Source organism: Trachypithecus francoisi, unplaced genomic scaffold (assembly GCF_009764315.1).
Source record: "Trachypithecus francoisi isolate TF-2019V2 unplaced genomic scaffold, Tfra_2.0 Lachesis_group5, whole genome shotgun sequence".
Lineage (NCBI taxonomy): Eukaryota > Metazoa > Chordata > Mammalia > Primates > Cercopithecidae > Trachypithecus > Trachypithecus francoisi.
The window spans coordinates 105854117-105998295 of record NW_022681470.1 but is presented as its reverse complement, the minus strand read 5'-3'; the positions used below and the strand labels follow the sequence as shown (position 1 = coordinate 105998295).

The window sequence follows — 144179 nt, the reverse complement described above, 5'->3', positions numbered from 1 at the left end:
ACCTCTGAAGTGAAATGAAGATATAAGAATTAAATAAATAGGGCTGTTTTAAAGAGTAAATGTGCTCAGTAATTGGGGTTCTGTAAATGTTAGCTTCGTTCTGAAATATATAGAGCAGGATGTCAACTTATGGAAAGAATGTAAATATTTTTTGGTTATAAATACCAATGAATTTTTCTTATAATGCCAATGGATCTGTGCATACTATATGGATTATATTTCAGCTTTTTGCCTTATCCTAAAGCTAATAGCAAACAGGGTAATGATGTATATGGGCAATTTACAAAAGAAGAAACAAGAATATCTGGTAACATAGCAAGAATTTTTTAACATCTTCTTCGTCATCAAACACAATATAAACAATCAGATACCATTTCGTTTCTCACACTGGCAAAGATGAAGAAGAACGAAAATGCCCACTAGCTGGTGGTAACGAGGGAAGGGGAAGAGTACACTCTTGACATTGGATAGTTGGAGTTCAAATTGGTACAGATGCTTTGGAGGGCAATTTGAAAGTAGGCCCCCTTTCTAAAAACAAAATAAGACTTTAAAAATGTTTACCCTGCATTTAAAGCTAAAAGTATGCCTGACTCTATGATTTAGTTATGCTTCTTCTAGTTTATATTTTTTGAAGTATAAAAATGTCTTCCAAAAGACATATATAAGAATATACATAACAACTTTATTCAGAATAGCCTAAATGTCTATCAGAAAAAAAAAATCCATAAATTGTAGTATTTTTTTAAAAGGATACTATGCAGCAATAAAAAGATGAATTGCTGCTATACTCTACAGCATGGATGAATCTCGCAGACATTATGTTGAGTGAAGGAAGCCACAAACCAAAGAATACACACCCTACGATTCCATTTATATGAAGTTCAAGAACAGGGGATAGCTACTGACTGGGAAGAGGCATGAAGAGCATTCTGGACCACTGCAAATGGTTAATCCATTGATCTGGGTGGTGGTTATAACCATTGTCTATACACATGTAGAATTCAACTCGCAGTACACTTAAGATTTATTCACTTTGTTGTATATACGCTATATCTCAATTTAGAAGTTTTGAGAAAACATACACTTTGACTTAGCCAGTATGTTTTCATTCTAAAGAAAAAAGTCAGAGTAGCACAAAAAAAGGTTTATATGCAAGAATGATCACCATAGCATTATTTATAGTAGAAAATATCTGGAAATAAAATCCAATAATAAAGAAGTAGTCAAATAAAATTATGATACATCAGATAGTAGAATGCTGTAATCATTAAATCAGACAAAATAGAAGAGTCAAAACTATGGAAAGTTTTTCATAATATAATGTTCCAAAAAATATGTTAACCAAACAGTATTTAAGATTTAATACTATATTTGCTTAAAATATACATGCCTGTCTTCCTGTCTCTCTCTCTCTCTCTATATATATATGTATATGTATATTACATAATCCACATGCTTATCACATGTATCTCTGACTAATGGGATTGTAGATAATTTTCCCTTTCTTTCTCTTGTTTTACGCAGTTTTCTATTTTGGACATGTCCTATTTTGTAATCTGCAAAAATCTGAAATAAAATGTAAAAGGGAAAAATGCTAGGTGTGGTAGTGCACGCCTATAGTCCCAGCTACTAGGGAGGCTGAGGCAGGAGGATCACTTAAGCCCAGGAGTTTGAGACCAGCCTGACTGACATAGCAAGACCCCATCTCAAAAAATAAAAAATGAAAATAAATAAATAAAAAGGAGGAGAAGGCCAGGCACAGTGGCTCACACCTGTAATCTCAGCACTTTGGGAGGCCAAGGTGGGTGGATCACCTGAGGTTGGGAGCTGGAGACCAGCCTGGGCAACATAGTGAAACCCTGTCTCTACCAAAAATACAAAAATTAGCCAGATGTGGTGATGCACACCTGTAATCTCAGCTACTCCAGACGCTAAAGCAGGAGAATCGCCTGAACCCAGGAGGCGAAGGTTCAGGAGAATCGCCTGAAGCCCAGGAGGCAGTGAGCTGAATTTGCACCACTGCACTCCATCCTGGGTGACAGTGGGAGGGGATTGAAAAAGAAAGCACAAGCGTGAGCAAGTCAACTCTCTATATAAGTAAGCTGTTCCGTACATTTACATATTGCATTCTAGGTATGCCCTTGATGAAGGTAGTTAACCTCTCTAAGCCTCAGGTCCTCTCTGTAAAATGGGAATCATTATTGCACCTATCTTATGGTATTGCTATCTGGATTAAATTAAATATTCTGTATGTAGTGCTTAGCAGTGTCTGACATATCATAAACACTTCATAAATATTAGCCATTACATTACTCTGGGACACTGGCTAAAACTCCTAGGTTACCAGAATTGACTTAACTGCTCTTGTCTTCTTTTCACCTTAGGTATCTACTGACCTGGTTATCGCTTCTTCCTTTAAGGAATATTAGAACACTGCTGGGGATGGGCTGACAAACATACCAGTATTGACGCATCCAGTCCCCTGAAAGGTCTCATATGATTAGGGACATTGATTCTGAGAACCAGGTCTCAGAATTCTCTTGGATGCATCAAAGTCCAACTGATTCTGACAGCCAACTTTGTGTGTATCCCTCAGAGAAGCCTTGGGGCCCAGGTTCCATACCACTCTGTATAAAGTGGAAAGTTAGGAGATAGCTGATTCGCTTTCTCCATAGAATTATCTTCCTCACAGAATTATCAACTCACTATGGGGGTCTATCGCACAGTGGGTTTTAGTTTCTTTTTTTCCATTACTTTCCTTGTTTTCTATTTTCATTCTTTTCTAAAATTTTCATTTCCAGAGATGCTTCTGGGCTCTCTTCTCCCTGCGCCAACCCACCCCCACCTCCTCCTCCTTTCTCCCTCCTTCCTTCCCTTTCTCGCTCTTCCTCTTCGTCTCTCTTGAGACAGGTCTAGTGGCCTGGTTGCCATCTGCTGCCTTTTTTTTTATGAGGTTGAGATCAGATGGCATCTAATCGATCGTCATGGTCTCCATGGTTACCAGGGTGACAGAGTACTTGGGAGAGACACATTCTCGAGCCTGGGGCTGTCAGACCATTCCTGAGAGGGGAAAGGAAACAAAACCTCTTCCATCATATTTACACCTTTACATCTTTCTCAAATGCAGCAAAACACAGACCCTGTTTATGTTTTACATAGTGACCTAGTGGCTTGAGGCCAGGGAATGCAGAGTGGCTTTTTTCTATTTAAAAAAATGCAAAATGCACAAGGACAGAAGTAAAGGGTTTTTGTTTTTTTGTTTTTTTAGCCTCAGAACCATCCCTTCCCCTCCTTGCTCCATACAGATCATCCATTTTATCACTTTTTTTCTTTCCCCTTTAAATGTTTGGGAATTAATTCAGTAATTCTACTGAGCTGTTATTCTTCCAATAAATCACAGTAGTTTTAAAACTGACAATTGACAGCTATTTGCTTTAGGGAAAGAAACAACCCTCATAAAATTACCAACACTTTAACTTTTGATTAGAATCAGTGTTAATGTTAATGTTAGTAGTTCTTTGGCCAAGCATTATTTGTAATATAGGAAGCCATTTTTCCCACAAAGAGCAGCTTCATATGATAAAATATAAACAAAATGACCCTTATTGTTAATGCAAAAAGTGTTCAGGCATGACTGTGGTCTGTAATGCTTTAATGCCTAGGGGCTGGCCAATCTGGCAGAAATACATCCAGGCCTTATTCTAATAGAATATGATGGCGTTGACAGCCCAGATCTGGTTGAAAGAGACATGAGAAAGATCTTGGTAATAAGGATATATAGCTAATGGGAAAAGGGCTAGATTTCTGGAGTATCTCAGAAACAAGAAAATAACCAATTATCATACCATTATATCATTTTAAAACTGCATAAAGAATACCACCCTTTGCTTATTAAAACACCTTTAACATTAGGCACAGATGACTTGGGCTATAAGCTGCTTTACTTCCTTTTCTGGAAATATGGTATGCTTCTTAACACTTATTAGAAATTCTCCTCTTTTTTTGTCTTTGTCAGAGAAAACTAAACTTAAAATTATAGCACAGGTACAAGGCCTATCTATAGGTGATTTTTTTTTTTTTTTTCATTTAAAGAAAAAATGTAATGCCAAACCATGAGCAGTGCTTGCTTCCTTCCTTCCTTCTTTTGTCTCTGACTTCCCTTCGGACCTCCTGCATCTTCTTCTGTACAGTTTCTAGTAAGATTCAGATATATTCATTTGCAGTACCTTTGGCTGTTAAGCAAATAGCACGCTGATATTTGAAATAGAAATGATCCCATCAATTGGAGGAGAGACTTTAATATAAAGGGAAAATAATGTATCAAGAACAAAAACCTTCTTATTCATTTTGCACCTTTGCATCTTAGCTAATGCCTGCCTCTCCTTCCCTCTCTGCAGTTCCTCCTATTCTCTCCCTCTTTCCTGGTGAGTTCAATCATTGAATGGCCAGGGGAACTGCTTTTATTTAAGCCTCACCTCCCCAGAAAAGCTTTCCCCAGATTCCCCATCACAGACTTCTGAACTCCTAGTGTTCTTTTGGTCTGTGCCTCTCATTCAGGACTTAGCTGTGCTGCCTTTCACCCCGGCTTATGTATTTGTCATGTTTATCTCTTACCTCTTATTTACATTGTAAGCTCCAGAAGGGAGACACCATTTCCTCTGCTTCTGGGCTTCTCCCTTACTTTGTACCTAGTTAGATGTTTGATAAAGATAACAGCAGCCTGTTGTGCCTACAGGGCCAGCGATAGCTGTTTTTTCTTTGAAGACCAGGAACTAAATTTGATTCTTAGCATTTCTTCAACTGCAGGGATTTTACTTTGTGTCAGCCAAGAGGCTTTCCTTACCTCCTTGTCTTCAATACTCTTGTGCATAAGCTTGCTTCTCAGAGAAGGTGGGTTCTACCTTGGAAGGAAATGAGTCGTTTCCTCCCATCAGGACAACTGCCACAGCATGGTGTCAACTCACTCTTGCCTTTCGTAAATTGAGTTTGTCAGTGCTCAGCGACACAGCTGAGTGAAATGTTGTGTGATGCGGGCTGTCTCCTGGGAGAGAGAAACTGGCATAAACCACATCCTAATGGGATCCAGAAACAAAGAAGCGTGAATGAAGTGTTAATTGCATTCATAAAGACATTAACAAAGGAATTAAAATGGCAGAAGCTTCCGTCCCCCACTCAAGATTCACAGAAAAATATGTTATCCAAAGAATGTTCCAACAATAATCATGAAAGTTTATTGCTTGCCCATTGGGGAAATAACTCTTGATACATATGAACTTTTCAAAGAACATTTTGTGTCCATTATTTTGAGTATATTAACTAACAGACAGTTTAATCCACCCTACCTCCAGTTCTTTGCTTGCTTTTGTATGATTTAAGTTTCCAAAAAATCCAGAGGCATTTTCAATGCTGCTTCATTAACCATAAGGATGTCTGTTAACAGTTTGAACCTAATCAATCCTACAGTTCTTATTAGAGCAAAATGCTCATTATCTGGGAGATTTTTTGCTTTTTGAAATAAAATTATAAGATTGGGGGTTTATTTTACAGTCCCTCTTGAATATTCCTGAGATGATCTGCAATGTGGGCAACCCGGGGCTCCCTCCCCAGCCCTGTGGCAGGGCCCCCAGCTGCTGACAGCAGGGCTAAGCTGGCAAAAGGTCAGGAGGCTGCCTTTCACTGAAGATGGATCACACAGATGAATATTGCGCCTGCTTAATGAAGTCAAGGCCATGGATTTGGGGCCTTTTATGGTTTTTCTTGTTTCACTCAATTTCACCTTCACAGACCACGCCACTAATCCCAGCCAATCATTTTGTAGATATGTGCAACTGGTGACTAAGGGACTAGATGAAAGTAAATGAATCTAAAAAACAGTGACCAGAAATCAGAAATATCTGTGCGTATAATGTGCGTATAACAAACTCAGAATTAAAAAAAAAAAAAAAAAAAGCGTGCAGAGTGTCTCATGTGATCCCTGCAGAAACTGTGAGATACATGGAGCTGACATTCCTACCCTCATCCTGCAGATAAGAAAGCTAAAACTAAGACATTAAGTAAAGTCTCAGGATTAAAATTCAGATTTTTTTTTTTATCATCTGACTGCTCTTTCTACTGTAGTCATCTAACCCTCCCAGGATCTCATTTAATTCTCACAAGAATCCTATGAAGTAAGACAGGCTGTATAAACAAGTGGGTCGATTTTTCCAGAGTCTTTTTTTTTTTTTTTTGAGATGGAGTCTCACTCTGTTGCCTAGGCTGGAGTGCAGTGGCGCAATCTCGGCTCACTGCAACCTCTGCCTCCCAGGTTCAAGCGATTCTCCTGCCTCAGCCTTCTGAGTAGCTGGGACTACAAGCGCACACCACTATGCCCAGCTAATTTTTGTATTTTTAGTAGAGACAGAGTTTCACCATGTTGGCCAGGATAGTCTTGGTCTCTTGACCTTGTGATCCGCCCCCTTTGGCCTCCCAAAGTGCTAGGATTACAGGTGTGAGCCACCATGCCTGGCCTCCAGGAGCCATATTAATGCAACTAGAGGAGCAGGTGCTCTCAAGCCCCTCCTTAGAATTCGGCTGAACCCCCTGGTTATCTAAAACGGTGTATTTTTCAGTCTTGTCTAAATCAATCATATTCATGGATGTGGCATCAACTCAATGGTGCATGTTTAAAAGTGATGAAATTCTAGTCAGTTGTATGTATCTGGGCTCATCAACACAGACTGGTGAGTGGAAGGGGGCTCAGAAGTGCACATTCAGCATCTTAGGAAAGCTCCTGCATAGTTATTAGAATCAGACCAATTGAGTCTCTGGTTGCTTCTAATTCTGGTGCAAACATTGGGAACATTTCCTCCCAGAAATGAGCTATACATAAAATTCAGGGTATATGCTGTTTTGTATTAGTTATGCTTAGTCTCATACACATTACCATACTCTCAAGAGGTGATTATTTCTTATTAGAACACATCATTTATAGTACTTGATTTCAGAATTTTCAAATAATAGCAAATTTAGCCCCAGTGTAGCCATGCCACCAAGTTGTTCAGAAGTCTCATTCAAACAGCGTTTTGAATTATCTACAGAATTTATTAATATTATTTGCATTTATTTTACTTATGTTTTTATAATTTTGTGTCCTAATTAGAAGGTCCTATTATGTGTTCCTAAGATAGAAGACTAATTAATCTTACCTATCTATGGCCAGGTGTGGGATGCAAGATGTATAATAAATGGAAAAAAAATCAAAGTGAGCAGTTGGCCAGTTATATATTCAATCTAGACAACTGAAGTTGAAGCCTTACTTTTTCATCAATAGCAGAAGGGTTGAAATTTCATTCATTATATTTATGTCAAAATTAAGAGAATTAATTCATGTGCCTAAGTCAGAACTGTGTCATTATCATAGGATGGTTATTTTCCATTTCCATTTATAAAATCAAAATGGATGAGGTTATTTTCTAGGACTGCACTGTCCATTATGGTAAGCTACTAGACATATGCGGCTATTTAAATTAAAATCATGTAATCAAATTAAATAAAATTAAAAATCCAGTTCCATATTTTAAATCCTCAATAGCCATGTGGTTAGTGGCTATTGTATTGGACCATGGAGATTTATAGAATATTTTTGTCACTGTAGAATGTTCTGTTGAACAGTGCTGTTCTAGAGCAAACAATTGGAATTCACACATACCACAGAAATACATTCTACATCCAATCATATAGTTGTTTGTAAAACACCATATACAAGTTAGTGACAGTGACTTGAAGCACCATCCTGCTGGGGCTTGGGCATCAAGGAAGGACGGTCTGCAGACTTCTCTCTGAGTGTGGACTGGTCCTGTATGTCATGGGAGAGGATGATGAGACAAATCTCTGGAGAAAGGGCAGGTGCAGATGAGCCATTTCCATTTTCCACTCCTGCAGCTCCTACAACCTCGAGTCCAGACCTGCCGCCAAGACGTGCTTGTACAGAAGCCCAAACCAAAGCACATTTTGGATTAATTCTCTGGCCGTAATTTCTTTGCAAAATCTATCTTGTGCCTTTGATTAAGGACTTTCTTTCATTTTTGCCATGAATTTTAATGAATCTGAACTTAACAGTATTTTCCACCAACCAGAACATTTAGCACAGGTATTGACCAAAAGAAATAAGGCTACAGACAAGCAAGAATCATAACAAAACTGAAAAATATAGTCCAGAGCTTCCCGCTGAACACTTCAAGTGAATGTCATTGGCTCATTCTCATTGACAATCAGCAAGTAAACATCCACAGACTAAAGTAAGGTCTCTTCCTACTCTGGGAAAGGTGGGACCGTTCTTCGGTATTTGTCATATTAGCCACTTTAAACTTGTAAAAACTGAAAAGTAATAAATCACCAATCATCTTCTGTTCTCCGATGTACTAGGACTCTGCTATATTGAGGCAGAATGTTTTCACAAGATTGCTCAAAGTCATTTGCAGCAAGCACATGAGATATACAACTCTCATTGCTTTTACCACATAATTCTTCAAAGCGGCCTTATTGGGCACGTTTTATTTTCTTGGTAGACTGTAAACCCCTTGAAACTTCTAATTATACATATTTGCATCCCAAAGTATCTTATACAGCAGGAGGTGCTCCGTACCTTGGTTCAACCTTATCAATATTCATTGAACAAATGAATGAATGAATGCATAAAGGAGATCCCTGGTAACAAATTTGTCTAGCCTAATTATGGTAAGTTTTGGCTGATAGGTATAGAAGAGTGGGGGGTGGGGGGAGAGGTGCAAAATTTGAGAAGAAACATAGATTGTGAGCTCATTGAAAAGGTATCATTTCAAAGTTTCCTTTGAATCTCCATAGGGATATGATGAAAGAGAAAATTTTTTTTTTTTTTTTTTTTTTTTTTTTTTTTTTTGAGGCAGAGTCTCGCTCTGTCGCCCGGACTGGAGTGCAGTGGCCGGATCTCAGCTCACTGCAAGCTCCGCCTGCCGGGTTTACGCCATTCTCCTGCCTCAGCCTCCCGGGTAGCTGGGACTACAGGCGCCCGCCACCTCACCCGGCTAGTTTTTGTATTTTTTTTAGTAGAGACGGGGTTTCACCGTGTTAGCCAGGATGGTCTCGATCTCCTGACCTCGTGATCCGCCCGTCTCGGCCTCCCAAAGAAAGAGAAAATATTTTTAAGGGCAACTGTGAATTTCAATTACTGGAGCAAAGGATCAGAGAAGAGTTGCATCCAATCTATTGTCTTTCAAAAGAATTTCTTTGCTGACATTCTGCCTGGAAGTAGGAAACATAAAAATATTGTATTAATTTGTAGTGTATAATTTTGTATTAATAGCCAAGTGTGAAAATAGGATGAAAATAGGATAAACATAATTGAACTGAAGCCCATATACTTTTTCACAAACTTGAATGAAAATGAATCCCAAAATGAAAGTGACCACTTTGTAATCCATCCTCATACTCAGATCACCCCGATAAGTCAGCATTCAACCCAATCTTCAATATTTCCAAGTAAAGAGAACCACAGGGGTATGTTAAAGGCCGTAAAAGGGAGTTTAAGCAAATATTTCTAACCTCTTTTGTGTTTTAACAATGCCAGTCACCAACTTAAGCAAGTTTTTTGATGCAACTTTCTAGGTCATGTATCTTTAAATCACCATGGCTCATATTTGTCTCTGTTCCAACTGTTTTCTGGTGTCTCTCTTGCTGAAATGGTTTCAATTAGAGCCTGGAAAGGGTTGATACAGAACTCTTGCACAGTGCTTGCCAACATGGGAATTGGTTTAAACACTGCTGTTTTTCATCCAGAAAAAAATTCTCCCTTCCCGCCCTTGAGTTAGAAGAGATTATTCTCAGACAGGCGTTTAGCTGATTTTTAATGTCAAAGAAACTTAATTTGCAAACTCGTTAGAAACTCTTTAGTAAAAGCCGCCTAGTAAAACAGATGATTAATATTGGTAAGCTCCTCATTTGCATATTAATTAGTCTCCATACTCAACTAATTAAAACTGCACTGCCTATTTGTGGACTTTCTTCTAGACTGCAGCCTTGTTTCTGTGAATAAGCCTGTATTTTAACTAAAATAAGGGTTAGTGATTATGACTGTACTTTTCTTAACATACCGATTTTTCCATCTGTGACACTTAGGACTCCTCAAGGTCCTAGAACCATCTTGAAACTACCTTTGCACAAATTATAACAGTGAGAAAACTGTGACATAGGAAAATTATGACAGCAAAAGAAATCTGTCTCAACCTACTCCATCTTGTTTTTAACATCCATGCTGTCCTTGTTCATTCCAGGGCATAGGCCAGGCTAACCATAAAAGGAATTTCGTTTATAGTTTAACTTTGAAACAAAGATGGTAATAGTCCCTTCCCAAAACAAACCCTCTTTTTTCCTGGGAACCAGACCACCTTTGTAAAACTAACAAATTAGCCACAAGATTAGAAATTATGGCTCAGGAGTCATGCAGCCAGAGGCCACAAGATTCTAAACTTCCTGATATGCTTTGTATCTCTGTTTCCACCCAAATCTCCTGTCAAATTGTAATCCCCAGTGTTGGAGGTGAAGCTTGGTGGAAGGTGATTGGATCATGGGGGTGGATTTCTCATGAATGATTTAGCACGATCTCCCTTGGTGCTGTTCTTATGACGGTGAGTCTCGTGAGATGTGGTTGTTTAAAAGTGTGTGTTACCTCCCCCTACTCATACCCCCATTCTCTTGCTCCTGCTTCTGCCATATTAGATGCCTGGTCCCCTTTTGCCCTTCAGCCATGATTGTGAGCTTTCTGAGGCCTCCCCAAAAGCAGAAACCATAATGCTTCCTGTACAGCCTGCAGAACCATGAGCCAATTAAATCTCTTTTCTTTATAAATTACCCAGTCTCAGGTATTTCTTTAAAGCAATGCAAGAACAGACTAACATACTCCACAACTGCTCCAACAAATAACATCACTATTGTAAAACCTAAGACTGGTGTTTGAGATATTTTTCAGACCCTGCATTTTGATGAACAAACTGGCACCACCCAGACTGGTAAACTGGCCCAACTAGTTCTGCCATCCCACCCATAAACTGAAGACAGCAAGAAGAACCTGCTTCGATGCCTCTATGAAGAATCTGCTTCAGCCCCCACCCAACCAAAGCATTCGTCTGCTCCCTAGCCCCCCGCCCACCACATTACCCTTAAAAAACCCTAGTCTTCAAATTTTTTGGGAGACCGATTTAAGTAACAAAACTCTGGTTTTCTGTTTAGCCAGCTTTGCATTTATTAAGCTATTTCTCTATTGTAATAATGCTGTCTTAGTAAATTGGCTCTCTCTGTGCAACAGGCAGGAACAACTGTGAGGGCAGTTACAATCGCTAAGCAGCCATTTTATTGGGCCAAATCACTTTTGTCCCAGTATAGCCATATGTTGCTTAATGACGTGAATACGTTTTGTGAAATGCATCATTAGGTGACTTTGTCATTGTGTGACATCATACAGTGTGCTTATACAAACCTAGATGGCACAGCCTACTATACACCTAGGCTATACAGTTTAGCTCATTCCTCCTGGGTTACAAACCTGTACAGTATGTTACAGCACTGACTACTGCAGGCGATTGTAACACAATGGTAAGTATTTGTGTATCTAAAAGTATCTAAATATAGAAAAAGTGCAGTAAAAATACAGCATTATAATCTTATGGGACCACCATGAGCGCTGTGGTCTGTTGGTGACTGAAACCATATTGTGCAGCACATGACCGTATTTGTGAGCTTCTTCAGGTTTTGATGGGAAGAAAACAGTTGGATGACACAGTGACTGGCAATAATTAAAGTGAAAAGGTACCAAATTGTATCTTAATATTTGATGTTTTTAAGTCTTGTTCTAGGCCGGGTGCAGTGGTTCACACCTGTAATCCCAGCACTTTTGGAGGCCGAGGTGGGCGGATTACCTGAGGTCGGGAGCTTGAGACCAGCTTGACCAACATGGAGAAACCCCGTCTCTACTAATAATAAAAAAATTAGCCAGGTATGGTGGCGCATGCCTGTAATCCCAGCTACTCGGGAGGCTGAGGCATGAGAATCGCTTGAACCCAGGAGGCGGAGGTTGCGGTGAGCCAAGATCACGCCATTGCACTCCAGCCTGGGCAACAAGAGCGAAACTCCATCTCAAAAAAAAAAAAAAAAAAAAATAAATAAATAAATAAATAAATAAATAAGGTAAATCTTGCTATGTAAATGAATATACCTTTCTAGTATAATTTTTTATATTTAAACTTAGCTACTTTAACATTATTTAATCATTATTTTACTATTTAAGTTTTAGTAAAGAATTATTGGGTGGGAAAGCAGGCTAATTTATTGTTAAAAATTATGCTTGCAGAAAACCTAGTGGTTTGGATCACAAGACCCTAGCTTTTATTGATGAGAATGAATTTCCACTATAGACAAAACAAAACCAACTAAATAAACAAAAATAAAAATACCTATGAAAGGCCAGGCACGGTGGTTCACGCCTGTAATCCCAGTCCTTTGGGAGGCCGAGGCAGGCAGATCACGAGGTCAGGAGTTCGAGACCAGCCTGGCCAACATGACAAAATCCCATCTCTACTAAAAATACAAAAATTAGCCGGGCATGGTGGCGGGCATCTGTAGTCCCAGCTACTTGGGAGGCTGAGGCAGGAGAATCGCTTGAACCTGGGAGGCGAAGGTTGCAGTGAGCCAAGATCCCACCACTGCACTCTAGCCCGGGTGACAGAGCGAGACTCTGTCTCAAAAAAACAAAACAAAACAAAACAAAACACCAGCTATGGAAAGAAACAACCTTTATGTACAGAGTTGTCAAATGAGATTCAGGAGCAATTATATCAGTCCAATAATTGAGTGACATTGACCAAATTGCTGAATTTCTCTTTCCTGTGTTACAACAGAAAATAAATATGCACAGAATATCGACATCAGGCATTTTCCTGTGACACCGTCTCCCCAAATTGAGTAAGGTGTCACTGTTAGATTCTTCCATAGCCCCCGTGTTTACTCTTCTCATAGCCTGTACCTCATGGTACTATAGTCATATCTTTATTTGTTCCTACTCTTTATTGGATGCTTCTTCCCAGCACAGTCTCTGTCTTGTCTATCATTATATCTCCCAGTGCTTAGCATTATCACAGGCATTATATATCCCAGTGCCTGTGATATTTAAATAATTGCCAAATAAATAAATGAATAAACAAATATATTAGTACATGGATAAAAAATAAATAAGGCATGCGTTTTAATTATTTATGATTGTATGACAAAAAGCTCCAAAACTTAGAGACTAATAACAATAATTTACTATTTCTCATGATTCTGTGAGTTGCCTGGAAAGCTCTTCTCCTGTTTCACCTGAGCTCACTTATGGTACTGTATTCAGTTGGGGGATTTCCCAGGGGTTGAGCTCAGTTGAGACAGCTGAGGATCTGGACCTTTCTCTCCATATGTCCTTCATCTTCAGGTTGGCTCCTTGGACTTCTTAACGTGGTGAGAGCAATGTGCCAATGTGCAGACACTGAACTTACATCATGTTTGCTGACGTCCCTTAGGCCAAAGCAAATCATTCAGCCAAGCCTAGAATAAATGTGGGAAGAAATTACACATGGGCATGAATACTGTATTTGGGAGACCCTGAGTGTAATAATGAACCACAAATGTCTCTACCTTAAGAGATTTCTTAATTCAGGGGTGTTCAGTCGTTTGGCTTCCTTGGGCCACATTAGCATTGTCTTGGGTCACACATAAAATACACTAATACAATAGCTGATGAGCTTTAAAAAAATCACAAAAAAGGCCGGGCGCTGTGGCTCATGCCTGTAATCCCAGCTCTTTGAGAGATGGAGGTGGGCAGATCACGAGGTCAAGAGATTGAGACCATCCTGGCCAACATGGCGGAAACCCACCTCAACTAAACATAAAAAATTAGCTGGACGTGGTGGCGCGCCTGTAGTCCTAGCTACTCAGGAGGCTGAGGCCGGAGAATCACTTGAACCCGGGAGGCAGAGGTTGTAGTGAGCCGAGATTGCACCACTGCACTCCAGCCTGGGTGATAGAGTGAGACTCCGTCTTTTTTTTTTTTTTTTTTTTTTGAGACGGAGTCTCGCTCTGTGGCCCAGGCTGGAGTGCAGTGGCCGGATCTCAGCTCACTGCAACCTCCGCCTCCCGGGTTCACGCCATTCTCCTGCCTCAGCCTCCTGAGTAGCTGGGACTACAGGCGCCCACCACCTCGCCCGGCTAGTTTTTTGTATTTTTTAGTAGAGACGGGGTTTCACCATGTTAGCCAGGATGGTCTGGATCTCCTGACCTCGTGATCCGCCCGCCTCGGCCTCCCAAAGTGCTGGGATTACAGGCTTGAGCCACCGCGCCCGGCCGTGAGACTCCGTCTTAAAAAAAAAAAAAAAAAAAAAAAAAAAAAAATCACAAAAAAACCTCATAATGTTTGAAGAAAGTTTACTGATTTGTGTTGGGCCACATTCAAAGCCATCCTAGGCCACATGTGGCTCACAGACTGCGGGCTGGATAAGCTTGTCCTAATCAAAGCAGATGAGTAAGTATACAGCTAACGTTCTGTAATAAATGTTATGCCAGAGATAACAACAAACTGCTTAGGATATAGGTATAGACAGCATTAGAGCCAGGAGGTCTTATTTTGAACCTCTCTCCTTTTATTAATTGCTGTGTGACCTTAGCTAAGTTACTTAATCTGTCAAAATAGTGGCTTTATAATTCTAAAAATAGGTATAAGGCCTACTTGGTATTTGTCACAACTTCCTTCCAATATGACATACTGTTCTACAGAGGCTTGAAAAGCTAAAACCTGTATTAATCAGACTCCTTTGCAGCTAAAGCTCTTGACGTGACTTAGATCAAGCAATTAAATATGTACTATGAGAACTGACTTTGAAACTGAATCAAATGGGAAAATATGAAGCGGCTTGAAGGGCAGTGAAGGGCATCAACTTTTGCTGGAAGGATCTAGCAGCTGTAGCATAACTCAGAGGCCAACAGTGCTGGTGATGGAGTCATGTTCCAGTTACATGGCGTTTGACATCACAATCTATGAATCTGCAGTAGGCATGGCACCTTCTGGACGCCTAGTGTTCCACCTGTAGTAGAGAGAGCAGTCCCCTGGGCAGGCTAATTCTTTTTTTTTTTTTTTTTTTTTTTTTGAGATGGAGTTTTGCTCTTGTGGCCCAGGCTGGAGTGCAATGGCACCATCTCGGTTCACCACAGCCTCCGCCTCCCAGGTTCAAGTGATTCTTCTGCCTCAGCCTCCCGAGTAGCTGGGATTACAGGTGCCTGACACCACGCACAGCTAATTTTGTATTTTTAGTAGAGACTGGGTTTTGCCATGTCGGTCAGGCTGGTCTCAAACCTCAGGTGATCCGCCTGCCTCCGCCTACCAAAGTGCTGGGATTACAGGCGTGAGCCACCACGCCTGGTCCCTGGGCAGGCTAGTTCTATGGTAGTGAACTGGGAGCCATTCCTGGAGGTCTTGTCTAAAGCTGCTTCATTTAGACCTTTCAGCGCTTTTGTAGGCATCAAATTCCTTTTCTGCTTAAGGTGCCGAGAGTAGTTTCTGCTTTCTGGACTCAGCCCTTATGGACAGGTTGCTTTCCAATATTGTTGTGAAGTTTACTAGAGACACTTTATGTAAAATTGATTCATGCTTGGGAAGTGCTTATTTAGCAAATACTAATGTTCCTTCTCTTATAATCTTTATATACAAAATAACAGATGAAACCTCCAGATGTTTTTAAAGATTCTGACATTCTCTTAGTGTTTAGTTGGCATGCAAACACAATCTTTAAACAAAAACTTCCAGTCACACTAATATACAAACATGGAAATAGATTCAGAGATGCAAAATACATCCTATTCTTAATCACCTTTTAACAAAGACTATGATCATGTTTTAAGATTAAGTGCCTGATCTTAACCTTGGGCAAAGCATTTTACTGCCTCAATTTCTTCATTAAGGGCCTCAGTGTCCTCATTTATCAAGTAAAGGAGTTGGATTTACATAATTTCTAAGACTTCTTCCTTCCTTCCCTGCTTCAAAACTGTGTGTTCTTTAAAGCACTAAGCAATTACCTCCCACTGCTGGCCTACATATATGCAGTCAAAGTTTATCACTGGTTTCTAGGCTTTGCTAGAGGTCTGAAATTGCATAAAAAGAGTTGACCCAGTGTCTTTATGAACTTGTTAGTTCTCAAGTAAGCTAGGATAACCACTCCCTCTCATAAATCATGTTTTAGCTCTTTTATCGATAATAATATATTTTCCTGACCAAACGAATATGGATCCAACACTCCTAAACATAATTCCTCTCCCCCTTCTAACACTTAAGCAAGCACTGTCATCATTATCACTGATAACCTTTAGTACACAATTGCTATCTGCTGAGCCCTTATATTTTCTTGTTTGCATGACTTATTGCCAATTTAACTTCCACAACACCCCGTACACTTTTTTGATATGATGAGACTAAGGCTGAAAGCAGTAAAGCAAGTTATCCAAGGTCACAGAATTACCAAGTGGCAGAGTTAGATCTTGACTAGGTTTATTTGAACTGAAAGTTTCTTAACAACTACGTTAGATGACTTCTTAATAACAATACTAAGTAGTAGTAGTATTGAAAATAGTATTATTTTAGCTAACCTTTATTGAGTGCTTACTATATGCCAAGTACTCTGCTGACTTATTCATATCTGAATTCTTGTAATCTATAGCTTAAACCCTATTATAACCTCCATTTTATAAATGAAAAAAATTGAAGCTTGTTAATTTTAAGTGTGTCTTTTTTTTTTTTCTTTTTTTTTGAGACAGGGTCTCACCCTGTTATCCAGGCTGGAGTACAGTGGCAGGGTCCCGGCTCACTGCAATCTCTGTCCTCTGCCTCCCAGACTCAAGCATCCTCCCACCTCGGCCTCCCAACTAGCTAGGACTACAGGGGTGCACCACCATGCCTGGCTAATTTTTGTATATTTTTTGGTATAAGCAAGGTTTCAACATGTTGTCCAGGCTTCAAACTAACAGGCTCAAGTCATACACCCACCTCAGTCTCCCAAAGTGCTGGGATTACAGGCATGAACCACTGAGCCTGGCCTAAGTGTGTCTTGACCAAAATTATTCAGCTCCACTAGTGGAGCTGGACTGTGAACCTCAGCAGTATGTAAACTACAGTGTGTTCACCTGCCATGCCTTGTTGCCTCCTGTCTCCTTATAGTGATGATATTGAAGGAAAAATCTTGACTCTGCTTTAATTTATGGACAAAGTAATTTGTTTGCATATTTAAAAGCTGTATAAGTAACAAAGTACTTATGGCACTCCCCCACAATTGATTCTGCCCATGAGTGTGCCACCACACCACGCCTGAGAACCACTCACACAGAGACTAATGAGTACACATAGAGGGAAAGAATGTGTAGGTAAGAAAAGCCATGCTATGAAGCCGGTTGCAGTGGCTCACGCCTGTAATCCCACCACTTTGGAAGGCTGAGGTGGGCGGATCACTTGAGGCCAGGAGTTTGAGACCAGGCTGGCCAACATGGTAAAACCCCTTCTCTACTAAAAATAAAACCAGATGTGGTGGTGTGCCCCTATAGTCCCAGCTATTCTGAATTCTGAAGGTCGAGGTATAAGAATCACTTGAGCCCAGGAGATGGAGGTTGTAGTGAGCCAACCTGTGTAGATTGTGCCACTGCACTCCAGCCTGGGTGACAGAGTGGAACTGTCTCAAAAAGAAAAAGAAAAAAAGAAAATCTTTGGTATGAACACACACTCCCCTTCTTCTTTCTTCTTTTTTTTTTTTGTGTGTGTGTGAAGACCATAACAACCTTTTTAATTAATCAATTTGTTTATTTTTAAGCTACTTCTGAATAACATAACAACCTTTATTATTTTCCTGCTAGAGCTACAGAATTTCTGATCCTATTTCTATTAGGGTGGCAGTGATTATGGGAAACCACTTTATATATCCCTTTTAAACATAACTTACTATCTTTTTTTTTTTTTTTTTTTTTGCGATGGAGTCTTGCTCTGTGGCCCAGGCTGGCGTGCAGTGGCACAATTTCGGCTCACTGCAACCTTCGCCTCCCGGGTTCAAGCAAATCTCTGCCTCAGCCTCCCAAGTAGCTGGGATTACAGGCGTCTGCCAGTAGGCCCGGCTAATTTTTGTATTTTTAGTAGAGATGGGGTTTCACCATTTTGGCCAGGCTGGTCCTGAACTCCTGACCTCGTGATCCACCCGCCTCAGCCTCCCAAAATACTGGGATTACAGGCCTGAGCTACCGCATCTGGCCCTTAAACATAACTTTCCATGTTGTATAGACGTTAGTTTATAATTTATGGGTTTTTTTGGAAAAAAATAGCCTTTTAAAAATCTGAATCAGTCTTATAAATGAACTAGATGCCTATTAGATTTAATAAGAAAAAAAGTATAAATCTAAGCAATTAATTATTAAGCACCTAACAGCCAAATACAGCACCTGTGGGCAGAGAGGCCCTCTCCTTTGAGGAGGTGAAAACTAATTGCAGTAGCAGACATGCTGAGAAGTCACACTGGGAGGCATGGAGTGCACATAGCAGTTGTCATTTTCCATTTGCTGAGCCACATTAAAAGGAAAGGTAGAGATCTAAGGAAAAGGTATTTAAAACACCTTGGGAAATTTATTTAATAACCAAGCATGATAAAAAGATGGGTGATAATGAAAGCCAGGGCCGGGCGCGGTGGCTCAAGCCTGTAATCCCAGCACTTTGGGAGGCCGAGACGGGCGGATCACGAGGTCAGGAGATCGAGACCATCCTGGCTAACACGGTGAAACCCCGTCTCTACTAAAAATACAAAAAAACTAGCGGGCGAGGTGGCGGGCGCCTGTAGTCCCAGCTACTCGGGAGGCTGAGGCAGGAGAATGGCGTAAACCCGGGAGGCGGAGCTTGCAGTGAGCTGAGATCTGGCCACTGCACTCCAGTCCGGGCGACAGAGCGAGACTCTGCCTCAAAAAAAAAAAAAAAAAAAAAAAAAATGATAATGAAAGCCAGTAAGAAAAGTGGTAAGGGGATATTTAATCTGGGTTTCAGGAACTCTGAGCCTTGAGGCTTTTAATCTCTGAAAGGTCACAGGTGTAGCACACAGTAGGTGCTCAAACATCATTAAAATAACCAGCTAATGGATGAATGGATGGATGGCTTTTTCCCCTAAGTTTAAGAAAAGAGGAAGTTTGATATTTGTAAATATTATTGAAGATAGTACCTATCATAGACTAAATGTTTATGTTACCCCCAAACTCAGATGTTGAATCCCTAGCCCTCAGTGTGATGGTCTTTGAAGATGGGGCCTGTGGAAGATATTTAGGATTAGATGAGGTTATCAGGGTGGGGCCCTGCTCCGATGGAAGTAGGGCCATTATAAGAAGAGACACAAGAGAGTTTGTTCTGTCTCTTATTCTATGCATACAAACTGAGGAAGAGCCATGTGAGGACACAGCAAGTCAGATGGAGAGCCCATGCCAGGAACTGAATAGGCTAGCGCCTTGATCTTGTACTTCCCAGTCTCCAGAACTGTTAGAAATTAATTTCTCAGCCTGGCCAACATGGCGAAACCCCATCTCCACTAAAAGTACAAAAATTAGCCGGGCACAGTGGTGGGTGCCTATAATCCCAGCTACTCAGGAGGCTGAGGCAGGAGAATTGCTTGAACCTGGGAGGCGGAGATTGCAGTGAGCCGAGATAGCACCACTGCACTCCAGCCTGGGCAGCAAGAGTAAGACTCTGTCTCAAAAAAAAAAAAAAAATTAATTTCTGTTGTTTAAACCACTCAGTCTGTGGTATTTTGTTATGGCAGCCCACACAGGCTAAGATTATACCTATACCTAAGTCTTCACATATCTTTAAAGCTCGTGCTACTTGGGTACACGTATAGTTATAGAATAGTACATAAATTATACATTGTAAATATACACACATATAAATATTGGTCATTTTAATTTCTAAAAAATAGTTACTTTTGAATGTAAAATAACTTACCAATTGAATGAAAATTGTACTATTTCCTATGACTTAGAGGACTACATCCAAGAAGCAGTTGGAATTCAAATCATGGGGCCATACCTAGGGCCCCTCAGTTAATGTGGTGCTATAATATCCAACCTGTAAGCAGCATATCAAGGGAGGAATCCAGGTCTCTTGAGTATAGGCGAGGCACAAACCCATACTTCATAGTGCACTTTCATTTGTCTCTCTCTTTATTTTTTCCTTGGGACACATAATGATAGAAAACTAATCAGAGGCTAGTGGCCATGACCTGGGGTGTGCTAGATGCAATATCGGGGAGCCGTAAGGGCTTTCAGTGGAGATTCAAAGTCCTTGGGGACTGTTTCTGGGGACAGGGCCTTGCTGGCAACTTCAGAGCTGGATTTCTCTCTCATAGTAAATACAAATCAACCCTAAGCATCGGATAGACAGAGTGCTAATTAAGTCCCTAGTTATGAGAGCTCTTGCTTTATGCGTGAGAACAGGAGCAGTTCCTTCCTTGGGTTTACATAGCCAAGAGCTGATAGCTTTTTAAAAATTTGTCATAAAGGTGAATATCTCCCTGAGAGCATGGTATGATAAGAGTACCAAAATCATAGAGACAAGGTTAGAGCCCATCTCTGTTTCTTATTAACTATGATCCTTAAAATGTTGTTATAGTTTACTGAGACTTTTTGCTTCTCTGCAAAATGGGGCTAATAATGGAGCTAATAATTTCTGCTCTACCTGCCTCAGCAGGTTAATCTCAGAAACAAGTGAGGAACATTTGGGCATAAGAAAACCTTTTAGGAATATAATTATAATTCTTTACACGAGCAGTTGGCAAACTCTGGCCCACAGGTCAAATTTGTCTCACTGCATGTTTTTGTATGGTCTACAAGCTAAGAATAGTTTTCACATTTTTAAATGGTTGAGAAGAAGGATATATTATGATGTGAAAATTATACAAAATTCAAATTTCAGTGTCCAAATGAATGAGTATAAATGTTCACTTGTTTACATATTATCTATAGCTTATCTTATATCTTAACACTACCATGTTAAAGTTGAGTATGGCCCATAAAATATTTTCAGTCTGGCCTTTTACAGAAAATATTTGTCAAGCCCTGCTTTACATAAGTGTGTAAATCAAGGTTTTTCAGAGAAATAGAACCAGCAGGAGATATACATTAGGCTGTTCTTGCATTACTATAAAAAATACGTGAGGCTGGGCAATTTATAAAGAAAAGAGGTTTAATTGGGTCACAGTTCTGCAGGTTTTACAGGAAGCATGGTGCTGATGTCTGCTCAGCTTCTCATGAAGCCTGAGGGAGCTTTCAATCATGGAAGAAGGCGAAGGGGGAACAGGCACACCGCATGGCAAAGGCAGGAGCAAGTGAGAGGGTGTGAGGAGGTGCCACACACTTTTAAATGACCAGGTCTTGTGAGAACTTGCTATCTCGAAGGCAGCACCAAACCATGAGGGATCCATCCCCATGACCTAAACACCTCCCACCAGGCCCCACCTCCAGCACTGGGGAATCACAATTCAACATGAGATTTGAGTGAGACGAATACCCAAACTATATCAAGGTATATCTCTATATATTCCCAGTATAAGATACACACACACACACACACACACACACACACACGAGGAGAGAGAGAGATTATGGGAATCTGTTCATGCTATTATGGAGGCCAAGAAGTCCCATGATCTACCATTTCTAGGATGGTGGTATAATTTAGTCCAGGACTGAAGGCCCAAGAACCAAGAGCGCAGATGTCCAAGGGCTGAAGATAGATGTACCAATTCAGAAAGAGAGATAATCAATCCTTCCTTCACCTTTTTGTGCTATTTGGGCCCTCAGTGAATTGGGTGATGCCTACTCATATTGGTGAGGACAGATCTTCTTTACTCAGTCATCTGAGTAAATGTTTCTGTCTCCCAAGGCTAGTTCAATAGGTTCATGAATAACCATCACGGGCCCCAGTGATAGAGCAAGTATATTCATAGGCTTACCATCATGGACTTTGCTTCTGTCCTTGGGGAAGAGGTGCTATTGTCACTGGCTATCGGCACTTCTGAGCGACCAACTTGTTCTCAGTGTCAACTAATCCTGGGGTTTGAATATGTAACCATATTCCCTAGGCACCCAGCCAGTCCTCAGTAACACTGGACTCCTACTGCAAGTGGGAAGGCAGCAGTCCATTCTCTCTAGAACAAATCTATGTCCTGGGCTCAGAGTTGCCGTCCCTGTTCACCATGCTTCATGATTCTGCCCTCATGATCTGTAGAAGCAACGGATGCCGAGGACACCAACAGGCGTCCCACCAGCCTGGTTCTGGCCAAAGAGCTGACTGCTCTCTGAAAGAAGTAAGGCAATAAATGGAATTTACAGGACTTGTTCCTCATCATTCGAAGCTGCTGGCCTTACAGAACAGTAATGACAATTCACATTTACACGCTGGGCACTCCTCTAAGAACTTCCCATGTGACAACTTATTTAACCTGGATCCCTGTTCCTTAAACCCACTACACTTTTTGAAACTCTCTTTCTCATCAACCTTTAAAAAGGAAACTTGTGAACTAATTTGTGTTTCATCTGTTTAGTTTTCCTTCATTCTTCCTCCTGTGACCTAACTAATCCAACAACTAGAACCAAGAGAAAAGTGAAATAGAAAGCAAGCCTGGATAATCCACAAACATAAAAACCAGACATTGAAGGGTAAAACTTGATTATTTTGTGCTAAACCCGAGGTTTTGATAACCCCTCTGCTCCCCTCTGTGGATAAAGGCAGAATTGAGAGGATTTTTCATTCTATAAAATCCAAAAGCAGAAGCAAAATGAAATTCTTTTCTATGACTTTTTTTCATGACTATGAAATGAAAACATCAGTGTACTTCCTGATAAAAAATGTGGTTTTTTTTTTTCCTGATTCAACAGCCTCCCCCTCTTAAGTCTAAGGTGTTCTAAACACACACCTGGATCTCACCTCTAAAATGGCAGGCAGATGGTTTGAGAGGGAAAAGCCAGAGGGGGCAGTCGTTTTTGCATAGGTTAGCTAAAAGACCAACACCCCTCCTCCACATGAATCTACTTCACACCAAAGTAAAGAAAGGGAGGGCCTCTCTCCCTTTGTGACCCAATGATAATAATCCCCTATAGCAGCTGAAGAGTTGATGGAGGCTCTGAGAGTAGTTTCATCTCAGGCTGTTTGGCTTTCAAAGCTCCGTCCACCAACCTGCAGAGAAGGGTCTCCTGGATTCCTCTGTTTTTGTCTCCTATTTGCTATTTTCCCTTGCTCAGCATTGCACAGAATATAGGTTAGTAATGAAGAAACTGTGGTGCAAAGCTTACGCCTCTGGACTCTAGAGACAAACCTCTAGGGTTCAAACCTTGCCTGCGCCACTTACAAATAGATTGATCTCTCTGAGCTTCAGTTTCCTCATCTGTAAAAATGCGGATATTATTACTTTCTACCTCTAGGACTAAGCGGGGTACTATTTGTAAGAGGTCTAGGATAATATCTAGTACATAGTGCACCATAGTAAGTGCTTGCAAAATCAACAAACCTGCTCCAAGGAAAGGAGAATCCTCTACAAAAGAAGACCCAGGCTGGTGGAAATAGAGCTTTCTTTGAAAAGAAATGAATTGTGCTTCTTGCTATAGTGATTTGTTTTCTTTGCAGTAAATTTCCATTTCATAATTAATCTCTCTACGCCACTGAATATTCTAAAGCAAGAGGGTATTTCAAACAATAGGTAATGTGGTTTTGGAAAAAAGAAAAATTAAAACCAGGGCCGGGCGCGGTGGCTCAAGCCTGTAATCCCAGCACTTTGGGAGGCCGAGACGGGCGGATCACGAGGTCAGGAGATCGAGACCATCCTGGCTAGCACGGTGAAACCCCGCCTCTACTAAAAAAAAAATACAAAAAATTAGCCGGGCGAGATGGCGGGCGCCTGTAGTCCCAGCTACTCGGGAGGCTGAGGCAGGAGAATGGCGTAAACCCGGGAGGCGGAGCTTGCAGTGAGCTGAGATCCGGCCACTGCACTCCAGCCTGGGCGACAGAGCGAGACTCCGTCTCAAAAAAAAAAAAAAAAAAAAAATTAAAACCAGAAATGTACTGTTTAAATATAGTTTAATTAACTGGCAATTTTGGGCATGGAAATCAGCAAAAATAAAAGAGAATGAAAGAGTTCAAGGTAGTTGTGCCAAAAGACCTGGGCTGAATTCCAGCTCTGCAGCCTTTTAACTATTTTACCTCTGGCAAGGCCCTTACTGCCCACCCTGAGCTTCAGTATCTGCAAAACGGGGACACTTGTACCTATCCAAGGAGGTCCTGAGGATGAAGTAAGATAACCTGGTACAGTAGGGGCTACAGGCTATGCATTCAATGACTCAACAAGTGTTAGAATTTACATTTGAAAACAGTTCCACCAAGCTCCTACACAGAGTCCTTCAGAGTTTGGCTGAGGACCCAACAACCTCTTTAGGCACACTTCTACCAAGCTGGGTCATCTGGTTTCCCACAACTGGCTGAGATGATGGGCAGTTCAAGAACACTTTAAGGAAAAACACACCGACTAGCAAGTGATAAAGGGGACAGGACTAAAAGAGACAATAATTACATAAAGAAAGAGAAGGTAGAACATTTTGTAAAAATAAGACAAAACAAATCCAAAGTTTAATAGTTTGGGGTCTTTCAATGTAGACCATGCTCTCCTCTGAAGGACTACTACATCACAGCCCAGTGCAATGATTGGCATTCACATGATCCCAAGCCTCTTGGGCACTAAGATATCATTCAGACTCAAGTCTGAGGTAGGGTGGAATGTGCTTGCACCTCAGGAGAAAGGGACTTGGAGGAAAGCACCAGACTATCTCAGGTTATTTGGAAATGAACTTCAAGAAGACTAGCAGCGAAAGAGAGGCTGCTTGAGGTCCCAGCTTCTTACAAGATCTTCAGAGATTTGAAGGGCCTGGAAGGATACAGTTGTACTGACTATACAGAGGAAGAAACATTTGCAACCCAGCTGAGGTGTGCTCCTAGCTACTGGAGGACAAGTTGAAACTGTTTCCCTTTGAAGAAGAAAAGAAGGTAAGTAATAGAAAGGGCTAGGTAGAAACATTTTTATTAACAATGTTTAGATTTTATTTGTTGAACAGATGCACTGTGGTGCACTGAAGGTACTAAACTCAGCTCAACTCCTGAACAGATCAGACCACCTTCTTGCAGGGACATGCAGTACAGAAGGTAGGCAGCCCCTCAGCATGGGGGATTCAGAGCTTGGCTGTGGAAGCCAGGTGCCTGGGTTCAAACTCAACTCTGACTCTTACTGTTTGCATGACCCCCAGCTTAATCTAACTTAATCTCTTCTATGTAAAAGAAACACCTTACAGCATTGTTGTGAGGATAATTGTGTTAATACACATGAGCCACTTAGAAGACTGCCTGGCACACTGCAGTATTTCCACCAGTGTTAGCTATTGTCAAATACATTCCTCACATCTGTTTTATCTTCTTGCGCTTCTAGGATTAGACGATTGGGTTGCCTCAAGTCCACTCACTACAATGCTGTGATGAATACTTTCATGCATTCATTTAACATGCATTTTATACAGGCTGTGTGCAGTAGCTCACACCTGTAATCTCAGCACTTTGGGAGGCTGAGGAGGGTGGATTACTTGAGTTTGAGACCAGCCTGGCCAACATGGTGAAACCCTGTCTCTACTAAAAAGACAAAAATTAGCTGGGCATGGTGGTGGGTGTCTGTAATCCCAGCTACTTGGGAGGCTGAGGCAAGAGAATTGCTTGAACCTGGGAGGCAGAGGTTGCAGTGAGCTGAGATGGCACCATTGCACTCCAGCCTGAGCAACAGAGTGAGACTCTGTATCAAAAAAAAAATAATAAATAAATAAATAAGGACATTTTATTCAGTGCTTAATATTTGCTGGACAATGTTTCTTTCAGTCCTGTGCAAAAGAGTTTACCCAAGGCTTATGCCCAGGAATGGGTTGTTTACTCACCATAGACTGGCTACCTGCTCACAAATTTACACGTGTGCTAGCAGCTCTTGTTTCCCCAAATGTTTATCAACACTCAGTGTTATTAGACTTTAAAATTTTTGCCAATCTAGGCTGGGCATGGTAGCTCATGCCTATAACCCTAGCACTTTGGGAGGCTGAGGAAGACTTGATTTTAGGAGTTTGAGACCAGCCTAGCCAACATGGAGAAACACCATCTCTACTAAAAATATAAAAATTAGCTGGGCATGGTGGTGCACACATATAATTACGGCTACTCAGGAGGCTGAGGCACAAGAATCGCTTGAGCCTGGGAGGTGGAGATTGCAGGGAGCCAAGATTGCATCACTGTACTCCAGCCTCGGTGACAGACCAAGACTCTGTCTCAAAAAAAAAAAAAAAAAATTGGGAATCTGATTGGTGAAAAGTGGTATCTCAATTCTCAAGTCTGTTGAAAGATTGAGCATGTCTTCATATCATTAGTTATTCCAATATCCTCATCTAAGAAGTGCCAATATGTCTATTTTATTGCTTATATGTTATTTTTCTATGGAATTTCCTGACTTCTTGTTGTTTTTTATTTAAAGTTGTTTTGTATATATCTTAGATATATAGCACTTGTTAGTGTTAGATATTAGGATATTGGGAATATCTTCTCCCAATTTACCACCTTTTTACTTTAATTAATTTATTTATTTTCTGTTTGTGACTTTGGAGATGCCACAAGAGGCTTTTTGTTTTGTTTTGCTTTTTGGTAGACATAGAGTCTTGCCATATTGCCCAGGCTCATCTCAAACACCTGACCTCAAGCAGGCCTCCCATCTTGGCCTCCCAAAGCACTGAGATTACAGGCATGAGACACCATGTCCAGCCCACTTTATCACTTTTTATTACCAACGTTTAGATTTTTCTTATTTAACAGAAATCCTGTGATGCACTGAAGGTACCAAACTCAGTTAAACACCTGACCAGATTGATTTGAATCTCCTTATTGATAAAAAGAAGCATACCTATTTTTGGACATAAATGTTATTTATCTCAGTCTCCACTGTTCTTCTACATACAATGTCTAGCATTCTTTCAAAAATTATAAGACAGAAAAATCAAGGGGAAGACATAAAACAATCAAAGATCTGATTCAGATATGACTCAGATGTTTAAACTATCAGGCAGGAACTTTAAATAACTATGAGTAGCATGCTAAAAGTTCTGCTTGGCTGAAGAGCAAGAAGTGTTGAGAGATTTCAGCAGAGAGATGGAAACCATAATTAAGAGTCAAAAATTGGCCAGGCACAGTGGCTCATGCCTGTAATCCCAGCACTGATGTGGGTGGATCACCTGAGGTCAGGAGTTCAAGACCAGCCTGGCCAACATGGTGAAACCCCATCTCTACTAAAAATACAAAAAATTAGCCAGGTGTGGTGGCACATGCCTGTAATCCCAGCTACTCAGGAGGCTGAGGCAGGAGAGTCGAATGAACCTGGGAGGTAGAGGTTGTAGTGAGCTGAGATCACATTGTTGCACTCCAGCCTGGGCAATAAGAGTGAGGCTTCATCTCAAATAAATAAATAAAGTTACACACTCTATTTTCATTCTTCTGGTTATTTTCCTAAATCCTTAAGACCTTTGCTTATGTTTGTTTTTTTCTGTCTTGATTTTTGTTGTTGTTGTCCATTTGCTTTGATAGTTTGGGCAATTCATCACTCTTTTTCCCTTTTTGGCATCTCCAGGGCTGAGATTGAGGGTAAGAAATAAAGTTTACCACCTCATCAGATATAGGAAAACTTGCCTCCCATGTCTCAACTGTAATCTTCAGGTAGGGAATGCTTCGAAGAAAGCAGTCTTCAGTGAAAATCTTAGGAAAATACCACAAGGCTTAATTAAATGGAGCATCTACATGGTTTTTTAGTAAAAGGATTATTTGGGTTTTTGTTCAAGTAGAATACTTCATTCTCTGGTAGTGCTACAAAGTGAAATATTGCCTAAATTTATAATATTATCAGGGCTGGGCGTGGTGGCTCACACCTGTAATCCCAGCACTTTGAGAGGCTGAGGCAGGTGGATCACAAGGTCAGGAGACCAAGACCATCCTGGCTAACACAGTGAGACCCCATCTCTTCTAAAAACACAAAAAATTAGCCAGGCGTGGTGGTGGGCACCTGTGGTCCCAGCTACTTGGGAGGCTGAGGCAGGAGAATGGTGTGAAGCTGGGAGGTGGAGCTTGGCTTGCAGTGAGCCGAGATCACAACACTGCACTCCAGCCTGGACAGCAGAGCAAGACTCTGTCTCAAAAAAAAAAAAAAAAAAAAATATATATATACACACACACACACACACACACACACACACATATATATAAAATCAGGCAGCAGATTAGGAAAAAAAAAACAAGAAAAGTTTATCTCCTAATGATTGCTATTTGTCCAATAATTAGACATATTTTTTCTTAGTAGTATCAAAGTCACATATTATTTATTATGTCAACAGCCACATATCCTAAAATATCCAGGTTCAGATCAGATATTTTTATATTTACTGAACTTTGGTTCTACTGCAATTTTTATACAACACATATATCCCTTTGCTCATTCATTCATGGTTTTGATATCCTAGATTAGTTATCTTTATATTCTAGCTGTAACATAGGAATTAAAGAAGAGTTGCAAAAAGTAGCTGGGAACAGTGGCTCATACTTGTAATCCCAGCACTTTGGGAGGCTGAGGCAGGAGGATTGCTTAAGCCAGGAGTTGGAGACCAGTCTGGGCAACATAGGGATACCTCGTCTCTATAAAAAATTTAAAAATTAGCTGGGGATGGTGGCAAGTGCCAGTATTTCCAGCTTCTAGGGAGGCTGAGGCAGGAGGATTGCTTGAGCCCAGGAGTTGAGGCTGCAATGAACCATGATGGAGCCACTGCACTGTATTCTGGGTGACAGAGTGAGACCTTGTCTCAAATAAAAAAAAGTGGCAAAAAGGAAAGTGAGGATTTTGCACATTAGCCCATGGGTTTTTTAAGGACTTTTACAAATACTTGAGACCTGAAAAAAAAAAGTCTCTAAAACAACAAAGCAAATTAGGTATTTGATATGCTGTAGGGTAGGATAGTGGGGCTCCAAAGAAAATGTGCTTAGAACCTATGCAAGTCTCCTGGGGAAATGATCTCCTATCTACTTTGTGCTTAGTCTACAGCTTGAGCTAATTGGGAGTATTGGCTGATACAGCACAATGCAGAATGGCAGAGAATTAGAATGCTTAATGCTGAAAGCTATAGTGGAGACTCTCTATCCACATTTTCAAACTGTGCCTCAGATGCAAAAGGAAGACAGAGGCAGTAGATTGCTGGTCCCATCCTTATAACTTCCTGTCATTACTGGTATCAGAGAAGCTCTACTTGGATCTATTTGAAGTACTGGGATTCTCTGTAGTTTTGTTTGAAAAACGAGTTCACAGCTTAATGTTAGAAAACCACTGACCTATTCTAACTTCATCATTTTAGTAAAGAGTGCTCTGAGGTTCAAATAATTTAAATAAAAAAATTACCCAAGGTCTCCCAACTAGCTAGTAAAGCCAGATTTCCAGAATCCCATCCCAGTTCAAGAGTATTTCTTCATGCAGAGACTGAGCTGTCCCGATCTCATGTTGACAGGTGTTGCTGCTATCTTGGGAGGCATTTGGGTTTTGCTAGAGCAGTTGAAGTACAGTTTCATCACCTGTTCCCATGTGCTGTTTTTCGGGCCAAGGCCACATTCTGGAACTTTGAGGATATCTTTTTGAAGGGCTCAGAGGGCATCTGTGACATTAACTAGGGGAATAAAAATCATTTTATCTCATTTTTAGTACATGGGTTACCCTCCAACTTCCACCCCTTAACAGAAAGGGGTGTTCTCTTCTCTTAAAGGGTGGAACTTCCTGTTTCAACTTCCTGTTTCCCAATGAGGAAAATAAAAACAGCTAAAAAGAAACCTAATAAGCAAAAAATACAACAAAACCAGAAAGTATATAAAGGAGTAAAAGAGTTTATTTATGATGGCAGAAGAATAACTAATGATCAAATATAATTTTATTAATCGACCATAAAGGCTGTAACTGTACTGTCTGATATGATAGCCACTACCCACTTGAGGCTGCTGCACACATGAAAGATGGCTGGTCCAAATCAATATGTCATAGAAGCATAAAACACACACCAGAATTATGACTTAATATGAAAAAATAAAATAATATAAACTCTCTCAATAATTATTCTTTTTTGTTTGTTTGAGATGGAATCTTGCTTTTGTTGCCCAGGCTTGAGTACAATGGCACCATCTCAGCTCTCTGCAACCTCTGCCTCCTGGGTTCAAGCGATTCTTCTGCCTCAGTCTCCTGAGTAGCTGTGATTACAGGAACCTGCCACCACGCCTGGCTAATTTTGTGTATTTTTAGTAGAGATGGAGTTTCACCATGTTGGCTAGGCTGGTCTTGAACTCCTGACCTCAGGTGATCCACCCACCTCAGCCTCCCAAATTGCTGGGATTATAGGTGTGAGCCACTGTGCCCACCCTCAATAATTATTCATTTTATTGATTCATGTTGAAATGACAGTATTTTGAACATACAGAATTAAACAAGCCATATTACTAAAATTAATTTCACTTGCTTTTTTGCTTTTACTAGAAAAATTTCAATTACATGCTTAAATATAATGCTCACATTATATTTCTGTTGGACAGCACTGGTCTGAGAGTAACTAATATATGTCCATAACAACTGAGCTGAGAAGGCCGGGGCTTATTACAGAAATAGCTTCCTACCTGCCTGGCCACAGACTAAGGTCTCCTTCAAAGAGCAGCTCCAGGCTCTGCACTCAAGCTTTCAATGAAGGCCAGACACTTATGTACCTTCAGGGAGTGGTCATTACAGTTATTTCCTTAAGCGTAACTTGACTTTTACCTGGGGTTATGCAGTTTGGCTGGTTTTCAGGGTTATTAAATAACAGCTTAATGAGCAAACACCATTCAAATTGATTTTCAAGTTCCAGTTCTGTGGAGTGGAAGTAGAAAAACACAACACTCCCTGCAGTGAATTTCTACTGCCTCTAGACAAACAGAACTAGATCTTATAAGACCCAAAACAAATTAAAGGGTGTTGCTCAGAACTTTGCCAAATAGAAATCTCTAGAAGTTTTATTTTCTGACATCTCTAAAACAGATTTTTAATCAGGTAAAGACTTAATTTATGTTTAGTTTCACTGGAGACCCCTTTCGAAAGAGATGCTGATATGGTTTGTTCTGTGTCCCCACCCAAATCTCATGTCGAATTGTGATCTCTACATGTTGAAGGTAGGGCATGGGAGGTGACTGGATCATGGGGGTGGTTTTTAACATTTCAGTACCATCCCCCTAGTGCTGTCTCATGGCAGAATTCTCATGAGATCTGGTGGCATTTAACAGTGTGTGGCCCCTCCCCATTTGCTCCAAATGTGCCTCATTCCCCTCTGCCTTCCTGATTGTTTGTTTCCTGAGGCCTCCCAGTTATATTTCCTGTTAAGCCTGCGGAACTGTGAGTCAATTAAACCTGTTTTCTTTATAAATTACCCAGTCTCAGGTATTTCTTTACAGGTGCCTGAGAGGAAACAAGGTTGAAGTTGGCTTACAATATACTTTCTCTCCCTTCTAAAAATCAAGTTTTGGATCTAGGAGAAATATGAGGCATTATACTGACAGTTGAAGTTTGATTAGCAGTGAAAATTGCTAGAGCTCTGAAGGCAAAACTAAATAAATAAATAAAGAAGTTATTAGAATTCTAAAAAACAAACAAAGCCAATACCCCAAACAAACAAACACATGTTGGTTTGAGGAGGCAGTGAGATAGAAATTCACATCTGAAATAGACCTGCAGTAGGCTCAGTAATGGGCCTCGAAGCTATTCATGTCTTAATCCCTGGAACCTGTGAGTACACAGCCACAAAAGGGGCCTTGCAGATGTGTTAAATTAAGGATCCTGATAGCAGGAGATGAGCATGGCTTATTCAGGTGGGCCCTAAATGTAATTGTGTAATCAAAAGGAAGCAGAAAGAGATTTGACCACACAAGTGGAGAAAGCGCACACAGAGAAGGTAATGGGACCGCAGAAGCAGAGTGGAGCAAAGTAACATAAGCCAAGAAATGCTGGCAGCCCCAGAAGCTGAAAGAGGCAGGGAAGAATTCTCCCCTGGAGCTTCCAGGAGGAACCATTCCTGCAGACTCCTTGATTTTTGCCCTGTAAGACTCATTTCGAACTCCTGACTTCTAGAACTGTAAGAAGAGTAAACGTCTGTTGTTTTTAGCCACAACATTTGTGGCGACTTGTTACATATAGCAGCAATAGGAAATGAATACAGGAGCCCAATGACTTACTTGGCAAAATTAATCTACAGGCTGAATATTTTTTTCCTTCACGTTAATTTGTATACGCTTAAAGCATAGAAAAAAGAAATTTCTAAGACAAAGTTCTTGGGAGAACACATCAGAGTAAATGTTCCAGTCTGCATTTGCTCCCTTACTTTTACTTATTTTTTATCCCATTCTCTAGACTTCCCATTCCTTTCTTTTCTCTTTCCTTCCCTTTCCCTCCACCTTCAGCTAAGTAATCTTTAAGATGCAACTTTAGATTTACTTTTATGTCTGGCTTGCCAAACCTCCATAATGTTAACAAAAACATTCCGGTTTCCCTTTAAGATACATATGGCGTGACAGTCAATAAATTTATCAGCTCTGCTTTATTGTAAATATTCATTTATTCAATAAATAGGATTTACCAACTATGTCCTAGGCCCTGTGCTAGATTCTTGGCAAACAACAGTGAACAAAGTAGATGTTGTCCCTGCCTTTATTTACAAATTAGTAAAGGAGATAGACTAAATTAAGTAAATAAATAAATGCATGAAATTACCAACTGTGGTTAAATGCTCTGACAGGCACAAAGAGAGTGCAACAACAGGGAATAACAGAGCTGGCCTCTCTTGGGCGGTGGCATTTGTGTTGTCAAGATGCTCTCCTTGTAAAGAGCAAGATTGGGGTGGAGAGAGCATCCCACATGGAGGTACCAGAGACCGGTAGGGAAAGAACTTACCAGTCAAGGAATTGAAACAAATCCCATCTGGGCAGAGCACAGGAGAGGGGAGGAGCTGTGGGACAAGATGAAGTGAGAGAGGCAGGCAGGGGACAGATGACACAGGGATTTAAAGGACATCTCTGTTCCCTTCTCTCTTAGTGAACAGACTGAAATGTCAGGAACTAGGAAGCCTCTAGCAAGAAATATGCTAATAATTGAATCTTTGCCGGTAGAGATGCACTCCTTAAAGTTTGCAAAGTTTACCTGGATATCCTCTACCCTTTAAGAAGTACTCTAAACCACTATCAATTAACACTTTGGTGAGAATTAGTTTTCTGGACTCCTTTTATTTATTCAACATTTATTGCATGCCCTCTTTGTGCCAGACAACCGTTTGGGGTGCTGTATGTCTTCTGGGTGTTGAGGATTGGCACGCCCCATCTCTCCTCTCATGGAGCCCAGGTATGGTAAAGTGCTATGAGGTAAAATGACAGCCAATAAAAGTGTGCCACAGGTTCTGGCCTGACCTGAGCAAAGGAAGAAGGCTTCAAGGCAGAAGTAGCACTTAAGCAGGGAAGTGAATGATGCCAGGCTGGTTAACAGGTTGGTGTGGGTATAGAGGGAGAAGGAAGAGGGGTATTCCAGGAAGAAAGGGTCCTATAGGTTCGGCATACTAGAGAAGCTTCAAGAAGTCCAATGCACTACCCCTGCAGTGGGGAGAGTGAAGGAGAGAATGGAGGAAAGGGAACCTGAGGGGTAACTGCAGTGGAGTGCAGGGTTTTGGAGGTGCTGGTAAATGCATTTGGACTCTAGGAATGGCGAAAGTGTTAACAGGTTATAAGCAGATGAGTGATAGGATCAAGTCTGCATTTAAAAAAAAAAAAAAAAAAACACAGGCTGGGCGCAGTGGCTCACACCTGTAATCCCAGCACTTTGGGAGGGCGAGGTGGGTGGATCATGCAGTCAGGTGATCAAGACCATCCTGGCTAACACGGTGAAACGCGATCCCTACTAAAAATACAAAAAATTAGCCAGACGCGGTGGCACGTGCCTGTAGTCCCAGCAACTTGGGAGGCTGAAACAGGAGAATTGCTTGAACCTGGGAGGTGGAGGTTATAGTGAGCTGAGACCACGCCACTGCACTCCAGACTGGGTGACAGAGTGAGTCTCCGTCTCAAAAAAAAACATCATTACATATTGGTGTGGAGAAGGGGACTGGAGGTAAAGAATGAACTCGAGAGAACATTCAGGAGATGATTACTGACATCTAGGCAAGAGACGATGGTGGCTTAGAAGAGAATGATGGCAGTGGAGATTCCTAATTGCAGAACCTACTTGATCTTTGCATCTATGCTTATTCACAATTCAGGTTAAATATAAAGTATTTAGCAATGGTATTTGGTATTATTCACATATTGGGTATGATTTTTGTTCCTTTTCAAGAAGCAGAATTTTATTTTTTATATAAGTGAAGCTAATTTCAACTTCAAGCCCCCATTCTTCTGGAAGCTGAACATTTGCTTTTAGTCAATTTGAGGTCTCTCCATTCCTTCCTCAGTATTACAGCTTAATTAGAAGAGGGAGGTCTGTCTGGATCTTGTACAAGGTGGGTGTGGGTGGATACTCTGGTCTCCTTGCTCATGCATCTACTCTGGAATCCACTGACACACCCTTGGTCCCATGGAGCCTATGGTTTACTCAGACTTCTGCTGTACTCCTTTTGTCCCATCTTGATACTTTCTCAGGTCCACGGATCCCTACATGTCTCAACTATTCTCTAAATGCTTAGAAAATGTCCTACTTCTTCTAAAACAATCTGGCTGTGGGTAACATCTGAGGCTGTCTCAGCCCTGCTACATCAACATGCCAAGTATACCTCTTCTTCTCTAGAACCCGGCTGGTGATCAGGACCAATAGTTTCTTACTGGATCTTGGGAACAGATTCAAGAGATATTTAGAAGGAAAAAAAGGATTATCTTTGATGATTCATATATATCAGAGGTGAAGTTTCAGGAATGAGTCCCCCCCGCCTTTTTTTTGTATGGGGAACAGGATGCTATCTTTTAATAAAACAGAAACCTTGGAAGAGGAGCAGATGTAGTGCATGGGCTGGAGTCATGAGGTCACTTCTGAACACAATATGTGTGAGATATCCAAAAAGAGAGACTGAGGAAGTAGTTGGCATTGAGGGCAGGGATCTGAAGCTTGGACGAGAGGTCTGGGGTTGAGAATACATAGGTTTTTTGTTTGTTTGTTTGTTTGTTTGTTTTTAGTGTAAAATAGGGGGTAATGGAAGCCATGGGACAGACATCATGGGATTCCCTGGAGAAAGAGAATATAGAACAAAATGAGAAAAGGGATTGAGGAAATATCTCTGAGTAATATTTAAGGATTGGCTAGGAGATGGAAAACCTGCAAAATAATCATGGAGGTAAGAGGAAAACAAGGAGAATGTCACGAAACAAAAGCTACAGAAGTGAGTGCTTCCAGAACGTAGGAGTGGTTAACAATGTTAAATGCCACCGCCAAGAAGTCAAGTAAGATGAAAACTGAAAAGTATCCTTTGGATTTAGAAGTTACTGGTTATCTCAGAAAAAGCAGTTCCAAGGTATGAAAGAGGCAAAAGCCAAATTGAAGAGTCTACTTTGAACATGTGGGGCATTCACAGAAACTTCAGAAATCATGCCTTTCTAGGAGAAGTAAACTGGCCCTGTAGTAAAGGTTACTCTAAATTCACTCCAACAAAGCTTAAGAACAAGTTTCAAAAGACTCAAGCTAATGCACAAGTAAATTAGTTGCCTGCTAGAAAAAAGTCTACCACCCCTTAAGACAACAAATTCCAATGCTCAATAAAAAAATTTCAGTATCCAATAAGAAACTTACAGTATCCATTAAGAAATTACTATATATGAGAAGAAGTAGGAAATTGAGACCTATAACCAGGAGAGAAATTAGTCAATAGAAACAAACCCAGAAATGAAGAGATGATAGAACAGCAGCAGATGAGGGGACAAGGACTTAAAGTTAGTTATTGTAAATATGTTCATGTATTTAAAGGAAAATGAATATAATGAGCAGTGGAAGCTATTAAAAAAATACTACAAGCAATCATATCAAAGTTCTTTTGTCATAAGACTCCCCCCCAACCAATGCTATAACCAGCCCTCTAGCCTCTTTTCTGTAAAGTATTTTGTTTCATGTAACTTTGTATTTTGGTTCTCTGTATGCAAGTATTTTAAAATTTTCTTGGGGAACATATCATATATATTCCTAACGAAAGAATATATATTCTCTTGAAAGGTGCCAGAGAAGTAAGGAGGTGGGTATGATTGTGATTGAACTCCAGATGCCCCTCTGCCCTAAACAGCCACTGTTTGTAGGAAGTTTGAGACTTCCTGGTCTCCCACAGAGCAGCTGGCTGGGGCTCAAGGGTTACACCTTGGTGTTTCAGGTCCATCTGTCTGATTGGCCCATCTGACCCTGAGGTGTAACAATCCTGAGCCTCACTGAAGCAGGTTGTCATAACTCCTTTTTTCCTCTTTTAAACCCTTCCTTGGGAGCTTTAAGGGTACCTTTTAAGGTACCCTTAAAATTAAAAGAGCAATATTAATGAAAAGGAAAACATTAAACTTCAAGAACTCATATGAAATATTTATGAAAATCTTTATCACAGATAAGTTGGGCTTAAGTCAAATCAAACAATTTAGGATTAAAGGAGAAGGGCTGAGTCTTCTCTCCTTGCTGTGTATCCACATCAAGGAGGTATAAGTTTTTCCTAAAGATATTCATCCCATTAACATTGATCTCAAAGATGAATTTGCAAATTTGAAATCTCTCATATTGTCAGCTTTTCTAAATATGTTAATATGGTGGAGAACTCATGAGGCTTACATTACTTTAGTCCATGGATCACTTTATAAACACTACTAAGCTTAAACTTTAAAACTGTAAATTATTGGACACATTTTTACTTAGAATTGTTAACTGGAAATTCATTTATTTCTGCCCTGTTCCATGCCAGTAAGGGAATTAGAGATCATGTTTTTAGCTACTCCCTGGATGAAGGAAAATAGAAACGTGGGTCTCAGTTGAGTGCACTAAGCTGTCATGCTCATATTTGGTGCCAGCTGGTCACCTGTTGGCAGTGCCAGTAGAGAGCCCTGGGACTAAATTCATCCTGACTTCTACATCCAACATCAATAGACCATCTCTGTCAGAACGTCTATTCCCCGTGCAAACCACTTCATTAAATAGAAAACCTCTCTTTTTAAGTGATGTCTAGTTATCAGCTTGCATTTTAATATCTAACAAATTAAAAACTACATTAACTTTGAGGCAATATTTTTCCATTCTATGCTGTTTTAAGAGACACCCATCTTCTTGCAACAGAGCACAATTTTGTCTCACAAACACAAAAGGGCAGTGACAAAAATAAGAATACAAAAATGAAACAAGTCACTTCAAATATCTTTATTAGTTATTACTTCTATTAGTGCATTTTATGTCATAGATATTTTGTTCCTAAAATCTCATCTTCTTTATTTTTCCTTCACCTACCTTAGTTCTTATTTTATCCTCAATGGGCATGTCTCCACCATGGAAGGAAGATGAAGAAATAGAAAATTGGTCACCAGGACACTGTATAAAGCAAATGACACATCATTAGAAACACAGTCATTTAACAGATCAGGCTGAGAATATATCATTAACAACCCAGACAGAAGATCATCATCTTCCATCATCATTTGAAATTAAAAAGTACCTCCAAAGGAATTGTTTACTGCTTCGCCTGCAAAAAGTGCTACAAACAGTAAACCAAAGAGACAAAACAGCCTTTAGTGGATTGTTAGAGCACTTAAGGAGGTGTAAATTGTAATTAGCCATATGCTAGACTTTCACAGTCCAATAAGAAATATGCCTGATGGTACAGCATCTCCCTGGCCCAGTTTTTCAGGTCAAAAGCAGAATGGCTGTTGAGTAAAGAATAAGCCACAAAGGAGAGCTACAAAACTATTCCATTCTCTGGCTTCCAACACAACAGGTCAGAACTCTTTCTGCACATGTTTGTGATGGCAGTCATGTTGCTGAGTTGCTCTGGACGCCCACCCAGAGTTTCTGCGTTGGAAGATGGGAGGGAAGGCCTTATTCAGCTCAAGTGGCAACCCTAAAATCATTGTGGGTCACAGGATACATTAACCCTGTTTACAAAGGAATCAGAGTGCAAATGTGTTATAAAGGTAATGCTATTCTATGTTAATATTGGCAAAGTGGTTCAGAGCTGGGGACGTATATATCTGAGAGCAGTCTCAGGTACTGGCAGAACAAAACACAAACTTTTGAGAACTTGGTTTCATGCACTTCTCTGTTGACTGTGTGACTTTCAGTATGTCTCTTAACCATCTTTAGCATATTTTTTAACTTCCCATAGCCTTAATTTATCATTTTTATCATATAGGGGTTGGACTTGGTGATTTTTTTAAAAAGCGGCATTCAAAATATGTTTGTGTATGAGTGCACATTTTCCTGTACCCTCATATTTCTGAGAAATCTCATAACTTTCATTGGCTTTGCAAAAGGTTCAGGGACTAAGAAAAGGTGAAGGAATAATCTTGGCTCTGGCAGATTAACTGTAGGAGTAGAAAATGAAACAGAATATTCAAAGTCTTGTGCTGGAACAAATAACTTTCAGGATTGGATTTGCATTGTTTGGCTGAGAATAAGATGCTTCTTATGCAAATGAAGACTGATAAAGGATGAGTTTATATTGTTTAAAATGCAATATGATCTTTTGGCTCAAAGAGCTGTATGCCAGTAAATTAGGGATTAATTTGGTTCTGAAAATCATGCAAATTCTCTTTGTGAATTTGTGCATTAATGTAACTTTCTACTAAGTGATTTTCACCAGAGGGAGGTAAGATTTGGCTACATTCTTAAGGCAAATAAACACAGGGACAAAAGCCATGAGAATGAAGAAGACTTAATGGATATCATCCTTATACAAATCTATTTGGTTCACATTACTATGGGTTTTTTTGGTTTATTATTTTATTATTATTTTTGAGACAGAGTCTTGCTTTGTGACTCAGGCTGGAGTGCAGTGGTGTGGTCAGGGCTCACTGCAATGTTGACCTCCCTGGCTCAAGAGATCCTCCCACCTCAGCTTTCCAAGTAGCTGGGATTACAGGTGCATGCCACCATGCCTGGCTAATTTTTAAAAATATTTTGTACAGATGAGGTCTCATTATGTTGCCCAGGCTAGTCTTGAACGCCTGGACTCAAATGATCCTTCCACCTCGGCCTCCCAAAGTGTTGAGATTACAGGCGTGAGTCATAAGGCCTGGACATCACATTGCTTATGTTTTTATTTCATGATCAGATAATAGAGCAAGTGTGCAATTTCCACAATCTACAACTTAATTCTCTTTCTCCTTGCCATCACCCCACCCATCCCACCTGGAACTGCTGCCAAGAAGGAAAAGTCTTCACTGGAATGCAAGCTCCACAAGCAAGAATTTTTGTCAGGTTTAACATTGTATTATCTCTAGAACAGTGCTCAGTACAGAGTAGGTCCTCAGCAACCATGTGCTGAATGCATTCTAAGACTGATGATTTTCAGAATGGTTTAGGATTTGTGACCTCTCCTTTCTGAGCCTGAGTAGATTAAGTGTATCAAACTTGATTCTCTGTAATCTACTTAGGTTTCCTATTTTCTAAAAGCAATGGAGAGGGAGACATCATTATGGCAGACAGGAGACAGAACTAGACGATTCAGATGGACAGAGCAGCGTGCGGAGGCTTGCATTGTGAATTTCAGCTCCAAACTGACTGCAAGAACAAGCCAGCAATCCCGAAAGGACCCACAGACCCTCTGAAGGAAGCTGACTGCTCCTGCGGGACCCAGGAGATACCCCAAATACTCAGCCACAGCAAGATCCCCACAAGAAGAGTCTGAACTCAGACAGGCCTAGCCCTGACCCCACCTGATGGTCCTTCCCTACCCACCCTGGTAGCTGAAGACAAAGGTCATACAATCTTGGGAGTTCTAGGGTCCCACCCACCATCGATTCCTTTCCATACTACCATAGCTGATGCTCTCTGGAAAGCACCACCTCCTGACAGGAGGCCAACCAGCACAAAAATAGAGCATTAAACCATCAAAGCTAAGAACCCTCACGGAGTTCATTGCACCCCCACTGAAACAGGCTCTGGTATCCACGGCTAGGAGACCCAGAGACAGTTTACATCACTGGACTCTGTGCAGACAACCCCCAGTACCAGCCCAGAGCCAGGTCTCCCTGGGTGGCTAGACACAGAAGAGAGACAACTATCACTGCAGTTTGGCTCACAGGAAGTTACATCCATAGGAAAAGGGGGAGAGTACTACATCAAGGGAACACATCCTGGGACAAAAGAATCTGAACAACAGCCTTCAGCCCTAGACCTTCCCTCTGACAGAGCCTACCCAAACGAGAAGGAACCAGAAAACCAACTCTGGTTACAAGGTTCTTTAACACCCCCCAGAAATCACACTAGTTCACCAGCAATGAATCCAAACCAAGAAGAAATCCTTGATTTACCTGAAAAAGAATTCAAGAGGTTAGTTATTAAGCTAATTAGGAAGGCAACAGGGAAAGACAAAGCCCAATGCAAGGAAATCCAAAAAATGATACAAGAATTGAAGGGAAAAATATTCAAGGAAAATAGCTTAAAGAAAAAACAATAAAAAATTCAGGAAACATTTGAGACACTTATAGAAATGCAAAATGCTCTGGAAAGTCTCAGCAACAGAATTGAACAAGTAGAAGAAGGAAATTCAGAGCTCGAAGACAAGGTCTTCGAATTAACCCAATGCAACAAAGACTAAAAAGAATAAGAAAATATGAACAAAGCCTCCAAGAAGTCTGGGATTATGTTAAGTAACCAAACCTAAGAATAATTGGTGTTCTGAGGAAGAAGAGAATTCTAGAAGCTTGGAAAACATTTTGGGGGAATAATCGAGGAAAACTTCCCCTACCTTGCCAGAGACCTAGACAACCAAACACAAGAAGCACAAAGAACACCAGGGAAATTCGTCAGAAAAAGCTCATTGCCTAGGCACATTGTCATCAGGTTATCTAAAGTTAAGACGAAGAAAATAATCTTAAGAGCGGTGAGAGAAGCACCAGGTAACTTATAAAGGAAAATCTATCAGATTAACAGCAGATTTCTCAGCAGAAACCCTATAAGCTAGAAGGGATTGGGGCCCTATCTTCAGCCTCTTCAAACAAAACAATTATCAGCCAAGAATTTTGTATTCAGTGAAACTAAGCATCGTATATGAAGGAAAGATATGGTCTTTTTCAGACAAACAATTGGTGAGAGAATTTGATACTACCAAGCCACCACTACAAGAACTGCTAAAAGAAGCTCAAAATCTTTAAACAAATCCTGGAAACACATCAAAACAGAAACTCTTTAAAGCATAAATCACATAGGACCTATAAAACAAAAAAAAAAAACAAGTTAAAAGGCAAAAACATAAAACAAAAATCCAAGGTACACAGGCAAAAAATAGCACAATGAATGCAATAGTAACTCACATCTCAATACTAACATTGAATGTGAACGGCCTAAATGCTCCACGTAAAAGATACAGAACCTTAGAATGGATAAGAACTCACCAGCCAACTACCTGCTGCCTTCAGGAGACTAAACTGACACATAAGGACTCATATTAACTTAAAGAGCAGGGGGAAAGGCATTTCATGCAAATAGACACCAAATGCGAGTGGGGTAGCTATTCTTATATCTAACAAAACAAACTTTAAAGCAACAGCAGTTAAAGAGACAAAGAGGGACATTATATAACAGTAAAAGGCCTTGTCCAAGAGGAAAATATCACAATCCTAATTATATATGTGTCTAACACTGGAGCTACCCAATTTATAAAACAATTACTAATAGACTTAAGAAATGAGATAGACAGCAACACAATAATAGTGTGGGACTTCAGTACTCCACTGACAGCACTTGACAGGTCATCAAGAAAGACAATCAACAAAGAAACAATGGATTTAAATGATACCTTGGAACAAATGGACTTAATAGATATATACAGAACATACGTCCAACAACCACAGAATACACATTCTATTCAACAACTCATGGAACTTTCTCCATGATAGACCATACGATAGGCCATAAGAGTCTCAAAACATTTAAGAAAATTGATATTATATCAAGCACTCTCTCAGACCACAGTGGAATAAAAAGGGAAAAGGGAAATCAACTCCAAAAGGAACCTTCAAAACCATGCAAATACATAGAAATTAAACAACCTGCTTCTGAATGAGCATTGGGTCAAAAACAAAATCAACATGGAAATTAAAAAATTCTTCAAACTGAATGACAGTAATGACACAACCTATCAAAACCTCTGGGATACAGCAAAGGCGGTGCTAAGAGGAAAGTTCATAATACCAAATGCCTATATCAAAAAGACTGAAAGAGCACTAACTGACATTCTAAGCTCACACCTCATGGAACTAAAGAAACAAGAACAAACCAAACCCAAACCCAGCAGCAGAAAAAAACAAAAAAAACAAAAAAAACAAACCATGATCAGACCAGAACTAAATGAAACTGAAACACACACACAAAAATACAAAAGGTCAATGAAACAAAAAGCTGGTTCTTTGAGGAGATAAATAAAATTGATAGACCGTTAGCAAGATTAGCCAAGAAAAGAAGAAAATCCAAATAACCTCATTAAGAAATGATACAGAAGATATTATAACGGACACCATTGAAATACAAAAGATCATTCAAGGATACTATGAACACTTTCACACATATAAACTACAAAACCTAGAAGAGATGGATAAATTCCTGGAAAAATATAACCCTCCTAACTTAAATCAGGAAAAATTAGATACTCTGAACAGACCAATAACAAGCAGTGAGATTGATATGGTAATTAAAAAATTACTGTTTGTGACCAGCCTGACCAACATGGTGAAACCTCATCTCTACTAAAAATGCAAATTCAGCTGGGTGTGGTGGTGTATGCCTGTAATCCCAGCTACTTGGGACGCTGAGGCAGGAGAATCGCTTGAACCTGGGAGATGGAGGTTGCAGTGAGCTGAGTTCGCACCATTGCATGCCAGCCTGGGCAACAAGAGCGAAATTGTCTCAAAAAAAAAAAAAAAAAAGTTACCAACAAAAAGTGTCTGGGACCACATGGATTCACAGCAGAATTCTAGCAGATACTCAAGGAAGAATCAGTACCAGTCCTTTTGACACTATTCCACAAGACAGAGAAAGAACAAACCCTCCCTAATTCATTCTATGAAGCCTGCATTACCCTAATACCAAAACCAGAAAGGACAAAACCAAAAAAGAAAACTACAGACCAATATCCTCGATGAATATAGATGCTAAAATCCCTAACAAAATATCCATCCTGGCTAACACAGTGAAACCCCGTCTCTACTAAAAATACAAAAAATTAGCTGGGCGTGGTGGCTGGCGCCTGTAGTCCCAGCTGCTCTGGAGCCTGAGCCTGGGGAATGGCATGAACCCAGGAGGCGGAGCTTGCAATGAGGTGAGAGGATGCCACTGGCCTGGGGCGACAGAGCGAGACTCCAAAAAAAAAATACTAGCTAACCAAATCCAACAACATATCACAAAGATAATCCCCCACAATCAAGTGGGTCTCATACCAGGGATGTGGCAATGGTTTAACATATGCAAGTCAATAAACGTGATACACAACATAAACAGAATTAAAAACAAAAATCACACTATCATCTCAATAGATGCAGAAAAAGCATTTAACAAAATCCAGCATCCCTTTATGATTAAAGCTCTCGGCAAAATTGGCATATGAGGGACATAATCTCAATGTAATAAAAGCCATCTACAACAAACCCACAGCCAACATAATACCGAATGGGGAAAAGTTGAAAGCATTCCCTCTGAGAACCGGAACAAGGTAAGAATGCCCACTTTCACCACTCCTCTTCAACATAGTACTGGAAGTCCTAGCCAGAGCAGTCAGACAAGAGAAGGAAATAAAGGACATCCAAATCAGTAAAGAGGAAGTCAAACTGTTAGTGTTTGTTGACCATGTGATCATTTACCTCGAAAACCCTAAAGACTCCTCCAGAAAGCTCCTAGAAATGATAAAAGAATTCAGCAAAGTTTCTGGATACAAGATTAATGTACACAAATCAGTAGCTTTTCTATACAACAACAGCGACCAAGCAGAGAATCAAATCAAGAACTCAGCCCCTTTTCCAATAGCTGCCAAAATAATAAAATATTTAGGAATATACCTAACGAAGGAGTCAAAAAATCTCTACAAGGAAAACTACAAAACACTGCTGAAAGACATCATAGACGATACAACAAATGGAAACACATCCCATGCTCATGGATAAGTAGAATCAATATGGTGAAAATGACTACATTGCCAAAAGCAATCTACAAATTCAGTGCAATCCCCATCAAAATACCACCATCATTCTTCACAAAATTAGAAAAAACAATTCTAAAATTCATATGGAACCAAAAAAGGGCCTGCATACCCAAAGCAAGTCTAAGCAAAAAGAATAAATCTGGAGGCATCACACCACCTAATTACAAACTATACTATAGGGCCCTAGTCAACAAGACAGCATGGTACTGGTATAAAAATAGGTACATAGACCAATGGAACAGAATAGAGAACCCAGAAATAAATCCAAATACTTACAGCAAACTGGTCTCCAAGAAAGCAAACAAAAACATAAAGTGGGGAAAGGACACCCTTTTCAACAAATGGTGCTGGGATAACTGGCTAGCCACATGTATGGGAATGAAACTGGATCCTCATCTCTCACCTTATACAAAAATCACCTCAAGATGGATTAAGGACTTAAATCTAATACCTGAAACTATAAAAATTCTAGAAGGCAATACCGGAAAAACCCTTCTAGACAGTAGCTTAGGCAAGGATTTCATGACCAAGAATCCAAAAGAAAATGCAATAAAAACAAAGATAAATAGTTGAGACTTAATTAAACTAAGGAGCTTTTGCACAGCAAAAGGAACAGTAAGCAGAGTAAACAGACAATCCACGGAGTGGGAGACAATCTTCACAATCTGTACATCTGACAAAGGACTAATATCCAGAATCTACAATGAACTCAAACGAATCAGTAGGAAAAAGCAAACAATCCCATCAAAAAGTGGGCTAAGGACATGAATAGACAATTCTCAAAAGAAGATATACAAATAGCCAACAAACATGAAAAAATGCTCCCCAGCACTTTGGGAGGCTGAGGCAGGTGGATCATGAGGTCAGGAGATCAAGACTATCCTGGTTAACATGGTGAAACCCTATCTCTACTAAAAACACAAAAAAATTAGCTGGGTGTGTTGGCGGGCATCTGTAGTCCCAGCTACTAGGGAGGCTGAAGCAGGAGAATGGGGTGAACCCGGGAGGCAGAGCTTGCAGTGAGCTGAGATCACACCACCGCACTCCAGCCTTGGCAACAGAGCAACAGAGGAAGACTCCGTCTCAAAAAAAAAAAGAAAAGAAAAAAAGAAAAAAAAAATGCTCAGCATCACTAATGATCAGTGAAATCCAAATCAAGACCACAATGTGATACCACCTTACTCCTGCAAGAATGGCCATAGTCAAAAAATCAAAAAACAGTAGACATTGGCGTGGGTGCAGCGATCAGGGAACACTTCTACATTGCTGGTGGGGATGTAAACTAGTACATCCCCACCTACATATGGAAAACAGTGTGCAGACTCCTTAAAGAACTAAAAGTAGAACTACCATTTGATCCAGCAATACCACTACTGGGTATCTACTCAGTGGAAAAGGAGTCATTACATGAAAAAGATATTTGCACCCTCAGGTTTATAGCAGCACAATTGCAAAATCATGGAACCAACGCAAATGCCCATCAATCAATGAGTGAATAAAGAAACTGTGGTGTATATATCTATGATGTAATACTACTGAGCCATAAAAAGAAATGAATTAACTGCATTTGCAGCAACCTGGATGAGATTGGAGACCATTATTCTAAGTGAAGTAACTCAGGAATGGAAAACCAAACATCGTATGTTCTCACTGATAGGTGGGAGCTAAGCTATGAGGACGCAAAGGCATAAAAATGATACAATGGACTTTGGGGACTTGGGGTAAAAGAGTGGGAGGGGGTCGAGGTATAGAAGACTACAAATGGAGTGCAATGTGTACTGCTTGGGTGATGGGTGCACCAAAATCTCACAAATTACGACTAAAGAACTTACGTAACCAAATATCACCTGTACCCCAATAACTTATGGAAAAAAAAACAGAAATAAAAATAAATAAAAATGGAAAAAAATAAAAGCAATGCAAATTGCTGGTTTTAACTTAAAAAGCCCAGTTGGCTTTGAGATATTTGATATAGGTCATTGTCATCCTTGTGCAATACTCAACCAATAGAAGTGGTTCTGGAAGTTCCAATAAGCATCTATATTTTAATCCTGGGAAACTGTGAGGCATTTGTGCCTGCATAGGCCAAGTTTTTCATCCATTCTACTGAATCACTCTATTTATTGACTCCATGAATATAGCAAATTCATCATGTCACTCAGAATTCCCTAGTTATATAACTCTCCCGTGTAAGAAATAGCATCGGTAACAGCAACAAAAACAGTAACAACACTGACATTTTCATTACATATGGGCACTCAGAAATGAATCTCCTGAAGTAAATGAATGCAGTATTATCTAAGCTTAGTGCCTCTTGGAAAATATGTAAAATTGGACTCTCAGCAAGCAGTATCTAAATTCAAATATAATTAATGGTTAATTTTCCTTATATTTCATATCTCTCTACCTTAACCTCCTGAATTTTATACCTAACTCTATTTATACTCTTTTGTTTTATTGCTAAGGTTTGAGACATGGAAATGGCCAATTTCTCCATATTAAATGTAGATCTATTTTAGTATGTTTTTCACCCACTTAACAATCTTTTTGAATGACCATCGTTGGTTTGGAAGACCAGATGACGTTCACCTCACTGCTAATTCCATTTTCGTTTCGCTTCTCTTCCCTTTGTCTTTTGCTCCTTCTTCCCAGGCATCTACCCACAAAATCTCCTGACTCCCTAGTGATTTGTTTCTTCTCATCATATTTGCTATGTTTATATCAACTTAATGTTAACAGAGGTATATGTACTTTAGCTATCTTTATTAAGGTATGGTGCTGTGACATTCTAACTCTAAAGTGTTATCTCAGCATGAATGAAGGCTTATGAAGAGGGAGAAATGTTCTTCAGGTTTTTTTTAAAAAAAGGCAATGCATTTAGGCTGGGATAGAACACTGATTTCCAAGGATTTCTAACAATATGGGACATCCAGAAAGTCTATTATCTTACACACGAAATTTCAGTAGCCATCTGGGACACCAAATTACCAATGAAACAACAGACATGACACAGTAGTAAGGTGCACAGGTTTTGTAATTAAAAAAAAAGAACATGATCATGATTGATTATATTTGCTCCCAAGATTTATGTAACTGATCAAATTAAGTTAATCTTTTTTTCACTCATGGATCAAACAGTATCTTTGATAGATGCTATATTGCAAACATTATTTTAATTTATTATTATTTAAAAAACCCCAGATGTTAATTATTCTTCAGTGATAAAAAAAAAAAAGATACAGATACCATAAAGTTATGGAAGAAAAAGATTTTTTAAAAAAATGAGAAAAAATGGTTAGCTGGAGAAAATATGCTCTCAAAAATGGAACTCTTTGCTAAGAGGCACAGATGCAATACCTTGAACCTCAGGAGAGCTTTAATTAGTCCAGCTCTTCCTTGAGCGCATGCTCAGAAGCTTTGGTGCTGTCTGTAAATTAGGGCAAGGAAATCCAGCAGGGGCTTGGGTGGGTTAAGGGGGAAGGGCAGAATCTTAAAGGGGCAATGACCATTTAAAGGAGCAATGCCTGTCAGTCCCACCGTTCTTACTGTAGGCTCCTCAACCTGTCACCACAAACTAATCCACCTTCTGTGTTCCCTGTCTCAGTTAATAGCACCTACACTCCCCAAGTATGGCTACAATGACTAAACATGGGAGTGGTTCATGATTTCTCCCTTTTTTTGCACCTGCAAAATGTCAATTTTGCTGATTTTTACCTTAAATTTGGCTTCACTTTTCCATTCCTGTTATCATTGTTCTGTTTTAAGCCCTCATTGGGTCCTATTTGGACCATTACAATAATGTCTTAAGTGGTGTTATATGCATTTTCCACTGCTGCCAAATCATGTTTTAAAACTCACATCACTCCAACTTAAAACACTTCAGTGGTTCCCATCACCTGTAGGAAAAATTTCCAGCCCCTTCCTGGTCTCTGTCAATTCATCAGACGTCATTTCAGACACTCCCCAGATTGCACTTTCTGTTCTCACAATAATCAATTACTTCTGGCATGTAGATCCCAATACAAGGTAAATAAACACTGAATATATAGAAGAGTTTTTGACGCACTTAAAATATATACTTTTAGGGAGTAAGAAGAACTAATCTAACATCTAATTAACACTTAATTATTAATTGTATGTCATAAAAAATATTAATTTATATATATTTTTCACTCAAACACATCATGGTGTCAAAAAAAAATCCTCAAAAGTTAAAAACATGACTCTCTTACCAGTATAGAATGAATCTATGTCAAAGCTTTTATTCCATTCAATAATTGATGAGGGAACCAGCAGGATAAGCTGGTTCTAAGAGCATTTGAAGAAATTATTATTCACACACAAAAAAGAATGCTAGAGTAGGATTGCTAGATTAGATACAAAACCTGTTAATGTCCTACAGGGTAATGAAATCATAGATTATCCTTCTTACTGAACATAATCACTTACATCTCTACCACATACTTAAAAAATCTATAAGTTGACAACTCACCGCACAGTGCCTGAGCTCTTATTAATATAGTAAATAGTAAAGTCAAATGCAGGAACCTTCTCCTATAGAATTAAATAATCCTGGGGGCCGACTGGTTAAACAATGCTCCATTACTACATTAAAAAACACACCCACGGCTGGGCGCAGTGGCTCATGTCTGTAATCCCAGCACTTTGGGAGGCCGAGGCAGGTAGATCACCTGAGGTCAGGAGTTCGAGACCAGCCTGGTCAACATGGTCTCTACTAAAAATAAAAAATTAGCCAGGCATGGTGGTGGGTGCCTGTAATCCCAGCTACTTGGGAGGCTGAGGCATGAGAATCGCTTGAACCTGGGAGGCGGAGGTTGCAGTGAGCTGAGATCACACCACTGCACTCCAGCCTGGGTGACAGAGTGAGGCTCCATCTCAAGAAAACAAACAAACAAACAAACAAAAAACCCACACCCACCTCTTCTTGCTTTCTTATTATTTCCAAGTTTAGGATCATTTTTCTTAACAATGAAAGTAAAACTTCACATGAATCTTCTATGTCAGTGTTTTCGGCTTCATGATCGTCTCTTCTTGGGTCAACTAAGAAAGTTTTCCAGAACACAACATCTTTAGGTCCTTCTAAGTTTTCTCAGATACAGTAGTACCCTTGGAATCTTGTGTAGGTTTTGATCCAGTTTGAAAAGGAGAGAGATATATTAGATAATTACAAACACTGGAAAAGTGCATAATTCTGTGGATGTTAAAAATGTAGGAATAACTATCAAAATAATAATAATCTGTAGCTCTTCAAAAGAGCAAAAGAGAGAGAGGCGGTATAAAAATAGCTTTAACAATCTAACAGATGGCCAGAAAGGAAAAAGAAGATGATAAACAGAAAACAAAATAAGTTGGTAGAAATAATTTCTGATATAACACTCCCAATAAATATAAATGGATTTAACTCATCTAATAAAAGACAGAGATGGCCGGGTGCAGTGGCTCATGCTTGTAATCCCAGTGCTTTGGGAGGCCAAGGCAGATGGATCAAGAGGTCAGGAGATCAAGACCATCCTGGCCAACATGGTGAAACCCCGTCTTTATTAAAAATATAAAAATTAGCCGAGCGTGGTGGCATGTGCCTGTAATCCCAGCTACTCAGGAGGCTGAGGCAGGAGAATCGCTTGAACCAGGGAGTCGGAGGTTGCAGTAAGCCGAGATCGTGTCACTGCACTTCAGCCTGGTGACAGAGTGAGACTCTGTCTCAAAACAATAAATAAATAAAAAGTAAAAGTAAAAATAAAAATAAAATAAAAGACAGACACTATCAAATTGGATGGAAAAAAGAAATCCTCCTTTCATAAAAATGCTGCTATGGTCTGAATGTTAGTGTCTGTCTTAGTCTGTTTGTGCTACTCTGACCGAGTATCACTGACTTGGTAGTTTATAAAGAAAATAAATTTATTTATCACAGTTCTAGAGGCTGGGAAGCCTAAGACTAAGGTGCTAGCAGGTTTTTTGTCTGATGGGGGCTGCACTGTCCAAAGAGGAGGAATATTATATCCTCACATGGCAGAAGATGGAAGGGCAAACAGGACAAATTCCCTTGTCATGCCATTTTATACAGGCACCTAATCCCATTTATGAGGGCAGAACCCTCATGAGTAATTTACTTCCCAAAGGCCACACTTCCCAATACTGTTGCATTGGAAACATCTGAATTCTGGAGGGGAACATATTCAAACCATAGCATTCTGCCCCTGCCCCCTCACCCAAATGTATGTCACATAAAAATATTTCATGTCAATAGCCCCGAAAATCTGAACTCATTCCAGCACCAACTTTATAAAGTATAAAGTTAAGAGATATGGGAACCAATGCATGGTTCATCCTGAGACAAATTCCTCCCCAGCTGTAAACCTGTGAAATCAAACAAGTTATGTGCTTCCAAAACACAATAGTGTACAGGCATAGGATAGACACTGCTATTCCAAAAGGGAGAAATAGGAAAGAAGAAAGGGGTAACAGTTCCTAAGTGAGTCTAAAACCCAACAGGACAACCCTGCCTGGTTGCTTTGCTAGGAGCAGTTCCCACTTCAATTCTCACTGGCGAGGGTCACTACACACCTCCCAATACTCTTGCATTGAGAGCATCTGAATTTTGGCGGGGAAACATTCAAATGACAGCAGTGTCCCCCTAAATTACTGTTGGAACCTAATACCAAATGTGATAGTATTAAGATGTAGGGCCCTTGAGAAGTGATGAAATCATGAGGGCTCCATCCTCATGAATGGGATTAGTGCCCTCATAAAAGACTCCGGAGAGCTCTCTTGTCCTCCTGCTGTAAGGATGCGACAAGAAGGTGACATCTTTGAAGCAGAGAGCAGTCCTTCATTAGATACCAACTCTACTGGTACCTTGATTTTTAGACTGCCCAGCCTCCAGAAATGTGAGCAATAAATTTCTATTGTTTATGAATTACCCAATCTAAGGTATTTCGTTATAGGAGCCAAAATAGGCTAAGACACATGCCTTAAGCAGAGAGAAACTTAAAGGATGAACGTAAAAAGATGATATAAGAATAAAAAGATTACAAGGAAAATACAAACAACAGAAAAAGTGATGCAACAATATTGACATGAGACAAAATAAAAAAGGCCAAAAGCACTAAAAAGAGCTATTTCATCATGATAAAAAAAAGATTCAATTAGTACCTTTATGAGCACACAGAGAACTTGATACACTCAAAAATGATATTAATTTTGGAAAATTTTGATATATTTATTAAAAACTGATATATTCAGCAGAGAAAAATTAAGTAATAATATAACTACTTAAATAAAATTAGATCAACAAGTTTGATTAATAGAGAACCTTGCACACAACAAGTGGAGAATATATGTTATTTTCAATACGTGTGGAACATTTAAAAAAAAAAAAAAAGGCCAGGGCTGGGCATGGTGACTTACACCTGTAATCCCAGCACCCTGAGAGGCTGAGGCGGGTGGATCACTTGAGGTCAGGAGTTTGAGATCAACTTGGGCAATATGGCAAAAACCCATCCCTACAAAAAGTAAAAATTAGCCTTGGTAGTGTGTGCCTATAGTTCTATCTACCTGGGAGGCTGAGGTGGAAGGATCACCTGAGCAGGGGAGGTTAAGGCTGCAGTGAGATGTGATCAAGTCACTGCACTCCAGCCTGGGCGACAGAGAAAGACACTGTCAAAAAAAAAAAAAAAAAAAAAAAAAAAAAGAAAGAAAGAAAGAAAGAAAAAAGAAAAATCACATACTAGGTCACACGAAAATTACAACAATTTCCAAGATTTAATATAATCTCTGTCTACAAAGCATATAAATTACAAACAACACTAAAAAGATGGTAAAAAAAATAGCAACCTTTAATTGGAAACAAAAAATGCACTAAAAATAACTCATTGGTTAAAGAGGAAATTACAATGTCATGAAATATTTAAAAGTAAAGACAATAAAAGTACCACATGACAAAACTTGTCGGATGGAGCAAAATCCTATAGAAAGGTAAGTACAGCCTTAAATGTAATTACTTTATTTATTTATTTATTTTTGAGATAGAGTCTTGCTCTGTTGCCCAGGCTGGAGTGCAATGGCACAATCTCGGCTCACTGCAACCTCTGCCTCCCAGGTTCAAGCGATTCTCCTGCCTCAGTCTCCTGAGTAGCTGGGACTATAGGCCTGTGCCACCATGTCCCGCTAATTTTTGTATTTTTAATAGAGACGGAGTTTCACCATGTTTGCCAGGCTGGACCTGAACTCCTAACCTCAGGTGATCCGCCTGCCTTGCCCTCTCAAAGTGGTAGGATTATAGGCGTGAGCCACTGCGCCCAGCCCCATATAATTATTCTTAAAAAAAGAAACATTAGAAGCAAAGAAGCTAAACTTTCAAGTCATGTGGCTAGTGAAAGAATTACAGAGTAACAAAAGTAAAAAAAAAGGAAAGAATTCATATAATCTATGAAACAAAAAAATAAAAAAATTCACAAAATGAATTCTTTAAAAAAATAATAAAGTAGATAAACCTCTGGCAAGACTGTTAAGATTGGAACAATAAAGATGAACACTATTCAGAATGAAAAATGGGACCTAAATACAGTTAGACCCTTATTTTTAAAAACCCCAAGAGAACAATGTGAACAAGTTTATTCCAAAAACAATTTCTCAACTAGATAAAAAAGAATAATTTCTAGAAAAAAAAAGCGGTTCAAGAAGCAATGCAAAGCCATACAAATATATCTAGTTATACACATCTATCTTGACCCGTATCTATACATCTGTAATAAACAGGCTCCCCCTGCAAAACAAGCTAAGTGTAGATGGTTGCCAGAGAGTTTTACCAAACACTCACACTCATGTTATGAAAGCGCTATAAAATCTTACTGCCAAATCCAGACATGAGCATCAGGAAGAAAAGAAAATTATAGGCCTAGTTCGCTAGTCACAGATGTAAAGTCCCTAGACAAAACACTAGCAAATTAAATTTGGCAATAAATAGCAATATCATGAGCAAGTATTAACAGGATTTGTTCCAGTAAAGTTCAATATTAAAAAAACGATTACCATAATGTACCCGATTATCAGATTCAAGAAGAAAAACAATAGGATCATGTCAATAAATGCAAAAAGCACTTGTCAAACTTCAGCATTTATTAACAATGAGGATTCGTAGAAAACAGCCAAAGAAGGAAACTTTTTAACTATTAGTAGTACCTACACAGAAAACGTTTCCTTAAGAGAGAAAAAAATCTTAGAGTTTATAGTTTGCAGTTTCCAACCCACTGATAAATTCAGTTACAGTGAGCATTCATTTAATTGCTAAAATAAGAAAGCAGTTGACCAGTAAAGCCTAGCTACCAATACGCTGCAACAGACATCACAATTAACGGAAAATTTTGGAAGCATAAGAAGGATGCTGGCAGGTCAAGGACACTAGTTGGTCGCCATTTCTATTCAATGTTAAACTAGGAGTCATGGTCTAGACAATGGAATACTACGCAGCTGTTAAACAAGACAACACATAATAAACAAAAAAGAAAATGAGGTTAGGGAGTGTGGGCATGAGGGGACTCCAGTGTCCCTTGGCCCTGCCACGTTTTTGTTTTTTTTTTTTTAATTTCCACCTGACAAACTGCCGTTTATCCTTTAAATACCTTGGCAGGCATCACCTCCTGCCCCAAAGATTAATCCTTCGTCTTTTGCGCTTCCTTTGTACCTCGTACCTACTTCTATAAGCAAATGTATCCGGCGGTTTTACAAGAATTTGCTTACCTAGCAGTGTACTTAACCCATGGCTAGCACAGAGTAGGACTGGAAAGAAATGCTGCACAGACAGCACTTTTCTCTGAAGGCTCTAGGGCTCCCCGAGCCCCTGCATTAAACTGGTTTGGGCAAAAGGACAGGCATCGCTGAGAACCGCAAGGCCGCCCGCCAGCTGCGGGGTCCCCCGTAGGCAGAGCCCTGGGTCACACGCGGACGCGGTCCGGGCGTTTCTTCTCAGGCCTTCAGCCCGGCCCACTTCCTCTTTCCTCACTTTAGAGGGAATAGCAGCGATCCCTCTCAAAACAAAACACCATTTTTTTTTTTTTTAACAGGAAGTCCAGAGGCCCGGGTCCAGGGCATCCAGCCCCGGATCTCGAACGCCCTCCTCGCCCCTCGCCCCGCGTCGCCCGGCTCCGCTCCCCGCCCCGCGGCCACCGCTCGAGCCTGACAGCCCCGCCACCCGCGCAGGCGCCCCGCCCCGGCCCGCCCCGGCCCCGCCGCCCGCGCTCCCATCCCCGCCCCGGCGGGTCAGAGCCGGTGCCGGGCGCCCAGGGGTTGCCGCGCCGGGCGGGAGGGCCGCGCCGGGCGGGAGGGCCGCGCCTGAGCGGGCGGCGGGGTAGCGGAGTTCCTGCGCGCTGCCCGCCATGGAGGTGGAGGAGGCGTTCCAGGCAGTGGGGGAGATGGGCATCTACCAGATGTACTTGTGCTTCCTGCTGGCCGTGCTGTTGCAGGTAAGTCCCCGCGGCCCCGCAGCCGCACTTCCCTCTTCAGGGCCGCCCGGCTCACGGCTAGGCGTCCGCTCCCAGACCGCCAGGCGAAGCCGAGGCTCTGCAAACACCGAGGTGTGGCGAGCGTCGGGGTGGGGCAGGGGCGAGGCGCCGCGCGGTGGCCTGGGCCCGGCCCGCAGCGTCAAGGTCGCCGGCCGGCCTGAGTCTCTTGGGTTCAGCCGGGCCCTCCACCCCGCCGCCTTGAGTGCTGGAAGGAGCGTGTTGGGGGAGGTTCCTCAGCCGCTATGCTGGTTAAAGAGGGATGCAAAATTGTGTTACCTGCCCTACGCTGTTGCCTGTAACATGCTGCAAATATGAAGGGAATTGTTACCCTACCTGTGGCACTGTCACCTTGGAATCTAGGACACAGTCTTGATAACCTGCAGACAAAAGGTTGTGTCTAGGATCGCCTCCCTCTGCGCTGGGTATCCTCTTCCTCTTTTCCTGGGCTTGAGGGGACTTACTCTTCCAGGGGCTTTCAAAGCCTAGAATTTATTTCCCTCTGATTTAAATTCTGCTGGCTGGTTAGGCCCTGCGCCAGCCTTGGGCTGAGACTCCTGTAAGCCGAATAGTGCCATTTACCATGTATGGTTATCAAATGGAATCACTTCTTCATTATAAAGAATTCTGAGAACCTGCTTGGACACCCCAGCCTCAAAATATCGATTCCATATGCGAAAGGTCACTACAGATTAACTGCGCCAGGCAAGGGTTAGTCCTTCACCAACTTAAATGGCTCATTTGACATTAGTCCGCTTCTCTCAATATGCCAAAGGTATTTCATTCACAATCCTTTCTTAGTATTTGCTGTGAGCCAGCCACTTGACTCTTTCCTTCAGTCAACACGTTTAATACGGGCTAGGATGTGCTGAACATAGGGATGCCATGGTGGACAAATCATTCACTGCCCTCCGGAGCTTGCATTCCAGTGGCTGCGGGTGGGGCAGGCAGACAGTTAAGTAATTTAGTTAACATGTGATGATAGTTATTCTGCAGGAAGTGCAGAGTGGTCATGGAGATAGCCACCAGTCCACAAGTTGCTTAAAGCTTGCATAAGGCAGTGGCTTAACAGGAAGATAGGGGAAGGAAAGGGTTGACTTATTGATTAAAATGTTTGGAAGTTCAGTTGATTTCATCATCAGCCAGAAACGGTTCAAATGATGGAGTCAATTCTTTGTCTAGCAGAACAGTTCCCAGGTCACGAATATGCGGTATTCTGAAGTTCTTTTAAGCTCGTTGTTCTAGCTTTAAACAAGCTTTCCCCAGGGAGAAAAAACGTTCAAGCTAGATAAGAGTATTTAATACAGAAAAAGTAGAATTGCAACCATGATGCCTGATCTTTATTTATAACTTTCTTTGAGAAAACCCATTTTCTGTTCCAGCCATGAATTCCAGGAAACTACTTCCTTTCTTGAACAATCCCAGTTCCCCAATTCTCTATCCCGACCCTTCACTTCCTGTTATCATTTTCTTATTTGCCTAGCCAAGTATCCACTAACTTGGAGTAAGTTTGTCTTCAGTGGAGTGAGGTTCTAAAAAGGCCAGTGTTCTGGGTTTAAGACCTGTTAAGTTTCTCTGACTTATTTATGGTTGACCTAGTTAGAGTTTGCTATCAAAAAGTTCCAAACCCATGCCCATGACCGTTCACTAGACCTTGGCTGATGTATGGTCAGTATTTGTTGTACAAGGACCAGGTCTCAGAGTGTTGGGGATGAGTGACTGGTTGTTTATCTCGTAGCTGTGGGCAGGGAGATGCCCTGTAGCTGTGCCTATACCAGTGGAGGAGATGCCAGCCTAGGCAAAAGTGAATCCTTCACATGCTACATGTTTTTAAGGACTCAGTTACCTCGTTGAGATACACGATCCAGGTGGTTGTAGAGCCACCCAGAGCTATCCTGGGTATGAGAGTGGTTATCCCCAAAGACCTGTCTACCAAGTCTGTTGTTGGAGATGTTTTGGGTTAGGGCAGCTGGTCTGTAGGGTGGGAATACGGTGGAGTCCCATTGCTCAGTTGTATCACAGGTGATTTCATCATTCTTGGGGGTGAGGTTTTGCTTCCCCCAGCAGAGTAAGAAGCCCTTTTTACACAGTTACCTTAAATGAAAGGGGGTTTGTCTGCTTTTAAAATCAAAGGAGGTTTCGTACCATTGCCCAAGCAAGGGGCAGACCAACAACACAGCAAGAAGACCAGAGAGAGGGAGCCTCTGCTCCAGTGGGAGCCTTCTCCCTATCTGCTATTTGGTAGTGATTAACCCCAGTTGAGAGGCACAAAACCAGAAGGACAGAGGTGGAAACTTTACAGGCCTTTTAACATTTTCCTTCTTCTGGGACCATTATTATTATTTTTAAAAATGATTTTCCCTTTACTCCAAACACATCCATGTTCAAACTAAGAGGACAAAACCACATAGCAATGCCAATTCTAAAGGGTTTTTGGTTAACTGTTTTCTTGAATTATTAGTACCATGATGTAAATCATTAAAAGTTACCTCACTATCCAGTTTCCTTTGGCTAGGAGACTTGCCTTCATACTCCTCGCAAACACAATTTTTGGAATCTCAATAGCGTTCAACTAGGAGATAACTAAAGAACACATGCAGATTTTGCAGATTTTTCCTCAGCATAAGATGCAAATGCCCTGAAAATGGTGATATGTGGTATTAATGTACGTAAACAAAAAGTGAAGGGAAAAAGATTGCCTATGTAAAAATGGTTGATTTATGAATAAGCAACAAGCTTTACAGTTAGAAACATTCTTACCATCAAAATGTACTTACTGTTCCTAGGATCAGAGCTAGCCGTGATATTTAAATAGGCATAATTCTATTTAGTGTATTACTGTTTCTCTTCTGATGGTCATTCCGAGTTGCTGCCATCATCACTATTTTGTGTTTGTGTATGTGTTTGCTTGTTGTCTAGGCTCTCTGGAGGAGGAAGGTTGAAATACAATTCATTGTTTCTTGATTTCTTTAGACATGAAATGAAAATGGACCTTACTTCTTTGTTCTAAGCCAGAGGCTCCTGCTTTGTCATTTTCCTCAAAATCATGAATCATACATTGTAGTATAATTTGTACAGAATTTAAAACCCCCATTTACTATCAGGAACATGTAATCTATAACAAGCATTCGCCAGCAAAATTGTGATGCTGTGCTATGAATCTCATCTTAGATTCTGGTGTTCAAGAATGCATTATTTTTATATAAACTCTTTTTTTTTTTTTTTTTTTGAGACGGAGTCTCGCTCTGTCGCCCAGGCTGGAGTGCAGTGGCCGGATCTCAGCTCACTGCAAGCTCCACCTCCTGGGTTTACGCCATTCTCCTGCCTCAGCCTCCCGAGTAGCTGGGACTACAGGCGCCCGCCACCTCGCCCGGCTAGTTTTTTTGTATTTTTAGTAGAGACAGCGTTTCACCGTGTTAGCCAGGATGGTCTCGATCTCCTGACCTCGTGATCTGCCCGTCTCGGCCTCCCAAGGTGCTGGGATTACAGGCTTGAGCCACCGCGCCCGGCCTTGATATAAACTCTTAATAACCTTATTTTTTAGATCCTGGAATGACCAGTACATTAACATTATCCATGCAATAAATAGCTTTTCACGGCATTTTAAAAAGTGGAATGATTGCAGAAGGGGAAACTATAATGGTTAACACACGAAAAGATGTTTTAAGTTCAGTGGTCATCTGGGACAGGCATATTAAAATGGCTATGAAATACCATTTCACACTTACCATATTAGCAAACATTAAGCAATCTAACAGTACGAGTGTGATGAAATGAGAAATAGAAACTATACCCCATTTAGAGAACAATTTGGCACCATCTAGTAGAATTAAAACCTAGCATTGAACTCGTAGGTACATATCCTACATTGTCCCTTGAGCATGTGCATAGGGAGATATGTGTAAGATGTTTACTGCAACACTGTCTATTATAACAAAAGTTAGAACCACCTGACTTTCAAAACAGGACTGGATAAGATGTGGTATAAATTTAATAGAATACAACATCTGAAATAAATGAACTAGATCTATATATGACTGTATGGAGGAATTTCTAAAACACAATCTTAAGTGAGAAAAAGCAGAACAGTATATACTATTGACATATATTCCTAATACATATTTTAAAAACACACAAACCAATGCTATATTTGCTTCATAAATATATATAAACAGTGTAGAAATATAAGAACACGGAGTAGAAAGATCCACACCCAATTCATGAGATTGGTTGCCTTTTGGGAAGGAACGGAAGGGGTGGGGTTAGGGAGGGTACAAAGGAGATTGCATCTGTTATCATTTGTTGATTGTGATAGTAGTTTCATGAATCTTGTTTTTTGCTTTTCCATATTAAATATTTTTAAGTGAAAAGATGGTAAAGGGAAGAAGATATGCATATCTAGGAGAGAATGCTATAGTTTGCTGTATGAGAATAATGGTTCATTCTTTTTTTAAAATCAATATTTCTTTGATCAATTATGGCTGTGAATTGTGGTCCTTTAAGCAGAGGAGGGTGGGGTAGAGTGATTTTATTCAGCCTGTTTTGTTAAACTTCATGTGGAATGCTATCACAACTTACCTCCCCTATCCGCTTATACATGGCACCATGTCCCTCCCTTCACAAGAAATTCTTAGGTTTGGTGAGATATGACTGAGATCATAGCTGGTTCTTCTAACCTCATAGCTGGTTCTTCTAACCTCCCTGGCATAAGCAAGTGATGAAGTTCACACCGTAAGCATTAGTGAAGCCCTTGTTCATCCCCAGGGTGTTCTCACCACCACTGAGGTTTCAGCCGTGGTGAGAACCTATGGTCTTAGTAAGACCCTCTCATGACTCCAAAACATGTGGCCATTTACCAGGGCTCTCTGCCGGTTTGAGCAAGTTTTATGCTGCTCCGACTGTCAAATTTTATTTCTATCAGCCCTCACACAGTGGCCTGGAGGTTGGGTCTGCTGAGGGTTTATGGTGATCTGGGAACTTTTGCCTTTCACCAGTTTAGGTGGGTGGGGCAAAGAGACAAACACAGTAGTTTGGTCAAAGAAACCAAAGCCACACTGGCCCCCACACCCTCAGGAAAACTGTTGTTGTCCATAGGCAGACACTGCCCCCTAGTGTAGAGCAGATAAAGTTGCTGATCTGTCAGACAGATTTTCATCCAGGGAGGTTGTAGAATACAGGAGGCCTCCAGAAGAGTTAAGGAGCTCCTTTGGGCCTGGATATCTCAAGAATTAGGACATTCCATGGGAAGCGACTAGCCTGATGCCTCTGCAGCACCCAGCCCCTGCTCCAAATGCCTTCCAAGGCCATCCTTGGCTGTTTGACTTGTGCCTTGACAGTGAAGGTATTATCTCCCAAGATAGCACAAAAAAAGTCATGAAGACAGGCAATGTGAATATGGCAGAAAGAACACTAGGCTTGAATGCTGTGCTACTCTGCTGCAAGATGGCATTATTAGGCAATTGTTATTAGGCAAACGATCCCTCAGTCTCTACTGTGCGCTTGGAAATGACTGGATCACGAAAGTTTAATTTGTTTTGCAAGTTTAGGATTTCTCAGAGTTTCCCAATGCCCGGCAATTAATTGGCCTTGTGGCAGTCTTGACCCTAGGTTTCAGAATACTAGCTTGGTTCATCACCACAGTTAGAAGTTGCCTTAGAAGAAAAAGACTCTCAAATCCAAAGATGCTCACAGCTCAGGACTCTCCTCTCTGACTTCTTTGACCAAACACTCATATGAACTGATATCTGCCTTCATCGGACACAATACAGTACTCAACAAATGGCATGTGGTGATTGTAGAAAAAAGAGAAAATATAGAAATTAATACAAATCACTAGTGATTCTACCACCCTAAAGTAAAGCATGCTCCCATTTTGGTGTATAGCCTTCCAGACTCTTTATTATATAAATACTGTGTATCCATCTTTTTTGCAGAAATGTGTATTGTAAGTGGATTTTTGTCTCTCAGCAATGTTGTGAATGCCTTGTTATGCATGTAAAGGAATAGCTACGTATTTTTTAGTGGCTGTAACATGGTATTTCAATATATGGCCATAATGTAATTTGCTATTCTGTTCTCTTGTGTTGCATATGTTATGCTTCCTCTTTTTCAAGTTCACAAACCCACACAGCCCATGGTATTGGTTCTTTCTTCTGTTCTGACCTTTACTTCTTGCCAGGTGATTGTTTATCACTCTTCTCAAGACCAGACTTCTCCTGACTCCATTCGTCTAGTTCTACCTAGATGCTTTTTGTCCCAACTTCATGGATAAAATAGAGGTTAGTTGGTGTAAATTTTCTAAACATCATTTCCTTTTACTTCAAAAATTTTTTTCATCCTCACCTATCTTAAACACCTTCTGTGTTAGGGAACATGTCCAAGGGGAAGACATGTTTCTGCCCTCTTTCTAGGGATATCTTTTCACTTTTATTTTTGATTCTGTGTAATCCATCAGTTATTTCTAATCCTCTCTTTCTGCATTCTCTGCAGAATACCCTGCATGGTAGATATATGGAAATTGTATTAAATACCATTAACTATTAATAAAGTGAGAGAGTTATGCCCTTCTCAAGCCTTCTTTAGTCCTGTTTATCTAAGAAGAAAGTCTCATTTGCTGTTAGCACTTCTAAAAACATTTCCATATATTTCTGTTTTAACAAAGGGAATGAGCTAGAATGAAAGAATTAGAAGAGCTTCAAACATTATCTAGTTGGAACTTAACATTATTCTGTTTTATTGTATTTATTCATGTTCTTTTAAAACTTATTTTAAAATTATGAGACATTTCTAATGGAAAAATACAGAGAGTAATATCACAGACACACATGTACTTACTTCCAGATTTCATAAATGCAGATATTTTGCCATATTTGTTTAATGTTGTGTCAGTCATAGTTCTACTGGAGAAGCAGGATCCCTAGGATGGAGATGTGTGTGTGTGTGCATGTATGTGTATATGTGTTTATGTAGGGTTATATATGTATAATCGATGCATCATTCATTATGGAGATTTGACTGTGTACTGTTGCGGGAGCTGGTACAGCAGTCCCTGTAAGGCTGTTGTCTTTGTGTGTGATGTTGGAGCTTGAAGTCTGCAGGGCAGGCAGTCAAGAAGGGAAGATATGATCTGGAGCCCATCAGAAGTGACTGGAATCTGTGTCATTCTCCCTGCCTCCAACCTTGATGAAGTGGCTGCCTTTCATCATAGAATTAAACATGTACCTGGGCAAGGAGTCAGAGCAACTGAAGGAGGATCCATGGGAAGGTGGAGCGGTTGCAGCCTCGTGACTGTGCCACGCCAGTGAGGTGGACCAGCACATAAGTGGTAAGCTGTGTGAGGCACGAAGGCACGTGCCCCAACCTGGGCATAAAATGCAAAAACAGCTGCTCCTTCACTTTCACCCCTCTCCTAAATCTAGCCTGAAAATATCTCCTGTGGCCCACCTTAAATAAAAACATACTAGCTAACACTTGGCGTTCTAACATTGTGCATATTTTTGTAGTTCCACCTGCCAAGTGATGTCTGTATTGATATAAAATTCTATTTTATGTTAATTTACTGAAATTAAAACATTTGAATTGATTTTAAAGAAGACTATTGAGTAAATAGTAGCAGACAGAAAATGGGCATGTGAAAACTTGCAAGGGGTACTCAGATGACTGATTAGGGAAAAGCTGAGCTAGCCATATAATTCTTCCCAGTTATGTAAAGATATATTCTTTACTCTCCTGACTCTGATCAGGCTATTGCTTTTACCAAATAATTTCTTTTCCTGAGTTCTGTTTTCATTAACTCCTTAGCAGCCTTTACTACCTGCTCAAGTATCACATTAACAACCTTTTCCTGATTCTCCTAGGTGGAATTCACATCTCCATTCTTTGTGCTGTCATGAACTTCATTTTCACTATGGCTAATACAGCATTCCTCACAGTCCGCCTTGCATTCATAGCTTTGGATATACAGTCATGCACCACATAACGATGTTTCTGTCAATGACAGCATATGCAACACTGGGCCCATAAGATCATAATGGAGCTGAAAAATTCCTATCGCCTAGTATTTCCTATGCTATGTTTTTAATTGTTATTTTAGAGTGTACTCCTCCTGCTTATAAAAAAAAAAAGTTAACTGTAAACCAGCCTCAGGCAGATTCTTCGGGAGACAGTCCAGAAGAAGGCATGGTGTGATAGGAGATGAGGGTTCCAGGTCTTCAGATGTTGTTTTCCTGAAGACCTTCCATTGGGACAAGATGTGGAGGTAGAGACAGTGCTATTGATCCTGACTCTGCATAGGTCTAGGCTAATGTGTGTGTGTCTTAGGTTTTAACAAATAAGTTCAAAAAATTTTTAAAAATAGAAATAAGCTTATAGAATAAGGATATAAAGAAAGGAAATATTTTTGTACAGCTATATAATATGTTTGTGTTTTTAGCTGTGTTATTACAAGTGTCAAAAGTTAAAAAAAATTAAGTTTAAAATGTAGAAAAGCTACAGTAAGTTTAATTATTATTGAAGAAATAATTTAAAAGATAAATTTAGCCTAATTGTACATTGTTTATAAAGTCTACAGTAGTGTCCTAGGCCTTCACATCCATTCACTCCTCATTCACTGATTCACACAGGGCAACTTCCAGTCCTGCAGGCTCCATTCATAGTAAGTGTCCTATACAGGTGTACCATTTAAAAAATCTTTAATTGTGTATTTTCTATGTTAGGTATGTTTAGAAACATAAATATTCACCAGTGTGTTATAGTTGCCAACAATATTCAGTACAGTAACATGCCTTACAGATTTGTAGCCTAGGAGGAATAGGCCATGCCATATAGCCTAGGTGTGTGGGAGGTTATAGATAGGTTTGGGTAAGTGCACTCTGACATTTGCACAATGATGGACTTGCCTAACGACACATTTATCAGAACGTATCCCAGTTGTTAAGTGATGTACAACACATGACTGTTTGTTGTCCTCACTTGAATGTATGTGCCTTGAAGGAAAGAACTACTTTTTATCCATTTTACCCTCTGAGGTGCATAACATAATGTGTTGCAAAGTTTTGGTGCTTGTTACAAGTTTGTTTTTAAAAAATTAAACCATTGAGGAAGAAGAGATGGTCAGCTGGTGGTGTTACCATTTTACTTGAAAAAGAGAGAGGAGGCTGGGCGCGGTGGCTCACGCCTGTAATCCTAGCACTTTGGGAGGCCGAGGCAGGTGGATCACGAGGTCAGGAGTTCAAGACCAGTCTGGCCAAGATGGTGAAACCCTGTCTCTACTAAAAATACAAAAATTAGCTGGGTGTGGTGATGGGCGTCTGTGAGGCTGAGGCAGAGAATTGCTTGAACTTGGGAGGCAGAGGTTGTAGTGAGCCAAGATTGCGCCACTGTACTCCATCCTGGGTGACAGAGCAAGACTCCATCTAAAAAAAAAAAAAAAAAAGAGAGAGAGAGAGAGAGAAACAGCTGCAGATTAAATAATTTGTCCAGAATTTTTTTTAAATTTATTTTTAAATTGAGGTGGAGTCTCACTATGTTGTCCAGGCTGGTCTTGAACTCCTGGACTCAAGTGATTCTCCTGCCTTGGCTCTCTAAAGTGCTGGGATTATAAGCATGAGCCCCTGCACCTGACCTAGTCTTAATTAGTGATTGGAACAAAAATTGGGTAACAGAGTTACTAGTTGTTTTTCTTCTTTTTTTTTGGTTATACCATTATGCAAGGAGTTAGTTAAAAAATGTATTTGATGGACTATATGTATTTGTTATACATATGAGATAGACTTTTATGTATATAGCAGTGTGTTGGGTTCTTTAGAGGGAAATAGCAATATAAGTTAGAGTTTCTTTCCTTCAGGAGATGACACATCATTGAAAGTTAGAGTTAAACTATATCTACACATTATATAATGATACAAAGTGGTGTTTCCCCAGTAAATAGTATAGCCAACTAATGCTTTAGAAATTAAGAGAGGAGATGGTGTGGTCTAGAGTGATTTGTTGAAGCCGTCAGAGAGATACCTGAACTTGAGCTGAACTTTGAAGCTTGGATTTAGGGAGAAATGGGAAGGTCATTTCAGGTAGAAAAACATAAAATTGGAATAAGTGTGGAAGAGGGAATAACTTATGCCCTTGCTACACAGAGTGTGGTTGTTGGTTGTTGCAGCTTGTTGGAAATGCAGACTCTTAGCCCCACCCAGACTTAGGGAGTCACATTAAATTTGGGAAGCAGTATTGTATACTATTTGTACAGCGCTGTGCCATTCACTGTTGACTATGAAAGAATCCCACTTGACACTGAAGATAGGTTAATTCGATATTAATGACTTGGATAAAGATGTACCATTAGTGTCTGGTCTTAACTGGAAGAAAACGAAACTTAGAGAGGTTTGGATTTGCTCAAGGTTTAATTAGAGCTGAGGTTCAGACTCAGATAACAGATTCTACTGCCTTCACACCACACAATGAATAAGTCATATTAGGGCAATTGAATAGGCTGGTAGAGGAAGCTTGAATGCAGATTAGTTAGCACCTGGACCATGTGGTGGAGGATCTGGAATGCTAGAAAACTTATTATTTATCCATTAATATGTTTTGACTGGAAGAGTTTCAGGGAGATTGATCTGGTGTCATAATGTAGATAGATTAAAATGGGGAAGAAACAGTATTTAGAGGCACTAGTTACTCCGGGTGTGTTAGTGTGTCTCAAATTTTACACACAAAAATTAGCTAGTATTAGTAAGTCAGTCAACAAATATTTATTGAATACCCACTCTGTGCTGGACAATGGGCATATAATCCTGTCTTCATGATTGTGGTCTTGCTTATGTAATGCTTTGGATTGAGTTGGTTAGGTAACTGAGTACTAAATGCATAAAAAAAAACTAAAGGTAATGGCAACAATAAAATAATCTTTGATTTCCCTCCTCCCTCTATTTTCTCAGAAAAAAGCTCTGGCCCCAAAGTTAAGTGGTTCTTGTTCTCATCCTGCTTTTGCAATTAGTGTTATATATAAATTGAACAGTTTACTTAATCGTTCTGTGTCTCATTTTTCCTACTTAAAAAATAAACATCACACTGAACCATGACTTCACAGCACAAGGTATTGTGATGAGACAATTTATAGGAGACTTTTTTGGTTTCCTGAGAAGTATTATAAGAGCTCATAATGGTGTTAATATAAAATTACTTTAAAAACCTTCACTTCTTGAAACTTTAAAAATTTCAATCCCCTAGTGCACTTTAGTCATTTTTCTAATTATAATTACATTGAAAGGGGGAAAAAATCCAGCCATCTGTGGCACTTGTTCTCCTTCCCTAGAGGTAGAGCTAGAGAAGATAATGATTTATTTGAGATGTTGTTATTCCCACTCTGGTAGACAATGGATGGTGGTTGCTCTTTGTGGCTTTAAGGCCCATCTGCTGATGGGTGCAGTTTTATTAGGCAAAAATATGTGGGTGAATGTGTCTATGGTAGTTGTAGATAAGAGTGGAGAGAAGAATGAGAGAATATTTTTGTTTTTTTGGGGGAAAGGAATAGGATGTCAGCTGTGTGAATTTGTCACAGCCAAAGATAGCAAACCAAAGAGAACCACCCCCACATTCTGTGTGTAGGTGATGCATCCCCATGGCTAGTTAATGCTAAGCCATCTTTGACTTTCTATGACCATATGACCCTGTAAGTGACTGTGGAATAGAGGACCTAGTTGTTTTTTGCTGGAGTGCATTGGCACAATCTCAGCTCACTGCAACCTCCGCCTCCCGGGTTCAAGCAGTTCTTCTGCCTCAGCCTCCCAAGTAGCTGGAACTACAGGCATGTGCCACCATGCCCAGCTACTTTTTTTTTTTTTTGTATTTTTGGTGGAGACAGGGTTTCATCATGTTGGTTAGGCTGGTCTCAAACTCCTGACCTCAAATGATCCACCCACCTTGACCTCCCACAGTCCTGGGATTACAGGTGTGAGCCACCGCACCTGGCTGAGGACCAGTATTAATCTGAATGCATTGTTTAAGCATTGCCTCTCTGACATATTTTCTCACAGTACCCCTTTCATAGCATTTATGAAACAGTATCATTACTGCCTGCTTCTTCTGTCTCCCTTATGGTTAACAGAAGTAAGCATGACCATGGGTACTGGAGGAGACAAAAAGGCTAACACCGTTTTATTGAGGCTGGCACTGCATAGAAGAGTTGCAAGTTTCTGACTCTTCTGGTGGCATAAAGCTGTGGACCTGTGTGTTCTGTGAGGGCCTTGGGTGTGTGTGTGTGGGGGGGTGGTGCATGCATAGGAGGTGGGTGAGGAAGACATTGTGAAGAGTGGGAGGAGAACAGAAGAGAAGATGAAAGAAGTGGAAAGTCCTTATTCTGCCTGCAGGTTGCTAGAAAGAAAACTGGTTAATACTGATGAATACAGATAATACTGATTAGGTAGATTTCACTGTTCCCTATATTATGAATAAGGGTATATAGCAACATCACTTTGTTTTTGAGTTGTTTTCTCCAAACTGGCTTTATTGAGAATGGTATCCTTCATAATGGACGATGCCTCAGATTAGAGGACCCTTTGGAGCATTTCTTCTTTTACCTAGAAGGTTGCTTATCCTAGAACAATCCAGATAAAAATATATGTTGGCCAGGCACGGTGGCTCACGCCTGTAATCCCAGCACTTTGGTAGGCTGAGGCGGGTGGATCACTGGAGGTCAGGAGTTCAAGAACAACCTGGCCAACATGGTGAAACCCCATCTCTATAAAAAATACAAAAATCAGCTGGGCGTTTTGGCAGGTACCTGTAATCCCAGCTACTCGGGAGGCTGAGGCATGAGAATCACTTGAATCTGGGAGGCAGAGATTGCAGTGAGCCAAGACCGCACCATTGCACTGTAGCCTGGGTGACAAGAGCGAAACTCAGTCTCAAAAAAAAAAAAAAAAAAAGATATGTTAACATATATTCAGAAGAAACTTTGAATAGTGCCTGGCACATAATTAGCATTATAAAGGCATGTGCTATTATTGGTATTCCATCCTGGTCATTTATTCATTCACCTGTTGAGTGTGTAGGCCCTGGGTTATTTGCTTTGGAAGCCCAAAGGTGAATCAGACATAGATCCTGCCTTTAAGGAGAGTATATTTCAATAGGACAAAATAAGATAAGCAAATACATAAATATAATACAGTGAAGCAAATGGTTCATGCTCTCAAAAGTCTAGGTGGAGCTTTAGGAGTGAGCAGCAAGAAACAGGAGAGGACTTCTGGAGGGGTTGGAGATACAAGCAAGACAGTAAGGAAGGCTTCATGGAGGAGGTGATATCTGTGTTGCATCTTGGAGGATGGGGAAAGTTCAAACATTTGCAGCAGGAGAAAGTGCCTTCCAGGTGAAGCGAATGGTGTGAACAAAGGTAGAAAAGAGTACATTTAGAAAACATAACTAGTTTGCTTTCCTAATTGAAGGCTGTGCATTCACTAGAATGTGTGTTTCGAGTCCTCTCCTCCTGAGTTCCCTTGCCCCATGTTTTTCATTGCTTTACACCCATCAATTAAATTTCAGCAGATTATAATAATCAGGGGCAGTTCCTAAATGGGTGTAAGTGGCTTTGTAATTATAGCTGCTGCTAAATGTGTAATCTGTCTGTTCTTATAATTATTAAGGCTTTTATTTTTATAAGCTGATTACCTCCTATTCGAAAACTTCTGTAATAGTATGCAAATAGGAGCCGGGAAACATGTAAGTCTAGGAACTTACTTACTCTTGCAGTGTATAATAAATCACTCAGCATCCTGACCCATGACAGCTTTGTACCTCTCCAGAGAGTACCATCGTCAGTGGACTCAAAGTAGATTGAGAATGCCTTAGATCCTCTCAGCCTTACCCAGAATGGAAACATCACATCTGTTTTTTTGTTTTTTGTTTTTTGTCTCACTCTGTCACCCAGACTGGAGTGCAGTGGTGTGATCTCAACTCACTGCAACTTCCACCTCCTGGGTTCAAGCGATTCTCCTGCCTGAGCCTCCCAAGAGGCTGGAATTACAGGTGCCCACCACCACACCTGGAAAATTTATGTATTTTTAGTAGAGATGGGATTTCACCATGTTGGCCAGGCTGGTCTCTACCTCCTGACCTCAAGTGATCCACCTGCCTGGGCCTCCCAAAATGCTGGGACTGCAGCAGTGATGATTAAAGGTATTTTAAGACATCAAGTTCTAAGTTAATAGGGATAGTTTCTTTAGATTGTCTTACTCTGGAGCAGACTAATTATGTGTTTTCTTAATAAATGTTAAACTTGAAATAATCGTCCAACAATGGGAGTTAATACTGAAAATCCATAGCACAAAAAGGTTGCAATAGGGCTTGACATAAACCCAATTGCAAGTAGCTGTAAAGCCCAGAACAATTAGTGACAATGGCATATGTGTTTAATAAATATTTCTTGAATGAATGTGTGAAGCATATTTCTTGAATGAATGCGTGAAATGTATTTTCTTTGCAGGGGGACAACTATGATTAGATCAAACCAAGACTAAGTACAACTCAACATTACAAAATGAATATCTATAGCTGGGACTTTGAATTTCTTAAAATCTTATTATGAGCTGTATATCATATTTTAAAATAGTGCCTACTCTAGTACATACTATGCTTACCTGCTTTAGTAAAACAATATAATATATATTGTTTTCTAAGACAATTATACTACAGAAAGTCTCTTGTTTAGATCATGAATCCAAGGCCAAGATACTCCTAGCCCCCTAGTGAATGCTTATCTGATCTGAAGATATAGTGTTGAAGAGATAATAGCTGGAATGTTACTCTTTTAAATTAGAGCAAATAATGTTTTCCCTGCCCTTCTGCTTTTGAACCATATAAGCATATAAGCAGTGTCTTTAGCATCAGAAATATCTCAAAGAAAGAAAACCCTCTGAAAAAGTATAAAGCATTTTACAAGTGGGATTGCCAATGATTCTGTTTGTGGTAGATCACAAAGGTTCTTTTTCATGTTTTTCTCCTTTGTTTCTGATGTGGCTTATATCTGTAGCTCATAAAAATACGAAAGCAAGAAACTGATCTTTCAAGGTTTGCAAGCCTGCTAAGTGTCTTCAACATTGATGGCAAATGTCTGCAGTGTTTGGTTCTGTGTGTTTGCTCTTTCAGCTCTACGTGGCCACGGAGGCCATCCTCATTGCACTGGTTGGGGCCACGCCATCATACCACTGGGACCTGGCAGAGCTCCTGCCAAATCAGAGCCACGGTAACCAGTCAGCTGGTGAAGACCAGGCGTTTGGGGACTGGCTCCTGACAGCCAACGGCAGTGAGATCCATAAGCATGTGCATTTCAGCAGCAGCTTCACCTCCATTGCCTCAGAGGTAACAACAGGCTGTTCTAATCACTAACTAAATATCTCTTTTTGTTCCAGTCACTAATTAAATATCTCTTTTTGTCCAGATGGAGCTACTCTTTTTGTCTTGCTGATTTAAATATCAGCCATATTTTCAAATAACTTTCCAGTAAATTTAAAAGTTAAAGGTTTTAATGTATCAAAGGAGAATATTCTATGAGAACACATTCCTTTCCTCTTACTACACATGGGAGAAGCGTGAATCTTTCCAACTAGTTAGATGAAAAGATACAAGCTCCAAAAGAAATGTATATTGATTATGATGTCCTTTTAAAAAGTGAATTAAATCTTTAATCTCTCTTTGTTAAATGTGCAAAAATTAACACAGAGAAATGTAACAATTCATATATAGCATCCATAGTTCATTTTTTTTTTTTTTTTTTTTTTGAGACGGAGTCTTGTTTTGTGGCCCAGGCTGGAGTGCAGTGGCACAATCTCGGTTTACTGCAACCTCTGCCTTCCGGGTTCAAGCAATTCTTCTGCCTCAGCTCCCAAGTAGCTGGGATTACAGGCGCCCACCGCCATGCCTGGCTAATTATTTTTTTGGAGTTTTAGTAGAGACGGGGTTTCACTGTGTTGACCAGGCTGCTCTTGAACTCTTGACCTCAGGTGATCCACCCACTTTGGCCTCCCACAGTGCTGGGATTACAGGCATGAACCACCGTGCCTGGCCCATAGCTCATTTTTAAGTCCAGTCCTGTGTGTAGACCATATGGGGCACCTTGACTGTACGATGTAAAACACAGATAGTACCACCTAGTGTGGTCAGGAAGCCTTAGTTTCAAGGGGGCTTTGCTGGCCAGAGAAAAGTTTCTGGTCCTTCTGAGCCAGCCAGAGTTACAGAATCTGAGGGTAGATGGTCTGGTGAAGAGACACCCTGAGTGGGGGCAGATCTCATGGTCAGCTGGAAGGCACTGGTGTTGGTTGTTAAAATGTAGAAATACTCCCCTCTCCTTTGCCTGCTCCCCTTAAGCTACCCATGTGTCTGTTGGCATCCTGGCCCCATCCTTGGACTCTGTGATCCAGTTAATGGGGTAAATGCCTGGTACAACAGGGGGCCTCTGGGACTCTTGCCACCTCTCAGCTCTGGTTGCCATGCTAGTTAGCTCTCCCAAAATCCCTTGACCACTCCTTCCTGGAAGCCACTCTCCTGTGTGTGTGAGTGTGTGAGAGTATGTGTGTGTATGTGTCCATCTGTCTATATGTCTGCACCATGGCCTAGCCAGCCTTACCTGTTGTTGACTATTTTGATAATCCTGCTTTGGATGAGGCATACTAAAAAAAGGGGAGACATGCCAAGGATGATGTTTTCTTGGCCTTTTTTTAGGAGTCCCCAGTGGAGTGCCCCACTCATAAAAGTTACTAGACTAACTTTTTGCAAAGCAGCATTTCTGACTGCAATTCCTGATGTTACCCTTCACTTAGAAACCTCCAGTGATGCTCCCACAGCACACAGAACACATTAGAGACCCTATGAGTTACATTCAGGACCTCTCACACTTCATAGCTTGGTCTAGGTGCACTTTCCCAGCCCCACTCTGCACTTTCCCCCGCTCTCACCCCAGTGGAAATATTTACTATTTCCCACACGTGCCCCGAGCTCTCAGCATAACCTGTTACTGTCAGGAAAGCCCTCACCACTTGCCCTGGCTTCCACCTGGTGAAATCCTCACCTACCCTCTAAGGCTCACTTTCAGTGTCACCTTCTCTGTGAGTCTTCCCAGCCAACTCCCCAGGAGTAAATACGCTTTTGTTTCTGTTCCAGTACCAATTTATTTTCACTTATGTTACAGACTTGTTGTGGTTCAGCTCTGGGAGTTCTTTGAGGTCAGAAACCATGTTTTGGTCATCTTTGTATCTCCATGGCCTCTAGCAATCACCAGCACCACCACCACCAGCACTACCACCACTACCACCATTGCCACCACTCCTAACCTATTAAAATAACAAGCAGCTTTGTTTAATGATCATGATATGCCAGAGATTGTGATATATGTAAAATTTAATTATCAAAGTAATTCTATGAGATAGGAATCATTTCCCCCATTTTACAGATTAAAAAAATGGAGATCCCTTGAGGTCAGTGTTAGCTAATAATGGCAGAGCTGAGATTTGAAGCTAAATTTGTCTTCACTCAGAAGCCTATGCTCTTAATTATTGTGCTTTTTAGGAGTGTATCCTATCCAAATTGGCTTGTACATTTCTTAGGTTCTTTTTGGTGAGTAATTATAGCCAAGTAATTTTTAACACATTTTTTATTTGGAAATAATTTCAAATGAAAAATATTGTGAGAATAGTGCAAAGAATCCCCTTATCTCTTTTAGTTTCATCTATTGTTACTAGTTTGCCTCATTAGCATTATTATTGTCTGTTTTTTCCTAAGCCATTTGAAAGTTGCATATATTAGTGTTCTTTTATGCCCAGATACTTCAGCGTGTATTTCCTAAAAATAGGATGTTCTCTTCATAACCACACTACAGTTATCAGTGTCAAGAAATTCAACATTGATACTATAGTTTTATTTAAACTATACCTAGTTGTATGCCATCCATACCTAATTTGTCAGTTAACCCAATGACATTCTTGATAGCATTGTATTTTCCTCTCATGTATTGAATCCAATTCAGAATCACATAGGACATTTAGTTTTACAGTTCTTTAGTATCTTTTGACCTTCAGCCTTTTTTTTCTTTTATAACACTCATATTATATTAAAGCATCTATACCTCTTCTCTTTTTCAAAATAAGAATGTTCTTCATTTTGGATCTGTCTGATGATTCCTCATTTGGGTTGGTTTTGCATCCCAAGTCAGAATAGTACATGAATAATGTATCCCTCTCAGGGTATCACATCAAAAGACAATGTATCCGTCTGCCCTTAGTGGTGATGTTAATTTTGATTAGCCATTCCAGGTATTGTCTGATATTCTCCCCGTCCCTGCCAGTTACTATCTTTTCTTCATTTCCAGGAATAGAGAACTATGGGGAATCACTTTCAGGTTATATAAATTTGCTGTTTCTTATTGCTGCAACCTCTGTCTCCTATGTTCAAGCAATTCTCCTGCCTCACCCTCCCAAGTAGCTGGGATTACAGGCACCTGCTACCGTGCCCTGCTAATTTTTGTCTTTTGATAGAGACAAGGTTTCACCATGTTGGCCAGGCTGGTCTCAAACTCCTGACCTCAGGTGATCTCCCCTCCGTAGCCTCCCAAAGTGCTGGGATTATAGGTGTGAGCTACTGTACCTGGCCCAAAATGGTTATTTCTTAACTCCAGCACTTTCATCACATTTACTAGCTTGCGTATTTTCTACTGTAAGCGAGAGCCCTTTCTTCTCCCTTGTCTGTCTGTCTCTGTGCCTATTTGCCTATATATTTATCAACCATATGTATATACTCTTGGATTCCTATTCTTTTCAATGATTTGTAATTTATTACAGCTCTGAATTATTTTGGAACTAAAATTTTTCCTAATTGACCAGTGGGAACCTCTTCGAGCTGCCTCTTGTGTCCTTTTATTTTTAATTAAAATTTTCATTTTGAAATAATTGTGGGTTTACATGCAGTTGCAAGAAATAATACAGAGAAATTTTGTGTACCCTTTACCTAGTTTCCCCCAATGGGGAAAACCATAGTATAATACCATAACTGAAATATTGACAGTGACACTGCTAAGACACAAAACATTTCCATCACCACAAGGATCCTTCATGGCCTTTTAGAGTCACACCCACTTTCCTCCCATCCCTTACCCTTTTCTTAATCACTAGTAACCACTAATCTGCCCTCTTATACTATGAGTTTTTCGTTTTAAGGATGTTGTAAAAATGGAATCATGTTGTAGAAGCCTTTTGAGATTGGCTTTTTTTATTCAGCATAATTATCTGCAGATTCATCTAGGCTTAGTTTTATTACTGTGGTTATATAAGGAGATTTGGAAGGGGATAGATTGCCGCTTTATCTTGTTCAAAAAGTATTTTCGTTATTTCAGTTCCTTTGCCTTTCCATATAAATTTTAGAATAATTTTGTCTATATCTACCAACAAATATTTTTGACATTTTGATAGAAGTTGTGTTAAACCTGCATATAAATTTGGGGAGAATCAATGTTTTTACTATGCTGAGTCTTCTAATACATCAACACTATGTGTTATTTTGAGTGTCTTTGATTTCTTTCATCAATGTTTCATATCTTTAGTATGCAAACCCTGAACATGTTTTATTAGATTCACATCTAAATATTTATTTTTCTTTTTTTTGAGGGATTGTAAATGATATTGTATTTTAAATTTCTGTTTCTACATGTTTATTGCTAGTATGGATAAATATTATACAATTAATTTTTGTATGTTAATCTTGTATCCTTTGATCTTAATCTTGTGTTATTTCTTTTTGGGAAATTTTTAAATTATGAATTTAATTTCTTTAATAGTTATAAGGTGATTCAAATGATATATTTTGTATTGTATGAGTTGTGTGCTTTGTGCTTTTCAAGGAGTTAGTCCATTTCATCTAAGTTGTTGCTTATTAATTCTAGGTGCTTTTTGAAGATTCTTTGGGATTTTCTTGACAGTCATATAAAAAGTAAGGACAGTTTTATTTTTTTTCCATTTCCAATCTGTATGCCTTTTGTTTCCTTATTGCTCTGGCTAGAATGTCTAGCACTGTGTTGAATAAAATGGTAGGAGTGGACATCCTTGCCTTGATTCTGGTCTTAGGAGGGATGCACTCAATCTTTCACCATTAAGTGCAGTGTTAGCTATAGGGTTTTATAGATGCTCTTTATCAAATCAAGGAAGCTTCCTATAATTCCAATATTTTTTATGCCAATACCATGCTGTTTTGGTTACTATAGCTCTGTAGCATAATTTGAATTCAAATAATGTGATTGCTCCAGGTTTTTTGTTGTTGTTGTTGTTGCTCAGGATGGCTTTGGCTATTCTGGGTCTTTGGTGATTCCATATAAATTTTAGAATGATTTTTTTCTGTTTCTGTGGAGATGTCATTGGTATTTTGATAGAAATAGCATTGAATCTATAGATTGTTTTGGGTAGTATGGACATTTTAACAATATTGATTCTTCCAGTCCATTAACATGAAATATCTTTCCATTTTTTTGTGTCCTCTTCAATTTCTTGCATCAATATTTTGTAGTTTTCACTGTAGAGATCTTTCACTTCTTTGGAGAGGTTTATTTTTAAGTATTTTATTTTATTTGTAGCTTTTGTAAATGGGATTACTTTCTTGATTTCTTTTTCAGATTGTTCACTGTTAGCATATAGAAATGCCCCTGATTTTATATGTTCATTTTGTATCCTGCAAGTTTACTGAATTTGTTTCTATTCTAATAATTCTTTGGTGGAGTCTTTAGTTTTTTTTCAGATCGTATCATCTGCAAACAAGGGTAATTTGACTTCTTCCTTTCCAATTGGGATGCCCTTTATTTCTTTCTCTTGTCTGATTGCTCTAGCTAGGACTAACAGTACTAAGTTGAATAATAGGGGTGAAAATGCACATCCTTGTCTTGTTCTAGATCTTAGAGGGAAGACTTTCAGTTTTTCTCTGTCCAGTATGATACTAGCTGTGGGTCTGTTGTATATGGCTTTTATTATTTTGAGGCATGTTCCTTCTATATCCAGTTTTTTGCAGATTTTTATGAAGGATGTTGAATTTTATCAAATGCTTTTTCCGCATAAATTGAAATGATTGTATGGTTTTTGTTCTTCATTCTGATGATATGATGTATCACATTGATTTGCATATGTTGAACCATCCTTGCATTCCTGGGATGAATCCCACTTGGTCATGACAGATGTTTTAATGTGTTGTTGAATTTGGTTTTCTAGTATTTTGTTGAGAATTTTTGCATCAAAATTCATCAGAGATATTGGCCTGTAAGTTTTCTTTTTTTTGATGTGTCTTTGTCTGGTTTTGGTATCAGGGTAATACTGGCCTCGAAGAATCATTTTGGAAGTAGAATCAGCTCTCCTTCTCTATTTTTTGGAGTAGTTTGAGTAGGATTGATATTAGTTCTTCTTTAAATATTTGGTAGAATTCAACAGTAAAGCCAATGGGTCTCTGGCGTTTCTTTTTCTGGGAGACTTTTTATTATGACTTTGATCTTGTTACTTATTATTGATCTATTTAGGTTTTGGAGTTCTTCCTGGCTCAATCTTGAAAGGTTGTATGTGTCTAGGAATTTATCCATTTCTTCTAGATTTTCCAACTTATTGGCATATAGTTGGTCATAGTAGCCTGTAATGATCCTTTGAATTTCTGTCATATCAGTTGTAATGTCCCCTTTTTCATCTCTGATTTTATTTATTTGGGTCTTCTCTCTTTTTTTCTTAGTTTAGCTAAAGATTTATTGATTTTTATCTTTTCAAAGAAACAACTTTCCATTTTGTTGATCTTCTGTACTTTTTAAAAAATTTCAAGTTCATTTATTTCTTCTCTGATCTTTATTATTTCTTTTCTCCTACTAATTTTGGGTTTGGTTTGCTCTTGCTTTCCAATTCTTTAATCTGCATCATTAGGTTATTTATTTGAAGTTTTTCTACTGTTTTGATGTAGATGCTTATTGCAATAAACTTTCCTCTTAGTACTGCTGTATTCCATGGGTTTTGATATATTGTATGTCCATTTTCATTTGTTTCAAGGAATTTTTAAATTTTCTTCTTAATTTCTTCTTTGACCCACTGGTCAATTCAGAAGCATATTGTTTCATTTCCTTATGTTTGTATCATTTTCAAAGTCCCACCTGTTATTTATTTCTAGTTTTGTTCCATTGTGGTTGGAGAAGATATTTGAAATGATTTTAATATTTTTGAAAATTGTTTCTTCCTTTTTGTTTTTGAGACGGAGTCTCACTCCATCGCCCAGGCTGGAGGGCAGTGGTGCGATCTCGGCTCACTGCAACCTCTGCCTCCCGGGTCCAAGTGATTCTCCTGTCTCAGCCTTCTGAGTAGCTGGGACTACAGTTGCGTGCCACCACGCCTGGCTAATTTTTTCTATTTTTAGTAGAGATGGGGTTTCACTGTGTTAGCCAGGATGGTCTTGATCTCCTGACCTCGTGATCCACCCGCCTCGGCCTCCCAAAGTGTTGGGATTACAGGCGTGAGCCACCGTACCCGGCTATTTTTGAAATTTTTAAGACTTGTTTTGTGGCTAACATATGGCCTATCTTTGAACATGATCCATTTGCTGAGGAGAAGAATGGAAGAATGTGTATTCTGCAGCTATTGGGTGAAATATTTTGTGAATATTTATTTGGTCTATAATGCAGGTCCATTTGATCTATAGTGCAGATTAAGTCTAATGTTTGTTGATTTTTCTCTCTGGATGACCTATCCAGTGCTGAAAGTGACGTGCTGAAGCCTCCAGCAACTATTGTATTGGGGTTTATCTCTCTTTTTAGCCCTAATAATATTTGCTTCATATATTTGGGTGGTCCAGTGTTGGGTGCATTATATTTTTAGTTCTTTTTTTTTTTTTTCTCCTGGAGACAGAGTCATGCTCTGTCACCCAGGCTGGAGTACAGTGGCATGATCTCGTCTTACTGCATCCTCCACCTCCTTGGTGCAATTCATTCTCACGCCTCAGCCTTCCGAGTAGCTGGGACTACAGGTGTGTGCTACTATGCCCAGCTCATTTTTTGTATTTTAGTAGAAATGGTGTTTCACGGTGTTGCTCAGGCTAGTCTTGAACTCTAGAGCTCAGGCAGTCTGCCCGCTTCCACTCCCCAAAGTGCTAAGATTACAGGCATGTACCATCGCATCTGGCCTATATTATTAATTCATATATCCACTTGCTGAATTGACCCCTTTGTTATTATATAATTATCTTCTTTGTTTCTTTTTATAATTTTTATCTTGGAACCTATTTTGTCTGACATACATATAGCTACTCCTACCCTTTTTTGGTTTTCATTGGCATGGAATATCTTTTTCCATCCCTTTATTTTCAGTCTATGTGTATCTTTATAGGTGAAGTGTTTTTCTTATAGGCAACAGATCATTGGGTCTTGGTTTTTTAATCCATTCAGCCATTCTGTATCTTTTGATTGGAGTTTAGTCCATTTACATTCAATATTATTGTTGATAATTAAGGACTTACTACTGCCGTTTTGTTATTTGTTTTCTGGTTGTATTGTGGTTTTCTTTTCCTTCCCTTTTTCTTTTTTGTGAAAGTGATTTTCTCTGGTGGTGTGTTTTAATGTCTTGCTGAAATTTTTCGTGTATCTGTTCTAGGCTTTTTTATTTTAGGTTACCATGAAGCTTACAAATGACATCTTATAACCCATTATTCTAAATGGATGACAACTTAATTCTGCAAAAACAAGCAAACAAAGAGAAAACTAATAAAAAGTCAACACTTCAGCTTCATCCCCTTGCTTTTTAACTTTTTGTTGATTCTATTTATAACTTCTTATACTGTCTCTCTCTTACAAAGTTGTTGTAGTTATTGTTTTTGATTGGCTCATCTCTTAGTCTCCCTACTCAAGGTATGCAAGTTTATATACCACAATTACAATGTTATAATATTCTGTATCTGTCTGTGTATTACCAGTGAGTTTTGTACCTTCATGTAATTTCTTATTGCTCATTAATGTCCTTTTTTTTCAGATTGAAGAACTCCCTTTAGCATTTCTTGTAGGACAGGTCTGGTGTTGACAAAATCCCTCAGCTTTTGTCTGGGAATGTCATTATTTCTCTTTCATGTTTCAAGGATACTTTTACTGTATATACTAGTCTAGGATAAAAGTCTTTTTCCCTCAGCAGTTTAAATATATCATATCTTTCTCTCCTGGTCTGTTAGGTTTCTACTGAGAAATTTGCTGCCAGACATATTGGAGCTCCTTTGTATATAATTTTTTTTCTTTTCTCTTGCTGCTTTTAGAATCATTTCTTTATCCTTGACCTTTGAGAGTTTGATTATTAAACGTCTTGAAGTAGTCTTATTTGAGTTAAATGTACTTGGTGTTCTGTAACCTTCTTGTACTTGACTATAGATATCTTTCTCTCTAGATTCGGAAAGTTCCGTTTTTATCTCTTTGAATAAACTTTCTATCCCGAGGTCTTTCTCTTCTTCTTCTTTAAGGGCAATAACTCTTTATATTTGCCCTTTTGAAGCTATTTTCTAGATCCTGTAGGCATGCTTTATTATTTTTTAATTCTTTTTTCTTTTGACTCCTGTGACTGTGTATTTTCAATGGCCTGTCTTTAAGCTCATTAATTCTTTCTTCTGCTCGATCAGTTCTGCTCTTGAGAGATTCTGGTGCATTCTTCATTTTGTCAGTAAAAATTTTCAGTTCCAGAATGTTTGCTTGATTCCTTTTATTTCAATCTCTTTGTTAGATTAATCTGATAGGATTCTGAATTCTTTTTCTGAGTTATCTTGGATTTCATTGAGCTTTCTCAAAACAGCTATTTTTGAATTCTTTCTGAAAGGTCACGTATCTCTGTCACTCCAGAATTGGTCACTGGTGCCTTATTTAGTTTGTTTGATGAGGTCATGTCTTCCTGGATGGTCTTGATGCCTGTGGATGTTTGTTGATGCCTGAACGTTGAAGAGTTAGGTACTTATTCTAATCTTCACAGTCTGGGCTTGTTTGTACTCGTCTTTCTTGAGAAGGCTTTGAAAATATTCAAAAGTAATTGAGTGCTGTGATCTAAGTTTTTGGTCACTGCAGCCATAAGTGCATTAGACAGCACCTCAAGCCTAGTAGCGCTGTTACTCTTACAAACTCGTAGAAATACCACCTTGGTGGTCTTGGTTAAGATCTGGGAGAATTTCCTGGATTACCAGGCAGAGCCTCTTGTTCTCTTCCCTTACTGTTTTCCAAACAGACAGCCTGTCTCCATGCTGAGCTCCCTGGAGTTAGGGGAGGGGTGACATAAGCACTCTTTTGGCCACTACCACTGGGACTGTACTGGGTCACACATGAAGTCAGCATAGTACTAGGTCCCGTCCAAGGCCTGTGACAACTATTTCCTGGCTACTGCTGATGTTTATTCAAGGCCCAAGGGCTCTTTAGTCGGTGGGTGATTGCTCCTGCTAGGACTTGATCTTTTCCCTTAAGAGCAGCAGGTTCCCTTCTGGACCAGGTTGGGTCTGGAAATGCCATCCAGGCGGTAGGGACTGAGATCAGGGCCTTTAAAAATCTGCTTCACGCTTTGTTTTACTGGGGCTGAGCTGGTGCCCAGGTTGCAAGACAAAGTCCCCTTTACTTTTTCCTCTCCTTTCCTCAAGCAGAAGGAGCCTTTGCCCATGGGCAACACTGCCCCAGGCCTGTGGCAACTATTGCCTGGCTACCACTGATGTTTATTCAAGGCCCAGGGGCTCTTTACTTAGCAAGTGGTGAGCTGACAGGCATGGGTCTTTTCTTTCAGGGGAGTGGGTTCCCTTCTGTCCCAGGATGGGTCTAGAAATGCCATGTAGGAGCCAAGGTCTGTAGTCAGGGACTTTAAGAGTTGGCTCGGTTCTTTATTTTACTGTGGCTGAGCTTTTGAACATTTTATATCTTATAACCCCAAGTTATAAGATAAAGTCCTTTGCCTCTCCTTTCTTCTAGCAAAGGAGTCTCTCCCCATGGCAACCACAGCTGGGAATGTGCTGGATCACACCTGAAGCCAACATAAAACTGGGTTTTGTCCAAGGCTCGTGGTGACTGCTGCCTGCCTACCACTGATATTTATTCTATTCAAGGCCTAAGGGCTGTTTAATCAGCAGGTAGTAAATTCTGCCAGGATTGGGTCCTTCCTTTCAGGGCAGCAGGTTCCCTTCTGGTCCGGGGTTGGTCTAGAAATGTCATCCAGGAGTTATGGCCTGGAATGGGGACATCAGGACTCTGCTTGATGCTTTATTTTACTGTGGCTGAGCTGGTATGCAAATTGCAAGGCAAAGCCCTCTTTACTCACTCTTCCCTCTCTTCCTGGAGCTGTGAGCTGTGCTGCCTGGGATTGAAGAAGGGGCAGTACAGGCACTCCCTTGGCCACCCAACCTGGTGTCTCACTGGATCATGTGCATCCCAAGTCCACTGACTCTGAGCCCATCCTAGCACCAGGACTTGCCCAGGAAGTGCAGTCTAGGCCACAAGGACTAGTTTATTGAAGACCCCAGAGCTCTTTAGCTTGCAGTGGTGGGGCTAGCCAGAACTCAGGTTCTGGCCACTGGGATGGGCAACTCCTCTCTGGCTAGGGCTCATCTAAATGCTTCTTCTGTGGGCACCAGCTGAATTCTGCCCTGTGTTGCTTTGTGGTGTGAAGGGCCTCACTGAGTTCTAATGCAAAGTTCCATTATCACTGTGCTGTGTGCTTTCCAAGCACACAGATTCTCTCTTCCTGTGCCATGTGGTATTTCTGTGGGATGGGGGAAGGGTAGTGTCAGCAATTCAAGATTGTCTTTCCTACCTTCTTCGGTGCCTCTTTCCTTGATGCAATGTTAAAACCAGGTACTGTGATCAGTCCTAATTTTTGTTTCGTAAGGTCCTTTTGAAACTCGCCCAATTATCCCAAAGAGCTGATGTTTATGGTTTCTTTTGAATAAACATAGAAATTGATCCTTCTATTCTTAAAACTTGAGAAAGTTATGTTTGTCTTATCAGAGTTCCTTCCTCGGGTAACTGAACTTTAGGCCTCCCAGATATTATCAAGGAACTGAGACTCAGCAGGTCACTGCATCTGGACAGTGAAAGGCCAGACCCCTCATTTATCAGGACTGCTTCCTTACCTCTCCCTAATTTCTGTTTTCCTGCATGTAGCTACATTACTTCCTTGTTATGTAAGTCCCCAGTTTCAGTTGGTCAGGGAGACAGATTCGAGACTGATCTACCATCTCTTTGGCTGCAGCACCCAAAAAAAGCCTTCTTCCCTGGCAATACTTGTTGTCTCAGTGATTGGCTTTCTGTATGGCAAGCAGCAGGACCTAGAGGAAGACCCTGGTGTTTTGGTAACACTTTCTTGCGTGGATAATTGTTCAATTTGGTGTTCCTGTGTGGAGGATGATTGCTGGAGGGTTCTAGTTGGCCATCTTGCTCTTCTTCCTCCCCATTCCAATATTTTTGAGAATTTTTATTATGAATGTATATTGAATTGTGTCAAATACTTTTTCTATATCGGTTGCAATGACTGTGTAATTTTTCTTCTTTTTCTTGTAATATGATGGATTACAGAGATTGTTTTTCAAATATTGAACCAGCCTTGCATCTCTGGGTAGTATATGCTTCTTTTTTATATATTGCTGATTTCTATTTGCTAATGTTTTGATAAGGATTATTGCTTCTGTATTTGTGAGGAGTATTGCTCTGTAGTTTTCTTTTTTGGGACTATCTTTGGTTTTGGTATCAGAGTAATACTAGCTTTATAAAATGAATTGAAAAGTGTTCCCTTCTTTTATATTTTATGGAAGAGATTGTGTAGAGTTAGTATTAATTCCTTAAGCCTTTGGTAGAATTCTCCAGTGAAATTATCTGGGTCTATAGATTTCCTTTTGGGGAGTTTTAAAATTATGAATTCAATTTTCTTAATAGTTATAGGGCTATTTTGTCAAATGGTCTATTTTGTATTGGATAAGTTGTGGTAGTTTGTACTTTTCCAGGAATTGGTCCATTTTATCTAAGTTGTCAAATCTATGTGTGTAGAATTGTTCATAGTATTACCTTATCATTGTTTTGATATTTTCAGGGTCTGAAATTATATATCTTCTTTTATTACCTGATATTGGACATTTGTGTCTTTTTTTCTTGTTTAATTACTTCTCAGTCATTATAGAGATTTGTCAATATTATTGATCTTTTAAAAGAACCAGTATTTTGTTTCATTGATTTTTCTCTACTGTTTTTCAGTTTTAAATTTTATTGGTTTCTGTTCTTATCTTTAGTGGGAAGAATAAGGAAAAACTTGCCTCCTTAGTCTTCTTGGAAGTGGGAGTCCTCTTGTATGCTTTTGATATGCCTATCATTTTTGATATGCCTATCAGAAATTTTTGGCATAACAAGATATTCCAAGTTCATCTTGTACCTTGCACGCCCGAAACATGAAACTAGTCATTTCTGCAAAAAGCCCTAGTTTTACTTAGGATCTCCATAGGATTTTGAAATGGGAGAGAACTATAGGTCTGCTCTCCAATAAATCTATTACTACATTATAATGAAAGCAAATCCCAGACTAAATTCTGCCACATATACAATATATACATTTATTAACTAAATTCTTATAAACAAAGTATCAGATAAAAAACTGTCTTGCAGGCTTGAGAAGTCCTAGCTTTTTAGTCTCCTAGATATTTTGAACACTGCTTCCATGATAGGTCACTATAGGTAACCTATAGTTACCTATAGTGTAATTTTCCATAGGCATGGTACTGATACCATCACTCCTACTCCCAGCCTCCACTCCTCAGCCAGCATTGGGGAAAAAGAAGCTTCCAGAGTTCATATTGGCTCAGGACCAAGGAGGGGTTTTAACGGAGAGCATAACCCTGTAGGTAGAGTACCTGCACATTGGATTATCTCACAAATTCCTGCAAGGGTGGGGAGTACCCTTAATATATTGACATAATCCAGGTATCTTGAATGCCTTTAATTTCACCAGTGTTAGCCCACTTTTGGTATTTGTTATTTCTAGTCAATAGGCTACTATTTTAATCAAGAATAAGCAAAGCACCCATTTTTGACAACCCCTTTTTGTAGCTTTTTCTGGAGAATGGGCTTTCTGAAGAGGACAGCTGACCACCACTGGACAATGCAATCTTGATGAGAATGCTTGTAGTACCAGGGTGAGAGCTTGACCTAAGCAACATTTATGCAGAATATCCCACTGTATGTATGCTAATCTAAAATTAGGAACCCTTTTAGGTATTTCCAGAGGGGATACCATTATTAACAAGTGTTCACTGAGCAACTACTACCTGCCTTATGTTAGAGAAGGCTTGCTATAAGGAGAGAGAGCTCTTAGACCCTGCACTCCAGGACAACAGGGATAGGGTAAGTTAGTCCCCACTGTATCTCCTGTGCTGACTTCTAGGACCTCACAATAAACAGTGCCCGACTGAAGGCGGAAGACAAAAGGAAGGTTAAATTAGTCAAAGGGAACCCAGGGAGCTACTACTCCCAAGATAAAGAGTGTTAGAAACAGGTGAAATTGAATGAAATGCTTCCTTGGTAAGTGCTGAAGATCTTTAAAGCAGCTCTCAGAGGAAAAGAATTAAGGGCTGAGATAGCCTTCACCTTATCACCTGTGATAGTAGCTACATCTTTTTCTTCCTGTTACCTGTATCTTAGCCCACTGGGGTGCATCTATGAATCGCTGTCTCTCTTGCTATCTGTCTTTGTCAGTCTGTATCTCTGTGTCTCCTCCCTCCCTCCTTTCCTTCTCTTCTTCCCACCTTCTGTCCTTATTGCTCTCTCTTGTCTCTGTCATTTTGTCCATATGTCTGTTTCTGCTTGTTCCCATGTCTCTTCATCTCAGTCTGTCTGTATTTACCTCTCTGTTTCTGTTTCTCTTTCTGTGTCCATTGCATTCACTCTCTCTCTTGCCTTTCCCTGTGTCTGTCTTTATCATTTCTGCCCCGTTTGCCTTTCTGCTTCTGTTTCTCACCCTCCATTCCTCACCCTGTCTCCCTCCCTCTTCCTGTATTATTCATCTGTCCTCTTTCTCATTCTCATCATGTGTAGCCACTGAGATGCTTAGACTTGGATGTATATATTATTATCCACCTTGATTATAGTTATTCATAATTATACATTTCTAAATACTTGGTACTTTCTTCCCATGATATAGAGGCACACATTATATTCCTCATTCCACCAGGGTGTCAAACAGTTATCCACCCTCAGAGGTTTATTCCAAGGTACAAATTACCTGTGCAAATAGTGACCCTCAGTCTCCAGCAGGTGCTCCACTATGTATCCAGAACAACATGGGGAGCAGGGCATGGGCTGTCCCTGCTGTACAGTTAGATGAGATCCCCATAATGTCACCCATGGCACCTCCACCCTCCCTCAGGGCTCTTTGGGAACTCTGGGGTCATGATTTGGGATGAATTATCTTTTAAGCATTCCAGATGCTGAACTGGCTGCTTCAGACTGAGTGGGTTCGTGGTGTTTTGCAAGGGTGGCCATGGCCTGCCTACTCTTTGATGGAGGAGTACAGGTGACATCACTGACCCACACAGCAGGACAGAACTCCACAACCTCCATGGGATCCTCAGCTATGACAAGATCATTCCATACTTTGTACTGAGTTTGTGGGTGAGAAGATAAGTTTATACAAGGTCTGGTAGGTATAGGAGAGAGGGAAGAGGCAGCTATCCACTTTTTTAAAATGCACTCTGGGATGGGAGTCTGTCTGCCAGAGGCCTTCCATAGATGCTGTGTATTTAGTCCTACCAACAACCCCACTCTATTAGTGAAATAACAGATGAAGAGAATTTAAAGAATGTTCCCTAAATCATACACCTAATAAGCTGCTACTCTGGAATTTGATGAGCTCATATTCTTTCCACTTCAGTGATTTTCAAGCTTTTTTAATAAACAAAAAAGAATAGAAGCCTTTAGTTTTAAATGGTATCTTAGTTGGCATTTCAGTATTTAGAAGACCTAGATACTTTGCTGTTGTCATTCCTGAGGAGTAGGGTCCAGGGCCTCAGCACCTCTGCTACCACCAGCCATTTGTGGCAGCCCCAGAAACATGTCCATGAGAACAGGGTGAAGATTGACTCTACCTGGGCCATGTGGCTCACTGGCAGTGAAGGGACAGGAAGAGCCAATAGGAGTATGCCTTGGCAGATTTGAGAACAGTTAGCACAGTGACCGTGGGGAGATAGTGTATGGGGCATGAAATAGGATTTGAGGTTAGCACAGTGACCATGGGGAGATAGTGTATGGGGCACGAAATAGCGACCTAAAGGAAGAAACTGAGGCACAAAATATAATTTTAAAGAGTTTCTTTGAGCCAGGGTGAGGACAGCTGCCCAGGAAACACTTCCCACTTACGGTCAGAAGTGCCCTTTTCGATCTTTGTTGCAAGTAATCTTTTAAAGGCAAAAAGAGGAAAACGGAGTGGGTGGATACAAGGTTGTTTGTTAGGAGTTTTCATTAGTTTGCATAAATAACATTGATCAGCAATTGGCTGTATATTGTTGAACTATAGAGTAGGGGTTATGGTGTCAGTGTGCAGCATTGTGAGGTTAATGTATAGCTACCAGTGCTGTCAATCTAGAGTCCACATAGCAAGCAGCTTCAAGAGATGATACTTGGCTCAAGGGGAGATGGGGACATGACCGCTGCTTCATTCCAATGCCTCTCTGGGCCCAATAATTTAGGGAGGGCTCACATTCCTCATATAAAAAGTTTCATTTCTTTCCCAACACATTGGACTGAAAGCTAAATAAGATGCTCGCAGTCATGTGCTCGAGAGTGCTTTGGACAGAGTGAATTCTAGGGGAGAAGGGAAAGCAATAATATTAGCCTGCTAATTAAAAAGGGAAGAAGACATGGGCTCAGAGTAGCTGGGTGACCTCCTCAGTGCCCCACAGTTAGTCAACAAGTCTGGCCACTGTGGCATGGACCAGCAGCAGGAAGGAGGCCAGGCAGGCAGCCCATCTGTGAGTGGTGTCAGCATCTGCCTTCTACAAGGCGATGTGACCTGGGGCGTGTGTGTCAGACTCATGAGGAGCCTGGCCAGTGTTCCACCCCCACAAAACCCGCTCAAGTACGGTAGAAGTAATAATGATTACATTAAGCTTTCTTGCTGGTCAAGCTCAAATAAATGTGCATGTTTCCTAATAGAACAAAAAATAACAAAGGAGAAATAAATAGAATGGACAATAGTTAAGTCATATGCTATCAGCAGTTCACTGTATTCTCAGAGCCCCGCAACCACCTGCCCCAGTGACATTCACCATGTCTCTCCTCTCTGAATAGATTCAGGGAGACCTAACAAAGGCCTCTTCTGTTTCACATGTTTAACACAGAATCTCTTGTTTTTCCTGAAGTCTTTTATATTTAGGTACCAATGAAGTGTCTGTGCTGTGTGCCCCCATCCCACCGTTCCGAGTGTGAATTATATGTGAGTTCACGCACTGTACTTCTGCTTTGTGCTTTAGAGCCTGGTCTGGGTGCTGTTCTGAATGCTGGTGTGGTATAGGTGGCTTGAAAGTTTCCTGCTGCTGCTTTCAAACCAAATGATAAGAATCAATGGAGAGACAGCAGCAGAATGGAGAATAACGTGAATGGTGATCGAGGGGCAGCCAAGGCCAGCAGCACCAGGCAGCATGTTGGCATCAGTCACTCTTTAGCTGGTGTCCTTGAGGAGCCACTAGTCTCTGCACTGCGTTGAGTTCATCCTTATTACGGTGAAGTGCAGTGCCAAACTAAACCTTCCACTTAATTTCTTAGGATTAAATCAATTTCAGTGACTTCGCTAGACTCTCACTTGCCCCTGCAAATCTCTAAAGGAGTACTGAAACTGGTACCTAAACATGTCACTAAGTTGGTGAATATCCTTAATATATAATCTGTCGTGTATAGGTAATATTTGGTTCATATTGAAATAATCTTGTCTGAAATCAAAGTTAAAGAACAAATACGAAGTCCTGTTGACCCATCACATAAAATTTGGAAGATAATTATTAAGAGAGATTCTACGAAACTGTATAGTTTAAAGATACTGTGTTAAAAACACACATTTTTAAACGTCCACCCTGCACCTTATTACACTTGTGTCAGACCTTGCAGAAGTTTCTTTAGAAGGGTTTTTGGGAAGGGCAAATAAAAGGTTAGGTAGATGTGATTAACTTGGTATTTAATACAAAACTCTAATCTAGGAGTCTTGACTATTCTAAAATGAGCTAATAGCTATTGGAGCAAATTTATGTAGCAAATTGCTGTCTGCTGTATTCAGATTATTCCCTGAGCTCTGACTCATTCAGAAAGCACCAAATATCACGGAGACACACAATTATCATGCTTAATTAATGTTTGCAACCAAAAAGTGTAAGGTTGGAATTCTTAATATCACTGTGGATATATCTTGAGATTAATATATTTTCCCCAAGCCATACCCTGGGGTCAAAAGACAGAGTATTAAAACTATTTGAAAAATTCACTGCAATTAATTGCTTAAGGGGCTAATTTTTTTTTAATGTCTTGCTTCCTTACGCCTGTACTACTGATTGTTATAGCCTGCACACTTCACCCATTAAGTGGTAATTCAGAGTGACAACTACATTGAAATGAAGCAAGTTAGTTAATCACCATGAAACTGTTCCTGAAATACCCTGTCCAAGTACTCCCTAGTCACAGGAGGTCTCTGATTACCTGATTTTCTCCTGAAGTTAGATTTTCATGTACAGAGTTGTAATTATTTTTATTTTAAATACGGGCCAGGGAAGGGCTGAAGTTTGGTTGGAATTGTTATCAGAGCTGTTCAGAATTTTTCACAGGAGACCATAGCAGTTCTCTGATTGTGTAGAGCCTTCATGGATTTGCCGCAGGGGTCCTAGGAAGCTGCTGTTGGCTTCGTCCCTGCAACCTTGAAATACTGACAAGCTGGGAGTCTGGGTAGGGCCGTGGCAGTTATAATATGACTTGGTTTTCATCAACGCACGACCTCCAGCAACAAGAGGCTCAATCAAGAGGCACGTGCCCAGTCTTGTTTGCCCATTTTGGTTGACCTGCCTGGACAGCCAGGGTGACCTGCCCTTTGTCTTCCTTTTCTTTGTGAGTAGGTGGGCTATGCCCCGAACAGTCATGTGGTGTGTCCTCCTTTCAGAGAAGGCTTCTTTGGGACTAGTGAACTCTGTGGGGCTCTGAACAAGTCTGTCTTTTAAAAGGGATACAGCAGCCAGCTGAGGGGCTAGGTACCACTCTCTAACCTGCCATAGCCCCTGCCTGTCTCGCAGGTTCCTTGATAGGCTGTGAATCATCCATGGCACATTTCTTATCCTTGCATGATTGTATATGCTTCTCTCAGTGGGGATATTTGTGGACCAAATAAAGTGCTTTCAAGGACTAAAGATAAAACCAAAGTATTCTAGCTCCTCTCAGATTGGCTATAAGAAGAAGGGAAACCCCTCAAATTCTAAATCTATCTACACTCCTTTTCAAGAGAATGGCATTGGGTGACTCCAAGGAAATGATTACCAATTAGGTAGTTCCCTGTATGGCCATAAACTCACAACCTGATGCTTGAAGTCATGACCTAGAGATATTGTGTGTGAAGATGCCTATAAGACGATGGCACTTACTCTTCTTACATAAATAATTCAGCAAATATTTAATTAGTGCTGACAGACACTGTAAGGTTACCACGGGGGATACAAATATACTCTTAAGAAGCTCACAGTGTCCTAGGGGAGAGACAAATGGACACACTTCACCATGCATTATCGTAAAGCAAAAATAGGGTGATGTGGCAGAAAGGAGAGAGTGGTAAGCTCCGCTAGGGTAAGTCAGATGAGACTTAAGGTGTGTCATGGAGAATGAGTAGTTCACGGGGGAGGAGGTAGAGGTGCAAGTGGGGAGTGGGGAGAGGAGGGCACAGTGCGTACTGAGAGTGGTCTTTTTGGCAGGTGTCATGCTTCATGGCAAAAGTGGAATGAAAAATCTGTTTGCTTTTCTTTGGGTAACCATACCCTTACCTAGACTTCTGCAGGACAGTGGTCCTACATTATTCATCTGTGGGTGATGCAGAGTCAGTCACCCGCCCTGAGCCAAAACAAGGAGGGCAAGAAAGGGTAAAGCCCACTTGGGAGAGGGAAATGACCCACTGCTTATAAAAGCTTGGTGTAAATGATTTTTTATTTACCATTCACTTCTCCCTTCATTAGAGTGATTTGTGGTTATAGCATGTTTTTCAACTATTATTCCATGAAATGTCACTATAAATTAGAAGAAGAAATAAAAAACCTACATTAGGTTATTTAGGTCACAGGAGAAAACTGAAACAGACAAATTTATCACATTTGTAGAGCCTAGGAGAAGCTGCTCAGAGTAGAAGCTGCATATGTGTCCCAGTTCTCGGAGTCAGTATGATAGAGGTCCTTCTTGCTCTTTGGTCTTCCTAATATTCATGATCAACTTAAGAAACATCTCCTAGTTCATGGATTAGCCTGGGCAACAAAACAAGACCTTGTCTCTTAAAAAGAAAAAAAAGAAACATCTCCTGATCTCTGTGCTCTAATATAGTAGGGAAGGATAATAATAACAGCACAGGGCTATTCGGTGGAGGAAGGAAAAGAAAGAAACCTGGAGATGGCTTGTTTGTGTCTATGGGTACACCAGGATGTCAGGCAGTAAGTGTAAATGATACAAGTCAATTGAAAAATGGAAACTTATTAGGTATTTATATTTAAAACGCACACTGTGGAGTAAGATACACCCTGAAACAACAGATCAGCCAAATGTGAAAATAACCACTTTGGAAGTTGATTTTAAAACACATTATAGGTGGTCCTCAACTCAGGGTGGCTCGACCTGTGATTTTTTGACTTTATGATGGTGCAAAAGTGTTAAGTATTCAGTGGAAACTGTACTTCTGGTTTTGAATTTTGGTCATTTCCTGGGCTAGTAACAAGTGTGGGAGGATCCTCTTTCATGATGCTGGGCAGCGCCCCATCAGCAGCAGCTCCCAGTCAGCCATGTGACCTTGAGGGCAAACAAGATATTATTCTCTGCAGTGCTCTCCTGTATTCGATAAATTACGTGAGGTAGTCAGCACTTTATTATAAAGTCAGCTTTGTGTTAGATGACTTGGTCCAACTGTAGGATAATGTGTTTGGAGCACATTTAATGTAGGCTATGAGTATGATGTTCAGTAGGTTAGATGCAGTAAATGCATTTTCAACTTACAGTATTTTCAACTTACCACGGGGGCCGGGCAGCCCTATCTTAAGTCAAGGGGCATCTATATTCTCTTCTTCCTCACCCCCAGCCTTCTCCCTGTTGTTCCCCAAGCACACAGGGCATAACCCTCACTTCATGCTCGACATGAAACTTTCCTTTTCTTCCTTCCCCCTCCTTTCTAGTGACATCTGATTCTGTTACCCTGTCTAAGTCAAAAGGACCCCTTATTTCTAGTATTCCGTCTAGTACTCCGTTGACTTTTTCCATAGCTTCCTGAATGGAACACATGCTGAGGGTGAAAAAATAGAAAGTCTTTAGCCAATATATTGTAATTTATATACCACAGGCTGGCTGTTGGGGATGAGGGGAGAGTATTATGTGAAAGTTGGTTGGTTATTAATTATCTGGTTATAAGGTATGGCAGCCTTCCTCTTTGACATATCTTTGATATACATTGTTTCATTACACAGATGTTAATTTTGTTTTGGGGATTACATAAGCATGTGGTCCATTTTAAAGCAATATTTTGTTTTTTCAGATTATATTTGTATTTCAGGAAAATGATTTATTTGATTTGTGACATGTCCATAAAGCTTAAGGTTTTACAATTTTAAGAGAGGTGCTAAAGATACATTTGATTGCTTCCTTTGAAATTTGTCTTTAAGCTTCACTCAGTCTGTGGTTGGCCTAATACATACTAGTGGCTTCAAATAATACCTGTTCATGGATGACTCACACCAGATCTCACCTCTGAATTCCAGGCATCTATATCCTGCATGAATCCTTTCTCTTCTGGAAGTCTACGGTTCTGGCCTGCATGGTTGTAATGGCCTTTGATGGATATTCCCACTCCCATGCTTGCTACCTCCATTCTGTTCTCTGTATTGCAGCTAAAGCAACTTTTCTTGATGTACGCCAGTACTTTATCCCTTTTCAGGACGTGCCATTTATTCTCAGCATTTAAGCAGTAAGAATATAAATACCAAAAAAAGAAACCTCCAAATGTTTCATTAGTACCCAGCCAAAAGTGTCTCTGTCTCAACCCCCTTCACTTCTGTTCACCTAGCTTTTTTCCTCTTTAGGAACTGGAAGGCACCGCATAGCCCTGGCTCTGTGCTCATGCCTGTATTTGCCATATTTATGTTCCTTTCATCTTTTATATTAGAGGCACTTACTATTGGTTCTGCCCCCAGTTGTGCCTGATTTTCTCTCAGGTCCTCTTTAGATGAGCAAATGATTATACGAGTGCTTGTAGTGCTGTGCCCCTCAAATCCTTTTTGAAAATAGAGTATATTGAATGCTCAACTCAATTTAGTGCATAAGAACAAAAATACAGATGCTGGTTATAAAACAGAAGTAGATGTAAGTCAACCTGACAGACTGAAAATATTTTGTCTTTATAGTCTTCCTTTTCTGTTAATGTGTGGGAAAAGAAAAGTAGATTTCCTGCTTTTTTCAATTTGCAAATGATTTTTCAATTTGAAATACCTTAACGTAAAAAAAAAAATTCTTTCTGTGGCTTTAGAATTTGGCTTGTTATTAACAAAAAATAATAGGAAATTCATCACCTTAATAATCTCTTAATCAAATCTCAGGGTTTGAATGACTTATAAATTAGTGATTTTTAAAATCTAAAGACTCATAAAAACACATTTCTTGAGATCCATACTTATCATATTTAGGTTTATTACAGTTGAGCTTAAAATGGCCTGGTAATATCCTGGTTTGGGTTTTACGCTAGTACTAAGTATTGACCAAAGGGGGAAGAAAATGAGCTAGCAATTGAGTCTTGTCTGGTGAGTGAGCTCCTTCGAAAACTTTAAGTATAGATTATGCCAATACATTTTCTAAATACTGTAGGGATCAATATCCTAGTTTATCTTGTCTGGGCTTTGACAAAATAAAACTCCTTAGATCACACAGTAGGTATGTGATCAATATATCAACAATACTTGAAAAGTTTTTAAAATTGGACAAAACAAAACATTTAAACCAAGATCTCACATGTTGGGAGATGAAGGATGTGGAGGGCTGGTTATCAACCCATTGTTCTGAATCTGTGAGTTGGCATCCCTGTGTCAGCCATCCCCAGTTCACCAGAATCTGTCAGGGAGTTCTGGGTTCCAGCTTCACATTCTCTAATTTGCTTTTGAAAAATCTGTCTTTCCATTTTTCTATCAGTTCCTGCGTGTATTCCAAGAGTAATAGAGAGATGCATGACCCCAACCAGCATTGACATGAAGAAAAATTACTAGCAGTTACTTTGACACTTGGAAATGGCAGCCTGAGAATCAGAATTTGGAATTTGCTGCTCAAACATCCCTTGGGCTACTTCCTCCTAAACTTCCACAAAAGTTAACAGCTATCCACTTATAAGGATAGTATTGCACCCTTTTCCATGGATTTGAGAAGTTCAGCAAATGAGGCAACAGAATAGTTGATTATGGAGTTTTCAAATTGGCCATTTTTCAGTGATTAAACACAAAACAGATCAGTTTTGTGTTTAATCAATAAAACAGGCCAAGATCAATATCTTGGCCATGTAAACAGACTAGCAAAACTTGAGGTGCAGGTTAATGAAGACTAAAGTTGCAGGCCAGATTTTAAAAGCATGAAAACACCAAATCAAACACTAAGAACATAAAAAAAAAAAAAGCCAGTGTTTGAATTTCAAGGTATTAAGAACAAGTACAATTAAGCTGTGTATATTGGCCATTGTAAAAGAAGGAATCTCCCTGTGACAGATACAGTCCTGTCTTTTCTAGGGCAACCTGATATCTCATACTGATCTGTTTTTAGACCTGGTGAAATGTTACTGTAGGCATTCCTCATGAGTCGAAAATTCTACCACAGAACTATCCATGTTACAAAATAAATTCTTTTTTTACAAAACAAAATTTTTTCTTTAAATACTGCAGCTCTTTTAGTCTTTTATATGAAACTTTCTTTCTCTTTTCTTTTTCTTTCTTTTCTTTCTCTCTCTCTCTCCTTCTTTCTCTCTTTTCTTCTCTCTTTGCTTCTTTCCTTTTCTTCTCTCCTCTTCTCTTCCATCCCTCCCCTCCCCTTCCCTCCCCTCTTCTCTAATCTCTTTTGACAGGGTCTCTGTTGTCCAGGCTGGAGTGCAGTGCCACGATAATGGCTCACTGTAGCCTCAACCTCCCAGGCTCAATCAGTTCTCCCACCTCAGCCTCCAGAGTAGCTGGGACTACAGGTGTGCACCACCACACCCAGCTAATTTTTATTTGTTTTGTATAGACCTAGTTTCACCATGTTGCCTGGGCTGCTCTTGAACCCCTGGGCTCAAGCAGTCCACCGGCCTCAGCTTCCCAAAGTGCTGGGATACAGGCGTAGCCTCTGCCCCAGCCAGTATCTGTAATTTCATAAACCTTCATAACCTCTCCCATGAGCTCCGCTCCCAGCCAGATGCCTGCTTGACATCTCTACTTAGATGTTTTATAGGCATGCTGTGTCTGAGCTTGTTCACACAGAACTCTTGAATTCCCACCATGTACCTAACACCTCTTGCACCCTTCTCTATCTCGATAAATGTCACAACCACCCAGAAAGTAGCTAAAATGAACAACTTAGGTGACTCTTCCTTTCCTTTCTACTCCTACGTCATCACAACATCTGACAGTCCTGCCTTCAAAATACATCCCAAGTCCATTCAGTTCTCTCTATCACCACTGTTTCCACCTTCATCTAAGCCATCATTATCTCCTAAATGATTACTGTAACTCCCCTGCTTCCACTCTTTCCTATCATATTGCATTCTCATAAAGTGGCCAGAGTGATCTTTAGAAACATAAACCCAGTAATTCAATATTCGTTCTTTGCACTAGAATAAAATCTCTCAGCTCCTTACCTTGGCCTGACCCTGCATGACCTGATGCCCACCTGCTTCGCTGGCCTAATTTCATGCCACCTCCACTAGAGATACACTGGTGTGTTTTCACCCGGGGCCACTGCAATTATTCTCATATTCCCCAAAGAGTTTTTTTGTGGTTGGTTACTTGTCATCATCCAGGTCACAAATGTACGTCCCGCAAGAATCCTCCCCTGAACCACCTATTTAAAGTGACTCCCTCCAGTCCCAGCTACTTGGGAGGCTGAGGCAAGAAGATTGCTTGAGGCTGGGGGGGGTCAAGGCTACAATGAGCTGTGATGGCACCACAGCACTCCAGCCTGAGCAACAGAGCGAAATGCTGCCAAAAAAGAAAAGAAAAAAAAGAAAGAAAAAGTAAATCCAAGAAGGGCTAGGAAAGCCAGCTAATCTACCTTGTTAAGAATTGCATGTGAAGAATGGAATTCAGAAGTAAAGCACACATTAGTGAGGGGACATTATTCTCATCGGTTTTTCCCAATTCCTGAGTCTTTTTGGTGGGTGGTTTTGAATAGAGATGTCCAGAAGTTGTCTTGTCAAGACCTTTATCAATCCAGTCTTACAAGACTAGGAGGAAAGGAGAGAAGTTAGATGTACTTTGAGCCATGAGGACTGGTTGTGGAAGCATCAGAAGGGAGTGATCTGAAAGGTGGAGAGAGCAACTGAGGATTCTTTCTTGCAAGTTCTTGAGGAGGAGGGACCCTTCACACACCTATCATTACTGACTCTAGTGAAGGGGACCGGGAAGAGGAAGGATGAGTGGTCTCTTGGTTCTCTGAGGTTATTCTGTGACATGGATTCACTTTTATTCTTATAACCAAATATCATCTTTAACACATCACTAGACAAGACTTGAGATAGTGGTGTTTTAAGCAGAGAATGGTAACTTTCTCTTTAAGTTCCTAGGTTTCCCTAAAGTAGAAGATACTAAAGGAGTTTCTTTTGTCATAAATATATGTGATATAAAATTTACCATTTTAATCACATTTAAGTGTATAGTTTCAGATGCATTACATACATTCACATAGTTGTGTAACCATTACCACTATTCATCTGCAGGATGTTTTCAACATTCCAAACTGAAACTCTGTTCCATTACACAATAATTCCCTGTTCCTCGCTCCTTCTGGCCCCTGGTAACCACCATTCTGTTTTCTGTCTGTAGGAAGTTGACTGTTCCAGGTACCTCATGTAAATAGAATCATGCTATATTTGTGTTCCTGTGTCTGGTGTATTTCATACAGCATAATGTCTTCAGAGTATAGGGTGTAGCATGAATCAGAATTTTGTTCCTTTTTATTTTTTAATTTTATTGACAATAATTATATTTATGAGCTACATGGTGATGTTTTAATACATACAATGTATAGTGATCAAATCAGAGTAATTAGCATTTCTATCATCTCAAATATTTATCATTTGTTTGTATTGGGAACATTTGATATCCTCCTTCTAGCTATTTGAAGCTATATATTGTTGTTAGCTATAGTCATCCTCCAGTGATATGGACACTAGAACCTATTCCTTCTATCTAGCTGTAATTTTGTATCCTTTAACAAATCTCTGCCTGTTCTCTCATTCCTCTTAAAGCTGAGGAATATTCCACTGTACGTGTACACCACATTTTGTTTATTCATTCATCCGTCGATAGACACAGGTTGTTTCCACCTGTAGCTATTGCAGATACAGCTGCTATGAACATGGGTGCAAAAATATCTCTTCACGTCCCTGCTTTTAGTTCTTTTGGGAATATGCGTGGAAATGGAATTGCCAGATCATATGGTAATTCTGTGTTTAATCTTTTTGAGGAAAAATACTCAAGGGATTTTAAACTCACAAGCCTATTGGACAAAAAGTTCATGTATTTATTGTTTCATATATGTCATATAGTGTATTAGGCATCAGAGAATGGAAATAAATGGGACAAGGCTCCTCTCAAGAAACACAGAGCCTTGGGATGAGGGACATAGTCAATAGATGCATAAGTAATTAGCTATTATACACTGTGTTCAATTCTGTAATAAGGTATGTATTGAGTACTATGGGAGTGCATCATAATACTAGTGATTTCTAGTTTTTCTGAAGATAAAATCTCATTGGATGTTGTCTGAGATAGACAAATTCTGCTGAATTCTGGTTAATAGTGGATCATGCAGTATAGAAGTTCGGGTGCACAAGTTTTTGTTGCACATTTGGTTTTTTAATAGCTAACTCAATCCTACATGTCTCTCTTTTGTTTTATCTTCCTCTAGTGGTTTTTAATTGCCAACAGATCCTACAAAGTCAGTGCAGCAAGCTCTTTTTTCTTCAGTGGTGTATTTGTTGGAGTTATCTCTTTTGGTCAGCTTTCAGATCGCTTCGGAAGGAAAAAAGTCTATCTCACAGGTAATCTATTAGAATATTCGTAAACTGTATGAGAGGGCTTATTTCTCTAAGATTCTTAGGGAAATAATAAGGGGACTGTTTCCTTAAGGTTCTCCAGGAATTGGGATATGGACACAGAACTGATCTTTATTACCCTGGCAAGAGGCCAAACTGCAGCTCAAGTTGCTTCTGGCCAGGCACTTTTAAGTTACTAGCCCACCTAGTTAAAGTCAGATATTTGTGTTATAAACCTTTCATAGGTGATGGTGCTTTCTGCAAACCCCCAATTTTAGTTTATGCTATGTTTGCTAAGGAGAGAAGTAAGAGACTGTGACAGTGTACTAGGCCCATTTCCTTAGATCTCTCTGTGTTGATTCATTTCAAATGAGCCCTGCAGAACTTGGCCTAGTGCTCTTGACAAGCTGAGTATGAGCAAGGATTTTTCATTTTCCAGCATTATTGTGAATAATTGAAAACTGTCTGTGATTGACAGAAACCATGTAATAAAGTAAACCTTATGTTTTTTTAAAAAAATAGTTTCCAAGAGAAGCTGTTAAAAAAAAAAAAAAAACAAGAAAACAGCTGGCCAGGCACGGTGGCTCACGCCTGTAATCCCAGTACTTTGGGAGACCGAGGTGGTTAGATCACAAGGTCAGGAGATCGAGACCATCCTGGCTAACACGGTGAAACCCCATCTCTACTAAAAAATAAAAAAAAAAAAAATTAACCAGGCGAGGTGGTGGGTGCCTGTAGTCCCAGCTACTTGGGAGGCTGAGGCAGGAGAATGGTGTGAACCCATGAGGCGGACCTTGCAGTGAGCCAAGATCGCGCCACTGCACTCCAGCCTGGGCGACAGAGTAAGTTTCCATCAAAAAAAAAAAAAAAAAACCAGCTCAGAAAATTTAAGTTTACAAATGTTTATTTTATAAGCTAATGAATATAATTTATTACTTTGATCAAATGCTATTTTGCCTCTGGATTATTGAATATTGTTCTCTCTTTCTAGGTTTTGCTCTTGACATCTTATTTGCAATTGCAAATGGGTTTTCCCCCTCATATGAGTTCTTTGCAATAACTCGCTTCCTGGTGGGCATGATGAATGGAGGGATGTCGCTGGTGGCCTTTGTCTTGCTTAATGAATGTGTGGGCACCGCCTACTGGGCACTTGCAGGTACTACTTAAATCATGCAGTTCTGGACTGGGTGAGCAGCTCCAGAAAATCTTATAGGGACCCAGTTTAATCCTAGAGTCTGGAAATGCATTTGGACTTGAGGTACTTCGTCCAACTATTAGATTTGCTTTTCTGAGTTGGTTCTGTATGACCCTGAACAAGTCATTTTATTAATATTCCTCTGCAGACACTCTCCCTGGGGGCCTGCTTCACATGTGAGCTTGCCACCCGCCTCATGGACTGCATACAGATTACTGTGGAGAGTATTGATTTCCTCAGAAGGACACCAGCAGCTTTTTACAACTTAAACTGAAAAATAGTTCAGACATAGGAAATACTAGAAACTCCTTTCTTACAGCCTTCTTATTCTAATTTATTAAATCTTTGTTTCACCTCCCTTTGTTGTTTTTACTGCTGTCAAGTCAACATAGTACTATTGTAGCATTTCTTTATCAATACTTAATTTCCAAAATTGAGACTGTATTCTGAATTATTTTTGACCATCCCATTATTTTCTCAAGAACTACATAGATAGTAAAATAAATGATTTTAATTAAAAGGTTATTTGACTTCAAATATTGTGCCTAAGACTTTATAGACTTAGGTTTACAATGATAACTTTTTGTTTCTTTTACTTTCATTCACTTGACAATGATTGAATGTTTCCCATGGATGTTCTTATATGGATATGGGAAACAGGTTGACCGTGTGACTGATAGAAATGTGTCTGCAGGAGGATCTATATGAGAATACCATTCCTTAGAACCTGATGCACAGTGCCAGCCATCTCTTATGTACCAGCTACCATGCTAGGCATTTGACATCTGTCTGTAATATTCCCAGAGCTTAGTTAAGGATTCCTACCTTCGTTTTATGGATGAGGAAATTGAGCCTTTGAGAGGTGAGGTGACATGCCCGTTTTCAGCAGCTGCTAACTGACAGGGCCAGAACCACAACCTGGGTCTTGATGACACCCAGGTCATCCTTCCGCTGTTTCCCAAAGACTCTCCTCTTGGAACTTCAGCATGTCACCTCGTGTGAGTGCTGGCCTGGTCAACCTGTTATTTCTAATTGGTATTGTTTTTGAAGTTGTATGGGCTATTGTATCGAACTGGAAGACACAGGCTAAATAAAGTAGACTTGTGCTCTGTTTGCATCTCTACTAAACTGTTGTCAAGCTGAAGGATCCATAGGGTAGGACCAGTTGGAACTAGGCTGGGCAGGAAGAGACACAAGCTCCATCCTCTCCAGACAGGCTTGCTTCTGGTCTTACAGTGTTGCCTTAGGATTCACCTTGTCTGTGGCAACTTCTAAAGCCTTTTTGGAACTGGTCCTAACCTAGGATGAGTGAAAGAGCTTCCTCTGAGTCTTCAATTTGCATTGAGACTTTAGGGTCATTTTTCTAAGTAGTATGGCTAATTTCCTGGGACTTTCTAAAAAGTTGCTAATGATGGTGATCATGCCTGCTCCCTGTATCCAGGGAGGGGATAAAGGCACTCTCTCCTTTGATTTCAGTTTTTCTGAGGTCCAAAGTTGTGCTCATGTAGAGCACCATGAATACGTATTTTTCTTGTACCTCTTACATTTCTCTATTAAAGTATTTATATTTGATTTTAGTTGTTGCATGAAGATGCTGTTTTATAAAAGATGTATACACTCCCATCCTGCCAGATTATCTAGGTATTTTTCCTGTCCTGTAGCATGTGTTAGGTGAAAGGACCAACGCTGGTCTCTTGCTCTCTTGCTAGTTGCCTAAAGCCAGTGAAAAGAGTCCTCTTGAAGTGTTTTGAACTCTCATTCTTATCCTTGATGCTGGGTTAAGATGAGACTATCAAAATTTCTGTAGCAAAGTGAAAAGGGAGAGAGGAAGAAAAACTGTAACAGTGAAACCAGATGGTTGCCAAATTCAATGTGAAATTCAGAGCAAGTGTGAGAGTTCCCTGAAGACCAGTACACAGCCCTGCACCCAGGGCAAAAGTAAGGCTCTGACAGCACCTGGAACTCTTTTTGAGTAGCTTCCTTCTCTCTCTCGTGAACCCGAGGTCTTCCCCAGGGTTTTGTTCTTGGTCTTTCTTTGCAAGCTGGTTTCTTTCCAGAATGATTTTATCTACACCTGTGGCTTCAAATACGCTTATGAATTGCAAGAAGTCAGAGAAAAGCATAAATGTTCAGGAATAGGGGATTTGCTGGAAATAGCCTGATTATTTGGCAATGAAAATTAGTTTGAAAAATTATGCTTATTACAAAATAATATTTGCAATGTGTAAAAAACAATATGTAAACATATACCAAAAAGCACGAGTACAAACTGCAAGCATCCATTTTTGACCTGTTTGTAGTGTAGTACTTAGCAAAAAGGATTTTCAGCTAATTGACTAAAAATTAAAAAGTGAAAAACAAAAAATACTGAAGCTGTGAAAAATTCCATATTAATATATTTATTATTTGTTTTCTTATATTAATATCTTCCTATAACAATGCTCATTGTAAAAAATAAGAAATATATGCACACTTCATCAAACTAAAGAATACATATAGTCCTATTCCCCTAGAGACAACCGTGGTTAACATATTGCTGTGTATGCTTCCAGAGCTTTTCCTTTGCATGTCTGTTCCACAGCATTCATTTATTAAATGGATTCTGCCATGTGCCAAACACTGCTTTTTTTTTTAGATAAAAAGGTGGAAAAGATAAGGATGGTTTGGGGGGGAGGTTCTTGCTCTCATGGAGCTTATGCTTTACTTAGGAAAGGTGGAACAAATTGATAATTTCTGAAAGTTAGAAGTACAATGAAGAAAATGAAGGAGGGTAATGGGCTAGATAGTAATTGCAGGGAGTAGCTACATTAAATAGGATAGTTAGAGAAAACCTCAGTGTGGGCATTTGATCTAAGATATGAATGATTAGGAAGACCTAGGCCTGTGAAATTCTGGGAGAAGAATATTCTAGCTAGATGGAATGGCAAAGACCCAGGACTTGAAGCAGGAAGGAACTTCTTTGAAAAGGTTCTCATGACTACAGGGTAGAGAGTTAGGGAAGGAATGAAGTAAGAGGTTGGGAGGGACCAGATGATACAGGGCCTGTGATGGGCCAAATGAGGAATTTGTTTTTTTACTTGAAGTACAGTGAGAAGCCAGTGGGGCATATTAAATACAGGAGTGATAGGGTCTCATATACAGAAAGATTACTCTGGTAGGTACAGAAATTGAGGGATCATTTAGTAGGCTGCTATAGTTGGCCACGTGAAACCAGTGGTGACTTAGACAAGATGGAAGCAGTGGAGAAGAAAGAGGATGTGTTTGAGCTGGATTTTGGTGGGAAAGTGACTTGCTAAAGGACAAGCAGCGATGGGGAGAGCAAAAGAACTCAAGGAGACTTTATGGTCTTTATTTGAAAACCAGATGGGTTACTGGTACCATTTACAAAAATGAAGTCATAACTATATACTCTTTTCTAGCCTGCTGAAATTTAGCTTTTTTTTTTTTTTTTTTTTTGAGACGGAGTCTGGCTCTGTCGCCCAGGCTGGAATGCAGTGGCCAGATCTCAGCTCACTGCAAGCTCTGCCTCCCGGGTTTACGCCATTCTCCTGCCTCAGCCTCCCGAGTGGCTGGGACTACAGGCGCCCACCACCTTGTGCGGCTAGTTTTTTGTATTTTTTTATTAGAGATGGGGTTTCACCGGGTTAGCCAGGATGGTCTCGATTTCCTGACCTCGTGATCCGCCCGTCTCGACCTCCCAAAGTGCTGGGATTACAGGCTTGAGCCACTGCGCCCGGCCGAAATTTAGCTTTTACTAGTGCAAACTGAGCAGGAATAGCAGAATTGAAATTAATTAAAAATAAGCAGGGAATAAATTTTAAAATAGGCCTAGTACGTAAAGGCATATACGTGGTTATAAAGCCACCTATGATACTCCAGAAGACATGACTTGAAATGTTTATTTTTTATTAATTTTTTTAAACCAAATAGCATAGAGCCTTATTATATTCATCTCTATGCCTTCTCCCTGTTGTCATTTACAGGCATATATGTGCAGCTTCTTGCTGGACATTAGATGTGAATATTATTGACTCCTTAAATAAAAAAATATTACTTTCTTTCCACCTAAAAGCTACCTTATTTTCTGAGACCTCTGCCTATGTCATCACAGAATTTAAGGTCACCAAACTAGATAACTTTGAATCATTTCTTCTTGTCCATCATGTCCAGTTGATGCCAGATCTTACTGATTGTGATAGAGGCTCAACTCTAATGAGCTCATATGTAAGGGAAAATCATTTGGTTAGGATAACTAGACTATGAAGAGCCAGGCATTGAAGATGCCCAGAATCAGAAAGTCAGATGCTTCTCATTTCAGCTCCCCATCCTCTCTGAGAAACTTCCTCTGCGTATTCAGAGACAGGGCCCAGCAGCTCCAAGTCTAGTATTTAAAATCTTGGGTAAGGCCTCTGATCAGCTCAGCTCATTGAAGTCACCCTGCAGTTAAAGGAACTATAATTGGCAGGCCCCATTTGAACCACAGAGATGAAGTCAGGGAAGTCAGTTCTCCAACAGCGGGTGGGGCATTCTTGGAATTAGGAAGGAGAACCAGGTAGAAAATATTCTGTGATAGATTCAACAGGAGGCTTTTAGATCGCCCTTTTTTTTTTTTTTTTTTGAGGTTAATAAATAGAAGGGCTAAATCCAGATTACATTAGGACAATATAACCAACATTTGTATAACATGCATTATTTCATCTGAAACTAATAAAAACTACCCTTTGAGGTAGGCACTATTATTTCTGTTTCACCAATAAGAAAACTGAGGCTCAGGGACATTTAGTGATTTGCCCAAGGTCAGAGTAGTATGTAGCAGAACTGGCCTCTGAACTTGGTCCCTCTGAAACCATCCCATCCTCTGGGCTTTCTTGTTTTTGCCTACATTGTTGTCAAGGGATACTGAGTGCTCAGGACTATTCTGAGCAACGACAGACAAGAAGTCTTATTCTTGGAAGCCAGGTGCTGTTTGATCTACAGCAGTGAACCTGTAGTAGCTATTGACTGTCTTAAATTTCCAGGAAACTCGCACTGTCCTCATCCCACGACTCATTGGACCACATATTCTGAATATGCTGTCACATCAGCTTCCCTTTCTAGCTCTCGCTTTCCTTACTAGGTCAAACAGTATACAAGCCATTACTTATTTGTTATAAAGTAATAAGCTATGGATAGGAATCAAAGGAAACACATGTATTACAAGATTATTATTTTTGTAACAAATCAACAAAGTTTTGTCACTGCAGAATGCCCACAGAAATTGACTTTCCATAGAAGGGAGATAGAAGAGAGGAATGGTATAGAATACAGGCCTCCCCCTCAGACAGGCCTGGGCACAAATCCTGGCCCTGCTGCTTACAGCTCTGTGTCCTTAAGCAGCTTCACTTAAGCACTCTGAGCTATTTTCCACTTTAGTATATGGTTGATAATGGTACCTAATTCATAGGACAATGTATGTGAAACCATTATGCTTAATAAATAATAGCTATTACTACCACTAATAGCAATAGTGGCAGTTATAGAAAGTGGGTTAGAGGTACAGAATTTGCAAGAATATTGGGCAAGCCTGTGGGTTTAATACTCATTTCAATATTTATTTCAAAAAGTGTAAGGTTCTTTACAATTCCGTGGTTGGTATTTTTCTATCATCACGCTGACAAAAATCCATGCTTGAGGGAGCTTATTTTCTACTTGGGAAAGACAGACAGGAAACAAATAAATACAAAATGTCATGTATCCTATAGTAATACATTAAGTAGGGAAGGCAGTAGGAAGAATTGGGAGAGTGAGTTGTGATTTAAGAAACTTCGGCCAGGCAAGGTGTCTCACGCCTGTAATCCCAGCACTTTGGGAGGCTGAGGTGGGTAGATCACAAGGTCAGGAGTTAAAGGCTAGCTTGGCCAAGATGGTGAAACCCCATCTCTAATAAAAATACAAAAAAAAAAAAAAAAAAATTAGCCGGGTGTGGTGGTGGGTGCCTAGAAACCCAGCTACTCGGGAGGTTGAGGCAGAGAACTGCTTGAACCCAGGAGCCTGGGAGGTGGAGGTTGCAGTGAGCGGAGATCTCGCCACTGCACTCCAGCCTGGGCGACAGAGCGAGACTCCGTCTCAAAAAAAAGAAAAAGAAAGAAAGTTAAAGGACAACCTGTGTGATAAAGATTAAGTTTTGGTATTGCAATAACCTCATGACCTAAAAACCGTATTACCCCTATGGCAAAAGTATTTCCAAGCCTTACCCACAGGTTTTCAGGCAAATGTCAGCACAACAGGCAATGCAGAAAGCATTTTGCACAAATTCTTAAAATGTGTATGTCCCCATATAGTTTGTATTTTTCGTCTGTCCTCCCTTTATTTCCACTAATTTTCTGACCTCTATGATACTTTCATTCACTGATGTTCAACTTAGTGTAGACTTTTTTCTTTTCTCGTGTGCCTCTTACACTTGCCAGCGTAGGGCTGACATCTCACCAGGAAGAAATTGGCTCTGTGACTTGGGGTTGGAAATGGTGCCGCAGATGATGCTTTCTCCAGTGACAGTTCTCTTTTCCCTGAATTAGGATCGATTGGCGGCCTCTTCTTTGCAGTTGGCATTGCCCAATATGCCCTGTTAGGATACTTCATCCGCTCCTGGAGGACCCTAGCCGTTCTGGTTAACCTGCAGGGAACAGTGGTCTTTCTCTTATCTTTGTAAGTAGTTTTTCCTCTTGGCGTTTTAATTTAAAAAGCCAAAGCAATGTCTTAAGAAGATGTGGGTCAATGAGCAGCATTATTCCCTTTCAGGAGCTTGCCTGCACTGACTTTGGTGAAGAACTAAATTCTGCAAGTGCTCCAATTCTTGGCAGCTCCTGGGAAGAGAGATGCTTAATTAATTCAGAATGCAGGTATCCCTTGTTTAAAATAACCTCTTAATAGACTGCATTGTAACAACCTTCACCTTGTTGGCATAGGCAACCAATTGCTTTTTTAACCTAACACCTCAACCTTAAAGGTCTTCAGGCTGGATCACATTATGTACTAGGTGTGTGACTGAGGTATGATTTTGTAGAACAGTGTACTCATATTGGATATGTAGTGACAACTGTTCATCTTACAGATTAGTGTCATTTCAGGGCCTCTAAATTTTGACTCTGGAAGAGTCTTAAATACAGAAGAAATCCTTAGAGTGCAGGGCCTCATAGCAGTGGCAGGATGATTCCCTGGTCAGGGAAGGACTCTGTAAATGACTGCCCAAGGTGTCATACCATGGCCTTCTAAGATACCCAGATGCTACAGGCAAGCCACCAACTTAGTAAGCCCATTTCACCAGAAGATTTTTTTTTCTTTTGAGCTACAGTTTCACCCTTGTTGCCCAGGCTGGAGTGTGATGGCGCAATCTCGGCTCACTGCAACCTCCGCCTCCCGGGTTCAAGCGAATCTCCTGCCTCCCGAGTAGCTGGGATTACAGGCATGCACCACCGTACCCGGCTGATTTTGTATTTTTAGTAGAGACAGGGTTTCTCCATGTTGGTCAGCAGACTGGTCTTGAACTCTTGACCTCAGGTGATCCGCCTGCCTCAGCCTCCCAAAGTGCTGGGATTACAGGCATGAGCCACCGCACCCAGCAGACGTTTTTATGTGGTATATGAAAGGCTTTTCTTCCCTGAGATATCAGATCTCTGATGGTAATCATCAAAATCTTTAACATAAACAAAATTTTCAGCTAGTATTTCCTTCCTTCATCTATGCCATAAAGTGAAGGAGACCTGTAGTAGTGTTTTAATTCAGACAGCTCTTTATTTACTCTTTATCTGGGTTCTAAATTGAGATTTGGTGGGGACTAAATTGAAATTTTTCAAACATTTTTGAAAGCAAGAGAATGTTAACTGCAAAAATGAGTAGAGTAGAAGTACCCTGTATTTTAAAAATAAAATTTATTAAATGTATTTTAGTTACATGAATTTGAGTGAGATAATTTTATTAGAGGAAACTAATATGATTTTATTAACTTGTATATTGTCAATGTTTGAAAGTAATAAATGGATGCCTACTATAGTACTTTGAATTAATAAACACTTAGGTAAATATTGATGAATAAATAAATTTTCTTTTGAAACGTTTAGTACATTTCCTACTTCTCCATCTTGTCGGGCTCTCATCTCCCCTTTGATAGCAGCACCACTTCACTAGATGATCTGGCTGTTCTTTTTTTGAATATATAGTCTGAATTAGTTACTGCTTAGTGCTAGGTGGAGACATCTCCTCATTGGGAAGTGAGTTCTGGTCATGAAAAATAGAAAGCAGAGAGAAAAGAACTCATGAGACTAAAATATTTACTTACTCCACTGAGCCTGGACCGTAAGGCTTCCCACAGCCAGCCTCCAATGTATCTTTCTTAATTTATTCCCATCCCATGTTCAGGCACACTGTACTACTTGTTCCTTTTCTGCTCCATGCTGCTACTCAGTGCTGTGCCTGCTTTTTCAACAATCTGTCCAGATCCTCTTATTGGATAAGTACGCCACTGTCCTGATTTGCTCAAATGCCGTCCACCCCATCTTTTCCTGATCATAGCCTCAGCTACAAGTCATTCTCTTTCTTTTCTGAATTCCACGGCATTCACCCATACCCTTTGAGTGGTCCTTGTGTTTCTGCCTCATACTGGAGCAACATTCTCTCTAAACTGAGAGCTCTCCAACAGTAGCAGGCTCTTTACTCCATGATTACGTTTTCCCCAGTACCAAAGCCAGGGGTTTCCACACAGTAGATCCTCGGACATTGCTCAAATGTTGGTACAAACACATTTGGAATCACCTTCAGAATTTTTCATCAGCAACATAAGAAGCCACATTATATACCTTATTTGTTTATCAGAAACATTTTTACCTAGCTTAAAAATTCCTTATTTTCACAATACTTCAATTTCAGTAGATTTACTTTTTTTTTCCTGAAAACCACGGTCCCCTTAATTTACAAAGGTTTGCTACCTTTAATATTCAAGGAGCATTTTTGAGTGGGGCAACATCGCTAAATTAACATTTTAGCTTTCAAAGGAGCCCACGGCGCAGATGACCCTGCTGCTCTGTAGAGGACGGCATGTTCAAAGGCCTGCTCGCTCTTTTAAAAACGTGTCTTACTGTTTTGCATGTATTATCTCCATGTGTTGGAACTCTGTTTCCAAATCTGTACACTGGCAACTAGGTGACCCTCTTTATAAGCAAGCTTATTAGCCTCTCAAAATGCAGAGAAATATAAGGCCCTAAGATTTTCATGATCAAGATAAACGCTTTGCCAGGTAGAAATAGTTTTATTAACTCAGAGCCAAATTTCTAAAGCCTTCGTGTCTCTCAAATACCATCTTTAAAATGATTTATAAAGTTTTAAAAGTAAGTTTTATTGCTTATAAACAATTTTGAAAACACAGAGAGGCTAAGGGTAGGGGAAAATGACTTATATAACCCAAAGATAATGACTGTGAATATTTTGGCATATTTTCTGTTCTTTTTTATTCCTCACAATCCTCCCCAAAACAATTAACTTTTATTGTTGTATATTTTCTCTCAATATTTATCATAGTAGTCCTCTTTCATTTAGGCATAATCAAGTGATTTCACATAATAGCTCCTATATGGCCCTATAGATAGGGCCAATAAATCTCACTCATAACCTGCACACCTAACTTCAACAGAATAATGTTACTTGATTATTTATTTTTTTGTCAGTAATAACAATCAAATGACAATGAAGAAGTAAATGGAAGGATTTTTCAGGATGTTGTAGATGGCCTTTGTTCCTGCTTTTTTATTGTGCATCAATATTCTTTTCCCCAGTAGCAAAGCTCCTGGTAAAACTCCTGCCTTTTGGTTTCCAGCGTCTTTCCTTTCAGCACCATTACATTGTTCTGTACAAAATTGAAATGCTCAATAAATGGTTGTTGACAGACTGGCTGTCCATTAAGTTTCCAAATCCTTCCAAATTTGTTGCTAATTCACTATCCTTATTAGAAGGCACAGTGAATTCTATAAAGCACCTTAAATAGCCAGTTTTATTCATCGAAGTTTCATTTTAGGCAGATAATGTCAAATTAGACTTTAAAAAACCTTGATTTGTGTCTTGTAAACAAGGCTTCCATATTCCTGCCTTGGTTTTGTCTTTGGAAAGACCTCTAAAAGTGTAGGCAAAATGGGGAAGAGGAAAAAGATACATAATATTTAAGTTTTGAAACTCTTTGAATATATCAATGGCAATATAATTGTCCAACACTTTGTAGTTATATTAGAAAATAACTGTTGTGTTGTAACTAGAAGTTGATCAGGAAATAACTTTTATTCTTTAAGGTCTTGGGGGATCAGGAAATATCCTCAGGACATTTTAAAGCCAGTGTGTCAGGTGATTTGCGTATTTTGAAGCAGTAAACACTCAAAAGTAGCTTTGGTAAACTTGGTTTCATCTTTATGTGTAGTCTTAAGATAATCTCTACCTCCTACATATCACTATATTAAAAACATTTCAGTTTATGTTTTTTTTTCTGATGAGATAATAAAGATTTCCATCTTCTTTGTGAGGCTTTTTTAGAACTTAAAAAAACCCCTTGTCTCTACAGTATTATTCAAACAACACTTGGCTAGGATTTAGAGCCATATCTTTGACCTGTGCTTTATGAAGAATTTTCATTATTCAGTCCTATAGACTGAATAATGTTAATATTTAACATATTAAAATTCACATATTAAAATTTATTTAAAAATAAATGCATGCTGTTTGCTTTTTAAACTGCAATTGTAAAAGCATGTTCTTGGTTTTCAGCGGTAGACTACCATTTAACGTTACCATGCTGTTGAAAGTAGCCCTTTCATATGTCATTGGGAGAGTCAAACTTTAAGTCTAACACGGGATCCATTTGTGGTGCAGGAATCCATGTACTGAGTAGGTGATTTGTCTCCTTCCTGTGCATGTGTGCCTATATGAATATACAGCCTTTAATGACATCTCTTTCAGATTCATTCCTGAATCACCTCGTTGGTTATACTCCCAGGGTCGACTGAGTGAGGCTGAAGAGGCGCTGTACATCATTGCCAAGAGGAACCGCAAGCTCAAGTGCACATTCTCACTAACACACCCCGCCAACAGGAGCTGCAGGGAGACTGGAAGTTTCCTGGATCTGTTTCGTTACCGGGTCCTCTTAGGACACACTTTGATCCTGATGTTCATCTGGTAATTATACTAAGGCGTGTTCTGTTGCTCTTTAACTAAGGTTGCGCAAGGTTCTCTTGATATCCTCCTCCTTCTTCAGGGTACAGAGAATTTTACCTCTTTTGTTAGCTTGAGGTTGTTTTCTTAAAAGCAATGCCCCTGATTCTAGTGCCTGGTTTTCTTCTTGCGCAGCCCTGTCTTTCTCAAGCAGCAGATAATGGTGCCTGATGGGCAGGTCCACTGAGCTTGAGTGAGTAGACATCAGAAGCACGTCTTTGCTCTTGAGGTATTTATCATAAATATTTAAGCCTTCCTGCCCCTTCCGCTGCAAAAAAGGAAAGAAGGCAAATAAGCATGCTAGAAATAGAAGAGTTTTTAAATAAGACTTTAAAAATACTTACCTTTGGTGTTGGCATCACGCAGTTTGCTAGCACATTCTGATTGTGGTGCTCCGTGCTGCCTTTTCTGTGGTACTCCCACTCACTAACTCACTGAGGTGGGCTACATATGATCCCTTGTACAGATGGGACCCCAGGAGTTTGAAGTGAGGAACCCTAAGCCACATATGTAAATCAGTGATTGAACTGATGAGCACTTTCTGAACCTAATTTTTCTGGTTGTTTAGCTTATTCCCACCTGCCTCTCAGAATGCTCTCAGCATGAGTGTAAGTTGCATTCAGTGGTTCAAGATGGTTTCATTTAAAGAATGAAGTTGTAGAAAGTGGAGAAATGGATGGGTGCATACAATTTGTGGATTGCACATGTGTTTTGATATTGTACATACTGCTAACGTGCCATAAGTGTTATCTGGGCAAAATCATACCTACTAGCCTAAAGGACAGTTGTGCTGTGGCTGATATGTATTTGCCACAAAGCCTGCATGGAACCCTACATTTCATGCAGGGATAAAGGAAAGTGATTTTATATGAAAGTGATCTTATGTATAAAGCTACAAAGAATAGTAGCTTTAGAATAAGAAGCTGCAAAGATGTTTTTCTATATCATATTCTCTTTTTCTACCCAAGCAGTGGCTGCCACCTGTATGGTTGGGGGCCATGTTAACCAGCTGCTACTTTCCCCCACAGAGCCATCACAGTGCTAGGAATATCACAGATGCATAATAAATGTTGAGGCTTGGAGGCATGGAGATTAAGAAAACCATTGAAAGCCAAGCCTGACAACATAGCATAGGAGCTGCTAATTTGAGGTTCTACTATTCAAAAACAAATACAAAGTATGTTCAGGTACTTAGGGCTCCATAAAACTTTACGTTTGCGTATCACATAGACAGTTAGTCAATCTCTGCCTTGGAGGAACCACCTACTTGTTGCAGATTATTCACTATTTTTATTTTTTTCCCCATGTATATTAACTTCTGAGTTCTGGCCTTCAATGGATAAACAAACAAACCCTAGACTTAGGGCTGGGGAGACTGTCCCTGTTCATTTTATTTCTTACACAGCCAAATAAACTTCTTCCCTGAGGCTGAGAACGTTAAAACGTGATAATAGAGACAGTCACTCCACATATTGCCATTCTTTTTGAAGATGCTATAAAATTCTAAAATCTTCTCTGTGGATCTGTCATTCAAGAAAGCCTTAACTGGGGATTCAAATTATACCTCTGTGTTAAACATCTGTTTCTTTGGTTATTTTCCACAATAGTGCCTTTTTAAGTAGTTCTTTGATGCTCTAAATATACTGTTAAATATTACACAAGCATTTTAAATTTTGTTCGGGGGACATAAAGAGGATTGAAATGATTTTAATAGTTGTAATTATGGATCCCAATGACTGACTCTGTGATGAAGGCAACTTGCAGAGCAGAGCCCCAGCCCTGGGGACAATGGGCCTTCCATGCTTCATGCTCTCCCCATTCTCTGTCACCACCAGCTGGGAACTAAATTCCACTATTGTCCTGAACTGGCTTGTCTATTCTTGCCTTGACTTGATACTGTCACAGCTTGATTTAAATAGGGGTGTGTGTGTGTGTGTGGTGTGTGTGTGTGTGTCTGGAATGTCTATTGTAAATGCAGAACAGACGCACAGAAAACTAACTGGGAAACAGCATTATGTAAGAGGAAAGTCTCTTCTGCAGGTGTAAAGGATTTTAAGAACATTTTAGAAAACTACATGGATTCAAATTTATTTTGCCCTCTGCTTTCATGCAAGATACCTGGGAGACAGTGAGAATAGACAATGCAGTGTCACCTTGCATCCTTACATGTGATGTCCTGGCTACAATCCTGCCCGTTGCCCTTGGTATATGAATAACACTTCATCTCAGTAAGAAGTCATGCATAGTACTTCTGGCTCATTTGCTAGGGAGGGCTGGACTACTAACCACTCCAGCTTGAGCGTCCCTCTTCCTTACATCTCTCTCTCCTTACATTACCACAGTCTGGAGTACTTGGCCCACTTCTGAGATTAAGCAGAGATGGAAATAAAACTCACTTTCCTGATTGATCTCATTATAGCCACAGCTCATTAGACTTTCTCTAAGGAAAGCTAAAGGGAAGCAAATGAGAAGGTCCCCTTAATAAACACTGATCAAACTGCATTGCAAAAGCATAAAAACTGATGAACTTAACAAAGCTTCGGTATTTTACTGCTTGTATAGAAATTTGTGGTTTACCAAACATATTCATATTCTTGTAAAGCCCAGTTTCAGGGTTTTATTTTTGTTCATTCTATTCTATTTTGTTTTGTTTTATTTTAATAATGCAGTTTCCTAGGCATAGAAGTTCCTACTACCACCGTTACTGTGTTTGAGGAAGCCCTGATTTGGATCTTTAGGTTGGCACTTGGCTTCCTCAGCTCTTTAGTTCCTGGATTGTAGGAGAGAGGCTTGGTGCCTAGCACAATGCCTGCCACCCAAGAGGAACTCCCTGTTTGTTTCAGGAATGGCATACATAAATAAATCAATGGCTTTTTAAGTGACCCTTCCTCAGTTGTTCCTCCTAGAAGATCCTGCCTTTGCTGTGACCTTTAATTTTTCTCTCCTGTTCTGGGAGTCTGTGGCATATGCACCTACTGAGTGCAGGATGGGGTTAAAACCTGCAATGGGAAGTGTCTGGATCATTGGGGATTGGAGTGCCAGTCATTTCAGGCCTTCAGGTGACCCACTGAAGATCCAGTCACTTCTCAGCTCATGTTCTTAAGACCATCTTCTATTGGCTTCTCAATGGGAGTTCTTTTCTGGAATCATTTCAATAATATTACAACAGTCTATAACAAGTGTTCCATAAATTGTTGCCTTAAATAAAGGATAGCGTCATTGTGTTCTATTAATTGCAAAAATGCTTGCTGAAAGCACATGCAGTGTCTTTCCTCTTTGAGGGGCTGGCCATCCATTTGATTTATATAACATGTAGACATAGCTCAAATTATTTCCAAGCCCCCATAATTTTTTGTTTTTAACTAGTGTTGAAATTTAGATTAAAATAGAAAAATTAGTAGGAGAGACAAGCTTATTGCTTGCAGCAGATCAAGCAACCATATTGAACCACTGTTTGAATCTTCTCTGGCAAATTCTTATGTACTTTTCTATTGTCCTTCTTGTCTTTTACGTCCTGGTCCTTTGACTCCCAATTGCAGGTTTGTGTGCAGCTTGGTGTATTATGGCCTAACTCTGAGTGCGGGTGATCTAGGTGGAAGTATTTATGCCAACCTGGCCCTGTCTGGCCTCATAGAGATTCCATCTTACCCTCTCTGTATCTACTTGATTAACCAAAAATGGTGAGTAAGTGTGGATGAATATGAAGTGCACCACAGAGAATGCACACACACACATAAGCCCTCTGATATACATGCATATCTACATGGTATTGTCTTTGTATGCAGTATCAGCTGATTGCTCTGTGGTGATTAGTTTCTTTCCATCTAAAAACAGTTAGAATTCATTTCTTAGTGCAGGATTTCTTGAGTTTCATGTTTACGAGTTTTTATATAGGTTTCAATTCAATATTGAATATCAAAATCCAAGATAGTATTGAATATTACCATCAGAGGGTTTGTGAGTAGTCTTTATGTAATTTGTTAGTCGCCAGAGATGAGATTATTAGCTCTATGTAGTTGAAACTCTATAAACCCAATTAACAATAAATATTTAGAAGTTCTTACAAGAAGACAAATAATTGAAGGAACTAGAAAGACTTTTCTTATCTTCTATGGCCCACCTTACTTTGTTGAGGAGGCAGAAGATATACTGCTTTACTCATTGTCAGTGGGCACAGTTTTCAGATAGATTTTAAACATTATTTTATACAGCCCCCTTTCCTCAATTTTTGAGATTGCTTCTGTTACTTAGCCCCTGACCAGGCCACCTAAAAATCCCATTCTGCATGAGCTGGGAATCAGTTGAATTATGCCATTTCTTTTTCTCCAGAAATCATCATTCCAGCCAAACTCAGAATTCCTTTGGCATTGTGCTTAATGCTATTGTCATGATGTTTTAGCCGAGAGTGTTTTGAAGGGCAGGTTTGGATTCTGTTAAATTGAAGGCTTGTCTCCCAGGCAGTGTTCCCAGCTGCCTCTGCTGATCCCTGTGGTAGAGGCTACAGCTTACTCTCATCATGATACAAGAGCTGGATCATGTATTATATTCAGAAGTCTTTCCCAGTACCCCCAGTTGTGCCAGATGCCTCTCCTTTGTGCTGCTCTAGCACCCTGTGCATACCTCTGGGGCCATTTAAAAGTATTACAAGGAAGCTGTCCATGGGGGTATTTTATGTGTCTTTGCATCCCTGGTACTTGCCTAGCATGGTGTGTGTTACTTGAAAGGCCTTCCATATTGACTGTTAAATTAAGCAAAATGACCTGGAAAAGAAGATTCAAGACCTTCTTAGCACCACCCAGAGTTAGGATTGAAATCTGAAGCAGAGGGAAGGAAGGCTACCTTTGTGATCTGGCAGACCTGAATTCAAATCTAGTCTTTGCCATGTGTTCGTTGTATGACTTTGACAAGTTTCTTCACTAAGCCTCCCTTCGTACTTATTCTCAAACCAGGGATTGTAAAATTCACTGGCAAAATTATCAAAATTATTGAGGTTCCTAGTAAAAGTGTTGTAAAAGCATGTTGTAAGCCCCTAGAAAAGGGAGACTTATTAATGTTAATATATTTCTTCCAAGTCTAGGGCTTTTATTTGAAAATCGCTTCTCTCAATAAGTATGAAATAATATTTCACTTATTTCTAACCCACTAACAAATTTTTTTTCTGTGTGTATTTTTAAGAGAGATTGACTTAAAAAAAATGCCAAAACTTTAAACTGCATAAAACCAGAAAAGGTAACCAGAAAGTAAAGGAAGTTGTAAGACTATTCTCCTTGTTTCAGTTTCATTCTCTGAAAGATGGAGAATGTAATAGTACATGCCTACAGGATTTTTATTAGGATTAAATAAGGTAATAGATGGTAAACATTTAAAACAGTGTCTGAAACTTAGCACTCATGGAAATAGATAGAATGATACTATGCTCTTTTCCCACACAAATCACTTAATCCTGCCATCCGTCAACTTTCCCTTTGTTTTATAGTGGTTATTTATTTTGAGTCCTAGTCAGTTTCCTATCAGTCACATTTACCACTTATGCCTTAAGAGGAGATGAACATATATAATGAAACTGAAGATTTTTAAATAAGAAGTTTGGGAAGAAACAGATGAATTTATAAGGTTCTTAAGAGAACTGTGTAATTTCTTTCTATTGTTTAGGTTTGGTCGAAAGCGAACATTATCAGCCTTTCTGTGCCTAGGAGGACTGGCTTGTCTTATTGTAATGTTTCTTCCAGAAAAGAAAGGTATGCCTTTCAAATTTCTACAAGGGTTTTGAACAGTACTTTTATTACAATAAATCATAATATAGTGGAGAGATGACCATATGGCATGCTTCATTTCTGTGATTGCATATTGTTTAGCAATTGTGTGGGATATAATGGGCCAGATTCCTTCCATTGCTTCAGCTATTCTCTGGGTGAATAATGTGCTTAGAGGTGCACTATTAATTCTTTCAGGCTATTAAGCTACCATCTGGGGTAACTGAGATGTAGAACTGGTGATGTTAGAGTTGTTTATTTGATGAGGAGGAGGACGGATTAGTTCTTCACAGAAAGAAACTTCATCCAAGGTTGTAAATTGCACTCGTCATTACAGCCAACCACAAGATTGGAGAGCAGAGCCCCTGGTTCTCAAAGGTGGCTTTGGTGCCCCTCAACATCTCCAGCATGACTCTCAAGGAACTCCAACAACAACAAGAACAATGGTATTCACTGTTGGTGACAATGGATAGTCTCTTAGTCTTATATAAATGTGAAAACACCTAGTTAGGAAACTGGTATTTTTATATATGTGTAGCTTTGCTATGCAAACACAGCTTCAAGAAGGATCCCTTTAGCATTCTAATATAACCTGATTGCTGCCCCTGTGTAGACATTCTGTAGCTATTGCTGGTTTTCAATCTCTTTTTTCACTAGCACACCTGAGGTATGTCAGCGATTGCCTTGGGAACTGTGTTTTTGGTTGTGATTTTCTAGAAGGAGGAGTGAGTCACAACAACTCTCTGAAGCTGGAGCGTGTGATATAACAAGAGCTCTGTCTTAGGGGCTTTTGGATTTTGATAGGGTTCTGTTATGAAGCATGCATTCCAGGTGACAATCCTTATGAAACGATTTGATGTAAAGTTTTGATAACTACTGGAAATGCATGAAGAATTCATTTTTTGTCAGAGTGTATCAGGTATTAAATACTCCTTTGGTAAATTGCTTCTCCTTGTGGTTCATTTGTGCATGTCTCATTAAAGACCCCAAGGCCATGTGTTCTCCCTGTTTTATAACCCTCCAGTATGTCTACTCTGCTGTTGATTGCCGCGTGAGGTTCTACACCTTGAGTCTCTAGTGTAAATTGCTCACTACTTAGAGTTTACCCAATACTTAGGACAGCTTTAAAGTGATTTTCATAGAATCATGGAAACTAGAGAACTGAGTAAATTTGCCCATTTTTTTATTCTCTAAGCAAATGGGTGCCCCTGCTAATACTAAGTAGAGGAGGAACTCCCCAGCTATTGCCCTGCCATAGACTTGTAGAACTAGGGAAGTAGGTGCTCAGTTTTGTTTGTCTTCAGGTAAGACAGTGATGGACTTCAAATTGTTGTGGTTTTATATTCAGCAGATTTTGTTTTGCAGAGGCACCTTGAAAATTCGTTTTTTTTTTTCTTTTTTTTTACCTGCAGTAGTCCAGCATTCTGTTTATTGCCTCATAGAGAAAAACTTTTCGCTAGTCCTATAAACACACCTGTAACCTATCACACCTTCATAAGCCAGGCCAATTAATGTGTTTCCTCCCCTCCCACTTATTTGCACACTCCAGGGACTCTACATGTGGCCCTTTCTTGAAATGATCTCTTCTTATAAATAACAAGACAAAAATCTATGGTAAAGGCAGATGTATGGTGTCCCCTCCAGACCAGCAAGTACCACTCTATTTGATTATAATCTGTTTTAAGAGAGCAACTTGGACCCTTTGTTGATTGTGTCCCTTGGTGGACACTGAATAAGAAACAGCATAGCAGAGTATCTTTGGCACTCCACGAATGTGCCTCAGGAGTATGTTACCTCTGTTATACTTAGAAAACGTAGATGTATTGTCTGTTTGTAACGATTTCTTAGCTGGGCATTGTGGCTCACACCTGTAATCCCAGCACTTTGGAGGCTGAGGAGGGCAGATCACCTAAGGTCAGAAGTTCGAGACCAGCCTGGCCAACATGGTGAAACCCCATCTCTACTAAAAATACAAAAATTAGTCGGGCGTGGTGGCGGGTGCCTGTAATCCTAGCTACTAGGGAGGCAGAGGCAGGAGAATGGCTTCAACCCAGGAGGTGGAGATTGCAGTGAGCCCAGATGGTGCCATTGCTTTCCAGCCTGGGCAACAAGAGCAAAATTCTGTCTCAAAAAAAAAAAAAAAAAAAGATTTCCAGGGAAATTATTTCTATTTTTAATATTTCTACTACTTAATTTTAATAAATAATTGCTATATTTAATAATCATTACTATTAAAATTATCATCTTCCACTACCATTGAGCCCATTGTCTTTCATTTAATTCATCACTAGAGAGAGAATATATGGTTACCTTTTTTGTATAATATTTCCTATGCTTGCAAAGACTTCTAGCTATGCCTAAATTTTCTCTTCTTTCAGATAAATAGTATTTGTTCTTTAAACTTTCTTTAAACCTTTTGTATTTACTCTTTAAAATATTTTGATGACTTTTTTTTTAATCTCAAGTTTTTCAAAGGTTTAGGCTACATTTGTAAAAGTTCTAATAAGTACATATAAAGAAAATGACCTAGCAGTTTGAAAAATTCTCTAGCATCTTGTGTTAGTTTGGAGAGTACTCATTTTCTGTTTGCATTTTGTGTTCCTTTGTCCTCACTTTTCCTTACCAAACATGCCTTCAGTCTTGCCTTTCTGCTAACACAGGTGACCCTCTACCCACCATCATTTTTTAGCACCTCTACTTGATTGTAGGTCTCTGTGTCAAAAGCATTTGTGGAGACTGTGACAATGTATCTCTAGAAGAGATAGCCAGTAAGCCAGAAAATAAATTGTTTGGCATTCCTCAGCCTTTGGTTTATCATTATTAGACATAAGTGTCCTGCCCAGTACATATTTGCATGCTGGTTGGCCTTGAAGTAAATGTTCTCCTCTGGGAGTAATATTAGCAGGTGGCCACTAATGTTTTTCCCAGATTAGTAATCAGACATTTTACCTGAATTCTGTGCTTGCGTGGAGGATTCTAGTTAACCTTAGAACACTTGCTACCATTTGTTAAGTGTTAATCAAGTGCTGGATTCTCTTTATATACAGAAGGTATTGTATATTATCCCCATTTTTATAAAGAAACAAAAGCCCAGATTGGTCAAGCAACACGTCCAAGGTTGCATAGCAAGTAAGTAGCACATCTGGGATTCAGATTCCTTCTAACTCTAAAGTCAGTCCTCTTTTGGGAATGCTGTTTTCTCCTCTTAGATAAGAGAGGTTTTTTTGTATGGTTTGTTTTGAGACAGGGTCTCGCTCTGTTTCCCAGGCTGGACTGCAGTAGTGTGGTCATAGCTCACTGCAGCCTTGACCTCTTGGGCTCAAGCAGTCCTACCACCTCAGTCTCTTGAGTAGCTGGGACTACAGGCATGCACCAGCCATGTCAGGCTAATTTTTAAAATTAAAAAAAAAAAATTTTTGTAGGCTGGTCTGGAACTCCTAGTCTCAAGTGATTCTCCTGCCTTGGCCTCCCAAAGTGCTGGGATTATAGGCATGACCATCGCATCTGGCCAGATAAGAGTTTTAGAACCCAAGTATTCATTGGAAATAGTGAAGCTAAAGTCAGAGGATTAACGCTGCCTGATTAAGGCCAGTTCTTAACTCTTTAGTGTGCAGGCCTGATGGGAATTGGCCAGTGTCGAACAACCTGGGTTGTCAGAGTGGCATTGGGCCCTCATTGATGAGGTTTATGGCAGTTGTGGTCCTGCCAGAGAATCTGAACAGTAGGAGGTCATGGCGTGATAAACAGGGTTCTTAGTGAGGCAGTGTTCTTAGACTCAGCCCTAGTGGCACCTTCATATCTCATGTCTTTTTCTAACGTTGGTCTGCACATTTCTTTATTTGACTTCTCTAGTGTCTATGATACAAAAGATACTATTAATAAACAAAATCTAGTTCCTAGTCTCAGAGAATTTACAATCTAATGAGAGTAATTAGGGATTCAAAAATAATAATAAAAGTACTATATGAGAATTGACAGCAAAATGCTGTGGGAACTTTAAGCTCAGGCCATGATAGTGATGGAGACTAGCTGACTTGCTTTAAACAACAATAGAAACAGACAAAATATATACATAAGAAATGTTGATTTTCAGACATTGGACAACAGACTGCATAGGACAGGCAGTGATCCCTGAGAGGAGAAAATAAACAAAGTAGGCTCTGAAAATGCCCTAGCTCATGGTTGCCAACCACAGTGCAGGGAAGGGAAGCCCAATAAATCATAGCATTCTTACTAAATGGAAGAAACAGAAATTGAAGCTTGGGGAAGCCAAGATGTCTGGAATTTGCTGAACAAAATACTGGAGAGTAGTAAGATACACAGAGGAAGAACTCCAGAGGTCTGCAGAAGAAACCTCCTAGTCTTTGGCTGCTTACTGATTTGCGCATGCATTTGAAGAAACTACTGAGGCCAGGGGGAGATCACCAGAAAGTGGCAGGCAGAACAGTCCTTGGATTGTTGAGTACATGAATGGTTTGTATTCTCTTCAGCTGGTCGCAGAGCATTGGATAGAGACCTCCTAGGTCAGAGTCATTTTAGGAAAAGGCCTTTTTTTTTTTTTTTTTTGCCATAAATGTGCTTAAAAACAAAACTCAGAAAGATCAACTGATTCCAAGTAACTTAACTGCATCACAGAACAAAGACCAACAAGACTTAAAGGAACAATAAAGTCCAGCACCCCAAAAAATAACATTAACAAAAAAAAATTGAGTGTATAGCCTCCAGTCAAAATCACCACGCATGCAAATAAGCAGAAAAATACCTCCCACAAGTGGAAGAAAAATCAATAGAAACAAAATAAAAAATGCACAGATGATAGAATTAAGAGACAAGAATATTAAAACAGCTATTGTAAATGTACTCCATATGCTTAAGAATACAAGCAGAATACAAGCAGAGAAGTCAAAGGAAAGAAAAGACATGCTTTCATCTAGAGATGAAACATATAATGTATGAAAAAAATATGGTAGATGAGATTAACAACAGGTTAAACACTAAACAGAAAAGATCAGTTAAAGACATTAAAAAACTATACAACATGAAACAAAAAAAATTGAATAAAAAACTAACAAAACATCAATGAGTTGTGAGACAATATTAAGTGGCCTACATACGTGTAATACTAGTCTTAGAAGGAAGGGATAAAGAAAAAGTATTTACAGAAATGCTCAAATGCTTCGCAAATTTGATGAAAACTATAAACACATAATAAGAAAGTGGTCAGTTCATCAAGAGGATAGAACAGTCTTAACTGTATACTTGTAATAAATTTATAGTACATGAAGCAAAAAAAGGTGAAATAGACAAATCCAAGAAACACAGATACTTCAGTATCACTTTCTCAATGATTGACAGAAAGGTAAACAGAAAATATAGACTTGAACAACCAATATGACCTGATCTATAGGTCACTCTACCCTAAACCAATAGAATAGGTATTCCATTTGAAGTGCACACAGAAAATTTGCCAAGAAAGACCTTACTCTAGGCCATAAGACAAGTTTCAATAAGTTTAGAAGAATTGAAAATTGACAAAAACAAGCTAGTTGACCAGAGTAGAATTAAACTAAAAATCACCAACAGAAAGATACCTGGAAGATCCTCAAATACAAGGATATGGAACAACACCCTTCTAAAAACATGTGGATTGAAGAAAAAAATCACAAGGAAAACTGGAAAATAGTTTTAATTGAACAATAAAATATACTGTATCGGCCCAGCACAGTGGCTCATGCCTGTAATCCCAGCACTTTGGGAGGCCAAGGTGGGTGGATCACTTGAGGTCAGGAGTTCAAGATCAACCTGGCAACATGATGAAACCCTGTCTCTACTAAAAGTACAAAAATATTAGCCAGTCATGGTGGTGCACACCTGTAATCTCAGCTACTCAGGAGGCTGAGGCAGGAGAATGGCTTGAACCCGGGAAGCAGAGATTGCAGTGAGCCGAGATTGCGCCACTGCACGCTAGCCTGGGTGTCAGAGTGAGACTGTGTCTCAAAAAAATGTAAAGTATATTGTATCAGAGTTTATGGGAGGCAGATAAAATAATGCTTACAGGGAAATTTATATAATTTTTTTAAGTATCAGAAAAAAAGAAAGTTTTCAAATTAATGATCTGAGCTTCCAACTTAAGAAAGTAGATAACAAATTTTAAAAAAGAAGAGCTAATTAAACACAATGCAAGCACAGGAAGAAAATAATAAATATAAAAGCAAAAAAATCAATGGAATGAAAGGAAAAACAATGGAGAAAAGTCAATGAAACCAAAAGCTGGTTGTTTAAGACCAATACAATTATTAAACCTCTCACCATGATAATAAAGAAAGAAGAGAGAAGACACACATTACCAGTATGTGGAATGAAAGATGGAACATCATTATAGAACCTATAGGCATTAATAAGGGAATATTACGAACATTTTTATGTCAGTAAATTCAGCTTAGGTAAAATGGGCAAATTTCTTAAAAGATTGCAAACTACCAAAGCTTACTTAAAAACATATAGATAACCTGAATAGCACCGCTAAAAAAAATTGAATTTGTAGTTAAAAACATGCCCACAAAGAGAATTCTAGGCTCAGATGGCTTTGTGGTAAATTCTATGAAACACAAAAGAAAGAGCATCAATTGTACACACTTTTCCAGAAAATAAAGAGGAGAGAATAACTCTCCCAACTTAGCCTCTAAGGGCCAGCAATTACTTTGGTACCTAAACCAAACAAAATAAAGGCATTATAAGAAGAGAAAACTACAGATCAATATCTCTCATTAATATGATGTAAAAATCTTAAACAAAATATTAGCAAATTGAGTCCAGCACTGCATAAAAAAGGCAGTACTAATGACTATAGTAAATTTTATCCCACAAATACAAGGTTGGTTTAACATTCAAAAGCCAATTAGTGGCCAGGCATGGTGGCTCATGCTTGTAATCCTAGCACTTTGGGAGGCCGAGGGGGGTGGATCACGAGGTCAGGAACTTTCTTAACTTGATAAAGAATATTAAGGGAATACCTACAGTAAACATGACATTTACTGGTGAAAGACTGAATACTTACCTAAGATCAGGAAAAAGTCCAGGATGTCCATTCTTAGCACTTCTATGGAACATTGTACAAAAAGTACTAGTGAATATAATAATTAGCAATAAAACGAAATAAAAGGGATTTCAACTGGAACAGAAGTAAAACTGTCTTTATTCACCAGACTACATCATGATCACCTTCATAGAAAATCCATACAAGAAAAACATCTGTAAGAATTAATTGATGAGCTTAGCAGAGTCATGTGATAAACAATTTTCTTTCTACATATTAGCAACAAATAGTTAAAACTGAAATAAACCGATGCCGTTTATAATAAAATAAAAATATGAAAAATGTAGGGATAAATTTTATGAAATATGTTTATGACTACAAAAAACTTTAAAATGCTGATGAGAAAAATTAAAGAAGATGAACTAAATGAATTGGTAATAGTAATAATAAATAAATAGATTACCATGCTCATGGACCAGAAGCCATTAAGATATCAGCTCTCCCCAAATTGATTTATCTTCATTCAGTGTGATATCAGTAAAATTTCCAGCAGTCTTCTTTTGGTGATATAAATTGACAAGTTAATACTAATTTTTTTTTTTTAGACAGAGTCTTGCTCTGTCACGCCCAGCCTGGAGTGCAGTGGCGTGATCTCGGCTCACTGCAACCTCTGCCTTCTGGGTTCAAGGGATTCTCGTGTCTCAGCCTCCCGAGTAGCTGGGATTACAGGCGCCTGCCATCACGCCCGGCTAATTTTTTGTATTTTTGAGTAGAGATGGGGTTTCACCATGTTGGTCAGGCTAGTCTTGAACTCCTGACCTCAAGTGATCTGCCTGCCTCAGCTTCCCAAAGTGCTGGGATTACAGGTGTGAGCCACTGCACCCGGCCAATACTAAAATTTATATGGAAATTCAAAGGATCTGGATTATCCAGACTAATTTTATCATGGAAAAACAAAGTTGAAGAACTTAACTACCTGATTATAAGAGTTACAGTAGGCTGGGCGTGGTGGCTCATGCCTATAATCCCGGCACTTTGGGAGGCTGAGGCAGGTGGATCACCTGAGGTCAGGAGTTGGAGACCAGCTTGGCCAACATGATGTAACCCCATCTCTACTAAAAATACAAAAATTATCTGGGCATGGTGGTGCACATCTGTAATCACAGCTACTCCGGAGGCTGAGGCAGGAGAATTGCTTTAACCCGGGAGGTGGAAGTTGCAGTGAGCCGAGATCATGCTAGGCTACAGAGTAAGACTCCATCTCAAAAAAAAAAAAAAAAAAAAAGACTTACAATAAAGTTACATTAATCAAGACAGTACAATGTTGGCATAGGAATGTCTGTACAGATAATGGAACAGAACTGAGTATGAAACAGAACCACATATATCGTCAATTGATTTTTTTTTTTTTTGACAGAGCTGAGATTTCATTTGCTTTTTAAAAATAAAAATATTTTGCTCAGTTATAATGTACATACAGAAAAGTGCTCATGGTCAATTAATTTTTGATGAAAATGACATGTTAATTCAATGAGGAAAAGATAACCTTTTAAAAAAATGGTGCTGAAATAATTGGATCTCCATATACAAAAAAATATAACTTCAACCTATAAATTACATTATATGCAGCAATAAACTTGAAATGGTTGTTAAACTGAAATGTAAATGCTAAAACTGTATTATACGACTAGTAGAAGAGAACATTGGAGAAAAATGTTAGTGACTTTGAGTTAGGCAAAGATTTCTTAACTAGGACATAAAAAACATGAAAAGAAAAAAAATTAATGAACTAGACTTCATAAAATTAAAAACTTTTGATTTTTAAAAGACACTATTACAGAAATGAAAAGTAAGACACAAACTGGAAGAAAATATATGTAAAACATATATCTGATAAAAGACTTGTATCCAGAATATAGAAATGACTTTAATAATAAGGAAAAAATGAGCAAAAGATTTGAATGGATGCTTCTCCAAAAAGATATAAAAATGACAAATAAATATGGGGAAAGTTGTTCAACATCATCAAACATTAGGGAAATAGAAATTGAAACCACAATATCAGGATCATCATGGCAGACAGAAGGCAGGACTAGATTGCAGCTCTGACTCGGATGGACAGAGCACTGTGTAGAGGCTCGCATCATGAACTTTAGCTCCAGATTGACAGCAAGAAGAAACCAGCAATCCCAAGAGGACCCACAGTTCCTCTGAAGGAAGCAGCCTGCTCCTGCAGAACCTGGAGACATTCCAAATACTGAGTACCCCAACTGCGGAAGTGGGAAAAATAGATTCTCTTGTCCTGAACACACACCCGCCCTGGAGAAACTGAAGGTCTGTTTGCAGAAGTTTCACACCGTACCTGGAGTTGAGTCAATTAAGACAGCCAGCAAAATACAGGGGTAGAGGAAGCAGCGGAAAAGGCCCTGGGAGCTCGCTGGGTCCCTAAGGAGGCCACAGGGATCCCTCGGGAGGGTGGCCTAGCCCTGCCCCCACCTGACAGCCTTCCCTCCCCACCCTGGTAGCTAAAGACAAAAGGCAAATAATCGTGGGCGTTCTAGGGCCCCACCCACCGCTGGTTCCTCTCCATAGTACCATAGCTAATGTTCTCTGGAAAAGTGCCACCTACCAGCAGGAAGCCAACTAGCACAAAAATAGAGCATTAAGCCACAAAAACTGACTGGATACGGTGGCTCACACCTGTAATCCTGGCATTATGGGAGGCCGAGGTGGGCAGATCACGAGGTCAGGAGTTCGAGACCAGCCTGGCCAAGATGGTGAAACACTGTCTATACTAAAAATGTAAAAATTAGCTGGGTATGGTGGCATGTGGCTGTACCTCCCAGCTACTCAGGAGGCTGAGGCAAAAGAATCGCTTGAACCCAGGAGGTGGAGATTGCCGTGAGCCAAGATTGTGCCACTGCACTCCAGCCTCCAGCCTGGGCAACAGAGCAAGACTCCATCTCAAAAAACAAACAAACAAAAACCCCACAAAAGCTAAGAACCCTCATGGAGTCCATTGCACCCTCCTGGCACCTGCACTGGAACAGACACTGTTATCCACGGCTGAGAGACCCATAGACAGTTCACATCACAGGATTCTGTCCAGACAACCCCCAGTACCAGCCCGGAGCCAGGTAGACTTGCTGGGTGGCTACACCCAAAAGAAAGACAACAATCACTGCAGTTTGGTTCACATGAAGCCATATCCATAGCAAAAGGGGGAGAGTACTATATCAAGGGAATACCCCGTGAGACAAAAGAATCTAAGCAGCAACCTTCAGCCTAGACCTTCCCTCTGACAGAGAAAAGGTTATTTATTAAACTGAGGCACCAGAGAAAGGCAAAGTCCAATGCAAGGAACTCCAAAAAATGATACAGGAAATGAAGGGAGAAATATTCAAGGAAATAGACAGCTTAAATAAAAAACAATGTAAACTTCAGGAAACATTGGACATACTTACAGAAATGCAAAATGCTCTGGAAAGTCTCAGCTATAGAACTGAACAAGTAGAAGAAAGAAATTCAAAGCTCTAAGACAAGGTTTTTGAATTAACCCAATGCAACAAAGACAAAGAAAAAAGAATAAGAAAATATGAACAAAGCCTCCAAGAAGTCTGGGATTATGTTAAATGACCAAACCAAAGAATAATTGGTATTCCTGAGTAAGAAGAGAAATGTAAAAGTTAGGAAAACATATATGGGGGATTAATCGAGGAAAACTTCTCTGGCCTTACTAGAGACCTAGATGTTCCAAATACAAGAAGCACAAAGAACACCTGGGAAATTCATCGCAAAAAGGTCATTGCTTAGGCCCATTGTCATCAGGTTATGTAAAGTTAAGACAAAGGAAACAATCTTAAGAAATTGTGAGACAGAAGCAGCAGGTAACCCATAAAGGAAGACTTCTCAGATTAATGGCAGATTTTTCAGCAGAACCCTACAAGCCAGAAGGGATTGGGACCCTATCTTCAGCCTCCTCAAAAGAAACAATTATCAGCCAGGAATTTTGTATCCAGTGAAGTTAAGCATCATTTTTGAAGGAAATATAGTATTTTTCATACAAACAAATGCTGAGAGAATTCACCACTAACAAGCCACCACTACAAGAACTGCTAAAAGGAGCTCTAAATCTTGAAACAAATCCTGGAAACACATCAAAACAGAAACTCTTTAAAGCATAAATCACAGGACCTATAAAACAAAATACAAGTTAAAAAGCAAAAACAACAAAAAACCCAAGGTATACAGGCAAAACATAGCACAATGAATGCAAGGGTACCTCAGGTCTCAATACTAACATTGAATATAAATGGCCTAACTGCCCCACTTAAAACTTACAGAACTGCAAAATGGATAAGAACTCACCAAGCAACTATCTGCTGCCTTAGGAGACTCAACTAACACATTAAGGACTCACATAAACTTAAGGTAAAGGGGTGGAAAAGGCATTTCATGCAAATGGACACAAAAAGTGAGCAGGGATAGCTATTCTTATATCAGATAAAACAAAGCAACAGCAGTTAAAAGAGACAAAGAGGGACATTATGTAACTGTGAAAGACCTTGTCCAACAGGAAAATATCACAATCCTAAGCATATATGCACCTAACACTAGAGCTCTCAAATTTATAAAACAAATAATAATATACCTAGAATAATAATATACCTAGGAAATGAGATAGGCAGCAACATATTAATAATGGGGGACTTCATTACTCCACTGACAGCACTAGACAGGTCATCAAGGCAAAGTCAACAAAGAAACAATGGATTTAAACTATACCTTGGAACAAATGGACTTAAGAGATATATACAGAGTATTTCATGTGACAGCCACAGAATACACATTCTATTCAACAGCACATGGAACTTTCTCCAAGATAGACCATATGATAAGCCCTAAAACGAGCCTCAGTAAATTTAAGAAATTTGAAATTGTATCAAGCACTCTCTTAGATTACAGTGGAATAAAACTGGAAATCAACTCCAAAAGGAACCTTCAAAACCACACAAATACATGGAAATTAAATAACCTGCTCCTGAATGAGCAACGGGTCAAAAACAAAATCAAGATGGAAATTTAAAAATTCTTCGAACTGAATGACAGTAATGACACAACCTATCAAAACCTCTGGAATATAGCAAAGGCAGTGCTAAGAGGAAAGTTCATACCCCTAAACGCCTACATCAAAAAGACCCAAAGAGTACAAAGTGACATTCTAAAGTCATACCTCAAGGAATTAGAAAAACAAGAACAAACCAAACCCAAACCCAGCAGGAGAAAGGAAATAACCAAGATCAGAGCAGAACTAATGAAATAGAACAAACAAATACAAAAGATAAATGAAACGAAAAGCTGGTTCTTTGAAAAGATAAATATAATTGATAGATCATTAGCAAGATTAACCAAGAAAAGAAGAGAGAAAATCCAAATAACCTCATTAAGAAATGATACAGGAGATATTACAACTGACACCACTGAAATACAAAAGATCATTCAAGGCTACTGTGAACACCTTCACACACATAAACTAGAAAACCTAGGAAGAGATGGATAAGTTCATGGGAAAATACAACCCTCCTAGCTTAAATCAGGAATAATTAGATACCCTTAACAGACCAATAACAAGCAGCGAGATTGAAAAGGTAATTTAAAAATTAGCAACAAAAAAATGTCCAGGACCAGACGAATTTACAGCAGAATTACGATCAAGTGGGTTTCATACCAGGGAAGCAAGGATGGTTTAACATACGCAAGTCAATGTGATACACCATATAATTAAAAATAAAAATCACATGATCATCTCAATAGATACAGAAAAAGCATTAGACAAAACCCAGCATCTTTTTATGATATTTTTTATGATTTTTATGATGACTCGGCATACGAGGGACATACCTCAATGTAATAAAAGCCATCTATGACAAACCCACAAACAATATAATACTGAAAAATTGAAAGCATTCCCTCTGAGAACTGGAACAAGACAAGAATGCCCACTCTTACCACTTCTCTTCAACATAGTACTGGAATTCCTAGCCAGAGCAATCAGACAAGAGAAAGAAATCTTTATCCAAATCAGTAAAGAGGAAGTCAAACTGTCACTGTTTGCTGATGATATGATTGTTTACCTCGGAAACCCTAAAGACTCCTCCAGAAAGCTCCTAGAACTGATAAAAGAATTCAGGATAGTTTCTGGATATAAGATTAATGTACACAAATCAGTAGCTCTTCTATACACTAATGGCAACCAAGCAGCGAATCAAATCAAGAACTCAACCCCTTTATAGTAGCTGTCAAAAAATGACATACTTAGAAATATACCTAACCAAAGAGTTGAAAGACCTCTATAAGGCAAACTACAAAACTCTGCTGAAAGAAATCATAGATCACACAAATAAATGGAAAAACATTCCATGCTCATGGATGGGTAGAATCAATGTTATGAAAATTGCCAAAAGCAGTCTACAAATTCAGCGCAATCCTTATTAAAATACCACCATCATTCTTCACAGAATTAGAAAAAAACAATTCTAAAATTCATATGGAACCAAAAAAGAGCCTACATAGGCAAAGCAAGACTAAGCAAAAAGAACTAACCTGGAGTCATCACACTACCTGATTTGAAATTATACTATAGGGCCATAGTCACCATAACAGCATGGTACTGGTATAAAAATAGGCACATATACCAATGGAATGGAATAGAGAACCCAGAAATAAAGCCAAATACTTACAGCCAACTGATCTTCAAGAAAGCAAACAAAAACATATAGTGGGGAAAGGACAACCTTTTCAACAAATGGTGTTGGGATAATTGGCTAGCCACATGTAGGAGAATGAAATTGGATCCTCATTCCTCACCTTATACAAAAATCAACTCAAGATGGATTAAGGACTTAAATCTAAGACCTGAAACTATAAAAATACTAGAAGATAACCCTGGAAAAATCCTTCTAGATATTGGCTTAAGCAAGGATTTCATGACCAAGAACTCAAAAACAAATGCAATAAAAACAAAGATAAATAGTTGGGACTTAATTAAACTAAAGAGCTTTTGCATAGCAAAAGGAACAGTCAGCAGAGTAAACAGACAACACACAGAGTGGGAGAAAATCTTCACAATCTATACATCTGACAAAGGACTAATATTCAGAATCTACAACAAACTCAAACAAATCAGTAAGAAAAAACAATCCCATCAAAAAGTGGGCCAAGAACAAGAATAGACAATTCTCAAAAGAAGATATACAAATGGCCAAAAAACATATGAAAAAATGCTCAACATCACTAATGATCAGGGAGATGCAAATCAAAGTCACAATGCGATACCATCTTACTCCTGCAAGACTGGCCATAATCAAAAAATCAAAAAACAGTAGATGTTGGCATAGGTGTGGGTGATCAGGGAACACTTCTACACTGTTGGTGGGAATGTAAACTAGTACAGCCACTATGGAAAACAGTGTGAAGATTCCTTAAAGAACTAAAAGTAGAACTACCATTTGATCCAGCAGTCCTGCTACTGGGTATCTACCCAGAGGAAAAAAAGTCATTATTCAAAAAATATACTTGCACATGCATGTTTATAGCAGCACAATTCCCAATTGCAAAATCATGGAACCAACCCAAATACTTATTAGTCAATGAGTGGATAAAGAAACCATGGTATATATTCAATGGAATACTACTCAGCCATAAAAAGGAATGAATTAATGGCATTTACAGCAACCTGGATGAGATTGGAGACTATTATTCTAAGTGAATTAACTCAGGAATGGAAAACCAAACATCATATGTTCTCACTGATATGTGGGAGCTAAGCTGTGAGGACACATAGGCATGAAAATCATACAATGGACTTTGGGGACTTGGAAGGAAGCGTGGGAAGGGGCAAGGGATAAAAGACTACAAATAGGGTGCACTGTATACTGCTCAGGTGATGGGTGCAACAGAATCTCATAAATCAGCATTAAAGAACTTACACATGTAACCAAATACCACCTGTACCTCAATAACTTATGGAAACTAAAACAAAAATAAAAATGAAACCACAGTGAGATACCACAGCACACTGATTAAAATGACAAAAATTACAGAGACCACAAGTGTTGGTGATAAAGAGGAACTGTAACTCATATACACTACTAGTAAAAATACAAAATAGTAAAGACACTCTGGAAAATATTTAGCAGCTTATTTTAAAGTGAAACATACACTTACTATATGAACCAGTTTTATTCATGAGAAGTGGAAACCTAGATCCACACAAAGACTTTGATGCAAATGTTCATAGTGAATTTATTAATAATAGCCCCAAACTGGAAGGAACTCAAATGCCCTTCAGCTGATGAATGGATAAACAAATTGTGGTATATCAATACAATGGAATATTAGTCAACAACAAAAAAGCAATGAACTATGTCCTACTATGCTAAGTGAAAGAAACCACACATAAAAGTCTACAAACAGTATTATATTATTGTGAAATTCTAGTAAAGGTGAAACTATGGTGACAGAAGTTTGTGTGTATATGCTTTTTATAAAAAGTCAAAGGGAAGCAAAATGAATTGTAATTCTTACCCCATTTATGTATCATAGTAGAGGACCTGTACCTGTCTTAAAGATTTTTAACATGTGAACGATCAAAATGAACAATTTGCTTGCAATCACACAGTGAATGAAGTGGATGACAAAGTTGAATTTTTGCTATTTTGGGTCAGTGAAGTGTGACTGTCATACTAAGACATTTTTTTCTGGTGATCCCAAATGGTCTCTGAAAAACCTTCCAGAAAACTAGTTCTGAAAATTATGTCCTTAGTAGTTTCTTCATTGGAATAAATTTATAGCCTCCTTGAGTTCAGAATTTGAAGAATACAAGTGTTTTGAGATTTCCTTTTTTAAAAAGATAGTTTAGTTTTGCTTATGTCTTTTAAAGCACTCTTTTTTTAGACCATCACTTTGGATATTCGTTGGTAATAGCCAATAATATCTGATTTTCAGATAAAGAATACGGAGAGCCAGTCTAATGGCTGCAAAGCCTTCCTGAGCATTTGCCAGGACCAGCAGCTCAGCAGCTGCACAGGCAGAAGTCCCAAAAGCAATAAGAAATAATTTTCTCATAATCAAACGTGTCTGAAATGGACATGGGCTATCTTGAAGAAAAAGTGAATTTCCCTGGTTTAAGTGGCACTGCAGACCCCGTTGGCAGGCACATATGAGAGAAGTTTTAAGCATCAGATGGGGCGTTGGACTAATACACGTATTCTGTGGACATGTACCCGGAGCCAGGCTTCCCAAATGGGCTACAGCTAGGGGTATCCTGACCCTGTCATGGAAAGCTTCATCTAGCTTTGGATCTTGTGGATATTAAGAAGATAGACTTTCTGTGACACACCCTTGGAATCCAAATTTCAAGGATGGCAGTTCTTTAGCCTGTTGTTAAAGATGTATAGTACCTCCTTACAGTTCTGAAAGATGCCATTCTGTATAGGTTGAAAACAGTCCCAGAGATCATTTACAATCAAGCAAATGTGCATATTTCTGTTTGGTTCAATGCTATCCAATACCTTTTCCCAACTCATTCTGTTTTCTGGAAAATAACTGATGAATTTGATTTGCCCTCATTATTGGTTTAAGTGAAAATGTTGTTAGATCTCAAAAGTTGAGAAACGTATATCAGGGTAAATGCTGAAAGACATGATTCTTTATCAGAAGCACCTTGTGGCTTAAAAATATATATCCAGGACTTAGAAGAGCTAACATCTTCTTCCAAATAACCTGGTAGAAGAGTTTGAGAAAGCTGCCTCAGAAGGTGGAATTTGGCAGAGTCTGGACTACTCTGTTCAGGGCATACTCTTTAAAGAAGATGATTTTATAGTTAAGCAGGGAAGGCGAAACTTATTTTTTGAACTGGGGCATATCTATGCCTCCCTTCTTTCAAGTTGAGAGAGCATGAACACAGGTTCTATTCACTAAATTAATCCCTCTTGTAGTCTTTCCACATATTAATTCAGCAGATATTTAGTGAGCACCAGTGTACATAGTGCTATGGGAGGTGCAGTGAGGAACACAAATATAAGGAAGATACCAACCTGGGTCTGAGAGAACTCGAAATCCCAATTTGGACAGGCAAGATGGAAAAGTAAGCAGCCACAAGGCAGTGTCTGAGGCATGCCAGTTGAATGGATTGGAAAGTAGGGGCAGTGGAGATCAGATGAAAGAAAGCATATTTCATTTGAGCTATTTAGGGGAAGAGTGGTTTCTGTGAGCCATACATTCCTAAGGAAGGAATGAGAGTGTTCTCTTTGGCAGAAATGTCAAGGAGAATGAGACGCAATTACATTTGGTGATGAGGATATTGCTGCTGACCTTCAAGAGCAGGAATTTCAGGAGAGGATGGTATTGGAAGCCACATTGTAAGTTGCCAAGGCAGGTGCATTGGAGGAAGTGGAGTGGTGGTCAATCACTGGGACGTTTGATAGGGAATGGTAGGAAGTACAACAGAGTCAATGAGAACTTTTTTGCCTCATAAGGAGTAAATTGTTATTTTGAAGGTAGAGGCAAATGATTATTGAAGGGGAGAGGTTAAACTTTTATTTTAAAAAATCATTAAATTATAGAATCCCAGAAAGTATAATGTTAATAAAGGAAAAAACATAAGATAATTATTAGCATTTTTGGTAAAGAAATGAACTGACATAAAATATATTTTTTGCATTTTAAATAAAAGTGTTACACTAAGAAACTAAAATACTACTATTGATTAGTAATTCAAGTGAGAAGTTGAGGAGTAAAAGTAATTTCATATTTAGATTCTTGTTATTTACAGAACATTGGTTGGGCGTGGTGACTCACACCTGTAATCCTAGCACTTTGGAAGACCGAGGCAAGTGGATCACCTGAGGTCAGGAGGTCAAGACCGGCCTGGCCAACATGGTGAAACACTGTCTCTACTAAAAATACAAAAATTAGCTGTGCGTAGTGACGGGTGCCTGTAATTCCAGCTACTCGGGAGGCTGAGGCAGGAGAATCGCTTGAGCCTAGGAGGTGGAGGTTGCAGTGAGCAGAGATTGCGCCATGGCACTCCAGCCTGGGAGACGAGTAAGACTCTGTCTCAAAAAAAAGAAAGAAAGAACATTAATGTCTTTGATCTTCTGATAGTAATTGAATGGCATTGTTCCTTACCTTCTCAGTGAAACACCAGGGGATACAAACTGCATGTAAGAGCTTTTCTGGAGCTTACCTCTGTATCATGTATTTATCAGGGCTTGTTGTGCAGACCACTGTTTTACATCATTGATTATGTGAGTAAGAGGGAAGAAAGGAGAGTCAAGTTACACCTTGGAAGATGAAACTTAGAATTTCCATGAAGCTTACTTTATGACAGTACAGAAGTTTTCAGGGTACTCTATCATTCCTATCATTCAGGAGTGAGTGAAAGTTTATCACACTTAATGACACCAGTATGTAAGTTTTCAAGGGTAGAGCCAAAACACTGAAAAAATAGTTGTGTGTGTTTGTGTGATTACTAAACCTTCTGAATGTGTATGTGGTTACACTACCTCTTTGCTCTTTGAGATCAACATGAATGCCGCCCGCTCCATCAAAATGAAATGTGCCATTTAGAGGAATTATTTTAACTGTGGGTCTCACAGGCATTGCTCTTGTCCTCCTCAGACACAGGTGTGTTTGCAGTGGTGAACAGCCATTCCTTGTCCTTGCTGGGGAAGCTGACCATCAGTGCTGCCTTTAACATTGTTTATATCTACACCTCTGAGCTTTACCCTACAGTCATCAGGTATGTGCCTCACACAGCCTCATTCTTCACACATTCTACACTTTGTCATCCATTCTTGCACCAACAGAGGTGTGCTCATTTCATCTGCTTCTGGAGTTAGTGTGGGACAGCAGTAATTCAGCAAGCAGTTTAGGCTAAGAGCCTGCCTTTGCAGACTGCTCTCTGCCTGCTCTGCTAGGAAAATGTCACTTTATGGTAGACTGAATTCCTTAGTGTAAGTTGTAAGAGAAGTACTCTATGCTAGGCATATTCTATCACTCAAACAGTGCGCAGATGCTGTTATTATTTTGGTGAATTTTATTTATTCAGTTACCCATCCTGTATCACACATCACAGACAAGGGGACAAGCTCCCTATTCTCACAGAGCCTCCATTTTAACACAAAATAGACACATTTTTAAATGATAATTTCATATAGTAAGTAAATATCAGAGTTAAACAGCAATTATTAAAGCTGGATTCTTAATGAATAGGATGTGTTTATATTGAAAACGATAAATATCCAGCCTAAATTTTCCTTCATAAAATAAGTCTGAAAGCAAGAAACACACCCAAATGTGAAGGATAGGGGTGCAGCTGAGGCTTTGCAGAACTGCTTCTGTGGTCTGGGCAGGTATTCTCTCAGCTGGCTCTTTCTCAGTCTTTTAGAGGATCTTTCCAAACAATCCTTCTCCTTCCCTTATCAGTGCAAGAAGCCTCATGGTTCTTTCTGCCTGTTAATTTAAAATTATTTTTCCCAGTAAGAGATCAGAGTGTCTGCAATTGGCTAGTAATTTCCTAGTTGGTCCTGTAACCTATTTTACCTGGCTACTGGCTATAAAACTAACATGATGATTTTGTCCAAACTGGGACAATTTTGAGAGCAAATGTGAGTATGAACTTTTCAGCTGGGATTACAGAGTGCTGTATCCCTCTACCCAAAACCATTAATTATCATTCTCTCTCCTTCCCTCTCTCCTTCCTACCTTTTTTATGCCTGCACTCGCCATAAAGGTGTTCTTGGTTTCCTAACAGTACACACTTAGTCAATTTCTATTTATATGCTTGACCCTTTAATTGTTAATTAGTTGAGTTTAAATAAATGAGCAGCCTTTTCAGATCATAAAACCCTGGCTCTTTGTAAGAGACCTAAGGCATAAAAACCCATGAGAACTTTTAATTTAAAAATATTCAAATGCTCTTTTCTATATCATCCTTTGTGGATCCACTGTCCAATATGGTAGTTACTAGCTTTGTGTAACTATTTAAGTGTAAATTAATTAAAATTAAATAAATTAAACATTCAGTTCTTCATCCTTCCTGGCCGCATTTCAAGCACACAGTAGTGCATGTGTCTAGTGGCTTCCACATTGGACCGGGTAATTACAGAACATTCCTAGCATCTCAGGAATGTCTAGTAGGCAGCTCTAGAACCCACTGTTCTCTATGATACTGTACTTCCACTTCAGGACGTGTTATTCAGGGCCCACTGCTACCCTCCAAGGGTCTCTTAATTTCCCCGCTAGAACTTACTGATGTATTTTTCCTTATGCTTTTCAGGAATGTTGGGCTTGGAACTTGTTCCATGTTCTCCCGAGTTGGTGGGATTATTGCTCCCTTCATCCCCTCACTGGTTGGTTTGTACCTTCTAGTTTCGTTTTTCTTGATTCTATGCTTTGGAAATGCTTATGCTTTTGAGTGGAAAGAGGTGATGAATAGATGTCATTTAAGATCAGCTGACACAAATGTGAACCTTGTCCCTTTTAGATAGTACTCCATCAGGGCAGACGGACTCTTATCGAGGATTCATTTGCCTCCAGTGGGTCTGATTTTTTGTTCATCTGAATTCGCTGGAGGGCCTCCTATTGCCAGTGTGCCCCATTCCTGTCCCCATGAAAAAGTTAGTCAACTAATAAGTATGTATGACACTTCTGCTGTATGCTGGGCTCTATGTTGAGCACTTTCTACATATCATCATGTGCAGTCCTCATAGTAACCATAAAAGGTAGGCATTGTTGTTACCCCTGTATTAAATATGAGAAACGCTACAGAAAGAGGTTAAATACCTTCCCCCAAGAACACACCTCTTGGAAAATATTAGAGGAGAAATACGTCTCGCACTGTGTCTGTTAATATATTTTTTGAAACTTTCCAACTGTTCTAGTCAAAGAAAGGGAATCAGATTAAATGACAGCCCTAAAATCCTTCATCTTAAAATGCTCAGATTCTGTGAAAGAACCCAGGGGACCCCTAAGCAAGTCTCTCCTTGGTTTGATTTGTGACTTTCCCCAGCTGAGACATTTTGAAAGCAACTGGATTTGATGTGGGACTTGTTGACCTGTTCTGTAGACAACTGTTCATTACTTAGGCAGGTCTCTGAAATGCCACTGTAACCTTTTCATTTTCTGAGGTGCAGTACATTTCCCTTCTCTGAGTATCTCTCTCCATGTCTCATGGTTAATTTTAGGTCACAAGACCCTTCTTGAAGGAGTCATGTTAGGTCTGTGTTTTATTCTGCAAAATATAGGTACTGTTAAAGATATCTGACTTTGGATAGCTATCCTAGAACATTATAATACCCAGCACTGTGTCTCTGTTGCTTCCTATAAGGTTAGAAGAAGGCAAAGTGTGTGTTCCCCTTGTTTCAACAACAGGCTCACAGTGCTGGACATATGTTTGTATGTAGATGGCTAGAGATGAGAGATTCTCCTCCCCCCTCTTCCTCCTCATCCCCATCTTCTGCTTGGTTCTCTCCATCTCTCCCTTCTCCTCCCCCTTCTCCCTTTTCCACCTCCTCCATTATCTCTTCACTTTTAAAAATCAGGAAAAAATTGCCTGAGGGGAAATCCTAATTAGTAGTGAACCTACCCACAGAATTTGGAAGCCTAAACCAGAAGATCATAAAGCTTAGCTGGAATTCTAGAATGTTGATCAGATAAGAAAAGCCCCAGAGAAGCACCCTGGAAGCAACTGTTTTTCATGTTTTCTTTGAACCTGTTTGTGATGAAATGTTTCTGTTTTCCTGAGAATATGTTTTGGATCTCTGAAACAATTGCTTGTTTCACCAGTCCTTTACCATGCTCAATTTAGAAGTTTATAAGCCATATGTATATGGTAGGGTTAAAAGAGTTTTTACACCTTTAATCCCTGGAACTCTCAGTTACGGTGTTAAGGTATATGGGATGGTTTGGCCAATTCCAGGATTGAGAACTTTAAAGTTCATCATCAGCAAGTATTTTGGGGTGCCTCTGTGCAAAGTGTGCTCACCTGGAATGGAAGCTGAACTATGAGATGTCCTGTCAACTCTGGCCATATAGGCCTGCCTGCTCAGAGGCAGCCTGGCCTCTTCTCCTGCAATACCCACCCTGGGCATGAAATTGCTGCTTCTGATCCACAAATCAGTACTGTTCTTTTATTTACTCACTCCCATATCTCTATGCCTGAGGAATCATTCTCTGATTTCCCAGGATAATGCATGTGGAAAGAAGTGGTTTATAGTGTAGTCTAGTGGGAGGTCATGAACTGGGTGTTAAACATGACAGTTTAGTCATGAGACTGCTTGCGTTACATGCTAAGGAAACTAATGCTCTGGTTTGTTTTCATTCCACTCCCCACCTCTGCAGAAATATGTGCAATGGTCTTTACCATTCATTGTCTTCGGAGCCACCGGCCTGACCTCCGGCCTCCTGAGTTTGTTATTGCCAGAAACCCTTAACAGTCCGCTGCTAGAAACATTCTCCGACCTTCAGGTATATTCGTATCGCAGGCTGGGAGAAGAAGCATTATCTTTACAGGCCTTGGACCCTCCACAGGTGTGATATTTTTCTTAATTATTATACCACTCGGATGGTGGCAGTTATTGAAAAAAGGAAGGTTTGTGTTAAATAGAACTGAGCAAAATTGCTGGAAAACAAAGGTGGGATCTAACAGCAGCTGATTTTCAGAGAAATAAAGATGATCGATGATTCATTAGCTTTCCTAGAATATTTTAGGGGCTATTTATTGGGGAAATAGATGTCATATAAATACATTTGTCAGTTGAATAGCTAGGTGGTAGTTTCCGTTTCAGAAATGTCATGACATCATTTCCCTGCCCTTTTCTTCTTTCCTGTTTCAGTGTGTGGACAAGGAGAGCTCTTTAGGGAGCGAGAGTGAGGAAGAGGAAGAATTTTACGATGCAGATGAAGAGACTCAGATGATCAAGTGAAGAGCCCCAGATTCCCCCTAAGAAGCAAAGGATCATCTTTTATGCCTCTGGCTAAGGCAGGTTCTTCCATGAATATTAAGAGAGTTGTAAAAAGAGGCTTGGCTTGAACGTACATAGATGGTACCCAGCGTGGACTGATGTTTTTAGGCACAGAAGTTGGAGAAGAGATTTCATGAGAGACAACATCACTGCATTGAGAGAATAGTTGTTAATTTGTTTAGAATTTAAGTTCTGCTCAGAATCATAACATCTGGCAGAACAGCCCAAACCCACATTCCAAAGTGGTAGGCTCATTTGTTTCTAGAGGTTTCATCATGTCGCTTTTCCTTCATCATGATCTAAATAAAGGCAGATATGTAAAACTTCTCACTATTTTGGTGGGGTAAGATAAACTATCCTTAAGATTTAATCTTTATACCATGTTGGACATTTGCCCCTATCAGTTGCTACTCAGGAATCTTCTGGTACAGGTTAACATCAGCATTTTAATTTTATGTCCAGGGAAAAGCACCCAGAGGTCATCTATGTGTCCCAAGACCCTCCAGCTTTTTCTCAGCTGATGAAATAAGAGTCCTCAGCTTGGTTCCCAGCCTGCTGGTTGACTTGGGCTCCTCATGCCTTGAGTCCCACAGATGATTCATGAGGAAAAGCCAGATGTACCAAAGCGGTTTACTCAGAGTCAGGAGTGTAGCTGGCTGCCTGTCAGCTCCCTTGGATACTACATTGTGTGATTTCTTCCTTTCCCACTAATATGCACATCCAGAAAAATTTCCATCTGAGATTCTAGTACTTCAAAATCATGCATAGTAAATGAGAAAGCTTTAAGTAGAGGGCAGTTAAACAGTGACATGTTGAGCGCCTGGAGGGAAAAAAAAGGTGCAGTTTTTAATAATGGAGAAAATGAAATTATCTTTGATAAATTTGTATTTGTTTTGCTTTCAGTATTGTGCCATGAGGGATTTGGACAATATTTAAGAACTTGTCCTAGATCAGCCCCGACCTGTTTAATCAGAATGGAAGGTTCAGTAATTTCACAGGAAATGTTGGTTTTTCATTAAGTGCTACCAACTTTCAAGTGAATCTTACATTTGATTTCTTAAAGTCATGTCTTGAAAACATGTTTTCCCATGAAACTTGAATACTATCTCAAATAGGAATATAAACCTAGAGTCAACAAGCTTAGGCAGCACTGATTTAGGTCACTTTCCCAACGAGGAAAATTTCTGTGTTTTCAGAATTTCCATTTCTACTAACCTCTTGGAGAAAAAGAAATTGAATTAGAGGTAAATAGAAGATGTCACTGTGGCTGCTTCTGGAAGTGCTGGAAGCATCACCCCAATTGGCTCCAAATACTGTCATGTTTTCTTGCACATTGACTTCTGGTTTCCACTGTATCAGTATGTACCTTTGTAATTGTTATTTTTATGTCTTTTATGCCCTTGATTATTAATTGGGCTCTTCATAAACAGAGGCCATCTCTACTACTGTTTATTTTTCTCTGCTGTGCCCAGAACATTGACCTAGACACAGTAAGACCTAGTAAATATTACTGTTTCTAGCCATCAGGGAGATTGTGGAACTCCTCCCAGTATAAGTTTTGCAAACTCCAGGCAAATCTGATCCAAACTCCCAAATTGTCAAATCCTGCTTAACTTTCTCTGGAAAATAGGCACCTTCTCAACATCAGAATAGGAAGAGAGGAAGAACTTACAAAGACATTTAAACGTTCTTCTTAAATGGTGGTTGAGCATTTAAAACACTGAACTAACATATACATAATTTTTGATTAGTTAGAGCTTTCTTTGTATTATAAGAGTAATATATCTCATTACAGAAAACTTGGAAACTAGAAATTAAAAAATGTATCACCTATACGTCCAACATCGAGAGAAAACCAGTGTTACGGCTTTGTTCCATTTGAAGATCAATTGGGAGTGCATCTCTCTATTGGCACTGGGTTCGATTGCCTCTGGCTAATAGAGTTCAATTAGTTCTATCCCTGGGTTTCCTTTCTTAGCTGTGGGGTGGGAGATATGAGGGAGAGATCTACAATTTGAATACGTGTTACTTAATAAGGCTCGGCTGGCCATCAGTTCCTTATGTCAGATGTGTCGCTAAATTTTTTTTCTAGATGGTCCTTGAGCAAAACGTAATAATTACTTTTTTTTATTTCCACTGCCTTTATAAAATCAAAATTTCCTCCTTTTGATAATAACTGTTGAATACTATTGATGTAGAGAATGTGTACATGTGTATATTTGCATTGATTAAATTATTGGAAAACTTTTCATTGATAGGTAATGTATTTTGATTGTGCAGGTGGTTTGTAAAAAATATCCTTTTCTTATTCTATTCAAAATTAAATTTTTTTCTCCTAAAATAAAGCAAGAAAAGTAAATGTAAGATATATAAGAAACCCGAGAGTTTCTGGGGTGAAAGTTCTCATTAGCAGCTTGTTCAAAACATATACATCAGACAAATATTTTGAAAGAAACCATGTTGAAATTTTCTGATTTTGTGAGTTATAACCACAGCCCAGTAAAACCAATACTTGTTATTTGGCTACTTCCAAGCAATGCAGATATTCTTTAGTATTTAAAAATGAGCAAATAAACAAAATGAGGCAAATAAATGAAGAAAATGAGTTTCTGAGGCACTGCTTAAGTGACCATAAATCAGACACATATTTTTATGGTGGGCAAATTGATGAAGATACTTTTAGTAGGTGATTTATAACAAATTCATATTGAAATAATGTCACTACTGTATCAGAATTAAAAAACAGCCTCGCATTAGGACTTCTCCATACAAATTCTTTATCATTGGTTCTTAAATTGGAAAAGTACCTATAAATGATTACATTTTTTAACTAAATAAAATGCAGATATTTTGGCTTCTTGTGAATTTAATAAAGAATCATAAAACATAGGCCTTTCTTTTGTTCTCCCAGAATGTCTCAAAATCTACAGTAGTAGCTTTGACAAGTTGGGCAAATGCAGAACCTGCTAATGAGTTAAGTAATATGTGGACAGGGGTTGTAGCAAAGTTGTAGACTGATGGACACAAAAGTTAACTATCCAAATACTTTTAGAATGAGGAAAATGCAAAGACAGTGCATTGTGAAAAATCCATCAATGTAGTATATCAAAGGAGAAAGAGCTTATGATTACCTCAATAGAAAAATAAATATTATTTGATAACATTCAACATCCATTCAAAATAAAAGCTATTAGCAGAGTAGGAATAAAAGGATGCTTCCTTAATAAGAGATAAAATAAAATAAAATAAGAGACATCATCTCTTCACCTTCCTGGTACCTTGGCCTTTAGCCTTTTTTTTTTTTTATCATAACCCACAGTGAGAAATGTGTTTTATATATTCATCCTGTCATACTTCCCCAGTTACAAATATATATGTACATATAAAATATCTATGAATCATAAAAATGTATATATTTTATGCAATAATACTTAATCTTGCTAGGCATACTAATAACTTATGTTCTATTTCACTTTTTAAAATGCCATTTATGACTCAATAAATGGATATCATGACCCGCTAATAGGTTGCAACCCATAGTTTGAAATCCACTGTTCTACTCTATCTTCTTGTACTACAGAAACTTTGAAGCTAAAATGTACATTTTCTGAATTTCTTGCAGATAAGTTTACCCCTTGCAGCCAGGTGAAGTTTGGTTTCCTTCAATCAGATACAAATGGAACTTGGAAGGTAGAAGCAAGGTGGAGGCCATACTTTTGATGAGTCTGCTTTTTTCTTCACAGTGGTGGAGCCAGTTGGTTTTTTTGAGGCAGTATCAGCCATAGATGTTGTCAGTTGAGCAATAAGATCTTAAGATGTTTTGATAAACCTGGAGTAATATTTCTAGTATTCAAATGGAAAAGCAAAGATCCAAAAATATTCAAGACAACTCTGATAAAGAAGAGCAAACAGAAGGTACTTGACTTTCTAGATATAAAATCTTATGAATCTGTATTATTGGTCAGCAGTAGACAAATAGATCAATAGAACATAACAGAGATTTGTTAAAGATAGCATGACACATTAAAGGAAAAAGTGAACAATTATTGATACTAAGTCTTCTCACCATAATAAAAATAAATTCCAAATAGATTGAAGGCCTCAATGAAAAACAGCAAAACTTTAAAACTATTTGAAAGTTATAGAATATTCTTATGACCTTGGAAAATGGATAGATTTATCAGACAAGAACTAAAAATCATAAATTATTTTTTAATTGATATATGTGACTTGATCTAAATTTAAAACTTGTTTCTGTATGACTGAACATTCTACAGAGTTAAACGGAAAGCAGCCTGGGTGCAGTGGTGCACGCCTGTAATCCCAGCACTTTGGGAGGCCAAGGTGGGCCAATCACCTGAGGCCAGGAGTTCGAGACCAGCCTGGCTAACGTGGTGAAACTCCATCCCTACTAAAAATACAAAAAAAAAGTTAGGCAGGCATGGTGACATATACCTATAATCCCAGCTACTCAAGAGGCTGAGGACGGAGAATTGCTTCAACCCGGGACGAGGAGGTTGCAGTGAGCCAAGATCATGCCGCTACACTATAGCCTGGGCAAGAAAGCAAGACTCCGACTTAAAAAAAAAAAAGAAAGCAATAGATTAGGGCAACATTTATAAGCAATAAGGATTAATATCCAGACTATATGAAGAATTACTGCAAATCAGAGATAAAAGTAATAAAGTTTACAAAAACTATGATTAGGCAATTTATAATTCATAGATGAAAAGATGCTCAGCCTCACTACAGGATCAGGGAACTGCAAACTGAAACCACATGAAGATATCTTTAAAAATCCATTAGACTGGGAAAATAAGAGTCAGAATATCAAATGTTAAAGCTGTGAAGAAAAGGAATTTAGTGACATCCTGATAGAAGCATAAATTTATTCATCAACTAGGTTGTCAGCGAGTGAGGATGAAAATGTACATAGTCTAGGATTCAGAAATTCTGCTTCTATGTATATCTCATGGAAGAGTGTTTTCAGAAATTTTTACTATAACCCACTGTAAAAAAAAGTTTTATACTGTGACACACAGTACACACACCTGCATACATACCCATATGTGTGTGTGTGTGTGTGTATATATATATATATATATATACACACACATAGATATATAATTGAAATGGTATTATAAAACAATGCCTACTACCCTTAATATCTGCACTACATTATATTTGGTTTTATTTTATTTCATAAAGAATACTAGTGAAGACACACTAAAATGATTTCACAGTTTTGAATGGATCAAAACATGCAGTTGGAAAAAGTGAAACATACTACCCTTAATATTTGCCTTGGTACTTGCCTGATATACATGTGTACAAGAGATTTGTATAGAATGTTCATTGC

General features: G+C 39.5%; 1 protein-coding gene across 6 annotated transcripts; it reads left to right on the top strand.

Moving 5' to 3' along the window:
- The first annotated feature begins 54643 nt into the window (after positions 1 to 54643).
- On the top strand, positions 54644 to 142343 carry SLC22A15 (solute carrier family 22 member 15). 6 transcript variants are annotated; one of them, XR_004433573.1, is made up of 13 exons: positions 54650 to 55064; positions 70236 to 70448; positions 97459 to 97591; positions 98577 to 98741; positions 105335 to 105464; positions 109752 to 109967; positions 113543 to 113683; positions 115656 to 115741; positions 134475 to 134595; positions 136135 to 136207; positions 138198 to 138386; positions 138692 to 138837; positions 140017 to 142343. XR_004433573.1 is itself a non-coding variant. In XM_033195743.1 (12 exons), exons 1-12 carry the CDS (start codon positions 54978 to 54980, stop codon positions 138779 to 138781), a joined length of 1644 nt encoding a protein of 547 aa, XP_033051634.1. In that variant the 5' UTR covers positions 54650 to 54977; the 3' UTR covers positions 138782 to 141086. The 6 variants fall into 6 exon arrangements, 4 of the variants coding, with proteins under 4 accessions (XP_033051638.1, XP_033051635.1, XP_033051636.1 ...); XR_004433574.1 differs by having other exon boundaries at positions 54647 to 55064; positions 136135 to 136211; positions 138692 to 142343; XM_033195743.1 differs by having other exon boundaries at positions 138692 to 141086.
- Positions 142344 to 144179: the final 1836 nt, after the last annotated feature.

Bases quoted from the DNA above. Each gene is read 5' to 3' on its own strand.
- SLC22A15 (XM_033195743.1), top strand. From the start codon at position 54,978: ATGGAGGTGGAGGAGGCGTTCCAGGCAGTGGGGGAGATGGGCATCTAC. The intron at 98,742-105,334 runs GTACTACTTAAA...TCCCTGAATTAG, and splicing joins CGCCTACTGGGCACTTGCAG to GATCGATTGGCGGCCTCTTC. The intron at 115,742-134,474 runs GTATGCCTTTCA...TGTCCTCCTCAG, and splicing joins GTTTCTTCCAGAAAAGAAAG to ACACAGGTGTGTTTGCAGTG.